The sequence below is a fragment of the Cyrtonyx montezumae genome, unplaced genomic scaffold (genome assembly GCF_038088225.1).
Source record: "Cyrtonyx montezumae isolate F1298 unplaced genomic scaffold, pur_monq_1.0 scaffold_1, whole genome shotgun sequence".
Lineage (NCBI taxonomy): Eukaryota > Metazoa > Chordata > Aves > Galliformes > Odontophoridae > Cyrtonyx > Cyrtonyx montezumae.
The window spans coordinates 27,882,649-28,004,544 of NW_027071825.1; the positions used below are offsets into that span (position 1 = coordinate 27,882,649).

General features: G+C 39.1%; 4 protein-coding genes across 9 annotated transcripts; 2 read left to right on the forward strand and 2 right to left on the reverse strand.

Moving 5' to 3' along the window:
• The first annotated feature begins 14,054 nt into the window (after window positions 1-14,054).
• Window positions 14,055-17,665, forward strand: PDC (phosducin). Its single transcript, XM_065745682.1, has 3 exons — window positions 14,055-14,130; window positions 15,918-16,078; window positions 16,715-17,665. The coding sequence occupies exons 1-3, from the start codon at window positions 14,070-14,072 to the stop codon at window positions 17,240-17,242; spliced, it is 750 nt and encodes a 249-aa protein (XP_065601754.1). The 5' UTR covers window positions 14,055-14,069; the 3' UTR covers window positions 17,243-17,665.
• A 4,606-nt stretch (window positions 17,666-22,271) lies between these two features.
• Window positions 22,272-44,472, reverse strand: ODR4 (odr-4 GPCR localization factor homolog). 2 transcript variants are annotated; one of them, XM_065745639.1, is made up of 14 exons: window positions 44,272-44,472; window positions 43,973-44,107; window positions 43,422-43,553; window positions 42,952-43,051; window positions 41,740-41,842; window positions 41,096-41,132; window positions 40,841-40,981; window positions 39,023-39,118; window positions 37,914-37,979; window positions 31,352-31,480; window positions 30,581-30,671; window positions 29,446-29,631; window positions 24,694-24,786; window positions 22,272-23,433 (listed from the first exon to the last, which is right to left on the reverse strand). In XM_065745639.1, the coding sequence occupies exons 2-14, from the start codon at window positions 44,069-44,071 to the stop codon at window positions 23,366-23,368; spliced, it is 1,341 nt and encodes a 446-aa protein (XP_065601711.1). In that variant the 5' UTR covers window positions 44,072-44,107; window positions 44,272-44,472; the 3' UTR covers window positions 22,272-23,365. The 2 variants fall into 2 exon arrangements, with proteins under 2 accessions (XP_065601711.1, XP_065601719.1); XM_065745647.1 differs by lacking the exon at window positions 42,952-43,051 and having other exon boundaries at window positions 41,740-41,846.
• A 139-nt stretch (window positions 44,473-44,611) lies between these two features.
• Window positions 44,612-92,233, forward strand: TPR (translocated promoter region, nuclear basket protein). Of its 5 annotated transcripts, none has more exons than XM_065745524.1 (51): window positions 44,612-44,776; window positions 50,005-50,109; window positions 50,436-50,509; window positions 51,269-51,365; window positions 51,731-51,834; window positions 54,558-54,722; window positions 55,890-55,982; window positions 56,094-56,174; window positions 57,002-57,089; window positions 57,570-57,710; window positions 58,490-58,581; window positions 59,375-59,572; window positions 60,111-60,218; window positions 60,729-60,955; window positions 62,400-62,563; window positions 62,930-63,069; window positions 63,160-63,308; window positions 63,607-63,769; window positions 64,202-64,336; window positions 64,554-64,694; window positions 64,829-64,997; window positions 65,511-65,677; window positions 67,015-67,167; window positions 67,872-67,988; window positions 68,803-69,006; window positions 69,089-69,273; window positions 69,686-69,833; window positions 70,628-70,765; window positions 71,451-71,582; window positions 72,524-72,654; window positions 72,979-73,189; window positions 73,333-73,479; window positions 73,642-73,840; window positions 74,457-74,662; window positions 75,367-75,428; window positions 76,368-76,576; window positions 76,870-77,142; window positions 78,281-78,429; window positions 79,267-79,350; window positions 81,075-81,275; window positions 82,618-82,749; window positions 83,259-83,349; window positions 83,801-83,985; window positions 84,843-84,911; window positions 85,732-85,826; window positions 86,472-86,578; window positions 88,286-88,381; window positions 88,557-88,713; window positions 89,949-90,067; window positions 90,590-90,688; window positions 91,471-92,233. In XM_065745524.1, exons 1-51 carry the CDS (start codon window positions 44,626-44,628, stop codon window positions 91,524-91,526), a joined length of 7,107 nt encoding a protein of 2,368 aa, XP_065601596.1. In that variant the 5' UTR covers window positions 44,612-44,625; the 3' UTR covers window positions 91,527-92,233. The 5 variants fall into 5 exon arrangements, with proteins under 5 accessions (XP_065601596.1, XP_065601603.1, XP_065601621.1 ...); XM_065745531.1 differs by having other exon boundaries at window positions 85,735-85,826; XM_065745549.1 differs by having other exon boundaries at window positions 78,287-78,429.
• PRG4 (proteoglycan 4) lies at window positions 91,715-108,916 on the reverse strand. The gene is made up of 11 exons (XM_065746996.1): window positions 108,820-108,916; window positions 106,738-106,860; window positions 105,142-105,261; window positions 103,078-103,170; window positions 95,973-100,556; window positions 94,781-94,867; window positions 94,496-94,635; window positions 93,582-93,738; window positions 92,550-92,729; window positions 92,218-92,343; window positions 91,715-91,818 (listed from the first exon to the last, which is right to left on the reverse strand). Exons 1-11 carry the CDS (start codon window positions 108,914-108,916, stop codon window positions 91,715-91,717), a joined length of 5,811 nt encoding a protein of 1,936 aa, XP_065603068.1.
• Between the last annotated feature and the right edge of the window lie 12,980 nt (window positions 108,917-121,896).

Below are 121,896 nucleotides of genomic sequence, written 5' to 3' on the forward strand. Positions count from 1 at the left end.
TGATAAGTGACAGTGGCCTTGCAGTGACATCAGCAAGCTCCTGCAGCATTTGTGGATGCACACTATCAAGTCCTACAGACTTATCTCCAGTTCTTGTTCTCTAGTTTAATCTTCCTTCACTGCAAGGAGTCATCCTTGAACCAGAATTTCTGGGCTTGAAGACTGTGGATCTGGCTTGCCTCATAACTTCAAAGCTGCACAGAGCACCAAGTTAACAGTCCTAGCTATGTGCCCTGTGCAGAGGCAACTTAAAGGCAAGTATTGCAGAGCACAGTAAAGTTTGTGCAAAGCCTTATTCTTTCAAAATTATTTCACAAGGTTTCTTTGAACTTAAAAGGAATTATTATAATGCGCTTTCAAGTAAAGTAACATGAATATACTTACCACTGACTGTGTAGATCCTGGTACCTGGGTGCTACAGTTTCTGCACAAGGAAAAGTAAGAGACAAGTTGAACGGGAGAAGGACACAGTCAAAGTACCTAAACACACGTAGATCACCTTGGCACTGCCTGACCACGTGCTGCCTGGAGACACCTGGGCACAGAATTCCCTTCCCAGCTTCTTGCTGGGGCCACCAATGGTCTTTATTTCCACAGGACCATGCTCATAAGCTTGTCTAAGCAACATGGTGGGTGAGTTGCACTTTCTGGCTGCAGGGTATCTATGAGCCACAGTAGCAGAGGTTTAAATACAAGTTTTGAAGACTGCTCAAAATTTACCTGCTTTTTACTGTCACATAGACATTACGTTCATAATTCTTCACAGAATAAAATATTATCCCTCCTACCTTTTGCATTCAGAAAGTATATTTTTAAATTCATGAGTAGATAGCTGTAATTTAAATATTAGCATGATCCTTTTTATAAACAAGAGTACTGTCACAACTCAGGATTATTTAAAAAAGAAAACAGAGATATAGAATAGCAGCTTCCCTATATACAGTAATGGTTCTCACACTGTTTTTTATAATTCATCTGTATATCTTAATAATTTTAATACAACTTTCTCTGTAATACCAAGGTGCCCATTTGTATCTCTTCCTTAGGCTCAGTTGTTTTTCTTCCTTCTCAATTGTATCTACGCACTAAATCCTTTAAATCTCTATCTAGCCTGCAACTTCATTGGCTCAAACTAATGAACAGAATTTTTTAATTCCCTTACGATAATCCTATTACCCGTCTGAAGCTATTTCTGCAAGGGTCATCATTATACAGAGACATAAATCTGGGACCAGGTCTATCTATGTTCAGTTGTAATCCAGCTCCCCTCCTGGAGATCATCAAGGACATTTGTCAACACTTGAAAAAAGAAGAGTTGAGCAACTGAACCTCTCAGGTAGAGTGATTTGTATGTTGACTGCCTTTCAAACTTTATTTTAGGAAGGGAATAAAAGATGTTTTTTAAAAGTTTGCCACAGCTGCAAAAAAAATGATTAGTAGTGTATTAAACATTCTGGTAGATAAACTTCACTGATACAGCCTGTCAGAAGAACCTCACCTTTGGCATCAGACTCAAATGTAACTGTTCATGTAGTAAATAAATGCAGGTTTTACTCTAGTTTTATGGTAAAAGGTGTATCACTTCAGATGGGAGTTGTTTTGGCGAAGAAGTATGTTATAAATTTAACTCCTGAGTTGCTGCCTGTGCTGAGACTATCGGAATGGACATCTGCATCCAATTTAAGGCAGCTTTTATATTCCTTGCATGGAGTCATACCTCATTTTATTTGATTTTCTCACTGATTTCATGGAAACCAAAGTGCTTTTTTGTAACTTTCCTTGAAATACTAATCCATTCAAAAGAATGTGCAAGAGAAATATAAACATTTCTACGCGCCTGTACTTGGATTGCATTCTGCACACTGGTGAAAGATGAGTGAAGGGTTCAATTGTTTGGGATAATTCATGCAATATTTTTATGTCAGGGAGACTGAATTCCTCATTTTCATATCCTCCAAGAAACTCTAAATTCCAGCTTTAGGATAAGTCCTTCTTACTCATGCATCTAATTCCAGACTCAGAATTGTTTTGTAAGAAACGAGTGTGTGAAGAGTGTTTTGTTAAATATTGATGTTGGTGTAAAAATAATAAATGAGATGTACTGGATTAAAATGTAGCTGGTATAGCATCATTAATTTAATGCATGTTGCAAGCATGTTACTAAAATTATAAGTGACATGTTATATGAAAGTGTCTCCCTGTTGTAGCTGCTGAATCTACTTTGAGGCCACTGCCATTGACCTCAATGGAAAGCATGTTAAGTTCACAGCACAAAGGAAACTCAGAGAAGGTTTTTCTTACAAATAAGTGTTTTTCTGTTTTTAAAGGCATATCTTTGTCATTTGTACTCAAGACTTGGATTTGGTAATGGACTTACCAGGCACAAACACTTTTCATGTACGTCAATCCTCATAAAATAGCTGTTATAAGCAAACATAGAAAATTTAGTATATACAGCAGTTTAGTATGCCCTTGTTTTTTGATGCTCCACAGCTGAGATCACTGGAAGATAAGCAGTTGTGAATTGTATGGTTCTAAGCTGTTCGTTTCCAGTCAGCTTACAGAAGTAATATGATATGACCTTCACAATCAATACTTTAAGAGCTTTGCACAAGCACTTGAACATTTTTTAACAGGAGGGAACTGTTTAAACAGCCATTTTTCTGCAGCTGAAGATCACCTAGATCATTAGACTTATACATGAAAACTTCATCCTATTTCAAAATGGGATTTTAACCTGATCTCTGTTATAAATATTAGTATCTAATCCTATGAATTCCAATTACAGCACAGTTCAAATCATGGGGAGATGAGAGAGAGTAATAAAATAATAAAACTTGAGAACAAGTCACACAGCTAAAGACAATTGCCCTACACCGCTATATGCAACAACTGGATTCCAGTAATAAAGGAAACTCATTTCTAGTACCAATATACCTTGAGACTACCACAAGGTTCCTAGCCTTAGTGTTGTCAAAAGAATATTATTTATTCCTAATTTACAAAGGGCAAAAACCCTACAGGTACCTCACATCTTCAAAATTCTCATGAAACCAACTCTTCATATTCTTAACTCATCTGTATTTCTTTCTCCTGTGCGAATTACAAACTTAAAGGATGTTCCTGACCCCTTCCATCCTTTTTTTTTGTTTTTGTTTCGATAATTTTTTAAAAAAGCAAAGAGAGCATGGATTCAGGAAAAAAAAAAATGCCTGATACAATCAGAACTCCCACAAGCAAGGAGATAACTTTCAATATTGTACCAGATTCTAGGCTGGACTATAGAAAATAGTCAGCTCTGTTGTGCAACTAACTGCAGATGTATCAGGCTGTAATTCTCACCACATGCAAAAGCTCTGCAAATGTAAAATAGCTTTTTAATGCAGAAGACATAACTTACAAATAAAACTCCATCATCCTTAAATTTTCACCCATCTTTAGACCCACTGTCTTCTTAGATCACTTTCAGATAGCCACTGTATAAAACCAGAATAATAACTCATAGTGTTCAAATGAAATCTCTAGAGAAATTTCTTTTAAATCAGTATTTAAGTATAGGGTAATTCCTATTCTGCTGTTAGGAAGGAAGGAAGATTTCCAAGAACTATGAGCAGAATGAATGAGACAAATGGAATCTACCCAACACCATGTGTGAACAGAGCTGGGCGAGATTAAGGGAACAGCATGCTCTGGTAAAAGGACAAAAAAATCAAACAAAAACGTAACTCTTTCCAACTATTTCAAGTGAAAGATTTTGTGAATTTCTTCTATTAAGAAACATTTCAATTTTTCATTGGCAGTTTGACTTCAAACTGGCATGCAAGATGAGGGCAACAAGTATGGGAAGTATGACAAACCTAAAAAAAATAACTCCATATACTTACCTGCCATAACAACAAACTCTATTTGATGACCCCAAGCCTCTTCCATTGTAGCTGTTAAAGATAATAAAAGAGAAAGAAGAAAAATACAGGACATTGCACTGAGCAAGTGCCAAATAGTTTTTTTCTCATTGCACTCAGCCAAAAGAAGAGAAGGAAAATTTGTGCAAATTAGAGAGCTAAGCTGGGTTTTAATGAGCTATCTCAGGTATTCCTAACAAACTGCATTTACAAACCTCTACACCATCTAAGTCCCTTAAAATTGCTTTGAAACTATTGCTCTTGTAATTCTAGCCTGACAACTGAGTAAGGCTCCACAAACAGTAAAAGCAGCAGCAGCTTCTAAGTAACCTCAACCATGCTAAGTGGCAGATTCATGTCTTTTTTTCTCAGACTCATATAAAAGTGCTATTCTTACATAAAGTCAGCTGAAAATGTCTTAAAAAAGGGAGAAAAAAACAACAAAAGAAACAAGTATCTTTAAGAACATGTTAATGAATTAAAATGACATCTTGAAATTTTTTTTTGTAATTGCATATTCTTTCTACTTCTCTAGTATAACAATAATTCATAACGACATCATAGTTAAAACATTCTTAAATTATCCCATTTATGCAATACCTTAAGGACAGTTGTTTTGCAAAGAACTAAATATTTTATCTCAATTTGAGATGAAAGCTTAACATAATAAAGGCTTGTTGTTTTGACAAAAGGATCAGATAAAATAATTCCTCTGCAGAGACCTACCCTTCATAATTACTGAAATCCTATTTAAATAGCTAGCAGTACTCAAAGATAACCACAGATTATCATTTCTTCTTATAGCATGATGCTGTCCATGCTTAAACCAGTAAAGATAATAGTTATTCCTCATTCCCTAAGGAATGCCTTTGAAATGTTTAAATAAACAGTGTATTAGCAAAGAAAGAAATTATGAGATAAAACCTTGGATTTCATCTCTTTGAAATCATGCAATGATGAAATGCCTTCATTGGCAATTTTAAATCCACACACATCAATGCTAAGTTCTATGGTGAACTCTTGTGATATGGAAAGACCTTATTTCTTTCTTGAAAAGAAATCCAGGAAGGCAGCCTTTGACAACTGCTCATCTTCATTCAAATGTATGCTGGATGCTGCCTCTGTTTCATTACATATCATTTTTTAATCATAGATAAAACATACTTGCAGCCTAGATAAAAATCAGCTTGTTTAGAATTCAGCCAAACAGGATGAAGAAAACCATCGGAAAAAGTTCATAGTATTAAGGTTGGAAAAGACCACTAAGATCATCTAGTCCTTCCATCCACCCATCACCACCATGCCTACTAAGCCATGTTCCTAAGTGCCATATCTCCACATTTCTTGGAAACCTCCAGGGACAGTGATTTCACCACTTCCCTGGGCAGCCTGTTCCAATAAGAGTGGTGACACTCTTACTGAGACTACATTTTTCCTAATATCCAACCTGTACCTTCCCTGGTGTAACTTAAAGCCTACTGTCCTACTTCTTGTCCTATCACTAGTTATCTGGGAAAAGAGACTGACTCCCACCTCAACACAGCCTCCCTTCAAGTAGCAGTAGAGGGCAATAAGATCTCTCCTGAGCTTCCTCTTCTCCAGATGTAACACTGCCAGCTCCCTCTGCCATTCCTCATAAGAACTATATTCCACACCCTTCACTATCTTCATTGCCTTTCTTTGGACACACTTCAGGGCATCACTGTCTTTCTTACAGTAAAGGGGCCCAAAACTGAACAAAGTACTCAAGGTGCAGCCTCACCAGTGCCAAGTACAGAGAGACAATTGCCCCTCTGCTCCTGCTAAAGTCAGGCTGTATCAAATGAGGAAACATGTCAGCTATTTATCCTAGTTCTAAATATAGTGCCTTTAGACCTTAGGGATTTCCTCAGTGCCCTTGCTACAGCCATGTTCAGGCACTATTTGGTGTCCAGTATGTCACCTTCCCAATGAAAACAAAATACCATTATGCATGCCTTCATCCTCTCCAGAATAGTTAGTGTACTGTTCTGTATACAAAAAACGGGTTTTGCTCAAAAGGGTTTCAGGCCACTGAACTGTATTGTCTTGGAGATACCAGTAATTTTAGAACTTGAAATTTAATGATAAGCTTTTGTTTTATGAGCCACTTAAGACTATATTACAATATATAAAACACATATAATAACACTTGCTGTCACACAAACCAATCTGGTGTTTACTGACTGTTAAATAGTTAAAAGATTTATCATTTGATTTTCTTCAGAGATCATGTTGTAACATCAATAAATGAGGCTCTTACCAACTGATTCACAGTTAAACTGTTCTATCAGGAGAGTTAATAATGTAGCAATCATTTATCATTTAAATCCAATTAACTGATGTCATGATCATCTGTAATAGCATAGGGTGCTTTTTTTTACTCTATGCTTAATTTACCCAAAGGGAGAGCACTCTAGCATGCTTCTACACATTTAACAGTGGTGAATCAGTAGAAAACCTATAAATGCTGGAGCCACGCCAAAAAGCCTTTAGACACCAAATCCTCTAGAAAATCAGATTTTATTACTCATAGAGCTCACAGAATTCTTCTCCCTTCAGACACAGAGCATGCTGCATGTGGATGCTACTCCATCCACCTGCTGCACTCAATTCCGAATCTGCAGAGTCGGGTACTTGCAGCAGCTCATGTTTAACCAAGTGTTAAATTCAGCTGCATAATCACATCTGGAGGGAGAAGAAAAAGCATCATGAGAACACTTCTACTATCTCTTGATCTCACATCTTTGATTATCTGACCTGCTGCTGCTAAGGAAAGAGATCGCGACCTGGCTGATTTTATCACATCAACCACAGCAGCAGTGAAACAGAACTACTCTGACACTTTGCTGAAAGTTCCCAAATTCTGCAGCAGTTTTCTGAAGCAGCTGCACCAAACCTACATGTAGTAGTGCTGCAAAAGTTGGGGACGGAGGACAAGATGCCAGCCTATGTGTTTTATGATAAGGAACATGATGTTCAGATATTTGCCATTCACTTCCTATTTTACTCACCAGCAATTCTTTCTTTTGAGTACACTGTCAGTTTACTCTTGAAAGTAGCACTGAAGAAACAAAGGGATTCAGATATCTTCGTCCATACCTAGGACAGCAATACTATTACTTCTGTTTTGAATAAGAAATGCTTCTTCTCACATCACATAGGTGACACCTACTACTGAATCTGCTCCAAAATCTGTCATTGGGAGGTAAATTAGCATTTGAACACTGTATTAGTGTACACATTAGGTTGGCATGCATAAAAGAGACTGAAATGAATCAGAGGAATTAATAGTCAGATCTTTTCCGGAGAAGGTAATTTTGTTCCCTTCATTTTCCTTTTCCCCCTTTCCTTGTTCTCCTCCACTCTGCCTTTGACAAGCTTTCTGATAACTCATGCTTCATGTTACAACAAGCCATTTTCTGTGGATGCTGATGTATCTCACCACAAGCAAAGAGAATATAATATTACTTTCCTTGGTAAATATCCAAGTAAAAAGCATACTGCTGTAATACAGCTAACTGACACAGCTTTATAGTTCATCAGAGGAAATTTTTTTCCCCTTCTTTAGGACATGCTGATCCCATTCAAGATTATCTATGTCTTCCTCATGGTGTCCTTTTCACCTTTTTTGACAAATGCCACTTTTATATCTATACCTTCTCAGATAAGATAAATATGGAAATTAACCACCAAAATAGGAAGTCCTGCTTTTTACTCTGTGAAAGGAAAACACTCCATCATTCAGTGCCTGAAGATGTAGCTAGTATATTAGTGTAAGGACAGAAGCAAAACATTTTTGCAATTACAAGTGAACCTGTGTGCTTGTGTCTGTTAGTCCTAAGGGAACAATTCCAAGGCAGCAAGAGCTTCTTGAAAGCACAGGTCGAAGATGTGCCCTTCATCAATATCCCTCTCCTTAACAGGGCACATTCTTAATTCTGCAATGTCTTACCTTATGCTAGAATGATCACCACAAAACGCACACAAATCTAATTAAACTGACAAGAAGTTGATAAATATTCTCTCTCAAGTGTCCTAGCTTGGTCAAAGTGTTGCACTGTTTTTCTTCCTCAGATTAAATTCCAGCTGGCATGAGTAAGTCCAGCCACAAAGAAAGGTACTGCTGTTATCCAGTGTCAGAATTGGAAGCTAACACAACTTCTCAAATGATAGGAACGTGACAAACAAAATCTTCACATGTCTCAGAGAACGGTCAGAGAAAGCCAGGAATTAAGAAAATGTGAAATTCAAAGCAGTTATAAACGAATTCCATTCAATTGCCTAATTCTATCAATTTTGACCATAAAGCTGCTTAGGTAAACACAGCATTTATAATGAATCCGATAGTAAGGTCAATCCTGTCTTTTGTAGATAACGATAACGAAGTATAGCTATGAAAAAAGCAAAAGCAAGAATGCCCTCCCTACGTGGGCTCTTTCCTCTTGACAGAAAAGAGCAGTATGAGTCCCTTTGAAGTGCCTATCAGGTACTTCTGCTTCTAGAGCTTCACAATTAACTCCTCAACCAGTGTATCTCACCTTTTTCATAAAACCTGCTCCCAGTCTGTCTGAATGCCTGTCTCCAGTCACTGCCACAAGAGATTTTAGCCAAAACACAGGGATGAAACGCACTGCCAAACACTCACTGAGCTCGAAAAAACTCTCTTGACAGGGTACTATTATTCTGCAAAAAGCTCCAGAAAATCTTCCAGGGATATGTTAATTTGAGCAGGCATACAGATGTTTACTTTGAGTTCAGAAAATAAATAAATACTTTAATATCAACTGAAACATCTGTCCTGGCTTTTGCAGGACAAATCAGGTCAGGCATTGAGGTTAAACATGGATTGAGGCTTGTTACCTCAGATATCTACATTTTAAAAGGCTGGCTGCTCTCTGAGTAAAATCCTGAATTTCAAGACGTTTACTGTTTAGCTTTTGTTTCTGTGCATTGGCTGGTTTCCTGTGGTTTGGGGTTTAGGCTTTGTTGTGGGGTGTTTTTTTTTCTTGAGCATTTTCTTTTGTTTTTAAATCTGGTTAATCTTAATTGAAATTTGATATTATTAATCTTAAATATTTTTTTTTCTTCTAAAACAATAAACCAAGACCAATACTAAAAAGCCTGCCTGCTGCCTTCCCATCCAAGACACAGTGGTACTGTGGAGTTGACTGATATAAAAAGAAGTTAAGCTAATTCTCCAATTCAGAGTGAAATCCAGAGATAAAAAGTTTAATTCTGTAATGACAATCAGATCTTGCAGTTGCATAAGTGAAAAATGAAAGAAAAGGGCAATCTGTAAAACATGATCTGTAACACTTGAGTTATTTTTCAAATGCATAATTATAGACCTATTTTAGAAGGACTCTTCAAAAAATAAATAAATATATATATATACACACACATTTTTCTGCAGTGATTTTAACCTAATACAGTGTGGTGAAGCCAGGACACACTGAGGATTTATGGAATTTTCACACTGTCGCAGTCTTAAAGATGAATGAAACACTGAACTGCATCTGTTTCAAATGTTTCCATCTCACAGATAAAGAACAGTGTAACTCTCCCAAAGCAGATAGACCAAATAATCCAATAATGCTCTCATCAGTCACTGTAATCTACAGTGAAGCTGTCAGCTTTCTACGTCAGCTTCTCCTGGGTTTCTTCCTCTCAGAAAACCTCTTCTTTAAGCTAATAAGGCTCCACTCCAGCATTTTGACTTATTTTCTTCCTCTCAGACGCAGTGATCTGTAACACTGTGTGATACACCACGCCAGCTAAGCCCACCAAGTGTTCACCAACCCATCTGAGTCTTCATTCAGTCACAAATCTCAGCAACACTGCACCGGTTCAAATGACCACATGGGGTGACCAAAGTTCTGAAGGTCGGCTCCAAAAGCAGAATTTACCCACCTAAATGGAAGCAATCAAGCATCACTGAATATGAAGGGAGCTGTAGGTACACAGAACTTGTGGCTAGCAGCTATCTGCGTTGGTGCCTGCCACCAGTGACCTGCTCCTGGTGATTAGAGGTGCTTAAGGCTTTCAGCTCCCTCTGCAGTGCACTGGCAACTGGTCCAAAATTCTGACCTCAGACCTTGACACTGGATTTGCTTACATAATGATGTTAATGCCACTTGCAAATCTAAATGCATACATGACCGAGAATGGATTTCTTTCCTTTTTTAAAGAGACCAACTGGTTCATACGATACTGATCAGGCAAACATGCATTCTAACAGAAAGAACTACACCACATACGGAACATGGAATGAAACACGAGCAAAACGTTGTAAAAGAAGTAACTGTATAGCCACTACTGTAGCAAGGAGTAGATCATGTCCAGGGCTAAAGCCCATGCTTCCTAACTAACCAAACTGTGCAAGTGTAACCTCAAACACAACATTTGTGTTCAGCACTGCAGATCACACCCTGCAGTGCACACAAAGTGCACTTACTATGAATGCTTAAGTGACACTGGTGAGCTAGAGGCTCTTTGGAAATCTGTCACTGTTGCTAGCCCAGAAGGATGCCTGCTGCCTCCAATCCCAACAGCAGGTACAGTCTCACACGTGGAGGGCTCTTGATTCTGCTATACTGGAAAACTGCCACTGCCTACATTGGGCAGATAATGCTGTGTTCCAGTTACTCTTCCTAGATCTCTTCCTAGAAACTGTCTGGGAGCAACATTTGAATACAGTCTAGAAGAGCAAGTTCAGATCTCACTACTGGACTGCACAGAATTTAATGGGACCGGACTCCTTCCGATTTCACAACGTAAAAATTTCACTTCTGTCTCTGTACTTCCATTATCTTGTCATGGACAAGGACCATAAGAAGGGTAAACAAAAACAACCACAAGAAAATGCATATTGACATGAGAAACTGAAGTCAGAAAAATGTAAGCAACTCTAAGTTGCTATGGAATACTGTGCAGACTACAGCTTTTAAATATTGTTCAGAATACATTGTTTTACTTGTTTCATCTAAATTCAACCTGAACATTTAAGTCTATAGCTACTTCTTCTCTTGGCTTGCTTGCTTAAGCAACTGCCCATTTACCTGATAAGTTCACTATCACTATAAGAGTGAACAGAGAAGCGGTTCAAAATTATGCTTGAATATCGGGAAGTGCAGTTGAAGCCTTTTTTTCAGGAGGCAAGAACCTCACCAGTCAATTTAGGTGCACATGCTGGCTAACCAACCACCCACACACAGCTCAGAATATAAACATGCAGTCACATCTCACTGACAAAGATCTTTTGGAGACACCATTTACTTTTCATTCTTCTATTTCCATGTCTTGTAAATTTCATAGTTCACAGGCAATTTTCCACACCAAGGATTAGCTGATTTATAATTTGTAAACAGATCAGCATTTTCAGGAGGATTTGCACCTGTAGAGAGCCTTTCTGCCTACACCTTGTTTATATTTTGAGAAAAATATTTATTGTGTTTACTTATTGGATTACTTAGCCAAAACAGGAAGCAAATTTTGTTTGTTGGCTTTGTCCTTTACATTATGCACCTTGTCTCTTACAGTTTGTTTAGAGATTTTTTAATCCCTCTCCCCTTGAACTATAGGTTACCAACTAGATAACACCATTTTTGTATTTGCAGCAGCAATGTATTACAAGGATTAAATAAACCATTATTACAAATACACAGGCTACATGCATTCTTCTTGAGCTGCCTCAAAAACTCAATATGCATAATACGAATTACTTCTAAATAATTATTTTTTTCCCACAAAGTTTTCTTCATCCAGCACATCACCTGCTGTTAAAATGTTACGAAGGGAATGACTTTGATCAATAGCAATGCAGTTGGCCTACTGAGAGACCTACACTTCCTTAGAATTCAGTGAAAACAGCTCTAGTGATAACGTTTTATCACTTGATTATCACTGCACATCATCCCGTGTTGCTGATTTACTTGACTCCCACGTCAGGATGTTGTCTCTCACCATGTGCTCTCATACAGAGCAAATATTTAGCAGAAGTCTGAAATGGCACATTTCCAGGAAAAAAAAACCAAACAAACATCAAATAGGTTTAAAGCAGAAAGGATTTTTACAAGATGGCTGCAATTGGCCAGGGACATAAGCTCTCCAGTACACAAATCCCATCCCTATAGAACACAAACAAGAAGTTTTCTTGAGAAATATACTGGCCTATTAACCGTCTGATCAACACACTTTCTCATACTTGGCTTTGATACCTTTCACAGCAGCCTCCATCAAACACAAGACACTGAAATTAATTGTGGCAGTTCCTGGTTTGAAAAGGTTCTGGTGACCCTGCGACCCAAAAATAAGAAATAGAATAGCAGAGAAGCTTGGTAATTCTGTAGGCTTACTGTAGCAATCATTTAAAATATAGTAATGAGAGATGAGTGAAACTGAGTTCACAGTCTGTATTTCCCAGGCACAAAGCTATCCTTTATCAGTGCATTTGCCAGCTTTAGCTCACAAGAGATCACTCCTGTGTAATCAGTGGAAAGCCTGGAGTATTACACTGTTGCAGGGCAACCTGGAGAGATGCAAACAGAAGCTTTGCCACTGTGCACAGCTGTAACAGAAAGGAACAAGGGAAGGAATTCCCCAATGATCATATAATTCTCACCTGTGCAACTCACTGCTGCCTCCCAGCTCTGCGAGACACCAGGCTGTAGGGTCAGTTTGGGTTTAAGGGGACTGTGTTAACAGATGACCTTAAAATACTGAAAAACAACACAGTCAGTCATCTAATTAGGATTCACTGACAGCTGGGAGTGTGAACACAAATGTTCCCGTTTGTCAGTGTGGTTTTATATCATTTGCTCCTCTATCTCAGCATCCTGCTGACTTCATGATTTTAAAAATTTGTGCTACTCGTGTCAGGACATGTTTCTAACCAGAGGCAATTGCAGAACGTGCTCTGCAGCTAAGTATTCAGCTAATGCAACATGCTCATGTCACAACAGACACCTCAGGCACCCCCCTCCCCCCTCCAAACAAACAAACAACAAAACAAAACAAACCAGCAACAACAAAAAACACACCTGAGTCCTTCACTAAGACATAGGAGAAATCCCTACCCTCATGATTGCTCACATACTACAAAAAAAACCCACAATATTTTACACCTTTTTGCATTACACTTTTTTGGAAGAGAGTGTATGCATTACAGAGATACAGCTTATCCAATAACAGAGCTTGCCATGGATCTCCTTGCAGTTACATGTTCATATGCCTGTGTCCTCAGGTGCCTAGCTGGGAAACACCTGGCTTGGACAGCCTCATTCTTGTCACACCGAACTGAAAGCTATAAATATTTATAACTTCATTGAGAGGAAAGGAGAATCATTTGCATGACTTGCTCCAGGCTCACAGTCTGACTCAGTGGAAGGCTGTGCAGTAGAATTTTAGGAGTTCCCAACTCCACGGCTTACGGTCAGATTACCAGTCAGCATACTGCTAGGTTCATTGCCTCACGTCACTTCAATAGAGTGGTGAAATGCAACTTTGTGTTGAGATGATTCATCTAATCTTTTCAGCATTATTAGGCACAACAGATCACAAATGTGCGTTTTAAAGAGAGCTTTCATTTGTTGAGCAATCAGTTTCCATCATTGCTGTTTCACCTGAAAGGTGTGCAGTTTTCTAGTTCAAGTTTGTAACAAACACTTTAGTTATAGCATTCTTCAGGCTCAAAAACTACAAAAAAGCAAAGCACACTGAGAATCAAACCCTTTCTTCAAGGAAATAAAAATATCCTCAGCCTCAGCACACAGTACAGCTTTTTGTAGATACTTAAGAGATGAGACTGATAGGTTCCCACTTCCAAAGGGAAAACAGTCCCATTGCAGAAAGGTTTACAGGCACTATATCTGTGCTACATTCAGAACACTACGTTCAAAAAATCCTATGATGAATAAGAAGCAGCAGCCTCAACATTTTCAGTATGAGTTTGGCCAGAGATCTTTAAGAAGAGATTGATATATCATCCCAATTGCTTTTTACAGGATGATGATAAACTATGTGTATTTTGACCTTCACTGATACTTAACTGCTACAGGAAACTACACTATCCTGCTGTAAACATATCTCTTTTCTATCATTCTTGCTTTCTTTTTTGAACCTGCAGCACCTCCTACTCCAGACACCAAAATGGAAGAAAATGCAAACACCAGTTTGGAAGAAGATTTCGAAGGACAAGCTACACACACAGGCAAGAAAACTGATTATATTTGTTTTCTAAAAATAAGCAAAACTTGCTCTGATCAGCAGGGAAGCCTAGAATCCATCTACATTCACTGGGATGCCAAACTCCTTGAACAGAAATGTAGGCTTCAAATCCAATAGGAATATATTTTGGATTAACTGATAGTCCTCATGGAAAGGCAAGTAATACCAAACTGATTTTTGTGACAATCCTCCTCAAATCTCAAATGACAAATGGAGACACTTGAAGAAGCCATCAACAGTAATTGCCCAATACAGATCTTGCTGGTTTATTGTTTCAGGCACAAACAAACTGCCATTCTTCTCCTGAGGGAAAAAAAAAAAAAAAAAAAAAAAAAAAAAGGAGATATAGCAAGAATCATACTAACACTAGAATTAGGTTACAGGGTTCCACAATAAAGGCTGAATTATTTTTTCCTTCTTTTGGAAGGAACTTTCATGCTAAAATTTCATCTATACATCTTTTTGGCAAGCACAGCATAGCATTTAAAAGCTTTAGAAGCATACTTGCTTGGAATCACAATTCTTTTTAATCCAGCCCTCAATCACCAAGCCTTTTCATGAGTACTGACACTGCACTCAATTCTACGGACAGGTATCACTGCATCCTATCTCCCTAACAGGTAACTATATGCTTTAAGACAAGCATTCTTCTCAGTGTTCTGAAAGCTTCTTTTATTTGTGCTGTAATAACTCCTGTAGCTCTTGTAATAACTGTTTTTTAGGGTTCTTTCCCAAGGAGCCTTGCTGCTGTCAGCTAAGTTGGTATTTTTCAGAGACTCAAATGTAGGGCACTCTATCCATGCTTAGGCTTCTAAATAATTTTGAAATTCGAGTCACTTAAATCATTGCTATGCCAAGACTTGCAGGTTAATTCCTGTCTTGGAATCTTGTTTGTAAAAGATAATTCACCTTCCCTTTCCATCTAGGGGGTGTAGTGCCTTTAGCTGCCTTTCAAGATATCGATTTGATATCTTGGATTAGATTTTAATCCAAAACAGGCTCTTAGCAACTGGCAACACTACCCTCTCTCATGAGTGGGAGAGCTTCTTAACTAACCACTCCTGAATTTTCCATAGAAGTAAACTTGATCTCTGAAAACATTCAAATATTCCTTGGTTTTACTTTATGGTACAAATTTAAGTGTTTTGTTTTGAAAAAATAACAACATAGGGTTTTTGAAGTGAACATGTTTACTTCTCCCTCCTCCACTCCAAAATTTAACCAATTTAATCAACACGTTCCAAAGAGCAAGGTCTGCATTACAATCAGAGTTACTACACCATTGCCTTACAGGTTATGCTTCCAGTGGATCATATATTGATTTAAAAATAAATAAAATCTTGAGGGCTCCAGGATCTTAGTATTACAATGAATGCCAACTCCTTACACCTGGTATACATTCAGACCCTGTCAATAAGGAAAAGCAAATGTACATTTACAATACACTGGCTTTGGCCAAGATATCAGTTTTAACAGGTTTCCACATATTCATTCTTGTTAACTATTCATGTAGATCACTAGAATATGTTTTATGATAATGATAAAAACTACATCACCAAAATGATCCAGGCTAGAAACAAACTATCTTCCCAAGGCTAATGAACACACTGATTCTAAAGGTCTGATTTTCAGCTCTCCTGGAGAATACTCCGAAAGGAAAAGAGGAAAAGGGGTGGATAAACTGCAGCATTGCTAGGGAAGTCAATAAAGGGCAAACTTAAGGGAGCTTCTTGTTGCGGCCAGTTTGTCATCTAACAACTTCTCTCTTAGGGCCCAAAGGTGTGATCAATGACTGGAGAAAGTTTAAATTAGAAAGTGAAGACAAAGACTCCTTACCCTTGAGCAAGAAAGAAATTCTTAGACAAATGTCTTCACCACACAGGTCCTTCAGTAAAGATGATAAAGACACCAGAGAGAGATTCTGCCGTAAGGTAAGAGAAAAAGAAAAAAATAATATTACATGTTGATTCTATATAAAATACACAAGAAAATCCTGAAATCACCAGCTTCAATTCCTTAATTCCTCTGCAGACAAACTAGAACTAGTGACAGTAACTTTTATATTGTAAATACAACATGAAGCATCATCTTGAGCACAGATCATATCACTGCCACTAAGTGGCATGCACGGACATAGTGCCACTGAAGAATAAGAGCATATTTAAAGGGCGGAACAAAGACTGACTTACCAGGAGAATAGCAGCATCTGACCTACAACACACATCCAACCATTATCTAGTCCTCTCTCCAGGTTTTAAGCTCTGTAAAATAAAGCAGTATAATTCACAATATACCACACAGTTCTGAGACCTTGACCCTCCTTTCTCCATTCCCTACCTTAATTCACCATCTTAGTTTAGGGCAACTGGAAATTTTTTAATGTGCTTAAAAGCCTTGGGATGGGATCTTCATACCTATCTCTCCAAGAGGCATTAACTAACCCGTAGGAAGTTGTTCTTCTGTCTAAGCTTTCTATGTGGTGTTCTTTAGATAGCAACTTTTTACCTTCCTGTTTGAATGTCAATAAACAACCACTTATTCATGCAGCATTTTCTCAATATTCACAGATGAGCATGCAGGAGTATGAATTAATAAATGATGAGAAAGAAGATGAAAGTTGCCTACAAAAATACCGTAAACGCTGCATGCAGGATATGCACCAAAGGCTGAGTTTTGGGCCTAAATACGGCTACCTATGTGAGCTGCAAAATGGAGAACAGTTCCTGGAAGCCATTGAAAAAGAACGTAAAACTACCACTGTCATTGTTCACATTTATGAAGATGGCATCAAGGGCTGTGATGCTCTGAACAGCAGCTTAACCTGCCTTGCTGCTGAGTACACCACCGTGAAGTTCTGCAAGATCAAGGCCTCCAACACTGGGGCTGGAGACCGCTTCTCAAATGAAGTGCTTCCCACTCTGCTTGTCTATAAGGGCGGAGAGCTTCTGAGCAACTTCATCAGCATTTCTGAACAATTCAATGAGGAATTCTTTGCTGTGGATGTGGAGTCTTTCCTAAATGAGTATGGGTTGCTACCTGAAAGGGAGCTTCCAACACTGGGAAATGGCAACACGGATGAGCAAGATGTTGAATAGAAAGCCATAGTCTTCACTGCCTTCCCTTTCTCTCCTGTACATTATATATCAATCTCAGTAATACCCAACTCATTTAGAGAAGGCTATCATTGCTTCCTAACATATTTGTAAGATACATGCATATAAATACTCCTTAACTATTAGCATGTGAATTTTTAAGTAAAACACATACAACAGCCAGCAATGTACAGTTATTTCTACACCAGGCACAAGTAATAGAAAGAACAAGAGATGATACTGGTGATCTTTAAGAAACTAAGCATGCACAAAATTAAAAAGCACAAGCCTAAGCAGGTCTCTACTACGTGCAAGAACAACTTCCTATCAACAGAACAGAAATGATCTGCCCCTGCACATACAAGAAAAGCCATCTCCATGGTCATAAATTGTGGAGAGTCCTAGCTGCACAGATTCACTTTCACAGAAACAGAATTGTGGGGGTTGGAAGGATCTAGAGATCATCTAGTTCCAACCACTTTTAGTAGGAACAAGACTTTATTGATTCATTTAGTTTTAAGGACAAACAAATAGCCTGACACCCTTGCAATCTTAAATGGCTTAGGTACTTAGGACACTATTTCAGTTTCTGCATTGAAGTTTCAGTAATTGTGAAAATACTGAAGTTAGCACAGCGCTTCTATTAACTCTTTAATCACAACAGCTAACACAAAAACACTACCAGCTAATTTCACTTTATCACTGCTCCATGTTTTGAACTGTAATACTTAAAATATTTGTGAGCTACTTTGTGCTTATGTAATAACACTGAATAAAGCTTAACAGCTCTCCAAAACTGCCATGAAAAGTGCAGAATATGTTTTTAATCTGTAACATTAATAATGTGGGAAATATCAGGAAGCATTCATATCTACTCACGTTTTTAGCTTTAAAGAACAGAGTAATGCTGAGAACAATTTTAAAATTCCTTTGAAGGGGACACATCATAGATTCCCTACAGCTCTTGTTCACCCCTCAGAATGCATGAAGACATTCAGCTCTTACAGCAAAATATTAGTAATGTTTCAGTAACTTCTCTCGCTCAGAGGCAAATCTGAAGGCTAAACTTTACTAAGATGCAGAGATATCTGCATGTTAACCACATAGTTTTTCTGATAACAATTTGATATTATCAAAATCTTTAAGATTATTTCTGGCTCTCATCTGATTCACTTACCAGTTTTTATTTGATTTGCTAGCTTCACATTTTGACCACTTTAGAGTGAGAGACTCAGTTTTGCTTCAGGTCAGGATCCCATCATGGAAATGTCACCTTGTGAGAGGTCTGAACATGGATCGGTATGAATTCATAACTCAGAGATCAGCATCAAGGAACTACTGCTGATATAACCCACACAGCTGAACTTCTATTACTTCATTAAAAGCAGGCTCCTTATGGTCTTCTAAACTCATTTTTTTTCCACTTTCTTTATATGGAAAATTCACAGGGTAAACAAAAGTTACACCACTTTCCAACAAATCTGCACAACATAATAATAATACTAAAAAAAAAACCAAAAAACAAACAAAACAAAAAAAAAACTAGTCCTGTAAAAAGCTACTGCAGGACTCACAAGATAGTATTTCAAACAAAATGGTTAGAACAAAACATATATAATTTTTATGTTTTTATTTTTTTATATTTTTTTTATATTTTTCATTTATCCACTTCCATTTATCCACTGGCTACCAAAATATTTCTGTATTTGTTTTCAGGATCATTTTGCCATGGATTTATGTTTTAACAGAGCATTCAAAACCTCACCCTGCATAAATTAAGCAATAAGAATGAAGTTTTATACCTTAAAAACACATCAGCTCTTTTAAAGTGTAAAACAACACAGGATTTTATTCCCCCAAGAGGTCAAACAGTATCTTCCCAAAATTCCATGATTTCTGGGTCATAAATTTCTGAAGAACTGACAAATACACAATGCCATACATTTTTTCTGACACACTCCCTGTCGGGATAAAATTGGCAGCAGTCTTTCCTTAGAGCAATTCTTTTCCCTCTTCATCAAGCATTACCCTTCAGCTACTAGCATAGCATCTTCATCTCCTTTTAACATTTCTTTTGCATCAGCATGTCAACTATTTGAAAGCCTACCATCACAGATACACCTAAGGTTATGAAAATCACATGATCATATAGAAGGTAATAGAACATAAACAACTGTCTTCCAGTGTAGCAAGACATTTGCCTTGGGTTTGGATGTCTTTCTTTCTTTCTCTCTTTCTCTTTCTTCCTTCCTTCCTTTCTTCCTTTTCTCTCTTTCTCTCTTTCACTCTTTCTTCCTTCCTTTCTTTCTCTTTCTTTTCTTTCTCCTTTTCTTTCTTTCTCTTTCTTTCTTCCTTTCTTCTCTTCCTTCCTCTCTCCCTTTCTCTTTCTTTCTCTCTCTCTCTTTCTCTCTCTTTCTTTCTCTCTCTCTCTTTCTTTCTTCCTCTCTTTCTTATTTATTTATTGTGTGTGAGAAATGTTTGACACAGGAGCTATAATATATTATTGTACTCTACACACAAGAAAGCCTCCAGATAACTGGTTGGAACTTAACACTCTTGAGAATTCTCCCTTTTTATGAAACTTAATTTCAAAGTTGGTAGAAAATGAACTTATGCAGTTTAATCATATAAGCTTCATTTCTTTGAGAAATCAGACTGAAAACAAAACCCCTTTACAAACAATAACCATCCCTGAAACTGCATTAATAGTTAGCTGTAAGAAACAAGCTGACACTCCAATTTAAAAGACAGATCAAGCATGCTTAAGCAGGATTTCCTTCAACCTGTAATTTAAAAAAGAAAGAGGAATGCGACACCAAGCCTTAACAGCTCATGACTAAGTTTCAAATAAAGCTCCAATCACATCCTTATTTCTGCAAGAAAGGAGAAAAAAAAAACAAACCTTGAAAACATAAAGCAAGACTTGACTCCAACACCACCCTACTGCAATGAAGGTTTCTGAACAACAAGCAGTGAATGTTTTAACAGGCACATGGGAGCACCCTTTCTGCTACCTCCATTTATTCTTCCATTTGACTCAAAGTGGCAGTAACTCTACATGTGTTTTAGATGAGGTGCTAAGGGATTTGATTTAGTAGTTGGGTAGGGATAGTGATAGGAGGATGATCTTGTAGGTCCTTTCCAACCTTATGAACCTATGAACCTATACACTGACACAAATGAAGGTGAACAGACTAAGGACAGAAACTCCAGAAGGAAGGAGCACATCAGTTGTTGGTATCCTGAATTATACCATTTAAAAGTGAAGCATCCAGATTTAAACACAGTAACAAAAAATAAACAGACAACAGAACGGTAAGAACAAGCAGTGAAATAAAGTTTGCATAAAATTATTCCATAACTTCAACTTTACAACTAACAACTACACTTAGAGGAGACAGATATTCAGACGTGGAAGTCTCAGCCCCTCTAAACACCTTCAAGTTATAATTATGTTATATAAAAATAATGTTTTTACCCAGGGATAGGAGTTAAACATCTCAGTTTCAATCACAGTGGAATTTTTCATAAGCTTACAGTCAGGAAAAGGACATGCTTATATAAAACCTGAGCCAAAAGTTAGTCAACAGCCTTTTAATAAATCTTTAAAAGTTTGCTTTTTATTTTCCTTAGAAAAAAAAAATTGGTATCTTAGGTTGCTAATGGCTAACAGTGGAAAAGGGATGGGAAGCAAGAAAACAGTGAAATCCTCTCAGTTAGTTCCATAACTCTTAAACAAGAGAGAACCTGCTTCCTTCTACATCCACTGTTTCCCATGGCACGATGACTGAAAGGTTCAGTCTTTGGATAACTTTGACACGGCTAAACTGTTTTCTTACTGCAAAGATGAAGTCTCCTGTGATATAAAGCACAGATCTTATCCAGTGCAACTTCTCTCTGTTGAAAATTGAAGTGCAGTATTACAGTTCCACAGATCCTTGAAACCTAGTTATAAAAAGTTAATTTGATGGTCTGTGATAACATTGTGAAGAGTATTTACTGTATCTTGAATAAATCATGCTTGTGAAAAGGAAAACAGTGAGTGCCTAGGTGATCCACTGAACATTTAAACAAGCTGTACTTTTTACACAACTGGCAAAAAGAACTACTGGAAGAGCATTTCATGACAACTTTCTTCGTGGGTTTAACGTACTGTCTCAGATGTTGTTTTTCCTTTCCATGGTGGAGTTGTGAGACAGCAGCAACAGAACTGCTGTGCAGCTTTACTTCCAGGGGGGCTATTTGCAGTAAAGAACACTTCTGTTTACAAAGCAGCTGGGCTGTCTGAAACTGAAGTATAAAACTTAAAACACTGTTACGGACGCAGTCCTCTTCTTGGCTATCTTTCAGGGTGCTGTATATAGAAACTGCAAGTAAACCTGGATGGGACGTGGGCAAGAGCTCAAACAAAACACTTGGCAATTAAGTGACTTTGTTGTTGTTTAAGTTACAAACATTCTACCTCATAGGGAATGATTTAATCACGAAGTGATTCAGACAAACATGGGTAAGAATACCAAGCAGATACAAGTTTAAAAACGTGACTGTTTACAAAAGCAACAGGTTTCTTCTATGAAATCAAGCTTAGGTCCGCTAGAGATCTAAGCAAGAACAAGGCAAACAGGACAAGTATACTGAAAAAAAAATAAATTTCAAATAAAATAAAGAGGGAGACAAAAACCTTTTTTTCTTCCCTTTACTCCTGTTCCCTTGCAATACCTTCTTTGGAGGCTACGGCAGAGTAACTTTTAGACCAACCATATTATGAAGTGTATTGGTAAACTTATGTCATTTTCTGGGCAGTACTCAATTTCTATTTGCACAGAACATAATTCATCTATAAAATATGCAGCACCTGATGGACTTACCTGAAAACAGTGTCTCCAATTTCTGCCTTTACTTTTACCTGAAAGGCCCTACTTGACTGAGCACAGAAGAGCTGTATTCCAAAATAAAGTTACAAAGCTAGAAAGTAGATCATTTTACCAAACATGTGAAAACAATACACAGGAAGGTAAGAGGAATTAAAATGCATACTTCCCATTGTCGCCTTTTATTGAAAGTATCCAAATACATAGTTACATACTTGATTATGCTTTAGAACCTAATATTTCTTTAAGTGTTCCTATGGCTTTACACTAAAAAGAAACTTGCAGTGATACTTAAGTGTGCAAAAATCTGAAATTCTATTCTATGACTACGATCCAAGCAAACATCACATTTCACATATGAAGTACCTTTATTAACAAAAACTCTTCCTTCCCCCTGCATTTCTCATGTCAAGTTTATGATAATGGTATTGTCCACTATATACAGAATAATATCTAATAATGAAAAGCTACCCACTTATTGTCTAAAATTTATGACTAGCAAACAAACAAATTTTGACAACGTACAATGATCAAAAAAGATAGTCTTTAAAGAGCTGCCTAGATGCAGATTCTGTCCTAACTCAGGACACAGATATTGTCATCAGAAGCTATAGGGTAAAAGGCAGAATATCCTCTAAATTCTATATATTTTACTGATTTCTGAGTTCTCCAGGTCTTGACCTAAGTTATTTACAGTCTGAATTGGCCTACTCCTTAATCTACTATAAATTACTTCCGTAACTATTAAGCTAGTTAAACCAATATTATCCAAAAAAATGCACGTGGTGAGAAGCTGGCTTCATAAAATCTAATTTTCCCTTAGTTAAGTTTAACAAGATGAGACATCTTTTAGCAATGGAACTCCTGAAGTAAGAATTTTCATGCTAAGTATTATTATCTGCTAATATTACCAATAGCATGAAAAATACCAGTAGTAACATTTTATGCTACAATTGGAAGTTAGAGGAAAATGGAGGTTCTGTGTTGCTTTAAGGACACTTTCTAGAGCATAATATCATTCATTTACATAACAGTAACAGAATTAGTTTTGTATAAATTTGATTCACCTGCTACTTTATATATTAACTGCATGCTGGAACAAGGTAAGCGAAAATGTCATTATAATTTATATTGCACATCTAACTGATGATATTTAGGCAACAATCCTTAATTACAGGTATATTAAACCCGGATGTTTCCATCTTGCATAAACATGATTACTGGTCAGTACTTCTAAGGTTGCTTGTGCTTGACTTTAGTCGCTGAAGTAATTGAAAGAGAAGATCGATGCAAAGACTGCAACAGCAACTGCTATTACCACACCTAAAAACAACAAAGGAAATACTTTCCGTGAGTGGCAAGTTCAGTGAGTGGTACAATCAGCAGCTAGGGTGTGGAGGGTAGGGTCAGTATGAATGACAAGTAAGAAGAAATACAGTAAAAGCCACCCCAAAAGCCATGTACACCTATGCTATGCCTAAATTTAAAGCTATGATAATTAAATTAATGAAACTTCTAATAAAATTTCTGATCAGAGCAGGCTTCTTCCAAAAAACACTTGGCTGCACCTTCTCTCGTAACTTGCAATGTCCTGCCCAAAAAATAATGTAGTAACTCCACACCACTGCTTAATTCTAGGAATACAACTAGCAAAAATAACAACATCTTTAGGCTTTAAGAAACAAAAGCTACTAAGTTTTTCCCCAGTGGCACTAGGGTTAGGGTTTTTCTCTGAGGCACTGCACCTATTCCTTAAGTCTCTTTGGACCATCAGCAATTTTCTTATTAATAGTTTGTTACTGATATTGTCAAATACAATGCACTGGGGTGGGAGGAGCAACAGATAACTAGAGTCAATAATACATTGTCACATGCAAACTTAACAGACATTAATACTCCTCTCCTTCAATCTTCCAGTTACCAGCTTCTAGAACTAAGAATTAATAGAAAGAAAATGTTACTGTTTACTAAAATACACACTGTAAAACAAAGACAGCCAAAGCTCACAGCACAGGGAACTGCAGTAAGTACAGACAGATGTATGAGAGCTGGAAAGCTGAAGCAAGGGATATAATTGGGAGTCTGCAATTGGAAGAGTTTTGTAGCTGCTCTTTCCTGTACTACTGAGGCTGAGAAATACCACCCAAGCCCACATGTATTCATCAACAACAGAAGCAGCTTAGTGAGTCACTAGCCAATTTAAGGATGCCTGTTTGACAAAACCATTCCACTGTGGGTTTGTTTTTTTTTTCCAACTACAAAATTATAGAAGTAATAGCTCTCCGATAAAGAAAATAAAATTACTTATGGCTTCTGTTTTGACTTGTAGGCTGAACAAACTACAAACACTGGTTTTGTTCAAACAGCAGATTGGGGCTCTTATTTCCCCAAGGAATACCCTGAACATACAACAGTGAAATTGGAGGAGCAACTAGGGTTGTGTTTTTTTTTGTATGTTTGTTTGTTTTTTAAAGTAATCTCACCAGCTGTGAGAATAATAATAATGCTGCAGAAGCAAATTTATAGAGAAAGGACCCATCATAATCTCTGGATTGCCACAGTAGAACTAAGGAAGTAACATACCTATATTTTGTTGAAGTTTCAACAGCAGTGTTGCTTTCATCAGCTTTTTCTGTTGTGTATCATCCACGTTTTCAGAAAGTGGACAAATATCAACTGCATGGAAATCAAGTGAACAAGTAAATACCAGGTGAAAAGGTAACATGTGCATTTCAAACTTGAATTAATGCAGAAGACTGTGAAATTCTTCACCAAGTAGAAAAATCAGTTTATCCCTGTAGAAATGGTATAGCAGCAAGAGCAGAGTACTAAAGCTTCCAAGCCATCTGTGCAGAATTCAGGGTACATGCATAATCTACTGCCACTGAAAGGCCAGTATCATTTACCTGCTGCACAAAAAGAAATGTTCTTTTCAAAATACAGACACTTATTTTCAAAAGTCCCTTAAAAATATACTTCCAGAACAGGAATAGAGGATCCTTTGGAACAATTACTAAATTCTTGGACTGCTCATCCAGGATAAGAAAGAGCTGGACTATTTCCAGACTCATGGAATTCAAACCCTTACCTATTTCCTTCCCAAAGATTACTCTAATCACTTTGATTCAACCAGAGTGTTGAAGGAGGGAGGAGAGAAAGAAGACCTCTACGTGAACTTGTTTGTTTGTCCCACTCAGAGTGAAAATGCTTTGGACTATGCAGTCTAGTGATAAGGCCACTTAGTGATGGCAATGGGCCACAGGTCTTCAGTTGCCATTCCTGTTTGAAGCACACTTTGTTAAAGCATCAAAAGTTCTAATTACAGTTCAGTAATTACTACTGCATTTCTGCCCTGGAAAAGTACAAAGGGAGTGGGAGAAAGTGCTTGTGCTATTGCAACGAGAGCTGGACACCTTCAGAAAGGAGGGAATAGAAACACAGATACAAAAGAGAGACTAAAAACTATTCCTGTTCTGAAGATGAAGGAAAAATTCACAGCAGCGCCAAATATCAAGTCTACAAAATATTGATCTAAATAAAAAAACAGATGTCTCATTTTCAGAGTGCGGTTGTTAATCAGCTTTAATTACAAATTACATAGCTGAGTAATAAAAGGCACATCCCATTATGATTCATGTGCAAATGATTCATGGAAATGTACTTTATCCTCATGTAAGGGGGAAATGTATAATCTAAATATGTGATCAGATAGGCTGTTTCTGTCATCTAAGATGAGTCATGTGTACGTACCTTCAAAATCTTAAGTCAAACCTGCAAAAGATCTTGCATTTCATAAAAGCATTCAAACTAGCCATTTACAACCTGTCTTTAGCCATTTATATCCCTCAATCCACTGGCTTTGTGTAGAGTTTACTACAGGGCAGCAATTAAGAACTGCCTGATACAAAACTTAACAGGGTATCTTTCAATTTACACTACTATGTATGCATATATTAAGCACAAACACGACTGAAATCTGCCTGCAAGCTGCATATTATGTAAAATAAAGATAAAAATATTCAATGTAAGGGTTGCTTTTTTGAAGGGAAATCATCCTAAGTTTAACATCCATTTGTCTTGTTTTGTCTTTTTTTTTTCTGTGCAAAGGAAAACACAACTTCATCAACCTAAAATACAAGCAGAAATCTGTAACTAGTGTACAACAAGTAAATGATTAACTGTTACATGATGGATTTTAAGTAAATACACTGCCCACTGAATTAAGAGCACCACATTATCTCCAAATTATTTAGAAGAGTTTTCAATTCCCTAAAATAGCACCTTTCTAGGTATTGTTGACAAAAAAGTTGATCACATTTCTTGGGTCCCTTTTGAAGTATAGATCCAGCAGGTCTTTCTGCTTTAGCTTTGAAGAGCAAGTAGGGCAGCTGGTGCCTTCTAACTTTACATTTCCTTGCACTGTTGTAAGGACAGTTATACTTTTCTGAAACTAACTTGTGAAGCTAAACATCAAGGCAGCAATGCCCTCTTATTCATGAAAATAAAAAAGAGAGAGAAGAAGCGAAAAAGAAATATCCCTGAGCTATTTAGTTACTGAAGGCATTCACACCATTACGTTATGGAAGACTTATATTTTAAGCAGTTGTATTATAAACCATATAAAGAGTTTCTGAAAGCAGAATTATATGAACCGATTATACGAACCCTTAATTCCTCAGCAATTCCTCAATTTGGTAATAAAGATCATCAACTCAGTCTACTTAGCACCCCACCCTGAGGAGGAACATGTATTTAGAAAAGCTAATCACAAATGCAGAGCTTTCAATTGCTTGTATTTAAGTACTAAATATCTTGAAACCACGGTGTTAGAGCTATTCACATCTTTCGGTTATAAATAGTTCTGACTTTGCTTTTTATTTTCCATGTAACAAGACCCCAGAACGACTTCACTGGAGAGATGTTCCAGTAATTAAGAAAATAAATCTGCAAGGGACAACAACAGGCCATATTAAGTAAGCACACGAACCTGGCCTCCTCAAAGTGTCTTCATTTCACGTGTTGACAATATGCTTCTTAATCATAAATTTATCACTCTATTGATTGGATGGCCTCACTATTTATATTTTAAAAAACATCAAAAAATACACTATTTTAAAAGCCTCCTTAAGTTTTTGAATTTTAAAGTTTTTTTTGTAAGCAAATTTTTTGCATAACTTTGTAACATATCATTTCTCTCATTAATTCAAGGTCAGTGTCTAAAGCAACAGTAACTGTGGTAAAGATTGATGTCAAAATTTGTAGCAAATCATTTTTGATACAACATACTGAGTACTAGAAATGTCTTTAGTAATGACACTCAAACTTTGAGAAACAACAAATACTACCCATATCAGAACGATGCATTGGGAATGCAAATGGGAAACTTCAGACTCTCCTGTCACAGAAGTACGTTCACAGCAATGCACACAGACTAAATCTCAAAGTACCAATAAAAGTCAAGCTGTAGAATTTATGCTTTTCTTTACAATAAAGAAAGTAAAACAACATAGATAGCAAGTCCAGTTTCTAAAATAGCCTTCTGGCACTAATAAATTGAAGCATTTTCATAAATCCCAAGTTAATAATTTCCCAACAGTAAACATCAAACAGTACTGCATGGATAGTATAACTACCACCAGCAGCATTAACAGAACCCATTCTTATGGGCAAACATTTTGATGCTCACCAGGGCAAAGTCAGTCTCATTTCTTTTTTAAAATCCTCTTGGTATATTTTTCCTTTTCCTCTTCTACACATTTACTTTGATTCACATTTTAAAAAAATCTCACATATCTAGCTCTATAACTAGTAAGTTACAAGAACACAAATCTACTTTGTGAGTTGTCATTTTACATGTACTAGTAGCTCCTAGTCTTTTTGCTGTTAGCTTAATTGCTGCTTTTCCTCCTACCTCCAGATCCTACATCCTTACATAAGCAGCAAAGCTGAACTGTATAATCATCTCTTCTCACACCTACCTTCAGTGCTGCATTAATTTACTTCTGTAACTAATACTAATTGTTTTAGTTAGTTTTTAGTAATAACTAGATTTAAGATTATTAAAAGGTACTCTCTCATAATACATGAGAATATATATACAATACATGCACATCTTTTGCATCTCAATTCAATTAGTTAATTCACTGCTAAGTTCAGTTAAAACTTTGAAAATCCAATAAATTCAGAAAGATGCAAGTATTTTTAGTTCTGAAATTAAGAAATTTTAACAAAGCAAGTGAGCAAGGGGGTCAAGAAGAATATCAGGAAGCACAGTTCAATTTAGACAGCATGTTTGTAGCAACACTTTTTTTTTTTTGTCCACTAAAACCAATATCAAGAAGGTATCACTACTATATCACTACTAATTCTTAGATAGACTTAGTGCTAATTTTTTTGTATTAAAGAATTCTAGCCTGCGCCTCACAATGAGGCTGGGGTGGCAATCTCTTGCACAGAAGTATTAATAGATGCATTTCAAACACAGATTTGATGCCAACATTGAAATCAAACTCATATGGAAAAAATAGGGAATAATCTAGATTATACAGAAGAAGAAATCAGTAAACATTCAGAAAAAAACCCCACTAACTAGATTGTAGCAAAGTATCTGTATTAAATAGAGGATAATAGCTTCATAATGAGATCTTAAACTTGTAAAACATTCAGTAGAAAAAGGAAAGATTTGTCCAAGAGAACCACATTCTTTCCAAGTGAACCACAAAACTTCAGTTTTGAGCACTGCATTCAGCACATAAGTAAAAACACTCAGAACAAAGGACTTTACATTTTTGAAAATGTCATGCTAAAAGCATTTTAAGGTTATTTTTTTGCTTTGCTTTGTTTTGTTTTGTTTGTTTATTACAGTTATTCAAACAATAGATGTCACTAGAGTACTCAACTTCTTCTTCCATCTAGTACTGGAATTACACTGCTCTTGAAACACAAAGTTGAATTACTGTAAAATTAAGCAGAATACAAAGCTTTACAGATTTTTTTCATACTTTACCCATAAATACAGGATGAACACACATAAACATGGTTCAGCTATATTCTTACATATCTACTACAGTTCATGAGCAGCAATCATGCAATCAGTAAGGAAGTGTAATATATCTGACAATGCAAGTCAAAAAGCGGAAGCTGCAAGAAAACTGAAAACTTTTGAGAAATATGTTTAAAATGCAATTAGATTGATATAAACAAGCTTCTTAAATCTTGATATCAAGTAAACCAACTATAAACATTCTAAATTTCCTATCTGGATAAAACTGGCCTGTGCAATTAATCAACATCTTGATAATTTCTAATGCACTCTATCCTGGCTCTCAGATTTACCTGTGTTAAATTCCTCTGCTATATGGAGATCTTCAGCTTGCACAAATTGGTCCAACATCTCAACAAAACGTTCCTGAATTTCTCCAGCAGTCTCATCACCGAACTTATAATCACTGAGCATCACATTGGATCCAGCAAAAGGAACAAATAGTCTTTGGGGTAAGACATGATATGCCCTCTCAAAATCTAAAAGTGGGAAAAACATCATCCAAATAAAAGCCTTGCCAGTTATGATAAGATTCCTAACTAATTTCTGACAATAATACAAAGCTACTGCAAAAGAACTGCTTAAAGTTTCCATGTAAAAACCATGATTTTAAACACGGCTTGTTTAGATGTTACTATTTTATGAAAGATTTGGCTGCTATTATACGGATGTTTTCACTCTCTTCAGAAATATCTGAGAGACCACAGATGTTTAACAAACCTCTTAAAACGTTTAGAATGACTAGCAGAAGAACACTGAGCAAGAATGCAGATAAGAGCATGCAAGGACACCATATAACTTCAGCACCATAAAGGCAGAAAACACTTGGCTGATTTATTCTCTATCTACAGCCACAAAGCAAGGCTGCCACCTAGAGAGGAAACTGAAATTTGCATGCAACTGAAAGTTGATCAAGCAGTTGAAATAAGATTGGTTAACAGTAATGCAGAATGTTACACAGGTAATTTAAGAACATCCAAGGCCATGTCCACAGCTGGTTCTTTTTATGTTGCCAAATTTTATCACATCTTTCATTTCGATATTAGAAGGAAGGAATATCATAGGGGGATTTAACAAAGAAGCACACTGCAAACTAGGAGCTCAGTCACAGTTTTTAACTACAAAATCTAAAAAACTGCAAAATTCACAATCAATGAGAAAAGAGTTGAAATTGTATTTTGTGGCCATAAGAATTGATCATAAACTTTGTGTTAAAACTGTGGTTCCAAAGAACTTATCTGCACGTAACCAAAACTCTCCTAACTTAAGAAAATGTCCATGCTCACAAATTGAAATTTTGCAATTTGTTTTGGTGGTATTGTTTTTTTTTGTGCTCTAGATATTGCAGAAATTCATTATGGCAGCAGAGAGTTCCTCAAGAACAAAATTTAACTGCAAGTACAAATGGATTTTTCTCTGAATTCCTACTTTTTTTACAACGACCTTCATTTATTATGAGATCCTCGAATAGTATTTCACAACGATCACTCAATGTGTTTATTATGTCTCTCCTCAAAGCCTGCAAAAGGAAGAAGCAAAAATATGAGCTACACAAAACACATTTGCAAACCTTTCCATTAGTAAGAAACAACAATAGAAGTGCCTCATAAATCCAAACCATGTTGAAAGAATAGTTTTCCAGAAAATGCTCTGAAGAGAACTAAAATATTAGGTAATCTTATCATATTTAAAAATTTCCAATGAGAACTATAAGTTCAATAAAGAGAAGCTTTAATATAAAATAGAAAATAAAAATGAAAAGCAGAGAAAAATTTTAATATCGCTAGAACTGGCAATTTCTGGACATTAATATTAAAAACAAAAATAATGACAAGGCATTGACTCAGTACAGAACAACAAAACCCACTGATCAAACAAAACTGTATTTTACCTTCTATGCATGCAAAAATATACAGTCTGCAAGATTTTCTTAATGATAAGAAAATCTGTTAAAGCCTAAACACAAATTATGCAAAGATTCAATAGAGAATAGTACTAACAGAAGAAATACCTGAAACAGTGAAAAATGAACTGAATCCCTCACACATACACACAGACAGATGATTTCAGAAACTTCTGATCAGAATTAATGTCCAAGGGGTGAATTCTGGTTTAGACCACACCATTTTGGTGAAAAAAAAAACAGCACGATAAATTTCATGTATTTTGGAAAAGTATTTCTGATGAACTAGCAACTACCTGAATAGCTTCTTTCACTTTCGGCTTGTTGTTGTGTACATAGGCTCTGCACTTCACAGCACCTTTGAGATTTATGAAACCACTGCAGACCTGGACTGTTGCTGTCGATCTATGACCTGAACCCTGAGACTGAAATACAAATACGTTTCTGTTTTATCTTGTTACCTAGGCACATGTGGCATGAATAAGAAAAAACATAACTATGAAATGAAAAGCATACTTAAAGAAGTTTACATGTAACCTGCCTTCCAACATAATTTATCAAATTATTTTTTTTTAGTTTTCTTAATTATAACTCAAAATATCTCTCCTCTTCAATTATTTAAAACTTATTCTTGTGATTTAAATATTTGTGTCTGTGGGACTTCCAAAACATTTAAGGAAAGAGGTGGTTGGTAATAGTATCGCAATCTATAATAAACACCAAACAAAAACAAACCATAACACCATGGAAATTACAACATATACAGAGAGCACAATAGTATTATTTGGAAGGGCAAATTCTGAGCTTCAAGACACTATTATCTACACATTTTAGCTAGTGATAAACAAAAGCCTGTACGCCACACTCATATCAATCTGACCCACTGTCAGCAGTGCTGAAACACAGCACCCACTGCGTTCACATCCACTTCTTGGTCTCAAAAACAATTAAGAAAGCATTGGCAAATTTCAATTGGTGCAACTTTTCTCTACATGGAGAAGTTCAGTGACAAACCTTTATTTCATATGCACTTCCACATCAGACACCATTTTGTCACACCGTGTCACAGCACGTTGCAGCAAAATGCAACAGAATATTGGTGGGAAGCTTCAACTTCTACTGCCATACCTCCAACATTCACCTCTGATGTCATGGGCCAACGTAAGAAAATAGGTGTTACTTTTGGAGCAGCCCTCACAAAATATACAATTCTGTTAATTTATTATTAAGTAACAAGCATATTACTTTCAAATATTTTTCTTAAAACATTAAAAAAAAGAGAGAGAAAAGAACAAGAGCATAAAACTAGTGCGATATTTGACCTTGTTTTTGTGAAACTAACACACCAGTCTGGTTCAACAGCAGTAGTTGCAATTCTTAGTGAGATACCCAGGTGTTCATTGATTTTTGATAAAATTTTACTCCTCCTTTTACTCCAGCCTTGATAGTAATTTTCCATGTGTGTACTGCCAAAAAGCAATGTCATGAATAAGGCGCGACTGTGAAGCGAAAAATACTTTTCTCATCTAAAGTGGGGATTATGACAGTCTGGTAAAGAGGCCCGATCAGATTTTTGAGCTGCATACCTGACTGCAACTGTATCTGTTCCATTTGAAAATCTGCAGGTCTCGTACTTAAATTTTATCAACTGAAAACAGTCTCACAAATGCAAACTGATGGATGCCATTCAGAGGATGCCATTCAGAGTGATCTAGACAGGCAGAGCAGGGGGCCCACAATAACCTCATGAGGTTCAACAAATCCAAGTGCAAAGTCTTGCACCTGTGTTGAGGCAATCCCCACTACTGATATACGCTAGGGGATGAAAGGATGAAGAGCAGCCCTGCCAAAAAGGACCTAGGGGTGCTGCTGGACGGACATGAGCAAACAATGTGCCCTCACAGCCCAGAAAGCCAACCATATCCTGGGCTGCATCAAAAGAAGCATGATCAGCAGGGTGACAGAAGTGATCCTGCCCCTCTACTTTACACTGGCAAGACCTATCCTGGAGCACTGCATCCAGATATGGAGTCCTCAGTAGAGACATGGACCTCTTGGACAGCATCCAGAAAAGAGACACAGAAACATAGGGATGGAATGCCTCCCTGTAAGTATAGGCTGAGAGAGCTGGGGCTGTTCAGTCTGGAAAGAAGCTCTAAGGTGACCTGCAAGTGGCCTTTCAGTATCTAATGGGGAGCTATAAGAAAGAAGACTCTTTTGCAGGATCTGTGGTGATAGGACAACGGAAAATGGTTTCAAACCAAAATAGCATAAATTTATGTTGGGTATAAGGAAAAAGTCTTATTACAGCGAGGGTGGTGAGGTACTGGAACAGGTTGCCTAGGTACGTGATGGAAGCCTCATGCCTGGAGACTTTCAAGGCCAGGCTGGATCAGGTTCTGAGCACCTGACTGAGCTGTGGATGCCCGTCCATTGCAGGAGGGCTGGACCAGATAATCTTTAAAGGTCTCCTCCAATTCTAAGGAGTCTGTATTTAGCTAGTGTATCAAAATGAATACAGTAATTTGCCATCACTTGAGTCAACACTGCACAGCACCACTCTCCCCTCCTCTCTCACCCTGGTTTGAGTTGACACAGTGTTAATAGCACACACTGACAGTTTGGCTGTTGCTGAGATGTGGGTGTGGGGCCACTCTGTGGGGAAGAGCTGCTGACTTTAAATTGCAGGGGGGGTGGGTTGCACCGTGAGCCATGCTGGCCCACAGGTAAGACATGCCTGAATCTTAGAGGCCTTTGCTTTAATGATTCTATATTATACATTTTATATGCATCCCAAGACAAATTCCTCTTCATTCAAATGTGGCCCAGGCAGGCCAAAAGGTTGGACATTCATGGCCTAGATGGTCACACTTCAAGAGTTACAGTCAACTACTCAGTGGGCAGGTAGAGACAAGTGATGAGTGGTGTTCCTCAGAGGTTGGCATTCAGAGTGGCACTATCTAACATCTTAGTCAATGACATGGGCAGTGGGATGAGTGCACCCTCAGCAAGTTTGCAGGCAACACGAAGCTGCATAGTGTGGTCAATGAAAAGGATGCCATCCACAGACATAGACTTGAGAGCTGGGTCCCTATGAACCTTGTGAAGTTCAACAAGACAAAGAGCACGGTCCTGTACATGAGTCAGAGTGATACGAAAAATGAATATAGTTGGGTGGAAAGTGGATTGAGGGCAGCCCTGAGAAGGACTTAGAAGTGTTGATGTACAAAAACTGAACACAAGCCAGAAACATGAGCTTGCAGCCCAGAAAACCAAACATATCCTGTCTGCATTAAAAACAGTGTGACCAGCAGGGCAGCCCTCTTCTGCTGTACTCTCATGAGACCCCACCTGTAGTGGGGCCCCCAACACTAGGAGTCCATGAGGCTGATCATGAGTCATGTGCCCTCTGATCTACTACAGCATACCTGATCAAGGGCAGCATGTAGATAAGGCCTTCTTGCTTCAGCTGCAAGAGGTGCTGCACTACCAGGCTCTCATGCTAATGGGGGACTTCAACCATCCAGGTATCTGCTGGCAAGCTGCAGGTAATTCAGGAGACTCCTAGAGTGGATTGATGACAATTTTATGGTTCAGGTACTGAACAGATCAATCAGAGGAGAAGTGTTGATGCATCTCTGCACCAGTGCAGAGAAGTTACTTGAAGATGTTAAGAGGCAGCCTGGGCTGCAGCAACCACGCGCTGGTCGAGTCTGTGATCTCCAGGAATGTGGGCCTGGAAAAGTGGGGAGACAGGACACTGAATTTCGGGAGAGCAAACTTCAGGCTGTTTAAGGAATGCCTGGATGAGAACCTCTTGGGAAACTGTCCTTAGAGACAACAAAACAGAACAGAGCTGACAGCACTTTAAGAACATGTTTCTGAGAGCACAAGAGCTCTCCATACCCCAGAATAAGATATGAGGCAGAGAAAGCATCATAGCTGAGCAAGGACCTACTGATCAAACTGAGGGAAAAGAACAATAAGTATAAGCAGGGGAAGCAGGGATGGGTTGACTAGAAGGAATACAGGGATGCTGTCAGGATATGCAGGGATGAGACCAAGAAAGCCATGGTGTAAATAGAATTAAGTTTGGTAAGGGATCTGAAAAACAAGAAGGGTTTCTTTAGGTACACTGGTCACAAGTCAGGCAAAGGAGGGCATCCCTTGCCCTTTGCATCCCCTCTAATAAAAGAAAGGGAAAACTGTCCTCTTCAGATGTGGGGAAGGCTAAGGTACTCAAATAAGTTCTTTGCCTTGGTTTCCACTGCCAGTCAGACTTCCCAAGTCTCTTGTGTCCCTGAACTTATAAGCAGAAGTTGGAGGAGCAAAATCCCTCCCAGACTAAGAGCAGAGCAAGTCTGAGACCACCTCATAAGGCTCAACGTGTACAAGCCAATAGGGTCAGACAATACGCATCCCAGGGCACTAAAGGAACTGGTTAATGTGGTTGCCAAAACATGCTCCAACAAATTTGAAAAGTCACGGCTGTCAGGTGAAGTCCCCAGCAACTGGAAAAAGGAAAATATCGCTCTCATTTTTTAAGGAAAGAAGAATGGAAGACCCAGGCAACCTCAAGCCAGTGTTCCTCAAGTCTGTGCATGAGAAGATCACAAGGTGAATACTCCTGGAAGACATTAAGGCACATGCGAGATGAGGTGATCTGAAACAGCTAGCATGGCTTCACTGAGGGCAGATCATGCCTGATCAGTCTGGTGGCCTTCTATGATGGAGTGACAAGCATCAGTGGACAAAGGAAGGGCAACTGCTTTCACCTACATGGACTTATGCCAAGCCTTTGACATGGTCCCACACCATATCCTTCTCTCTATATTGACGAGATACAGATTTGAAGAGTAGACTGTTCAGAGGATAAAGAATTGGCTGGATGGTTGTTGTTAATGGCTCTACATCCAGGTAGAGGCTGGTCAATGAACAGTGCCCCCAGGGATCCCATCTTGGGACCAGCACTCTTCAACATCTTTATCAACAACTTAAGACCTTAGATGAAGCATACCCCCAGAAAGTTTGCAGATGACACTAAGCTAAGTGGTGCAGTCAGTACCATAGAAGTAAGGAATGCCATCCAGAGGACCTGGAAAAGCTTGAAAAGTGGGCTCACAAGAACTTAACAAGTCTCCACAAGGCCAAGTGCAAGGTGTTGCACGTGGGTCAGGGCAATCCTATGTATGAGTACAGACTTGGAGATGAACTCCTAGAGAGAAACCCTGCCAAGGACATGGGGTTCTGGTGGATGAAAAGCTAGACATGGCACATGCCCTTGCAGCCCAGGCCAATGGTACTTTGGGCTGCATCAAAAGAGGAGTGGCCAGCAGGAAGAGGAAGGGGATCGTCCCTCTCTACTCTGCCTTTGTGAGACCCTAACTGGAATACTGTGTCCAGGCCTGGGGCCCCCAGTACAAGAAGAATGTGGAGCTGTGGAGTGGATCCAGAGGAGGGCCACAAAGATGATCAGAGGGCTGGAGCACCTCTCCTGCAAAGAAAGGTTGAGGGAATTGGAATTGTTTAGCTTGGAAAAGTCTTCGGGAAACCTCACTGCCATCTTCTAGTACTTGAAAGGAGCTTACAAGCAGGAGAGAGACCAACTTTTTATGCAGGTGATAGTGACAGGATGAAAGGAAATACTTATAAACTGAAACTGGACAGATTTAGGCTATATGTTAGAGAGAAATTCTTCACTCAGAGGGTGCTGATATAATGGAACAGACTGCCCATAGAAGTTGTGGATACCCTACTCCTGGAGGCATTTTAGGCCAGGTTTGATGGGTTCCTGGGCAGTCTGATCTAGTGGCTGGCAACCCTACCCACAGTAGGGGACTGTAAATATATGATCTTTGAGGTCCCTTCCAACCCAAGCCATTCTAGAATTCTATAAGCACCTCTCCTAAGGAGACAGGCTGAGGGAGCTGGGGCTTGATAAGTTAGAACACCTTTCCAGTATTTAATGGGGATCAACTAGAAAGACAGAGAGGGGCTCTTCCTCTGGGAGTGTAGTAACAGGACAGGGGGAACAGTTTAAAATTTTCGAGAGCAAATTTAGACTAAATAATTGAAAGATTTTTTTTTTAACTCATAAGATGGTCAGGCACTGGAATAGCAGTTGTTTTTATTTTTTCTCTGAGATAATTAACTATTGGAACAATACAACAATGAAAGTCACTTAGATACTCCAAAGTCTTATAAATGAAGTTGTAAGTTTATAAATGTCTTGCTAGACTCAACTTTGCATAAACAAGGAATTACCTGACAAAACAGAATGGCCTGTGTTATGAAGGAAGACTATAAAACAATGTCCAGGCACAAGACTTTATGAACATGACTGAAGCACCTAGCTCAGTTGTCATTTCAGCATAACCTCTGCTAGAGAGGGGAATTCTAACTTAGACCTGGACAGATTCAGTTTTTGATTCAGATCAGAAGATCTGTATCTTAATTCAAAACTAGTTACTGAGCTTCTGATGAAAGTATTATTCAAGGAAATATGCACAGCAAGCCATTAACAAATTGAAGCATGGAGCTCATTCTGAACTTCAGAACAATGCAGTCACTGTAAATTCAATGCATGTGGCTATATACAGGTGCCTTACTATCAAGTGAATCATTTTCTCTAGACAGTGGTTCAAATTTTCCTCACAGATACATAGTACAATTCTTAGTCAACAAGGCAATCAAGAAAGGAGCTCCAAAGACACACAATATGCAGATTTATCAACAGTCTGTTTCATAGTTAAAATCCAGAGAAAAAAATATCATAGGATAAAGTAAGCTGTATTTCTAGACTAGAATTTAGAATCTTCTTACATTTTTTACTGTATTTTATCAGAGAGCACTACTTACCAGCTGTGTCAGAACCTTGACATCAAAAATCTGATTACTGGAATGAGTATTTCCCCTTAACTTTTTCTAAAAGAAAATAAATACATGTCATATGAAGTAACAAAAAAATTCCGGAATCATTTATGTTAAGCTACTTTATAGTCATCTTCACCATATCATAAGATGTGCCAATGTCTCTGGCAGTAAGTCCAGAGACAACACATAGAAAGTTTTTCTAGCCAGACTTCATATATACATATTATTTTCACTACTGCAGGGGAAGAAGAGGCAATTTTCAGCAATGAAAAATGGGAAAACAACAAACAGAATTGTAGAGGTTGGAATGGACCTCTTGAGATCATCTAGCCCAACCCCACTGCCAAAGCAGCTCCCTAGCCCAGGTTGCACAGGTAGGCATCCAGGCGGGTCTTGAACATCTCCAGAGGAGACTCCACCAGCTCTCTGTGCAGCTGTGCCAGTGCTCCGTCACTGCACTGTGAAGAAGTTCCCACACACATTTGTACAGAACTTCCTGTGCATCACTTTGTGGCCACCTTCCCTCATCCTATTGCCACACTCTGCGGAGTCCAACCTCGTCCCTTTGCCTCCTGCTCCTTAGATATTTATATACCTGGATCAGATTCCCTCTGAGTCTTCTGTTCTTAAGGCTGGCAAGCTGCAGTGATTCAGGAGACTCCTAGAGACTCTCAGAACTGAACACAGTACTTCAGGTGAGGCCTGACCAGGGCAGAAGAGAGGGAGAGGATCACCTCCCTCTATTTGCAGGCCATGCTCTTTTTAGTGCACCCAGGATCCCACTGGCCTTCTTGGCCACCAAGACACACTGCTGGCTCATGGCCAACCTGTCATCCACCAGGACACCCAGGTCCTTCTCCTCAGAGCTCCTCTCCAGCAGCTCATTCCCCAGCCTGTACCAGTGCATGCGTTTATTCCTCCCTAAGTGCAAGACTCCACATTTGCTCTTTATAAACCTCAAAATGGTAAAAACTCTGTATATTATTTGAAATAGGCCAATTATATCAACAGATACTGTACAGAAGACCTTCTATTCACTGTTATATCAAACTTGAGGTTCATGTATTAGTTTTTCCTCATTACATGGCACTCACCTGCCCTTCCAGAAGCTCTGCATCATTGTCTTTAACTTGTCCATTGATCAGAAAAATACTGTCTTCTATCTGTTTTGTCCATCGATTTAATCCATTCTTCAAAAAAAGTGGGGAAAAATGTAATTAAAAAGAGAATATCACTAAAAATGGACAGTATCATGCTGAACACTACTAAAATATCACAGGATCAGAGTGTCAGGAATTGGAAGGGACCTCAGAAGATCATCTCATCCAATCCCTCTGCTGGAGCAGGAAGACCTATTTTAAGTCACACAGGAATGTGTCTAGACAGGTTTTGAATGTCTTCAGAGGAGACCCCACAACCCCCCTGGGCAGCCTGTTCCAGTGTTCTGTTACCCTTACTCTAAGATGTTTTTTCTCATATTTAAGCAGAATCTCCTATGTTCCAGCTTGTACCCACTGCCCCTTGTCCTATCATTGGGTGTCATTGAGAAAAGTCTGGATCTATCCTCCTGACACTCACTCTTTATATATTTATAAACATTAAAGAGGTCAACCTTCAGTCTCCTTTTCTTCGAGCTAAAGAGACCCAGCTCCTTCAGCCTTTCCTCATAAGGAGGATGCTCCACTCCCTTAATATATGTTTCAAAAGTTTCTCCAAGAAGTTTTAAAATCTCTGAAATATCTGTCTACCCATCTTTCCTAAGTCAAATCTTAAAAACAAGAAACAAATATTTCAAGATAGTTAAGTAATACTCCAGAGATACAAGGGATTTTATTTTTGTGGAGAGGTTATATTTATGAGAGCCTATGATTTTTTTTTAAATCATCCCATAGCCCTATTCTAACTGGATGCAACCTTTTACCAGGTGAAAAAGAAGAGACTTCAGTTGAGATTAAGGCCCTTCAAAGGGATCTAGGCAAGCTGGATATATGGGCTGAAGTCAATGGGATGAAGTTCAAGAAGGTCAAGTGCCCGCTCCTGCACTTTGGCCATAACCCCATGCATAACAACAGGCTTGGAGCCTCAGCACTCAGCTAAACACGAGCCAGCACTGTGCCCAGTTAGTCAAGATGGCCAATGGCATGCTGGCTTGTGTCAGAAATAGGGAAGTGACTATCCCACTGTACTCACCTGCAAAAACAGGGAAGTGACTGTCCCACTGTACTCACCTCTGGTGAGGCTGCACTTTGAGTACTGCATTCAGTTTTGGGCCCCTCACTACAAGAAAGACACAGAGGCCCTGTAGCATGTTGAGAAGGGCAACAAAGCTGGCAAGAGGTCTGGAGAACAAGTCTTATGGGGAGTGGCTGAGACAGCGGGGATTATTTAATCCAGAGAAGAGAAAGCTCAGGGGAAATCTTATCACTCTCAACAACTCCCTGAAAGTAGGCTGTGGCAAGCTGGAGATTGTCTTCTTCTCCTGTGTAACTACCAATAGGACTAGAGGAATGGCCTCAAGTTGTGTCAGGTGAGGTTCAGGTTGGACGTTAGGAAAAAATTTTTCTCAGAAAGTGATCAGGTGCTGGAATGGGCTGCCCAGGGAGGTGGTTGAATCACCACCTTGGAGGTGTTCAAGAAACATTTAGATATGGTACTAAGGGATGTGGTTTAGTGCGGAAATATTGGTGGCAGGTGGATGGTTGTGACTACATGACCTTGGAAGTCTTTTCCAACCCTAGTTATTCTATGATTCTATTATCATCATGAGAATTGCTAATAATTTTGATCAAAGGAAACCACGAATGCTAAGCAGAACAGCTACCAGCATTTTCTATACTAGCAACACTTCAAAATAACTTCAAATAACATTTAAAAGAGGGACAATATGTACAAGACTGAAGCAGAAGCAATACCTTGGTATTCTTCTCCAAGTCATGGTTGGGTGAAGTAGCAAGAAGTGGAATGTGGATGTTAACATTTACCGTGCAGTCCAAGGATAACCAGGAAGCAGACAAAGCACTTTGATATTTCCAGTCTGCTGGTTTAGCTGAACTCTGAGGGCAGAAGTAGGCAAGAAAATGCCAATTTAAAATACTATATAACTTACATATGAGGTGTTTTTAAAACATTAATCATCATGCATTAAAAGCTGTATACAACAAACTTACCTTTGGATCGTGTACATCATAGGTCCGGCAAACTATTCTTCACTACTTAAAGAAAAAGATTCAGTGGAAGCAAAAAGCAAATACAATTTGCAATTACTTCGTCCTTTATAGTAGTAGCTTCTTTTGTGAGCTAATTTATAATCTGAAGAAAGTTCTCAAGTTTCATTAGCGTAAAAAAGAAGAAAAGCATTTGACTCTAAACTCCAATTGCCATAGTGATGCTCTCTTATCTACATTAAGAGCAACAATTATTTACAAGGAGAACCAGCAACGCACAAATTTGCAATTCGCTAGTTTTTCCCAATTTGCTAAGTAAAACCATGCCTTCTCTCCTCTTGCATTTATCTCACTATCAACAAACCCAGACTTCTCCTGCAAGACTAGTACAGATGACATGCCTGGCACTTTCCTACTTCCGTATGAGTATCACTTGCAAGCTTAAGTTACACAGTACTTTAGATTTTCTTATTTAATATATATATATATATTTATTTATTTTTTCGTGGTGAAAGACATAGTTTGATGTCACCACACACCCTAAACTAACCCTGGGAATCTTTACAAAATCTTGTATTCAAAATTAACTACAGAAACCAGATTGGGGATGGCAGTGTCAATAAACACAGCTCACTAATAAAGGATACTTCTTTGTAGCAGAACAAACTTGAAGAGCTGCTCTGTCTGAGACATCTTCGTCAGCAGGTTTCCAGAGCCGTCTTTTAGTCAAGCATTTTTCAATGGAAAAGACTAGCTAAAGATTTAAAGGAAGAAAAAAAATGTATAACAGATTTTTCCAGTCAACTAAGGTATTATAAGTTCTGGAAAACAGTAAGTTGTAACTCCAACAATATCATGATTATGGATAAAAAACATTGTCATGTATGTCACCAAAATTTCATTTTAAAAGAACTTCAGCAACAATTCATAGGCTAATACTCCAAAGAGAAAGTTCCATGTGCTAACTTAATTAACTTCCCATATAAACTGAAGCAAGCAATACACATTCACATGTTCAATTTGTATGATTTTCTCCTACAAAAAACATTACAGAATTTTATTTAAGAACTAAGGATAGGAAAATACAGCTGTGCAAAACAACTACAAATTAATAATAAATATTTATTTAGTAAATGCCCAACTCTCAACTCAACTGGACCCAACTCAATTTTACTGGCTACTAGTTTCAGTAATCACTACTGAGACCTCATTATGCTGCACTATGAATATATCCTGCTGCCAATATTCAATCTTGGACCCAAGGCTGCAAATCTTACACATTAAAATCACTTACATTTGTCCTGTGAGAACAAGAAAATAAACCTACATCTAAAGAACTAAAACTAAATGCAGCACTAGATGCTTCAGTACTACAACAATGCATTTTAAGCCTATCAAACATAATAGAGAGTAATTTTTAAATACAATCCCATGCATCTAAATCAAATACTTCTATACAAAATATTCTTTTTAAAGAAATCAGGGCTATAGATCTTTCACTATTTCAAAATCAAAAAGCTAATATGTTCCATTACTAATCTTTGTGACACAATGATTTAGTTTATAGAAACAGCATTAAAGAGATTTTCTCTAAGCCAAAGTGTGTGCTTTTAGTAATGCTGCAACAGTATACTTGAGTATGTAGGGCTTCGAAACACCACAAGAGACAGAAATCTGGCATATACCAAAGGACAACAATTTCTGAGGTTTCAATCTCAAAACTAGAAATCAAACCAGAATGCTTTTGTTACTTCATCATTTAAAAAAAGCACAAACAACTATATAGACTCAAGACAGTAACATAAAGTTAGTCAGTTACACACTTAAAATATCCTAGCCTTTTCCCCATTTCTCTCTACTTACCTTGTGCAAAGCATTTTGACTATCTTTTGACAGTTCTGGAGTTGCAATTATAAACACGCCAAGAACTAATAAGCCTCCAGGAAGCATTCTAGAAATCTTAAAAATCAAAAACAACATGAATTAATATAAATCATAGCAAAGGCATAACACAGTGCATCAAAAACTTCTAAAGAGTACGAGTTGAGAGTAGATATAAGCAAGGCCATTTTTCACATACAGGTTCTTCCAAAATAGAGGAACAGACTACCTTGCAAATTTTCTCACTTCAGACCTATTATATTTCTGTTTCACCATAAACTTTGAGAGCAAAAAATAAAGACCTTTTGGTTTAATATACCAAAGTGTGCCTAAGAAAGTGCATTCCTTCTGACAAAAAGGCTGGAGATAACAGAAGTGATGGTAGTTTCTGTACATTCCATCTCCTTTCTGTTTCTCCTATCCACTTCAGAAACACAGACTACGCTACCTGACTGGCGTGTGCAGTGATCCACTCTTCATCAATGGAGTCCAGTTTTGAAGAACTGGTGTTGCTTTCCTTCTGTACTTCCTTTGGCGGTGTTCGAGCAGCTCGAATTATGTAGTCTCTTTGTGGAGAACACTTTAAAAAACAACAATGTAAGCCAACAATTCTAGGCTAATACCAAGTTTGGAAATACACTTGCAACGCAGTGCAGTTCTGTAAGTGTTGCTTCACAAAACTTAGGGCTAAACTGCATAACAACCTGCTACAAAACTACTTCCTTCATGAAGTTTTCCTGCCTTTCCCTTAAAACACTTGTTTAGTGTTAGATTTTACCATTAAGATTTTTCTTTTCTCTGTGTCCTATCTTTCAAAACATGTTTTTAGAAATCTTGAGTTGTCAGCTGATGCTGCAAGCACTTCATGGACCACCCTCCTGCACTACAGAAGCCCCACGTGAGGGTAACAGATGATACAGATTAATAAACTAAATGTGGTTTTCTCCTGCTAAAACAAGTGTACAGAACGGGCTTTGCAATCCTTCCCCACACACTTACCTGCCCTATTAACAGTCCAGTGACATAAGGCTTAAACTTCACGCTGAGGTCTGAAAGGTACTGCCCAACAGCCTCCTCAACAAAATATGTTCTGCCCATTGCTACAAGTTTAAGACCTGGTATTTCAGCTTCAGCCTACAAAACACATATAAAGTCAAATTAAGTATACACTGGTTACGTGAAAACAAGTATCTGAAAAAAAAAAATCCTGAACAGGTTAATTTATATCTGCTTCGGAGGCCATCTGCACGTAACCGCACCACTGCTATCAGCCCACGGCACAGCTGCCACCTCCTCACCTCAGCGCCGCAGCACGATGACGCCCAAGAGTCGGAAGGGGGCCCGCCGCCACACTGTGTGCGGCCTCAGCAGCTCCTCCCGTACGAGAAAGGGAGCGACTGCACCGCAGATCTCCCCGCAATGCGCCCGAGCCTCCCGCAACCACGCCGGCCACTCCCGCTCGTCCGGCTGCAGCGGCCGCCTCATACAACGTGACAGAACGAGCTCCTCTACCGGAAGCGAAAGTGCTGCTCAGCACGGAAAACTACACTTCCCATGATCCCGCGGGCCCGGCTCATCGACCGCGCGGCAGAGAGTGCTGCGCCTGCGCCCTGAGCACGTCGCGGCCTGTGGCGCCATGCGCTGCGCCCAAGATGGCGGCCGTACTGCAGCAGGTTCTAGAGCGGGCCGAGCTCGCCAAGCTGTCCAAGCCGGTACAGGGGAAGCTGGAGCGTTTTCTGGCAGACCAGCAGAGTGAGATCGATGGGCTGCGAGCCAGGCATGAGCGCTTCAAAGTGGATAGCGGTGAGTCTAGGGGCACGGAGGGTGGGAAGCGAGCGGCAGCGGGGCCGGGCTGGGACGAGGCGCTGCCCGGTAGTGGCTGGGCAGAGAGGAGCGGAGTGGTTCATCTTGTTGCCCGGCGGGGTCTGCTCTCTAAACATCTCTCCTCGGCCGGGGGCTGGGCTGGGGCAGCGCGGCGTGATGTCCTTCGATGGGAAGGATGGAACGAGAGGATGCAGCGTCCCTTGTCTGCCGGGGCCTGCGGTGTGCCCGACCCCGTGGGTGTCTGCCGGGCACTGCCGGGGTCCCCCGCCGCAGGGACTGCGTGCTGTGAAGGAACGTATTGCGTTAAAACTGCCTTCAGAAGGGACTTGCCCACTTTTTGTCAGTCTTGTGACGAGAAGAGCAGCGCTGGGTCTGCTTTCATCCTTGCCATGGAAGAGCAATAATCATTTGTTCACTCAACCCTTCGTTTTCCTTCATAATTATGTGTTAGAGCTCATAACGTTTCCAGATAAAACACACCTAATAGAAACTTAATAAACTAAAACTTTCTGTTGATTTGGAGATTAGTTGATCACAGAAAAACTAGTGGCTGTAGAGAACTGGAACGGAAATGCAAAGGGACGGGAGGAGCAGTGCTGGAAAAGTGTGTAAAGTTGTTGGCTGGGTTGCTGTCTCTCCATCAACCCTCTGCCTTTTTCATGGCAGAAGTCTTGCTGCAGTAGTTGAAAAAATACTATGAGTTAAGTTGAGGTGCCTACACACTGTAGCGGGTTAGTCTGTTTCATAGGTTCATAGGTTCATAGGTTCATTAGGTTGGAAAGGACCTATAAGATCATCTAGTCCAACGGTTCTCCTATCACCATCCCTACCCACTCAACTACTAAATCAAATCCCTTAGCACCTCATCTAAATGCTTCTTGAACAGCGCTAGGGATGGTGCCTCAACCACCTCCCTAGGCAGGCCATTCCAGTGCCTGACCAGTCTTTCAGAGAAAAAATGTTTCCTCAAATCTAATCTAAATCTTCCCTGGCGTAACTTGTGGCCATTCTCTCTCGTCCTGTCATTATTTGTCAGGGAGAAGAGGCCCACCCCCTCCTCACCACAGCCCCCCTTCAGGAAGTGGTAGAGTGCAATAAGGTCTCCTCTGAGCCTCTTTTTCTCCAGACTAAACAATCCCAGCTCCCTCAGCCGCTCCTCATAAGACTTGTGCTCCAGACCCCTCCCCAGTTTTGTTGCCCTTCTCTGAACACGCTCCAGGGCCTCAATGTCCTTCTTGTAGTAAGGGGCCCAAAACTGAACACAGTACTCGAGGTGCGGCCGTACCAGAGCTGAGTACAGGGGGATGATCACCTCCCTGCTCCTGCTGGCTACACTATTTCTAATACAGGCCAGGATGCTGTTGGCCTTCTTGGCCACCTGGGCACACTGCCGGCTCATGTTGAGCCGAGCATCAACCAACACCCCCAGGTCCTTTTCTTCTCTACATTCTTCAAGCCATTCTGCTCCAAGCCTATAGCATTGCATGGGGTTATTGTGGCCAAAGTGCAGGACCCGGCACTTGGTCTTATTGAACCTCATCCCATTGAGCTCAGCCCAGCTGTTCAGCCTATCCAAATCCCTCTGAAGGGCCTCCCTACTCTCAGGCAGATTGACACATGAGACAGAGACACCAACTTGGTGTCATTGCAAACTTACTGAGGGTACACTCAATCCCCTCGTCTAGGTCATCAATAAAGATATTAAACAAGATGGGCCCCAAAACTGACCTCTGGGGGACACCACTTGTAACAGGATGCCAGCTGGACTTAACTCCATTAACCACTACCCTCTGGGCACGGCCCTCCAGCCAGTTCTCCACCCAGAGAAGCGTGAACCTGTCCACACCACAGGCTGCCAGTTTCCTCAGGAGAATACTGTGGGAGACCGTGTCGAAGGCCTTGCTGAAGTCCAGGTAGACTACATCAACAGCCTTTCCCTCATGTACCAGTCTGGTCACCCAGTCATAGAAGGAGATGAGGTTGGACAAGCACGACCTGCCTTTTGTGAACCCGCGCTGGCTGGGTCTGATCCCCTGGTTGCCATGGATGTGTCGTGTGATGTCCCTCAAGATCATCTGCTCCATAACTTTCCCTGATACCGAGGTCAGGCTGACAGGCCTGTAGTTCCCCGGGTCTTCGTTACGGCCTTTCTTGTAGATGGGAGTCACGTTGGCAAGCCTCCAATCTTGTGGGACCTCTCCAGATAACCAGGAATGCTGATAGATGGCAGAAAGTAGCTTGGCAGTCACCTCTGCCAGCTCCCTCAGCACCCTTGGGTGGATCCCATCTGGCCCCATGGACTTGTGGCAGTTCAGATGGAGAAGATCTCTGACAGTCTCTGCTTGGATCACAGGGGGTGCATTATGCGCCCCGTCCCGGACTTTTAGGTCAGGGCAAGTATCCTGTGGACAACTGCTATGACTATTAAAGAGAGATGTGAAGAAGGCATTGATTATCCTCTGTGGTTACATTCCCTGCCTCATCAAGTAAAGGAGGGAAATTTTCCTTAGTTTTTCTCTTGCTGTTAATATATTTGTAAAAGGATTTCCTGTTCTCCTTTACAGCAGTAGCCAGTCTAAGTTCAAGCTGGGCTTTAGCATTTCTAACTTTCTGCTTGCAAATCTTGGCCAGTTCTCTGTAGTCTCCCCAAGTAGCCTGTCCCATCTTCCAGAGGACACAGACTCTCTTTTTCTCTCGGAGTCTCAACAAAAGTTCCCAGTTCATCCACACTGCTCTTTTTCTCCTCCGGCTCGACTTACGGGACTCCGGGACAGCCTGCTTATGTGCCTTTAAGATTTCCATCTTGAGGAGCATCCAGGCTTCCTGGACCCCTTTACCCCTCAGGAGCGAGTCCCAAGGGACCCTTGCAACAAGCACCCTGAACAGGTCAAAGTCTGCCCTCTGGAAGGTAGCAGTTTTGCTAGTCACGCTCTTGACGTCACCCAGAATAGCAAACTCCACCATTTCGTGGTCACTCTGGCCAAGACAGTCTCCAACCTTCACATCTCCTACTAGTCCTTCCCTGTTAGTGAAGAGCAGGTCTAGCAAGGCATCTCCCCTGGTAGGCTCTTGCACCAGCTGTGTCAGGAAGCAATCATCCACACATTCTAGAAATCTCATGGACTGCTTCCTCTGCGCAGTATTATATTTCCAGCATATGTCAGGGAAGTTGAAGTCCCCCATGAGAACGAGTGCTGGCCATCGTGCAACATCTACGAGTTGTTTATAGAACACCTCGTCTATTTCTTCATCCTGACTAGGCGGTCTATAACAGACCCCCACCACAATGTCACTCCTAAAGACTATCCCCCTGATCCTTATCCATAGGGACTCTACTTTATCATTTCCAACCTCAAGCTCTTCAACATCAAAACACTCTTTGATATACAGAGCTATGCCACCACCCTTTCTTCCTTGTCTATCCCTTCTGAAGAGCTTGTAACCATGAATCCCAGTATTCTAGTCATGGGAGAGGTCCCACCATGTTTCTGTAATAGCCACAAGGTCATAGTTAGCCTGCCTCACAATGGCTTCAAGCTCTTCTTGTTTATTGCCCATGCTGCGTGCATTGGTGTAGATGCACTTCAGCTGAGATATCTGCCTCACCCCTTTTTCCAGCACAGCCTCCTTAGGCGCTTTACTGGAGAGCCCTGTTTTATCCCCTTTCCCCGTCACAGCTAGTTTAAAGCTCTCTCAATGAGTCCAGCTAGCTCCTGTGCTAGGATTCGTTTCCCCCTTTGAGACAGGTGCATTCCATCAACAGATAATAGGCCAGGAGCTGAGTAAACTGCCCCATGGTCCAAAAACCCAAAGTGTCTATCTCTACACCAACCTCTCAGCCAATGATTTATCACCTGTGTTCTACTAGCCCATTCTGTGTCCTTCACCGCCCCAGAAGGTATGGAAGCAAACACCACTTGTGCTCCCACCCCTTGAACTAATCGCCCTAATCCCCTGAAATCTCTTTTCATAGTTCGCAGACTTCTCTGAGTTATTTCATTGCAGTCTGCCTGATCTATGAGTAACGGATAGTAGTCGGTTCACATCCATATTTCTCTCATGTAACTGAAGGGCAGTATTACTCAGAGCTGTAAAATATGCTATGAAGCGTAAAATATGCAGAAAACACTCAGTTCTTCCCCAGAAGTCCACAGTGCCTGATAACAGGACGAACACTGGTATTACCAGGTATGTTGTAGTTAAGCACTGACACACTATTTCAAATGGTAAATTGAAATGTAGATGTTGTTATTTTTGAGTGCACTGGGAAGTGCAGCATAGAGCTGCGTAGAATCACAGAAAGGTAGAGGTTGGAATGGACCTTTTGAGATCATCTAGCCCAACCCCACTGCCAAAGCAGCTCCCTAGCCCAGGTTGCACAGGTAGGCATCCAGGCGGGTCTTGAACATCTCCAGAGGAGACTCCACCAGCTCTCTGTGCAGCTGTGCCAGTGCTCTGTCACTGCACTGTGAAGAAGTTCCCACACACATTGTGCAGAACTTCCTGTGCATCACTTTGCAGACCTTTCCCCTCATCCTATCACCACACCCTGCAGAGAAGAGTCTGGCCTCATCCCTTTGCCTCCTGCTCCTTAGATACTTATAGATGTAAATCGGATCTCCTCTGACTCTTCTTTTTTCAAGGCTGAACAGACCCAGCTCTCAGTGTTTCCTCATAAGGGAGGTGTTTCATGCATGTTATCATCTCTGTGGCACTCCTCTGGACTCTTTCCAGGAGATAGGATTAGTTTTAAGAATTATTAAATAAACTAACAATTATTATCCAAATAAAATCTTGCAGTACATGTATTTTTTCTGTATATGTAGAAGTAGTCTACATGTGTAAGAAATTTTAAGGTGATGTGACTGAACCAAGCCTGTATGATTGAGCTGGTGTAACACTAACTACATTGAAAATGTTCAAATACAACAATTAATTGCACTTCATTTATTGATCAATTTTGCAAGCATATCCTTTTCCCATATTAATGAAATGCTTAGAGGAGTGTTAATTCAATATGAAAGTGTGACTTTTTGGCTTCAGAAGGACATTTTTATTCAAAATATATTATAGTGTTATTGTTTTAAAATATGTTATTGTTAAATACTGTTTTAAACTGTAGTCCATTGATACACATGATTAATAAGGATAAGAAGGAAGAAAAGTGAATGTGAAGTAGAACTGAGATGATGCTGTTAATTTTGCAGAACAACAATACTTCGAAGTAGAAAAGCGTCTGGCTCAAAGTCAGGAGAGACTGGTAAATGAGACACAAGAATGTCAAACTCTCCGTGAGGAGCTTGAAAAACTTCGTGAGTATTACTGCGTGTTCATAAGACTGGACAGTACTGTCACTCTTTAGTCCAGTATTGTGTTCAAATGTCTTTAAGTTTTCAGTGGAGTTAAATATCCATCAAATGCATTTATTATTTCTGCAAATAGAGACTTTGCCTTTAGTGATATTTTCTGTTTTAATGGGGAAAAAACTGCAATAGTTCTAGAGTGGTTTACATTTTGTTCTTCACTATAAAAGCCTATGGCCCAATGATGGTTTTGTCACAATACTGCCGAGGCTCCCCAGTCCATTTACAGGATTTTTATTGCAGATGACTCACAACTATTTGTTTTTAACTAACAGATGAACAGGTGAAGTCACTGAATGAGAAAAATAAAGAGCTTGAAGCTGCTCAGGATCGTAATGCAGCCATTCAGGTACTGGAAGAACTAGATACAATAAACTCAAAGAGTTTAGTTTACCTGTCTTTTGTGTGTGCTCATTCCTTGGTTACTCTCTTATTTAACCAAATTAAACTTCTGTGAACTTTTTAACTAACAAAGCCATCCTTCAAAACACATTATAATTACATATAGTTCTGAACAGGTTTTTTTTGTTGTTGTTGTTGTTTCTTTTGTAGTTTTGATAGGCCTTTCATTAATTTCATCTGCTTTATGTACAAAAATTTTCTTTCTAGTCTTCATTCACATACAGCTGTAACTAGGAATCCTGTGGCAGTCTGGATCTCTATATCCCAGTTAAAATGTGAAGGTGGACACTACCTATGCTGTTCTTGGAAGCTGTGTGATACTTCTTTCTCTGCGTTGCTGTCTGATATTAGACATTTTGCTTTTAAGGACAAAAGTCCTGTTGGACATGGGTATCAGAATGATTTATGAAAAAAAAATTAAATTGAAATATGTTGTTTATTATGCTCTAGAAGAAAAATATGTTAACTTGGTTTTGTTTGGCTTGTTCCCAGTGTGACTGGAACAGGGGACTGCCGTAGTTTCATAGTATGTATTTTAGACTGATTCAGTTATCTATCATAGAAGCCTCTTATCCCAGTTTTCATTCACTAGCGTTGGACAACGTAGTATTTAACACGGTTGTCTATGATGATAAATGTAAATAGTGGCTAAAATCTCATAGGAAGCTGATCACATTTCTTTATTACTTTTTTGAAATTTTTTCAGAGCCATTTAAGTAGAGAAAAAGAAGAACTGGAAGCCGAAAAGAGAGATTTGGTTCGAACAAGTGAAAGACGATCTCAGGAAGTTGAGCATTTAAATGGTATATCCAAGAATATATTAACAAACTGGTTCACATGATTATGCTAAGTAGAAGACTTAAACAATTGTATAGGTATGGAATATTCAGTTTGTATAGGCAGTTCCAAATAATGAGTTGGAAAACTAGACAAAGGAAGCAAAGCAGAAGGTTTCATGCTAATTGGAAAAAAAAATGACCCACAACAGTTTGATTACTGATGTTTGATTTTGATAAAATCGTACAATGTACAATATATCATTTTCCAATATACAATTTTATACATTATTTGTCCTCGTTCTTCAAAATTTATTTGAACTTGGGCAGTAATGAAAGCTACAATTAATTCTGCAATTAGTTTTTTCAGACATTGTTTTCACTTTCCACAGAGGATGTTAAACGATTAAATGAAAAGCTTACAGAAGTAAACACAGAAAGAGTAAAACTTCAGCTGAAGTTGGATGAACTTCAAACATCAGATATTACTGTGAAGGTGAGCAGTTTTTCTATGCAAAGTACATGTGAAGGCTGAAACTACCAATGAGCACTTGTTCACAAGTGATTTAATCATTTTGTCATTATTGATGTTAAAAGTAAGCCAAGTCTGTTCCTGTTACTTATGACAAATGAGTTTGTTATAAAATTGGTGGTGCTGGAGGAAATGTAAATTGGGAAATATGAAGTGTAATTATAGAAGACAAGGAGACATCAAGTTAAATAAATATGCCCAAGCTTCAGCTGTGGCAGTGGAAAGGGGGGATTCTATATCCACAAAAGCAGGTAGAAAAGAAAAAAGTGTTTATTTGTGAATGTCTCTCTGCAGCCATAATAAACTGTATAAACCAAGGTTGGAAGAGATCTACAAGATCATGCAGTCCAACCATCCACTTGTCATCGGTAGTTCTCTCTAAACCACATCCCTCTACACAATGTCCAAATGTTCCTTGAACACCTCCAGGGTTGGTGTCTCCACGACCTCCCTGGGCAGCCTATTCCAGCACATGACTGCTCTTTTGGAGAGGTATTTCCTAACATTGAGTCTGAATCTCCCCTGGTGCAACTTGAGGTCATTCTCTCTCATCCTGTCACCAGTTACACAAGAGAAGAAGCTGGTCCCCAGCTCACTACAGCCTCCTTTCAGGTAGTTATAGAGAGCAGTAAGGTCTCTCCTGGGCCTCCTCTAGACTGGATGATCCCGGCTCAGTCAGCTGCTCCTCATAAGGCCTGTGCCCTCATAGCTTCATTGCCCTTCTGTGGACATGCTCCAGGGCCTCGATGTCCTTGAAATGAGGAGCCCAAAACTTAACACAGTACTCAAGGTACAGCCTCACCAGTGCTGAGTACAGGAGGACAGTTATTTTCCTGCTCCTGCTGGCAGCATTATTTCTGACACAAGCCAGGATGCCATTGGTTTTCTTGGCTACCTGGGCACACTACTGGCTCATGGAGCTGAGCACTGACCAGTACCCCCAGGTCTAATTCTTCTACACTGTCTTCCAGATACTCTGCCCCAAGTCTTTAGTGTTGTGTGGGGTGGTTGTGGCCAAAGTGCAGGACCTGGCACTTGATCTTGTTGAACCTCGTCCCATTGACTTCAGCCCAGCTATCTGGCCTGTCCAGATTCCTCTGTAGTGGCTTGCTACCCCCAGGCAGATTGACACTTCCAGCCAACTTGGTGTCATCTGCAAACTTACTGAAGGTGCGCTCAGTGCCCTCGTCCAGGTCATCAATAAAGATATTAAAGAGGACAGTCCCCAGTACTGACCCCTGAGAGCACCACTTGTGACCAATTGCCAGATGGATTTAACTCAGTTCACCACCACTCTCTGGGCCCAGCCCTCCAGCCAGTTCCTTACCCAGCCAAGAGTGTACATGTCCAGTCCATGGTCTGCCAGCTTTTCCAGAAGAATACTGTGTGAGACAGTGTCAAAGGCTTTGCTGAAGTTGATGACTACATCAGCAGCCTTTCCCTCATCCACGAGATGGGTCACTAGATTATAGGAGGAGATGAGGTTGGTCAAGCAGGATCTGCCCATGCTGGTCAGGGCTGATTCCCCCTGTTCTGCACATACTGTGTGATCTACATCCCTCCCTCCAGTCTGCTCCATAACCTTCTCTGGCACTGAGGTCAGTCTGACAGGCCTGTAGTTCCCAGGGTCCTCCTTGCAACCCTTTTGGTAGATGGGAGTCATGTTGGCAAGCCTCCAGTCTTCCGGGACCTCACTAGCCGAACAGGAGCACTGATAGATGACAGAAAGTGGCTTGACTCTCACCTCTGCTGGTTCCCTCAGCACTCTCTGGTGGATGTCATCTAGCCCCATGGACTTGGGATAGTCCAGTTGGAGTAGTAGGTCTCTGACTGTTTTCTCTTGAAGGGGGGGGGGGGGGGGGGGAGTTATTCTGCTCTGCAACTAAGACTTCCAGGTTAGAGAGTGGAGCATACCCTGAGGATAACTGGTCTTGACTTTTTGAGACAGACATAAAGAAGGCATTGAGAACCTCAGCCTTTTCCTTATCCTCAGGGGTCACATTCCCAGCTGCATCCAGTTAAGAATGGAGATTGTCCTTGCTCCTCCTCTTACTGTATATATATTTGTAAAAGTTTCTTGTTCCCTTTTAGCCCAGCAGCTTGGCTTTTCCCTTTCTAATTTTCTCCCTACACATCCCAACAACTTCTTGGTACTTCTGAGTTGCCTGTTTTTTCTTCCACGAAAGGTAGATTATCTTTTCATCCTGGAGCCTCAGGAAAAGTTCCCTGTTCATCCAAGCTGGTCTTCTCCCCCACTGGCTCATTTTTCAGCTTGGGGGCAGCTTGTTCCTGCACCTTTAAGACTTCCTTCTTGAAGAGCAGCCAGCCGTCCTTTTACCCTCCAAGACTGAAACCCAGGGGATGCTCCCTGCTAGTCTTATGAACAATTCAAAGTTCTAACTGAAATAGAGGAGAAAAGGAGGAAAAATTTAATACCTTAGTCTATTACTTTGAGATAATTAGGGTAATATGTAGTGAAATACTCCAAACTAAGATAAATGTTGAGGAAAATAGTTAGTGTGTCAGGAAGTTCTTAGAAGTCTGAGTCTTGTAACTCAGTATTACCATTATAAACTTCTTTGTGGTTATAATAAGTCATTGTTATATCTACTCTGATTGTAGTACTTCGTTAACTTCTTTATTTTCTGTGGAACCAGTGCAATTACATTGTTCATTTTTCTTTTTAGTACCGTGAGAAAAGGTTGGAACAAGAAAAAGAACTGCTGCAGAGTCAAAACGCTTGGCTGAACTCTGAGTTGAAAGCCAAAACTGATGAACTTCTACATACTGCCAGGGAGAAAGGAAGTGAAATCTTGGAACTTAAGTGTAATCTGGAGAACAAGAAGGAGGAGGTATTTTAAATGCTGATTGTTTTCCCCTTTCCTTCCTTTCCCCTTTCCTTCCTTTCCCCTTTCCTTCCTTTCCCCTTTCCTTCCTTTCCCCTTTCCTTCCTTTCCCCTTTCCTTCCTTTCCCCTTTCCTTCCTTTCCCCTTTCCTTCCTTTCCCCTTTCCTTCCTTTCCCCTTTCCTTCCTTTCCCCTTTCCTTCCTTTCCCCTTTCCTTCCTTTCCCCTTTCCTTCCTTTCCCCTTTCCTTCCTTTCCCCTTTCCTTCCTTTCCCCTTTCCTTCCTTTCCCCTTTCCTTCCTTTCCCCTTTCCTTCCTTTCCCCTTTCCTTCCTTTCCCCTTTCCTTCCTTTCCCCTTTCCTTCCTTTCCCCTTTCCTTCCTTTCCCCTTTCCTTCCTTTCCCCTTTCCTTCCTTTCCCCTTTCCTTCCTTTCCCCTTTCCTTCCTTTCCTCATCCTTTATCCTTTTCTAAATTATACTTCCAAATTAACTGAATTAAACAAAACCAAGTACTTTAATAACTTTATTAGAAGGAAAAAAGTGTAATTTTGTCTGGTAGTAAAGAGTTTTTTCATTTAATTTGTGAATTATAAAGATAATATAGGGAATATATGATTGTTGAAATTAAGAGTTGGTGATTTTAATGGTAAACTAGGAGTTAGCATCACTGATAAAAAAAGCGTCTAACAGTATCATGCTATTAAAATGTACAGAAATGTAATTCTCAATTGTGTAAGGAATAGAAGAATCTGGTTCAACTGTTTTGGCAAGAGAGAGAGGGAGGAATGATGTTTTTTCTATTTTGGTTTTTTTTTCCTGGAATCAAAATACACGTCAGAATCAGTGGCCGTATTTTGAAAATATTCAGCTTTATTGTGTTTCTGTTTTCTACCTAAGTGGTTTGTGTTTTGTTGGCTTTTTTTAACAGCTGGGTAGATTGGTCAGGTTTTCTTTTATCTCTACTGAGGCTCACAGAGTTATATGAACAGTTTTAGGATTGTCACTATTTCTTTTAGCTGAATGTATGGGAGCCTGTTAGAAATGTAAACTAATATTCTCTTTCTGGTATATTTGTTTGATTGTAAGTAGAAGACAGTGAGATGTTCTAAAATAAGTTACTATTTTGTATGAAATAATAACAGATTTATGCATGGTGCTCTCATTTGCTGTTTGACAGGTTTCTAGAATGGAAGAACAGGTAAACAGCTTAAAACAGTCAAATGAAAATCTTCAGAAACATGTGGAAGACCTTTTGAATAGACTGAAGGAGGTAAAGCAACTTGAAGTACATGTATAACAGCATTACAGTTGATTCTACAAAATAAAAAAATGTGTGGAACAAATGGTGGAATGCTCCCACACCCTGTCTCTTCTTTACTAGGCAAAAGAACAACAAACTGGTATGGAGGAAAGATTCCACAATGAACTGAATGCCCACATAAAGTTATCTAATCTGTATAAGGTAAGTTTATGATTCAGCATTACTTGTGGCTGAGTCTTAGATTTAAGAGTAATGCATAAGTTGGTTTTCTGTCCCCACTAAGTGGGGGATGTGGGAAAGGCTACCATACATTACAAAATGTTATAAAATGTCCTGTTTTAAGCAACGTTTGTAATCTTACGTAGTTTTCATCACTTGGAAGTTTAATCAAAACTGGTTAAAATAGTAACTTTATGCTCACTGATTTAGTAAGACAGCTAGAAGAGCCAGCTGACTGGTCTTTAGCTTGCCTGTCGGTTTCACAGATTAAGTAATTCTTTTTCTTGAGTTTTCATGCATAGATAGTTACACACCTAGAATCAAGTGCAATAGAATGTTGGCATTCTATATTAATATTTTGTCTGGTCAGATGATAGCTGATGTGACCCCTTTACTGTACAGTCTTGCACTTTGGAGATCTTTATTAAACAATGAAACGTGAACTGTTTATATAACTTTTTTTTTTATCTCAAATTACTAAGAAGATAAAAATTGAATACTCAGTATTTCTTCAAACTGTTTCTTCTTTTCAATAAAGAAGCCTAGGACAACCAATGAAGCAGCTAAAGGGCATGCTGACTTTTAATTGGATTTGTCGTAGCATGACAGTGTTTAACAGTTCTTATATTTAGATAGATGGTTTGCATCAATTGAGACTTAATCCACATGGAAACAAAATTGTCCAGTTTAGGTGAACCTTCTACTGCTTACTCAAAATCTGTATATTTGTAATTTTGATGTGTTTGAACTTTATGAAGATAGATGGTCTTATTAAATAGTAAAAGGTTACATGAATTGTTTTTATTTAGAGTGCTGCTGATGACTCAGAGGCAAAGAGCAATGAACTGACAGGTGCAGTAGAAGAGCTGCACAAGCTTCTGAAGGAAGCTGGTGAAGGTAAGCTTTGAATGAGAAATGGCAAATGGAGGAACAGAACTTATCTGCTTTTTTAATTAAGCTGATGCACTGGAAGATATATACTGAACATTTATAAAGGGATAATCTTCAGGATTTTGGGATGGGGGAAGCATCAGTCACTTTGTAACAAACATGTCTGTATGAATTTCCTTGGAGGTATGTGTGGGTGGGGGAATGTGCAAATATACACAGAATTTTACTTTGAATTTTGAGGAGAGCACCTAATTTTGCAGCTTTTCCTGTTTGTTTCTTGGTTTGGATTTCATTGATAAAAGAACAGTTCTCATTTTATCCATCTTCTTTACTAAGTTGATAGACAACAGTTCTTGTTCCTGTCATTATACTGAGTGTTCTTAGAAGCATGAGCTTCTGCAGGCTATATAGAGTTTAAAGTTCTTATGCCAACTTAGTTGATTCTAAGTAATAAATAAATAAATAAAATTTGCTTGTTAATTTCAGCTAATAAAGCAACCCAGGAGCATTTGGCTGAGGTGGAAAAATCAAAAGCTGTAATGGAAAAAGAATTGAGTGAGAAGATAAGTAAGCTGGAAAAGGAGCTAGAGAATGCTAATGATCTACTGTCTGCAACAAAACGTAAAGGTAAAAGTGACATTATGAATTAAAATACATAAAGCCTCAGTATTTTTATGCTTACCAGTCTTGCATGAAATTAGTAATGCCATGTCTATTGGGAATGCAGTAATTCATATGTAATTCATATGTGTGTATGTAGGTTTTTTTTCTCCACTAGAGGAATGCATTTTTTTCAAGTTCATTTGTTAATCTGATACACCTTTTTGTAGAAAAAGTAGAGGAAAATTTGCTTTGTGCTGAATCCATCCTATCCTTAATGGTTTTATGGAGAGCAAGAATGGTAGACTATCCACTTGAAAAGCAGGCAAATAAACAAATCTGTCTTTATATTTCTATTTACTGCTAAGTCTTGGTCAGTACTGCTCTAGTTTTTTGTTTGTTTGTTTCTGAAGAGTCTGTTCATTGAATAGCTGTGGGATATTTGTGAAGTTAAGAGAACAAACAAAGAAGGAACAGAGACATCAAGTATATTTATTATCTCTGTAAGGAATGTCAACAAGTACTCTGCAAAAGCTGTTCGTAATTTCAAATTAAACTGGTTTAAGAGCTTGATAATGCACGATAAGGAATATTAAATATATTATCAATCACTTGCACATGTATATCTACAGAAAACTCTTGCACCAGTAACTTTAAGAACTTAAAATATAGTCTCTAAAAGTAGAAAGTAGTACTAGTTATAAAGTAGAAGGGTATATGAGGGCATTCTGTATTATTAATAAAAAATATTTATGATGCAAATTATTTCACCTTTTTATGGCTAATTGTTGGTATTATGTCTTCAGGAGCCATATTGTCTGAGGAGGAACTGGCAGCCATGTCACCCACTGCTGCAGCAGTAGCTAAAGTAGTAAAACCTGGAATGAAATTAACGGAGGTAAGTGAGAAGAAACTTGCCAAGTTTCAAGGCCCTTGAAAAGCCAGCAGAGATATATTAATTATGTAGGAGTGTAGATTTTCATTCACAGTCTGAGAACTGGTGTAATTTCAGGTTAAAAACAAAGTTGTGTTTGAGACAGGCTTGTCTAGCTAAAATACTGACATGTTTACATAACATACAGTTCAGATTCAACTCAGTATATCAATAAATACAGAAATTTTACTTGGATTTTGTTTGTTTGTTTTGTTTTCCTGAAGGTAGTTTTGGATTTTTTTGTTTGTATGTACACATACCTTATTTTCTGTATTTTTGACAGGACATTTACTTTTGTTAATGCATATGTGCATAGTGTTGTCATTTTTTTCTGCTGTGGGGTTGCCTTATGCTTGAAGGAAAAACTGAACTTAATGATGCATCATAATGTAGATTTTTTTTTTCCTATGTCTATGTCTATGAACATGTTATTTTTGGTTTCAGTCATTCTGTTCAGCCATAAAATTATTTTCTATGCTTGCTATTGTCTATTGTGACACTACCTTCTGTATTTATGTTATTTTAAGTTTGCTTAAGATTTACTGTGTAAAAGTTTGCAGTTCTAAACTGCTCTGCTATGGTCAAAAGAACTCTTTTTTTCCTTTTGAGTCAGACTGGTTTCTTTGAATTAATCTGTTTTATTGCTGTATAAAACTACACTGCCCTAAGATACAAGGTGTGTAATTACCAGTGGTTCTTTGATATATCTGAACAGATTTGTCTGAAAAATTAAATAAATAAAAATCTTATGTTGCAGCTCTACAATGCTTATGTAGAAACTCAGGATCAGTTGCTTTTGGAAAAGCAGGAGAATAAGAGAATTAATAAGTACTTGGATGAAATAGTGCAGGAGGTTGAAGCCAAAGCACCAATTTTAAAACGTCAGCGTGAGGAATTTGAGCGTTCCCAAAAAGCTGTTGTTAGTCTATCTGCAAAGCTTGAACAAGCTATGAAGGTTAGTATAAAAGGAAAAGAGCACATAAAAAATGGGAGAAAAAAATTCCTTCTTTAATCCCAAGGGCTGCTAATGTGTGTATATAAATTGAGTCTTTTGTTAAACTGTTCCTGTGGGTAAAATGTCCATTTAACTTTCTAGCTTGAGATTTATTGGGTATTGATATGTTTTAACAGAAATGGTATTTTTATTACTTTGAAGACTTAGGTGTGCTTAGATATCTTTTGTGGTGGGAAAAAAAATAGAGACTTCAGTGTTTCTGTTAATATACAGTCTAATATAGCATTATACATCATGGCTTCTGACTCCTAAATGCATGCAGTTTAACTTTTTTAACTTGAAGAAACAAAGCTTGGGAGTTGCGACATTTTAATTGGAAAAATAGAGCTACCAGTTAGTCTTGAAATAAGCAAGAAGATAAGTAAAAATTGAGAACTATTAGGCATATTTAATTCATAGCACATACCTCAGTAACTGACATCATCTCTCTCTCAAAAAAAAAGAAAATCTTGAATTGCAATGTATTTCTTAATTGCAGGAAATCCAGCGATTGCAGGTGGATGCTGATAAAGCCAATAAGCAGAGTTCTGTGCTTGAAAGAGAAAACCAGAGACTGGAAATACAAGTGAAAGACCTTTCACGGCAGGTAGAACAAATGTTGCTGTGGTTTCAAAATGTGCTGTTTACAATATGTTAATATACTGCTGTTTTTCTGAAGTTTGCTTGAAAGTTGTGTTCAGCTATACTCATTCTTGGGCTGTCACAAGAGCTATTAATAACATTTCCCTGAGACAAAATGGTATTTACTTTTCTGCTTACAAAATTCTATTATGTATGAAGGGGAGGCAGCTTTAGTATAGTACTGTTCAACATCTGTCTGGAAAACTGCAGTATAGTTTGGTTTTTGTTTAATTGTGATGCCCTGTGATAGGTTCCAGGAATTGAATGCCAGAAATATGTACCTTTGATTTTGATGTGGTTTTCTTTCTGCCAAGCTGTCTTTTTAATAATGCAGTTACCTTACAAGGATATGTTGATTGTAACAGTTCATGTGTTGTAGGAAAAAGAAAGTACTTCAAATTATTTTGTAATATAGTTTTTTTGAGCGAACTTCTAAGACTATGTGCAAATCTTACACTAGAATGTTCTCTTCCAGATTCGTGTGCTTTTAATGGAACTTGAAGAAGCTAGAGGCAATCACGTGATTCGTGATGAAGAAGTGAGCTCTGCTGACATCAGTAGCTCTTCTGAAGTAATATCTCAACATCTAGTGACTTACAGAAATATCGAAGAACTTCAGCAACAGAATCAGCGTCTCCTGGTGGCTCTCAGGGAGCTGGGAGAGACTAGAGAAAAAGAGGAGCAAGAAACAACATCATCCAAGTAAATCATTTGTTCCTTCTAGTGAAGTGTTTATACTATGCAGTATGCAGGGATTTACCTGCACACTGTTCTCATTTTTCTTCTTACTAATTATGTGTATAAAAGTTCTAACTATGGTTGTGGTTTAACTTGGGAGGGAGCTCAGCACCACAGAGCTCTTTGCACATTATCCCCACTCCCAGCGGGATAATAGAACTGAAAGAATAAAAAAGTTTAAAAAGTAGAACTTAAGAGTTGAGACTGAAAAATATTTAATAAGACAGAAAATGAAAGTGGAACGAAGGTCAATAGTTAGGATAATTTTATATATATATATATATATATATATATATATATATATGTATATGTATATGTATATGTATATATACACACATATACACACACACAAAAAAGGTGATAAACAATTGCTCAGCACTGCCTTAACTGCCAACCAGTAAGTATCCAGTCCCCAGGCAGTGGCTGCCCACACTGGTTAACTCCTCACTGTTTTTGAGTTGTTGTTTTTCTTGCATTATGCCATACAGTATGGAATATACCTTTTGCCAGCTTAGGGCAGCTGTCATGGTTCTGTCCCCTCCCAGTTTTTTGTGCCTCCCTAGTCCCCTCACCAGTGGGACAGGGAAAAAAGCTGAAAAACAGGCTGTCCTTTGCTCTGTACAGCACTACTCAGCAACAACTGAAACACTGATATGTTATCAACACGTTTTTTCTCCTGAAGCCAAAACATAACATTATAACAGTATATAATGAAAGAAAAATCTATTCTGTCTCAGCTGAAACCAGGACAGTAATCTACAAGGGCAATTGTTATTAAGCAAATGCTGTATAGCTTTATATCTTACCTTCCCCTTTCAACATTGTTTATGACTAATGAAAATAATTTTTCTTTAAACATTCTTCCTAAATGTTTTTTTTCAGTCCACAGATGCACAGGTCTGAGAATACACACTGAAATGCCAGCCTATTGTAATGATTAGTCTGTGTAAAAATCTTTCAAACCTATGATATTCAAGATAAATAATTGTCAGTCTTCCACTGAATGTGATTTCTCACAGAACTGTTATTCAAATAAAAATGATCAACTTTTCATTTCTGTTGAGGAAAAAAAGAAGTACATGGGTTATAAAGTCCACAAAGAAAGTCATTCTATATCAAACATTCTCAACATGATTCTCTGTTAATGCTACTGTTTGAAGTTAATTGATATGAGCAGAATTGCCTCAGTTCTGCTTTTCATGAAAGAGGAGGCCTACTTTCTTTCATTCATCTATAAAAGGTCAAGTCCTAATGCCAATCTTCCCATGTGTTTTCTCAAAAGTCTCAGTGATGCTTAACTTCAAAGGTAATAAGTGTACTCTGGAAGACTTGTCTTAAAATCTGAGACGTGTATAACCTTGGTAAACCTTCCTGTTATGTTACTAAAAACAACTGGTCTTGGTTTCAGAATTTCTGAGCTTCGGAGTCAGCTCAGTGAAGCTCTCAGTGAGCTAGAAAAACTGCGTGAATCACGTCATCATCAGTTGCAGCTCGTTGAATCTATTGTTCGTCAGCGTGACATGTTTCGCATATTGTTGGCACAGACCACAGGAGCTGTCATTCCTTTGCAGGGTAAGTTCCATGCTTGTATGCCAATTGTTATGATCTTTCAATGATGATACTAAAATGGAACTAGTAATTTCTGTTAATCTCATATTCAGCTCTTACCCTTACCCACTAGAAAGTCCATGAATTTGGATTTGGGCACGTGATTTTGTTTTTGTAGTGTAATAACTTACATGTAATGACTCAGCTGTGGTGGTGACTACGTATGTGATCTAGTAGCATATTGTAGGTGTAAAGAATGGATAATCAGTCACTTGCTTAGAAGAACACATGACTTCCGTAGCAACATGGTATTGTTCTTAGGTCATATCATCTTCTTTGGAAAGCCTTCATTCAGTTATAGCCTTTAAAATTTAAATTATTTTTTTCTAGCATCAGGTATGTTGCCAGAAGAGACTTCTTTTACATCTACTCCAAAGTGCTCAAGTATCCCTCAAGCCATGTCAACTCCTGCTCCAGTGTCAATGAGTGAGTCAGTGGAGACTGTGGAGGCTAAGGCTGCACTTAAGCAGGTAATTTTTTTCAGAAAACACTGGACAAAGCTATTATTGTTTGTTTGTTTGTTTTACTCTTGTAAGCACTTTAACATCTATTCTTTGTAGCTGCAGGAAGTTTTTGAGAACTATAAAAAAGAAAAAGCAGAGAATGACAAGCTGCTGAATGAACAAAATGAAAAGCTTCAGGAGCAAGTCACAGAACTGAGGTCACAAAATGCAAAGATATCCACACAGCTGGAGTTTGCCTCCAAACGGTAAATTGTCAATTTAATTGCATTACTTTATATACATGTTCTTATCAATAGAATCACATGGACTGCTTGATATAGGTTGCTCAGGAAGAGTTACCAGTTAAACATCAGTATTATTTATTTTGTTAAAAAATGTATAATCACGAGGGTGATTATATAATATACCTTTTAGTTGAGTGCAGAACATAAGAAGCTATCTGAAAACTAGCACGTCAACGTGAAATGTATATCTGTGTACTTATGTGTCTTACATTTAAATTAAATATATGATAGTTAACATTTTGCCTTGTTCTGTGTGAAGTTATGAAATGCTGCAGGATAATGTTGAAGGCTATCGTCGAGAAATAACTTATCTACATGAAAGAACCCAGAAACTCACAGCAATAACTCAGAAGCAGGAACAGATAATTAACACTATGACTCAAGACCTGAGAGGAGCTAATGAAAAACTGGCAGTGGCAGAGGTGAGTAATACAATGGATACAATTCTTGGAGTCCAAGAATTTTTCTTAAAAGTTATTAAAATTGAATGTATGACATTTTTAGATACGTCGACTACTGTATTCACAGTAATATGTATACTTGAATGCTGTTGAATTTAGTGGTGTTTATTAGTAACTTTACAGAAAATATCTCAAGTAGTGAGTAAAGATGGGATTTCCAAGGTGTTTCAGTGCCTGTATTTACATAGTAAGCAGTGTGATAAGTGAAACAGTTATGTTATCAGTGTTCTTGGCCTATTTGTGTAAATTTTCATTTATAGTCTCTATTTTTAAATCAAAAGCTTGCTTTCTTCAGTAGTGTTAACTGAACATAATACTAGTACTGTCCAAAGTAAAAAATAATTGCCAGGTTTGGAACTGATAACAGAATTCTTATTGTTTGCTATCTTAAAGGTGAGAGCAGAAAATCTAAAAAAGGAGAAAGATATCTTGAAAATGTCAGATGCGCGTTTGACTCAGCAGCGTGACTCTCTGTTGGTTGAACAAAGAGGACAGAACTTGCTGCTTACTAATTTGCGAACTATTCAGGTATGTGATGTTGCTCCTATGATTTTCTCCTAGTAATACTTGTTTTATCCTTGTTTTTAAAGAATGCTTCAAAACCAAGTCATAACTGCTGTTTCATGTTTAGTGTGGATAGAAATGTGACAGTAACCTTTTATGAAAGATAATACATAAATCTGGAGTAATTCAGAAGAAAATTACTGAACTATGTTGTAAGCATACTGCATTGTTCTTTTATCAGGGAATACTGGAGAGGTCTGAAACAGAAACAAAACAAAGACTCAATAATCAGGTAGAAAAACTAGAGCGTGAGATATCTCAGCTAAAGAAGAAACTAGAAAGTGAGGTGGAACAAAGACATGCTCTTGCCAAAAATCAGGAGGTAAGTATAATTGTAATAATGCTGAAGTTACTTAAGTGAAAATAAACCTAGAGTTAAAAGGCTTATGCCAGCTTACAGTGTATTTTAAGATGTGAAATTTTGGAACGCATCGGGACTTCCTATTGCATTTTCAGGTTCACATCCTGGATCTTAAGAGGCAGCTAGAGACTGAGACAAACCGTCACATTAACACAAAGGAACTTCTCAAGAACGCCCAGAAAGAAACTACAGTGTTGAAACAGCAGCTTAATAATACAGAGGCTCAGCTAGCATCTCAGTCATCACAGAGAGCTCCAGGGAAAGGTAAAGATTTTTTCCTACTTACAATTTATCTTCTTGTTAAACACTGTTGTGTGCAGAATGGAAAATGCAGAATGCAATATTCATCACAATTTCGAACTGAGAAATCAATATGATAAGCCTTCTATTTTCACTACCACAAGTTTGAGGAGAAGATAACCAGGATGAGTTTTTAAAGTTAAATCAGTATCTAGACTTTAACAATGGAAAAAATTAAAACCAAACTATTGAAATAATTCCTTTTGCTTTTGTTTGAGGGCTCTTTTGTCTGTAAATATATCTATTTTTAAGTAGCCAATTTTTTGTGGGTCAGCAGTGTTTATTGTAAGCCACTCTTTTGATTAGGGATGGCAGTGTTCTGTAAGGAAGCTTTGTGAGGGTGAATTTATTTTTTTATTTTTCTCCCATGTTATTCTCAAGAAATTGTCAGTTTTTAAATCAAATAGTGGTTTAAAAAGCTGAAGTAAATTTCCACATTAATGAATGTATTCTGTATATAATATTCCTATATTATAGGTCAGCCTGGTACAAATGAAGATGTGGATGATCTTGTAAGTCAGCTAAGACAAGCTGATGAACAAGTTAATGACCTAAGAGAAAGACTCAAGACTAGTTCTAGTAATGTGGAACAGTACAGGGCCATGGTTCTTAGTCTAGAGGAATCTCTTAATAAGGAAAAACAAGTAAGTAGTTAACATCTTACATTCTTTATTAAAGCAAAACTGGAAATGTAATGAAAGATGTTATTTTTCATTTGTACTGTGTTCCATAGATTTATGGGAGAAATTAGAAAGTGCCTAAAGGTAGTTTAGAAAGCACTGTAAAATAATTGACTGTAGACAACTTGATTGAATATACTTATAATGATGGAAATAATAATTATTATTAAATGTATAAAAATATATATTAAAATATATTAAATACTATGTTTTGTGGCATATTTTTAAGATGTTTAATTGTAAATTTGGCTCAGATTTGTACTGCATTCAAAAGAGGGAATTCTAAAAATTCTTCCTATAACACTGTCATCATTGATCTAAAAATATTATCTCAGTCAAAAGCAGTTAATCCATATGTTCTCTAGCTTAATAGTAAGGTCTTCAGTGATTCTGAAGAGCATTCTTTATGCGGTCTTCATGGGAACAGCTTCATAAACAACTTTCCTTTCTAAAAAATGCTTGACCGTTTTAATGGTGAATGAGGTCTGTTCTTACAAGTTGTTCGGCATATCAAAATAAGATTGATTGGAGAAATAGAACACTCATTAAAGTTACAGGTTCATATGATGGTGTTTTTTTCTGCTATTCAGTTCTCTTCTGGTCTATCTTTTGCTACTGTAAAAACTTAATTGGGACTTGATTTGCTTTATGAGTGTTCCAAGTTTAGTGTGTAGTAAAAACATGCTGGTTGCTGCATTGTTGAATGTCGTCTTCTAAAGCATATAACAGATATACTTTTAGCTTGGAGAAGAGAAGGTCCTGTGGAGGTCTCATTGTGTCCTTTCAGTACTTAAAGGGATCTGATAAGCAGGAGGGAGACAAACTTTTATGTGGGCAGATAGGACAAGGGGGAATGGCTTTTAAACTAAAAAAAAAAGGAGATTTATGTTGGATGTTTGGCAGTTTGCCACTCAGAGTGGCAAGGCACTGTAAGAGGTTGCCCAGAGAAGTTGTGGATGCCCCATCCCTGAACACTTTCACTAGCCCAGGTTTTATGGGGACCCTGAACAACCTGATCTAGCAGAAGGTAACTCTCCCTGCCCATGGAAGAGAATTGGAACTAGATGATCTCTAAGGTCCCTTCCAATCCAAGATGCTGTACGATTGTATGTATTGTAGTTTTGAAAAAATACTTTTTTTTCAATGCTATTTGTGAGTTTCAACATTTTCAATGATGTTCTAAGTGAGATGTTGAGAATACTTTCTCTAATTTTGAAATATTACTAAAATCAAAGTACCTTATTTAAAGAAAAAAAAAAAACCTGTACATGTCTATATCTAATTATGAGCTTTGATGAAAGGTGACAGAGGAAGTTCATGCAACAGTTGAAGCTCGTCTGAAGGAGTCTTCAGAGTACCAAGCACAGCTGGAAAAGAAGTTAATGGAGTCAGAAAAAGAAAAACAGGAACTTCAAGAAGAAAAGCGTAAAGCTGTGGAAAACATGGAACAACAGGTATTCATCAGATATCACCTCTCTTAGACTCTCTTTAAGAGTGCTCAACAATACACTTTTAAAATATGCTCCCTCCTGTAGGACCAGTACACTGTAGTAGTGTTCAAAGCTAAATCTCAAAAGCCTAACTAAATCTGAGAGGTTCCCAAATGTGAGTAGTACCTAAAGTTTATTATTTCATTGAGATGGTAGTCCATCTGTAAGTTTCTTTCATTTCTGTCCAACTGTCAGTATCCACTTTAACTTTAAGCACTAGTTACAGAGAAGTGTGAGTAAAAGCCTTTGAGAAAGGTTTCAGGTGCTCTTTTTTGGAACATGAGCTAAAGCAATACTTGTAGGATGCAAATATTCTAAAACTAGAGTGATCTTTGTCTCTATTTGTCTCTTACTTGGGCTCTAACTGGGCTTCAAAGAAACATGATGAATGCAGTTAGCACTGCTTAAAGCCATACTCTGAAAGAGCAGTAATATTTTTCTGCTAGGAAAGAGCTCCGAATGTTTATGACAAAGCTGTGGAGAGTTTCTTCTTGTGTTTCTTTTTAACTGTTAGAAATTTGTGCATCAGTTTTAATTTATTAATAAACTGCCTACATTCACAGCTGCATTCAGTACTCGGTTAAATACTTTGATAATGTAGACTATAAGTTTTTATTTTGGTTTTGTTGCTTGTTTGAATTTTTTTCTTTTTTCCCTATCAACTGTAGCTATCAGAACTAAAGAAGAGCCTGTCAACTTTGCAGTCAGAAGTTCAGGAAGCCCTTCAGAGAGCCAGCACAGCTCTAAGTAATGAACAGCAAGCCAGACGTGACTGTCAGGAACAAGTATGTTTGTTGTATTTGCCTCTTTTAGCCAAAGATAGTAAAATTAATGCTAGTTCTTCATTGTTTTTCTCTAACTCAGAGCGTTTTTTAAGGTTATGATGTATTACAGAGAAAAGAAAATAAGACCATTTTCTCTGTTTTATGAACATCTTTATTTAATGCTTCATTGTTTTACCTTATCAAACAAGGTTTTATAAATTCAACTGGCTTTGAGATAAGGTAGTGCTGCAAGCACAGTTTCTGTCATTAAAAAATGTAATTAATTCTAAGGCTTGCTTCATTATGTAAAAAACATATCAGCAGCATGTGATAAGATTAGTTGTGTAATCCAACCCAAAATTCAATAGATGTGGCTTTTCCATTTTTTTCGCCTAATGCTATGACTGCAGGCTGTCCTGAGCTTCTTACTCTCGTGTACTAAATACCTTGGCCCATTCACATGTAGAAGTAACTGGTGGATGTTCTTGTAAAAATTTCCATATCTCATCTGCGCAGAATCTACAGCAAGATCATCGATTGTAGATTATCTGCAAAGAGTGTTTCTTCTTCCAACCATCTCAAAAGAAATTATTGCATATTCTATATATAAAATACATATATAAAATATATGCATATTCTAACTTTTATTGAATAATTTATTAAAGGGAACCATTCTAGAAGTATCAATTTCTTCTACACTTAAGAATGACAAAAGGTTTTGGCCAGTGATTTTCTTTTCATCAGTGGTCACTAATTTTGAGCAGCATTTGAGAATCTCTGGGTAGATTTCAAGCATAACATTAAAGGTAACAGAATCTGCAATTGTTTTCTTCAGGCAAAAATAGCTTCTGAAGCTCAAAATAAATATGAACGGGAATTAATGCTTCATGCTGCTGACGTTGAGGCATTACAGGCTATTAAAGAACAAGTTGCCAAGAATGCAGCAGTAAAGCAGCAGCTTGAGGAAGCTGCACAGAAAGCTGAGTCTGCGTTGCTAGAATGCAAAGCCTTCTGGGAAGAGAGAGAGAGAATGATGAAGGTATGATTGTTTTTATGGTTCCAGTAGATGTTTTCAGTTACTAATCTACATGAACTTAAATTACTGAATAATTTTGTTGTAGGATGAAGCTTCAACACTTACATCCCGCTGTGAAGACTTGGAAAAACAAAACCGATTATTACATGAACAACTGGAAAGTCTGAGTGACAAGGTGGTGACCTCTATGAAGGAAGCTGTGCCAGCTACATTAAATGTTTCTCTCAATGAGGAAGGGAAATCCCAGGAGCAAATTCTAGAAATTCTTAGGTAAGTTCAGCTCTGAGCTCCTTCTATTGGAGGTTGTAATTGAATTTCCCAAGTAAATAGTTCAGTCTTACTTGAAGTTTTATACATTCTCTCTCAAATATAACTACCTTTTTACTAGGTAGGAGATGGTTGCCCTATATCAGTAACTAGTAAAGAGAATTTCGTTCTACTCCCTAGAAAAATAGTAAAGTCAATTTTGACAGGAAGCTAAAACAGATCTTACAAAATGTGATTGGCAGGAAAGATTCATTATTCCAAATTCATAATCCAAATTTTTCTGTGATTTTTGTCTAAAATTTTCATCTTTTTGGATTGATTTCTGTACTCTTAATTCTTAATATATGAGATGCTTTTACTTGAAATGCTTTGTTTCATGTTTTCATTGACATGATGCTTTGTTCATCTTGTGCAGATTTATTCGTCGAGAAAAGGAGATTGCAGAAACTAGATTTGAGGTGGCCCAGGTGGAAAGTTTGCGTTTTCGTCAGAGAGTGGAGCATCTAGAAAGAGAACTCCAGGAAGTGCAAGACAGTCTCAATGCAGAGAGAGAGAAGGTGCAGGTATGACTTAGTGTTAATGCTTATGTTGTCAGGAATTAGAGGTCTGCTCTCTATAGAATCGTAGAATCACAAGGTTGGAAAGATCTGACAAGATCATCTAGTCCAACCGTCCACCTGTTACCGTTGCTATCACAAGCTGCTAAACCATGTGTCATAGTTACTCATCCAGACGCCTGTTGAAACACTGCCAGAAGCAGTGGCTCCACCACCTCCCTGTGCAGGCCCATTCCACTGCCTGACCACTCTCTGAGATAAAAAGTTTTCTTCCTTACGTGCAATCTAAACCTCTGGTACAACTTGTGACCACTTCCTCGGGTCCTGTTTGTTGCCTGGAAGAAGAAGCCAAACCCCTTCTCATTACAACCTTCCTTCAGGAAGTTGTAGAGTGCAGTGAGGTCACCCCCGAGCCTCCTCTTCTCAAGACTAGTTCTACTTTCTGTCATTGCTGCCTGTGTCCAATAATTTTGGAAGAATCAGAACCTTCTAAATTGAGGTTGGTATCAAACCAAATGGAGGGTCTTGTCCTGCATCCTGTAAAGCAGAGTGGCAACACCAGAAGCATGTAAATAGGGAAAAATAAATGTATTCTTCGTATTATCTTCTTAAAGATCCTTTCTTAAAGATCTTTTTTTTTCCTGATCTCTCTTTTTCTTTACTGATACTTACTTGTTTTGACTGTCTGTGTGAGATGATGAACGCCACAGTAGTTATGTAAGCTAGTGTTATGCCTAGTCCCAGTAAGTATATATGCATGTGCAAGCAAAACAAATGATTGAGTTAAATCTTTTCTAAAGGTAACAGCAAAAACGATAGCACAACATGAAGAATTAATGAAGAAAACAGAGACCATGAACATACTGATAGAAACCAACAAGATGCTAAGAGAAGAGAAAGAGAGGCTAGAACAAGAGTTACAGCAAATGCAAGCAAAGGTTAGTACTGAGTTTCACATATGTTTCCATGGAATTCAAGTTGGTGAGTTAACATCTGGATATGCTGCTGTTAGTCACTTAAATTGTGATTATTCTTTTACATCAAACATGAATGAGGAGGATTTTAGAAGAGGTTGCTCCACCTACAATATTGCAAAGTTGAAGTTCAGTTTTCTTTACGTGGGACTGAAAATCAGCATTTATCACTGATGTTATAACAACAATGTTATCAGCAGATACATGAAAAATGGAACAGAAATACTTGCAAAGTAGAATGCCGTTTTATTAAGAATGTAAAAAGGAAATAGACACTTCTTCACATTTCTAAATACCTACTGCTTTAATGGAATCCAGTGCAATGTTGCTTGACTTCTAGCACACAATAATTCATTTCCCTCTGCAAAGTACAAAGTAATGATCTTGAGATTGTGAAGCTGTAACTATAATTGCTTTTCCTGTATGATTATAACCCATTATTTCTTTCTGTTGCTTTCCCTGCCCCCAGCCAGCTACTGAGAGGGAGACTTGGAAAAAAAGCTTTGTCTTGACATTTTTGAGGATGTTTTGTTTCTTTCTGCAGTCTTTTTGCTGTCCCCATCTCTCTTATCATGAAATAAGAGCTACCATATTCTGTTTTCTTGAGTCTTATAAGATTCACAGATTAATCTTCAACTGTGCTTTTCAGGTGCGCAAGCTTGAGGCAGACATTCTACCTCTGCAGGAGTCTAATGCTGAATTGAGTGAGAAAAGTGGAATGTTGCAGGCAGAGAAAAAGCTTTTGGAAGAAGATGTCAAACGCTGGAAAACACGGACACAGGTGGGAAATGCATACTTTAAAAAGTGTTTTGGAGGGGGAAAGAAAAGGAAAAAAGCTCTAAGGCATTTTTAAAAACAAACAACGAACCTACACAATTAAAAGTGACAGAAAACTAGGAAATGTATTTGAATTTAAGACTCCATAAGCAATGTTTTATAAGTAGGCTGTTGTAAGTTGTAGGCAGACCAAATCCAAACATAGAATTATACAACTGAAGGGTTTGGTAGGGACCCATCATCAAGTCCAGCCGCCCCAGCAAATGCAGGTTCACAACAGTAGGTTTTACAGGAAAGCATCCAGGCAGGATGCTTCCAGAGAATTCCACAACCTCTCTGGGAAGCTTATTCCAGTGTTCTATCACCCTCATGGTAAACAGTTTCTCTCTCATGTTTGTATGGAACTTCCTGTGTTCCAGTTTGTGCCCGTTGCCCCTGTTTCTGTTGTTGCTCACCACTGAAAAGGGCCTGGCCCCTTCCAGTTGAATCCTGCACTTCTTTAGGTGTGTTTTAAATAGTGATCAGATCCCTTCTCAGCTTTCTCCAGGCTGACAGTCTGAGATCTCTCAGGCTTTCCTCATTCAGGAGATTCTCCAGGCCCCTACTCATCTTTTGTGACCCTCCACAAGACTGTCTCTAGAAGTACTCTGTCTGTTTTGAGTAGCCCAGAACTGCACAGATGTCGCTTCACCAGGGCAGAGTAGAGAGAGAGGAGTAGCCACCTAGACCTGCTGGCTTTGTTCTTTTAATGCGCTCCAGGATACCACTGGCCTTCTTGGTCACAAGGACAATGGCTCATGGCCAACCTGTTGTCTACCAGGACACCCAGGTCCTTCTCTGCAGAGCTCACAAATACAGTAGCTCTATTTAAAAAGCTTTTCTGAGTGTATCTGTTTTACGTTTTATCATTTTACGAAAACACAGACTGTTTTGTCAACCTTTCAGCATTTGTTGAGTCAACAGAAGGACACAGATCTTGAAGAGTATCGGAAGCTGCTTTCAGAGAAGGAGGCAAATACCAAGCGTATACAGCAAATGAGTGAAGAAACAGGCAGGCTTAAAGCTGAAATAGCCAGGTATTATATAAGTCAATTAGTAAAACGTTTTATGCAAAGCCTAATATTTATAATAAAATTGCATATGGAAATGTAACTTCTTCGCTGTCTCCATGTAATTATTAAACTTTTGGTATTTTTAATGTCGCTTGATAACATACAAATGAAATAGGAATTGTTTTGAAGGATGTCTCATAACAGGCTCTAAAATGTCTTATTTGCACTGTAAAATCCTAGAAAACACAGTTCACTATAGATGATGATTGCAGTATGGCATAAATGAGTGGTATTGCAATATATTATTTCAGACTTCTCACTTGCATCTCCTTCTCTCTTCCTATTTAGAACTAATGCATCCTTGACTACAAGCCAGAATCTTCTTCAAAACTTGAAGGATGAGCTAGCCAAAATAAGAATGGAGAAGGATACTTTGCAGAAGGAACTAGATGCTAAAGTGGCTGATATACAGGAAAAAGTGAAAACTATAACACAGGTTAAGAAAATTGGGCGCAGATACAAGACTCAGTATGAGGAGCTGAAAGCACAGCATGATAAGGTAGATAAACTTTCTGTTTGCAAAGAAATGCAGTTGTGTGTTTTCATGTATATGTGATCAGTTTGCATGCAACATCAACTTGTGAGTGAATGCATTCTAACTGGACTGCACCATTCTGCCTGATACCACTTGACATATTTCAGATGGTTGCCGAAGCAGCAACTCAGTCTTTAGTAGAACAACAGGAAGAACAAGTTTCTGTCCAGGAAGTGCAAGAGCTGAAAGAATCCCTCAGTCAAGCTGAAGGGAGGACAAAGACTTTGGAGAATCAGGTTGAAAATTTACAAAAGGTAAGAATGGAGTAAGCAACTTCCAGTGAATTTTACTGGACTCATAACTAAGTAACTGTGAAGACCATGGTGATGGTGGTCTGTGTGCATGCACACATCGGTGTGTGTACACACAGAAACATGATTTTCTGAACTAGCTCACTGTGGCCAATCTTTCTATAGACTATAGCAGAAAAGGAAACTGAAGCTAGAAATCTTCAGGAGCAGGTATCACAGCTACAGTCAGAACTTGCTCGTTTTCGTCAAGATCTGCAAGAGAAGACTACACAGGAGGAACAGCTTAGGCAACAAATCACTGAGAAGGATGAGAAAACTAGGAAAACCTTTCTTGCAGCCAAGCAGAAAATTGCGCAGTTAGCTGGTATTATTTTTTTTCTTTTCCTGTTCTTAAGGTGTCTTCTTCTGTTTGTTTATTTCTCTGGAGAAGTATTCAGATAGTATTCTTAAGAGTATTTTCTACATGATGTATTAAAATTGTTCTAAGATTGAGAAGTTCTAGTTCCTTAAGGAGGTGTTGCAGGTACATAATTACTGTACATCTGGGGAATGAAAATTTTGTTTAATTTTGGCCAGCCTTTTTTTTGGTGGTATTGATTAGAGCAGATTGACTTTCCTAAGGACTTCAGTGATTCTTCCCTAGCCTTGTGCCTTTTCAAAATGTACTTAGGCCTTTTCAAATTGTACAAATGCAAAATACTCCACTTCCTCTCTTTTAAATCGGTACTGAGAGGAATGATGGTGCAAGTACTTGCTGAAAACATCTTGTCCTCCTATGACTGCTTATTTATTTACTGGATGTATTTTTACATTCAGTTTTTTATTTAATTGCAATTGAATAAGAGCTCCTTCTAAAGCTTAGCATTTGTAGGATTTCAAAATTATTCAGTTGTCTTTTAAAGCCAGATAGATGTTCAGCATGCAGAGACTTACTATGCAGTTTTACAGTAGTGAGACTGGATCCTTTCCTATTAAATTAGGTACAAAAGAACAGTTAACGAAAGAAAATGAAGAGTGGAAGCAAAAGAGCAATTCATTAGAAGAGCAGAAGACAGAACTGGAAGTGCGAATGAGTGCACTCAAGTCACAATATGAAGGTCGAATCTGTCGTCTGGAAAGAGAGCTTAGAGAGCAGCAAGAGAGACACCATGAACAGCGAGATGAGCCACCAGAATCAACAAATAAGGTATGAAGTCTGTGTAGATAGCTGTATGAGAAGAAGTAAGCCTTTTATGTGTCTTTTACTGAACTACAAGAGCTTTCAGCATGAGCATTGTTGTCCAGCTTGGTTTGTTTTTTTTGTGTATTCATATGGGAGAACTTCAGGTGAAGGCTGGTTTTTCTAATATTAAATAGTAGATGAAAATTCTTGTTAAATAATAAATAAATAGCAGTGAACCTAGCAATCTGCACTATTCAAGTTCCATTATCCCCAGGCTACTTGTTTCAGAGGTATGTAATCTGGTGGTAATAAGGATTCAGAACTTAGTTTAAAACTTGTTTCCTGCCAGAGTCAAAATACTCAGTGCTAGCAAGCATAGAGTTATAGTAATCACAGTGAGTTAGCTGATAAGTTGTTTTCACTGTGCTTTTTATTTTAATATTTTTGTACATATGTTCAGCTATTTTTAGCAGTATTGTATGTCTCAACAGCTTCAAAAATGTCTGAGAAGACCAGAGAAATTACTAAATTGGTTTACATATTTGATACGACTGCTATTATTTTTGGGGGAGTATTTTTGGAAATCATGGAGTCTGACTAGGCATGCTAATAAAGATACTCTAAAAAATAATTGTTATTGAAAAGATCTGTCTGCTGAAGTATTCTACCAAGTTGCTTGCTCTGTTTTGTATTTATGTGTCACAGTACTTTTGTTTCTTACTTTATAGGTTCCAGACCAGCAGAGGCAAATTTCACTCAAGTCAACTCCAGCTTCAGGTGAAAGAGGAATGTGAGTTAAAGGGCCTTGGGTTTTATGCAGAGTTTCTGCCATTGGGGATTTTTGTTTTTATCTTCATCTAGTTGCTCTTAGTTAGAATTTTTTAGAAATGTTCTAATTTTTAGCTTTAAAATACTGTTTGGCATATGTTCTTTCTGTTTTCTTAGACCCATTTAATCATTGATCAGTAAAGCTTTCTCAGTGTGAATTGTCATGTTAACTTATAGGAACAAGATATTTGCAGAACATTCAAGTCTGGAAATTAATCAAAAATACTTGAAGATTCATGAAGTTGTGCAATTTTGGTTATTAACTTTAACTTAGTTGTAGGGGCAGAGGTGAGATGGGGAAAGATCCTTGTGCCAGGAGGTCAAACGTAAGAAATGGACTAAGTTGATGGTAACTAGAAGATAGAATTGTCAAATGACACAGCAGCCAAGCTCCCAAAATATTACCATTTTACTAAGTTTAGAGAACTGAATCTCTTAATTTTTGTTATATCATCCATTTAAACTAAGACTCTGATCTTCAAAAATGTGACTGATCTCTGTCTCAGCTAAGAGATTGTATTGTTATATATTTAAGTGAACTGGTTAGTTTTAGTAAAAAATTATTACGTTAACAAAGAAAGTGCAGCTAACATTATGAGCTATGCAGTGTTTATTTTGATCTGTTCACAGATTGCTTGCAGATTGCTAGTTGATTACCCTTGAAGAAACTGGTTAAACCTCTAAGGTGGACAAAATGATACTGATGGGATAGTGGGTCTGTTTGTTGTTTTTCTTTTTTTCTTTAACATACAAGTACATTTTGGAAGACAAATTGTTATGTCCCTGTCAGGTTTTCAAATTTAAAAATGAATGTTTCAGAATATGTTAACATATATAAATTCATTATTTTTAAAATTTGCTTATCGTTTTATCATGATGAATCCAATATCCTGTTTTTCAGTGCTAGCACTTCAGATCCACCAACAGCTAATATTAAGCCAACACCTGTTGTGTCAACTCCGAGTAAAGTGTCTGCTGCTGCTATAGCTGGAAATAAGTCTACTCCAAGAGCAAGTATCCGTCCAATGGTTACTCCTGCTACAGTCACTAATCCTACCACTACTCCAACAGCCACAGTTATGCCTACGACACAGGTGGAGACTCAGGAAGGTAAACATTTTGGTAGTACTGGGATCTACAGCAATCAGAAATGCTGTTTTTTCCTTGAAGTCTCATTAGATGTTTGAGGAACTTTCATTGTTACCATGTCTCCTTAAATACTGCTCTTTTATGAACTTACGTTGCCACACAGTTCTCAGTTCCTCATGTGAATGCAGATAGAAGCAATGTTAACTGAATCTGAGAAACATTTCATCTGCGTATTCAAGACATTCTGAAATTGAGAATGTGAACTTCACAAGATCATATGAAGACAGTTGAATGTGCTACTGTTTGCCTTTCAGCAATGCAGTCAGAAGGACCTGTGGAGCATGTTCCTGTCTTTGGAAGCACTAGTGGCTCTGTGCGTTCCACCAGTCCTAATGTTCAGACATCTCTCTCTCAGCCCATCTTGACTGTTCAGCAACAGACTCAAGCAACTGCTTTTGTGCAGCCCACTCAGCAAAGTCATCCTCAGATTGAGCCAGCTAATCAGGAGCCATCCCCTACTGTTGTAGAAGTTGTACAGAGCTCTCAAATAGAGAGGCCGTCCACTTCCACAGCAGTGTTTGGCACAGGTTGGTTTCAATTTTATAGACCTACCTTCTTGAACAGTTCCTTTGAAGTAGCTCCATTGTCAAACCAGGCCTTACTTCAGCCAGAGAATTCACTCATATGGTTTTTTTCCCTTCATATATCGCACATTTTACAAAACCTCTTTGAGTTCAGAAGTGCTACCCCTGAAATGCTATTGTTGTGACATTTCTTAAACAGGGATTAATCATGGAATAGAATCGTAGAATCACGAGGTTGGAAACAACCTGTAAGATATCTAGTCCAACCGTCAACCCATTACCACTGCTACCACACACTACTAAACCATATCTCACAGCTCCTCATCCAGACGCCTCTTGAACACTTACAGGCATGGTGACTCCACGACCTCCCTGAGCAGGCCATTCCAGTGCCTGACCACTCTCTGAGAGAAAAAGTATTTCCTCGTGTCCAACCTAAACCTCCTCTGATACAACTTGCAGCCTTTTCCCCGTGTCCTGTCTTGCCTGGGAGAAGAGGCCAAATCCCTCTTCACCCTAACCTCCGTTCAGGAAGTTGTAGAGTGCAATGAGGTCTCCCCTGAGACTCCTCTTCTCCAGTCGTGTCTATCTATTGGTAGCCAGCTTGAGGTTTAATTACATATTTCTGCTGTGTTCATGATTGCTTTGGAGCAAAGTTAATTTTAGGATTCACAAGTAAACTACTTAAGCTGGAATTTAAGATATAGAGAAGAACACTAAAACTATTCTGTGTAGTGCGTTGTTTTACATCTGTTTGCCACACGTGGTATATAACTCAGTTTATTTTATTTCCCAAAAAACACTTTTGTAAACTGCTTTTTTGTTTTCCAGTTCATACTCTGTTCATTCTTGGGTGCGCTTTTCAGAAGCAAAGATGTGGTAAAAAGTATTTTAGTGGTAAACCCTGAGAATCTTCAGTGGTTTAGTTAGTGAATATAGGTCCAAGTCCATATGATTTACAACCTACGATACTGATGTTTTCTTGTTCTAGAAGACAGCAAAACCCAGTTCCAATTCTGTTATTGTTCAGCACAGAAAAAGAGTTGCTTTTACTGAGTAAAATATGGAACCTTCCAGTTTTCTGCTTTGTACGTCTAAGCTTCGTACATTTACCTGCAAATAACTCAGAGGTTTTTCTAAGTTTCAGCCACCCCAAGTTCTTCACTGTCTAAACGTTCACGAGAGGAAGAGGAGGATAACACTGTGGAAAACTCAGACCAAATCTCAGAGGAAACAGTGGATGTACCTCCTCCAAAGAAACTGAGAACCATACAGAGGGTTGAACCTGAGGTTTGTAAGAACATAAAAATGCTACTTTGTATTCTGCTGCTTTGTTGGATTTTAGTGGGAAGAGGAAATATATTACTTCAGAGTTAAATCATTTTATTTTTAATATGAGTTCTTAATCTATTAGAGGAGAAGCAGTCTTGGGTTTCTTTAAAGGCAGAGGTTGTCCCAGCTACAATGACTAGCACTAATCTTAGTGAACTGTAGTCCGTGTGGGGAGAGAGAGAACCATAGCCTAGCACTGAAGAAGTTAAAATATTTTCAGATGTGGTCTGGAAGATCATTATCTACACTCATTCTGGAAGACAATAGTATGCTTGAGGAAATGCCAGGGAAGCAAAGACAAAATACTTTGTAGGAGAGCACAGAGATGATACATATGAAATGTTGGTGTGAGGGAACCAGGATATCCTGGAAAAATAGAATGAACTTGAGAGACCTCACAGCAGACAGTTCATGAAAAATGTTGAGGAATACAGACAGTTAATTAACTATGTAGGATAGGGATGGTGCATTACATGGAAGGAAGAGATTGTAACAAGATTGTCTCTTAATTAGCCAGGATAGGGACCAAATAGGAAACTGCAGGTTTTGTTTGGTTCTAAGTAGATCTAGAGACACTGAAGTGAGTTGGTCCAGTGAACTGGAATGAGAGAATGATATTTCAGGACAGAGAAATCAGAGGTGCTAGATGAAAACAGAGCTAAGGAATAGCAGTAAAAGGAGAACAAAAATTATCCCATAATCTCTGTGGGAAAAGAAGAAATAGAAAAAAAAAGTGCTAGAGAATCAAAGTTTAGCATTAACAATTTGTCTTAAGAAAAGTATGTTGTCTTTCAGGAGGAAGTGACAGCAGAAGAAAGCACTGATGGTGAAGTAGAGGCTCAGACATACAATCAAGACTCACAGGACTCTATTGGAGAAGTAAGTATATTTGAAAAGAAAAAAAAAACCTCAGTTTCAGCAGAAACAAGCATTTTTATTTTATTTTATTTTTATATTATGTCACAACGCATTCAAGGGCAGAATCTCAAATCAGGTCTTACAGAATGCCCTTGGAAAGCAGTTATAACCATTTTAAGTTTAAATTTGCTGTCTTTAAGAATAGATGCTGATTTTTTTTTTTTTATTATGCTCTACATCCACCCATATATAAGTGGGAATGTTAATGAGACTTTGCAATTTTGAAATGCAATTTAATACAATGTTTTAAAAATCTTAGTATCTTTAGTTCCAGTGCTACATAGTGAAGCTGAGATATAAAGATTAAATGTATCGCAGAATAAAAACAGATTTGGAGTTTTTTTTATTTAATCCTTTGTTTTCTGGCTTTAGCTTTAGAGAAATATTTGACATGTGCTTGGGTCATGGTATGATAAGCAGAGAAAAAAAGTTGTTTTATTGTTCTAGTTCTGTAAAATATATGTTACAGCAGTGAAAGGAATGCTAAATATGAGTGAAAAGCATGTATTTAATCTTCTTTGTCTTCAGAAACAGGTGCAAATCATTATAATTCTCTAACTTAGCATAATCACATATAGAGTTGTGAAATCTATTTTCTTTAGCCAGTGTTGAGTACTCTTTAGTCAGGCATTTTCCCTCATATCCTTTATATATTTAGAAGGTGTGATAGATGTTTACCTGTAAATGTTAGGTGTGTGTTTTCTATCTATACCGTGTGTCTTTAAACTTTAACACTAGTACTCAATGTGATTATTTAAATTCTCCTGCTAAACACTGCCTATTTGCATTACAGTAATACATTCTAGTTGTCTAACCTGAACCAGAATTCTTAAGTGCTATAAAATATATGTCATAGAGTCCTAATTTATATTTTGAATTAGTTTTCTGTCTGAAACATTTTATTACTCTGAGTATCTACAATCATACTTGTATATTCAAAACATTTGAACTGAATCTGACATTCTTACTGAATGTAAAGAGAACAATTTGAAAAACTCAATCCAGCTATCATGCAAATTGCATAACCTTTCATCCAGACTAAACAACTCAAGTAAAACAGCAACTCAGACTGTATTTTTCAGAAGAGAGATTGTTATTCCTTGATCCTGAAGAGAATTCTAGTTGTTTGTACTTAGTGACATCATAATTTTTAGCATTCTCCTGTTCTCTCCTATCTTGTTAGTTCCTAATGAATAGTGGCAATTAGTGTTTCTCCTGCAAGTATCAGAGTCTGTTTCACATCTGGTTGTCTCTAGTATTATGCACTGATAGTAACTGCAGTGTCCTTAGGCTGCTCAGGGGGTGCCGCTGTTCGTGGGCCGCTGCCTCAGCTGTCAGCACTGTTCCATGCACCTGTATTTGTTCATTGTCCAGGTGTTGGTGATAGCTCCTTGGTTATCTTAGATGGCTAAACGTTCAGACAGCAGCTTCTTATTGCTGTGTTTTCCAATATGTCGTGTATGGCTGCAATGATGTGTTTATCACTTAGTGATGACCTCCCATCCCAGATCAGAGTTGGAAGTGAGGATGAAAATATTTGTGTTGTTACACAGGTCATCTATTTTGTTGAGCTTAGAAGTGAAAGCAGGGAACTCCTAAAGTACAGTGGACACATTCAAGGTGAGCACTTTAAAGAATATTATGTATGCTGCATTTTATTTCCTTTTGTAATTTACTCTTTACAGGGAGTTACACAAGGAGAGTACACTCCCATGGAGGATAGTGAAGAAACTTCTCAGTCCATGCCAATAGATCTTGGACCTCTTCAGTCAGATCAACAAAACACTACTTCATCTCAGGATGGTCAGTCCAAGAGAGATGACGTAATTGTGATTGATAGTGATGATGAAGATGACGATGATGATGAAAATGAAGGCGAGCAGGAAGTATGTATACTGTGGAATTAATTCTATCTAAGAATTACTGTGCTTATCATTTTTGTCTTTGATCAAAATATAAAGCTAATCTTGCACAACTGATTTAAACAAAAATATCGTTTTCCTTGTGTGTTGTTTCTGTTGCCTGGACTTTTAGTATTCTAAAGACTCTTGTTAATTTTATCTGTTGTTTTTGTGTTTTGATTTGTTTGTTTCTGGTTTTTTTTAAGTTGTAAACTTCCATAGTGCCTCTGAGTTCCAGGATGAGATATTTGCCTTTGTTTTACTGATGACAAGTTGGAGTTGTCTGCTCCTGTGCTCTTAACAAATAGCTCTTAAAAAGTGACCAATGGTTGTGGACTATAGTGGCTTCAAAAGCAGATTTCCAGAGCATCTTTCTAACCAGTTTCTTGAGTTTCTAAAGTCTAATTCCCCAAAATCAAGGCAGTAACTTTGCTGCTAGTTTTTATTGTATCGGGAAAATATTTTAATCTTGACTATTTCATGATCACAGTGGCCAGGGCAGCCACCAAGCATCACCTCACCCACGAGTCCATCTCTGTTCACAAAAGGCAGATCAAGGAGGATACCCTTCCAAGTCAGCTGCCTTAGTCCCTCTATCAAAAATAATCTTCAGTGTGCTTCAGGAATATCCTGGACCTGGTCATGATAGTCTCAGTTAACATCTGGGAAGTTAAGATAACCTTTAAGGACAAAGGTAGCTAATTCAGAGATTTCCTTTAATTCCTTATAGAATAAAGCATTGGTGCTATCGTCCTGACTGGGTGACCTATAGCAGATTCCCAGAAGATCTGCTTTATTAGCTTTTCCTCTAATCCTGGCTGGAACCTCTCAACCATTTTGTCCCCATCTTGAAGTGGTGTTCAATCCCACCACTCATTTCCATACAGTGCTGCCCCTTCACCTCACCTGCCCTACTTATCCCTTCTGAAGAGTCTATAACTGTTCCTCACAGCATACTGCTCACAGGAGTTTTCCCCCCAAGTCTTTATTTTTCCCCCAAGTTGAGTTTATTTTGCCTGTGATTAGATGGTAAGTAATCCCCCTTCTATATCTTGCCCCTCAAACTTTTCCATCTTGTTTTGTCCATCTGTCTTGTTGAAGTTAGGGAGTGAGAGAGCAGCTGGGTGAATGTCTGGCATCCAGCCAGTCATCAAAATACACATACTTTCATTCTACAAGTGATAAATGCTGAGAATCTTCAGATAGAGTTCCACAAACAAAGGTGGCCTCTGTACATGAAGTGACTGGAGCTTACCGCTTTACCATGCGAAGTGTTCCCACTATTCTTTCAGCATTTCTGTAAGGTCTTTTCATGGTACTCTCACAGGATTATGAAGATGAGGAAGAGGAAGATGAAGATGATGATGAAGACACAGGGATGGGAGATGAAGGTGATGACAGTAATGAAGGAACCGGTAGTGCTGATGGTAATGACGGGTATGAAGCAGATGACGCTGAGGTGAGATTTTGACCTTGGTGTAGTTTGTTTAAGTTCTTGGAAGAGATTGGCATTGTAATACAACTGTATAGATTTGAATACTTGAAAATTGTAATGTTAATTCCTCTTAGAAAATTGAGGCTAATAGTAGACGATGGTAATTTCTGTTATAAGTGATCTTTTCACAAGAAAAGTCAGCTTTGAATACATAAAAGAACTGAATGAAAATGTAAGATATGAGGCAGCATCAAATATTATAGATGCCAAAATTAATAAGGCAGTTTCTTCAAAGCCAAATAATTGTCTGTTATTAAATGATGATGACTATTGTGTTCACGTTTGTGTATGCAGATATGCAAAAAAATTGTCATTTCACACCATTGTGTACATTTAGATAATTTTGAAGAAATTTACAGAAATAACTTAAAGATTTTTTCACATATGTTGGTTTACTTTCTGAATACATTTATGCTTATATTTTTACAGCAAGTAGGTGTTTGGTGCTAAGTCATTATGTCTGTGGTTTTTAGGGTGCTGATGGTACTGATCCTGGAACAGAAACTGAGGAAAGCATGGGAGGAGGTGAAAGCAGCCAGAGAGCAGCAGATTCTCAAAACAGCTGTATGGTTAATTCTTGCTTCTTCACAATCTGTCCATAAAGAGAAAAACAGCAGTGAATCTGTATGTGTTTCAGAAGTTAATTTAATGTAAAACAAAGTGCTAACACTCGTTTTAATACAAAATGTGGATTACTTTGAAATAATCTCTTCTAGATATATTGTACTTTCCTTTGAAAGCATAATAGACTCTGTTTGCTATAGAAACTGCTGTTGATGTTTCAGGGGATTAATCTCTGTCTGAATCAGTGCTTGAATAATCAGTAGTTTGTTTCAGTGCTGGCACAGGTCCTCTTTTAAATGACTTTAATAGTACTGATCAGTCTCCACTTATGCAAGGGTAAAAAATATCTGTTTAAATGTGGTAGCAGAATTTGAAGACTTGCCTTAATGTCTGCAACTCGGGAAAATGTTGGAGAACGTAAATTTAATGCTCTAATTTCTGTATGCTTTAGGTGAAGGAAGCACAAGTGCTGCAGAGTCCACTTTTCCTCATGAAAGTTCTAGGGAACAGCAGCCATCATCTGCCTCAGAGAGACAGGCCGCTCGACCCCCACAGTCACCACGCAGACCACCACATCCGTTGCCTCCACGGTTAACTATTCATGCTCCTCCTCAAGAACTGGGTCCCCCAGTACAGGTATAAAATAGTCCTAACATTTCAGAAGAACCTTTTTAAAACTTTTTTTTTTAACTTTAATTTATTTTAACTTAGTGCTCTGTAAATTGTAAAAACAGATCATATCTGTTTAGTATCCTGAAAATGGGAACTAGACAAATTGACTTAACGTTTCTCATTCTACAGATTATGGCTGGAGAGGGAACATTGAAAGCAGAAAAATACTCATCATGGATTTGTATCTTGAAATGATTATACCAATGTTATTTGTTTATATGAAAAAAACAACAACTCTTCTTTAACAAATTTTAACTCACATTGCTAGGGTTTTTTATTAGTCACTGCCACCCCTATGCAAATTGGGCAAAGGAATGTCAGTATTCATTTTCTAAGATAAATCTTTCACCATCAGCACCTGACTGATGATTATGCTTTGGCATAAACATAGATTTGTATATGAAAACATCGCATCATAAATTTTGCTATATATATATATATATATAATCATGGCTATGAAGTTATGCTTTATTGTTAACTTGTGTGAGACTTGTGACCGTTATATTTTTGTGTCATAGTTTTCTGTCCTCAGTAGAAATTTGAATAAAACAGTAATTATGCTTATCCAGGATTTAAATCTGCATGTTTCTCTTTTGCAGTTAGGTCAGGCAGCAGATATGAAATGCTGGCTGTCTGCTGCCATTGTCTGTTTAAAGAGATACGATGTTGTATTGAGCAGTGTTGAATACTGAAATATATTGTTACGCTATTTCTGATGCAGCTGCTATTCTTGACTGTGATTAAACAACTCTGCTATTAGAATTCCAGAGAAGCATTCATACTACACTTTTTTTTATTTTTGTTTTTATTTTGCTATAAAGAGAATCCAGATGACTCGAAGACAGTCAGTAGGACGTGGACTTCAGCTGACTCCTGGTATAGGTGGTATGGTAAGTGCAATGAAAGTCTACTGCTAAAATCCTGTGTTGGGGATTTGTAACTCTTGGAATTTATTTTGCTGAGCTTTGTTTGGTTTTGTTTTGTATTTGTTTTTTTTTGCTAAGAAGTCTGGCTACTACGGTCAGGGTCAGCATGGCTTCTCTAGCCTTGCAGTGATAACTTAGTGCTGTTAATTTCTGTATTAATGGAAGACGAACACTAGAAAAGTCTGAGGGAGCAAAGGCTCTTCTTGAATTGGTTTTCTTCAAGGCAGTTTTAATTACTTATTTTTAGAAACAGTCTTTTAAAGGGAATGTATTACAGAAAGAAGTACTTTTCAGTCTCTCACTAAAGGAGCAAGGAGAATTCATGTATGTTTTCTGGAAATGAAGAGAATGCTGAATTTAGGATAAGAGAAGGAGGTAGCTGAGGTATCTGGCTCTGTAGCTAATGTAGCAAAGAATACAAATCCATAGGGAACAAACAATTTGATTCATGTTGTGAAGAACTGCATAAGGTTATGTAACAGCAGTCTGAACTAAGACATGTTATTCCTATCTACTTAGGAATGTGTCACCTCAACATTTATTTGTAGTCAAAAGGAAGATGTGGTACTTCAGCGTAGTATTCTCATGGAACAAATGTCACCTCTAAGGGCAGTCTGTATAACTAGCTCAGACTGAGACATCTGAAATTACACAGGATTAGTTTTAGATTTCAGTGTGATGCTGGTTTTTGGATTTAGGCTCAACAGTATGGAAAAAGCAAACCGTGTTTTAATTTGACTGGAAAGGACCTGGAAGGCTTTCAGTTGAGTTTCTTTGTTTCCAGCAGCAGCACTTCTTTGACGATGAGGACAGAACAGTTCCAAGCACACCAACTCTAGTAGTTCCACATCGTACAGATGGGTTTGCTGAAGCAATTCAGTAAGTATTTGTAAAGAAAATGAATAGAGTTTTGGTGTCTGTTTTTTCCATAGTGGAATCAAAATAAATGAAATGAACTCGTGATTGGAATTACATGCTAAATACTTACTGTGTCTACAGTGACGTAGATATTAAAATGTGTATCGTGAAACTTACCATCACATTAGGAAACAGGCAATGTCCAATGTATGGTAGTATGTTGACCCAAGAGAGGGGGGACAAGGTAAAAATAAGGATCTTTAATTTGTTTCTTTCAGCCTGTGTACTAATATTTTAACAGTTAGTAACAACTAGATAGTTTTGTGATATTTGACCAGTAAAAGCAGCAGAAGTTTACCTCCAGTTCTGGGCAGGAGGTGGTTCTACACATGTTCAGTTATCTGTGTGAAATTGTGGGGGTTCATAGCATGAGTAAGCAAAAAAAGTTCCATTCAGTATTTGCTTCCAGGTGCAATCCAAATAAATTTGAGAACCTCATCACTGCTGTACTACTAGTACTTTAGCTGTTTTTTATGGGTTTTTATTATAGATTACTTTTGTCTCACGTGTAGTTTATTTCTTGTTTTGTTTAGAAAATTCTGCTTTCTTCTTTATCTCCCTTTCTTTGGAAAAATTGCAGAATTCTTTAAATCTTTATTTTGATAGTTCCCCTCAGGTAGCTGGAGTTCCTAGATTCCGATTTGGACCCCCTGAAGATATGCCACAAACTAGTTCAAGTCACTCTGACCTTGGTCAACTTGCATCACAAGGAGGTAAATTATTTCTGTACTTCCTTTTCTGTGGTTGTTTTAGTACAAAAATAATAATTTGTCCATAGAAGGGCAGTTCTAGTTTGAGTACTTGCAACTTGTAAATAATTGTCAGCAGACAAACTAGTGGAAAATGAAGAAGTGTTTCCTTCAAGGTGCTATACTTCTGTTTTATAATATGGTTTAAAGAGTAGAAAGTGTCTGTGGGTGAGAAAGGCAGCTTATGAACTGAGCTTATGAGACATAGCTGGACTTTTATGTGGGACAGATTGACTGCTGGGTGCATGAAGCCTAATTTAAGGAGGATTGGAATACTGAAGGAGTGTCTCTTTTAAGTTTTTCTGTTGATAATAGCTTTTCTGTAGTAAGACCATGGAATTGAATCTGGCTCCCAGCTCTGCACAGGACCCCAAATCCAAGCTGTATGCATAAGAGCAGTGTTCAAATGCTCCTTCAGCTCCAGCAGCTTGGGGTCACACCTGCTGCCCTGGGTAGCCTGTTCCATGCCTGTCACCCTGTGGTGCAGAATCTTTTCTTACTGCCTGACATGGCCCTCCCCTGGCACAGCTCCATGCTCTTACCTTAGGTTCCCTTGCTGTCATGAGAGAAAAGAGATCACAGGGAGCTGCAGGCTGCCGTGAAGTCTCCACTCAGACTCCTTTTCTCTGGGTTGAAATCAAGGGACCTCAGCTTCTCCATACATCTTGCCCGCCAGACCCATCTCCATCTCCATAGCCCTTCTTTGGATGTTCTCTGATAGTTTTATGTCCTTCCTACACTGTAGCTCTCAGTCCTGCACCCAGTGCTTGAGCTGAGGCCACACCAGGCAGGGCAGACTGGTCCCTTCTCTCACCTGGCTGGCAGTTCTGGACCTTATGCACCCAGGGCACACTACTGGCTCAGACTGAAATTGCTACCAACCACAAGATCCTTTTCCATGGAGCTACTTGACAGCCCATGTGTATGTGCAGCCACGGTTGTCTCATCCTGTATGGTCTTGTTAAACTGGTGATTGCCCAGCTTTCCAGTTTGTCATAATCTCACTTCAGTGCTGCTTTACTCTCAAGGAAGTCAACACATCCTTCTAATGTAATATTGTCTGTGAACTTACTAAATATGTATTTGAGTCCAGCATCCAGATCATGTACAGAAACAATAAAGGGAACTTTCCCTAAAGTGGAGTACATCCCACTAGTGACTGTCCACCAGCCACATGTAGTCCCATGTGGTGTAACCCTGTGATCCAAATCCATCAGCCAACCTGTCATACTATATACTTGTCTAGCTGCATGCTAGACCCGTTGTCCAGATGTATATAAGTAATAGGAGAAAAAAGCAAGTAAAAATAAATTTTCAGGGTATATTCTTATTTGCTAAGAGAAGACCTGGCAGTCTGTCTATGTTGTCTTCACTGTTGTCCTGACTCGGTATCTTTCTTTTGCATACTCGTCAGTATGCTGTTCTTTCAAGAAAGCTCAGTACAAAATAATAGCATAATGGAAATGACTAAAGTAAAATGAGTGGTAGTAATTTCATCAAATTTTTACCTTTTAAGAAATTTCAACCAACTATGATAGTAAGTCAAGACCACTTGAAATAATGCATCGCCATGTTTAGATACATATAACTGAATTTCATCAGAGAGAAGACAGCTAGTTTGTTGGGGTTTTTTTTCTGTCCTAATTGTCACTGTAACACTGTGTGTTGCAGGTTTAGGAATGTATGAAACCCCACTCTTTCTTGCTCATGAGGAGGAATCAGGTGGTCGTAGTGTTCCAACAACACCTTTACAAGTAGCAGCACCAGGTAAGTGGCAGGAAATTCACAGGCTAAAGTAAAGGTTTGAAGCCTTGACTTTCCAGAAAAGGATTATATGATCAGGAGTATTCCAGTTGCTCTTCGTTGTACCTAAGATTTCCTTAAATTTAATTTAGGAAATTCAAGTTAATTCCATGCTTACTAAGCTGCCTTTCCTGTATAGTTACAGTCTTTACTGAAAGTACATCTGCTGACGCTTCAGAGCATGCTTCTCAGTCTGTTCCAATGGTTACCACATCTACTGGCAATCTGTCCACCACTACAGAGGCTGGAGTGGGTGATGATGGGGATGAAGTATTTGCAGAGGCAGAATCTGAAGGGTAAGCTGTGGCCTGACTGTTTGACTTGAAGTCATGTTAGCTTTAATTTTAATGACGTTTCATCCAAATATGCCTGTGGTCTATTAAGTTTTGATTTAACCTGCTCTGGTAGGAAGGGCACTTAAGCAAGCTTTGGTAATTTTGCTAAGTAATGTATTTGACCTTTTCATGTAAAAGTGAAGCTTTTCTTCTGAAAATTTAATATTGCTAATACATGTTTATTTTTAAAGGTGACATTTCTGTATGTGTTCAGAATGTAAGGGGCCCTGTGGTAGTCACATAAAGATGGTAAAGGCCCGGATTGAGTGAGTAGTGTTTGTAGAATAAAAATAAAGCATTTCTGTGTGCCAGTAAAGAAAATCGATTGTACAGTAGTTATTCAGTTAAGCCAGTCCACAAGGGAGGAAAATTAGTGACTTTTTGAACCCGATAGACAAGTGATTTACCTCCTTCCTTCTATTGCTATTTTTTTATATTTATAATAATTTCTGTATTTTATGTTATGAGCAAATAAATTATGAATCTAAAAGGGAGGAAATTACATTTTTATTCTACATTTTTATATTTATTGGTTGCAAAGTAATGAAACTTGCATCTACTAATTACAGCTTTCATCATAAGTAAATGTGACATTAATGCTGCAGGTTAAATGTGCCATGCAGGTTTCTTACTGCAGCACCAGCTTGGATTATACAATCTGCCTGCTCTGCACTTTCAAGTAGCAGTTGCTTAGGATGAGTTTTCTAATGTTAAGATCACAAATTGTTTCCTACCAATTACCCAATCCTTAGTGAATGATATCAACAGAGAAATTAAATGGTTCACAGAATAATGTTTATACTTTGGAGTAGCACTTTAGCTTAACAGGAGAGCAAGTCAACAGGTATTTCCCACATCTTAGAAGTTTTACTTGTAACAGTTTTAATTTAGTAACTGAAGCAAATGTAAATCACATGGGAAGCTGCATTTTAAGGAAATTGAGACCTTCTCCAGGAAATAATGTTATGTATACGTCAAGAGTTGGTCTACATATCAAGGTAATTACTTATTTTTTTATAAGTCACATAAATCTCTTATAATTATAGGGGTAGAGGGGAAAAAGTAAAATTTCTGGGAATAGAAGCTTGGATAGAAATCTTTCTGATCTGTGATGAAGATTTTTTTCCCTGACTTATTTGACAGCAAGTACATTGGTTTCTCTTCCCATCCCTTGCCCCCCACCCTTTCTCTTTTAGAATTACTTCAGAAGCTGGCCTAGAAATTGATAGTCAGCAAGAAGAAGAATCTGTTCAAGCATCTGATGAGTCAGATCTTCCTTCTACAAGTCAAGATCCTCCTTCTAGTTCATCTGCAGGTACTGGTACTTTACTGGAAACTGAAATTGCTTTGCACAATTCCATTAAGTGTGAGAACTTTTTGGAGTAGGATTGTGCAGTGCTAATGACCCAGATATAGAATAGGATATGCTTATATGCCTTTAGTCCTGATGGCAAATCATTTTTACTTAGACCAGAGTCACTAATATGTCCATAGTAAGAATGATGCTTCAAGGAGCAAGTTCCTGATACATAGCTGATTCCATTCAATGACATTTATTGTCAGATTTGAAATAGTTTTCGTTCAGTTAAATTGTCTGAGAACGATTAAGTTTATCACTGTTCTGTTACCATGTTACCAGATAGCCTAGATGATGAACAAAATGCCAAACTTACATGTTCTGAGGCTTTTATTTATATCAGATTATGTCAAATAGGATGCACCTTTACAATTTTAAGGTAAATTCAAGAACATAATGTATATCAAGTCATGTAAACACTAAAGGAACAAAACTGTACTAAACACTGATATTCCTTCCTGTACTTGCACTTCTTCACAGACACGAGCAGTAATCAGCTTAAGCTGTTTCGACGTGTAAGGCTTCAGCCACCAACTTTAAGAACAGGTGTTCGTGGTCGTCAGTTCAACAGACAGAGGGGTAAGTGTTCACAGCTGTTCCAATTCAATCTTTTTTCCCTTTCAAACTATTAATACTTTCTTTGGGGACCATATATGTAGACTTACTTTCTGTGCATGTAAGAAAATAATACAGCATCCCTGCCCTGCCTTTCAATATGTTACCCTAGGTTTTTTAGAATGTTTGTCCAAGTATTTTTTGTAATAAGCGAACATTTTGTGTGGCACTTGGTTCTTACTGATGGAGAGAAAGCAAATGGCAATAGATCTTACACTTAAAAACGTTGAAGGAGTCTTTAAAAAATAATTCCAGGATATATGTTAAAACCAAAGTTAAAGGCAGTTTATGTGTCAGTGTTGAGAAAAATCCTTAGTCAGATTTTATTCAATTTAGTATTATTTTAACGTCCTAGAAATAGTAGCACTGAAATGCATGAAATTTCTGTAGGAAGTGAGGTTGATGACCTTGGATAGATTTTCCTAATGGTTTATCACTCTTTCTGTTAATAATGAAAAGGGGAGGGGCAACTGATATCAAATGTGGCAAGATTGCCATATTTATTCTTTTGCCAAAGAACCTGAGATATGATCTTAAGTCAACAACATACTCTTAATGTCAGAAGTATAATGTAGCCTTATCAGCAAGCTCTAGGAGAGGAAGAGGGAGATTGAGTTTTTACAGAAAGGAAGCGTCCCATTGCAATAGCAGTTCCTTATAGGAAGAGGAACTATCAGGTGTATCAATGTTTGATTAAATGGGTGAAAAGGATTTCTATTAATGCATTTGTTTTCTTCCCAACACAGGTGTAACTCATGCAATGGGAGGCAGAGGAGGCCTGAACCGAGGCAATATTAGTTAAAAGATCTGTAAAGTAATTACAGCTTTGTGTACAAATATTCCAGTTTGCCTGTGGTTGGTGTAATGAATGCTTAAAGCAGCATTTTATAGTTAGATTTGTTTGCACACGTTTCAATGTCTTTATTAATGAAATTAGACAAACTGTTGAAATTCAAATGTTATCTTTTCTAAGAAGTCTTCTGCTCTGCATCACTTTTCAGGACAGTTATACCAGTCTTTGGATACAGTCTTTCCCGTGAGAGCAGTAACAGGTCTTGCTATTCTTTTGCCCACATCCAAACTGTAGTACCGATCTGAAATGAATATACATCATAATTTAATTTCATAAGCTGCAGTTACTATATGGAAAGAATCTTGAAATTAAAGCCTGCCTTTTAATTTCATTCAGCGTGAATAGCAGCACATCTACACAGGAATTTGAAAGGCTATAAAAATCCATTTTTGGCCTCAACTTTTTTACATGTAGATCTTTGCTTAGCTAAATTTTATAGCTATAATACCTCTAATAATTAAATCCCTTAAAAGAATAAGGAATAAAGAAGGAGACACTAGTACTACTAGAACACAGAAATAGTGATGCAGAATCACAACTTGTAACTTTGTGCTTTAGAAGGCTCAGAGGCTTCTTTGTTTCTTACTCTTTCGCCCCTTAGTCTTTTGAAATAGAGTAACTTGTGTTAGCTTTAACTTACTGTAAGAGAAGGCATAATAGTCATAACCATCAGGCTTTTTGTAGTTGGGTACTGATATCGTTGAATGAATTACTTTGGGAAGCCCTCTCCAGTAGGCAGTCACTTTGATTTCCTTGCGCAAAACTCCTGCAAGGAAAAGGAGATTTGAGTTAGGAAGTGTCACAGCGTGTCCACCAAAAGCTGTCATTTACTTGTATTATCTAGAGCAAACAAGAATCATTAGATTAAAAAAAATTGAAGTTCTATATTAGGAGAAGAATGGAACAGTGTAACATTTCAGAAGCTACAAATATTAAAATGGTTGTATGAGAAAATGAATAAACATAAGTTACCAGATTGATATGGGTTGATTCTGACAGTCTGAATAACTGTTGGCATTCCTACTGCACGTTGAAAGCGTCTCCTTATTACAAGTCGTGGGACAAAAGCTGGGTATCTTATGGTAATGCGTGCTTTCCGTTGGCACTTCTTGGCTGGTTCTTGCCTGTATACATACTGTTGCATGTTGCCATCTAAAACAGACATTAGTTTAATATTTTTTCTTTTACGGAGAAAAATTTTTTCTTTTACAGAGAAAAAAACACCAGCTTGATGAAGTTGGATAGTATTTCTGTAGTGGGCAGGAAAACCATCGTATCACTTTAATATGTCTACCACTGTCTTAATGCAGTTGCAGCTTGCAGCTTTTTATATCCATTCCTACATTCTAATGTGAAAGCCTTGCTCTATAAATCCAGCATACACTTGCAGACATAGCAGTAACTCCTGCAGATTCATTAAAATTACTATAGTAAGTACAGTTCCAGGGGAACTACTTTGATTGCCATTTGTACCTATTTATCGAACCAAGGGTAAGACCATCGCTTTAGGGTAGGAAAGGAGGAGGCCAGAGTTCAGAAAAGGACTTGCATTTAATTATCCTAAGCTTACTTTTATTTCAGGAACAATTCTTACGTTGCCATACGTTGTTCATACACAGTAAGGAAATTACATTCATTTAAAACCTGATAAATAGTTAACAATGAAAGAACTGAGGTAAATTTCCATGCATTAGTTCTGAACTAGAAGAAATGTTTAAGCCTTTCTTTTGATGAATTTGATAAATTTAATCCATCAAATAAAACTTGTCTTTATGCTTGTCTTTAGAGATGCTTTTGTCCCATGCAGTCTGGTGTATTTTAAAAAGCACTTAAAAATTTGTAGAACTTAGAGATGTTTAAAGCTTCAGGCTGTGTTTTGACTAGCAAATGTACTCTGATATCACTTAAATTTCTGTTTTTGAAAGAAATATGTCTGTCAGTCCTCACTAATGGAATTCAAAATATGTTTTGATCATTTGTGAACATCTGAAATATGAGACTTACCTCTTTTGATAAAATAAACAGATTCAGGTCTTCCATTGTAACTTGCCACTGGGAGAGCAGCTCTTATTTTCCCACTTAGCCCTGCAAATCCATTTGTGAGAGGTTTGGGATAGCCTTTATCCATTACACCATTAGTGAAACGCCAATACAGGGGACCCTAGTGATTTAAGCAAAAGATGAGCTTCAGAGGAAATTCATTCTTGGTAACTGAGCTTCAATGCAGATATTAAAAGTAATTGTAATGCTAGCATTTTGAGAACCACCTCGGGTTATCTTATTGGCTAGAAGTGCTCCTAAGTCCACTAAAAACAAACTACTACAATGGTAAATTTTCAGAAATGATCTGGAATAATGGTTACTAAAACAAAGCAATTTACTTTCTAAGTCTCCATTTTTCTACTTTTAGGCGGAGTGACTAATTTGGAAAAAACCTGCATAACATTTTTAATTAGGTGTGCATCTATCATTCTTTAAGAAAGGGAAAAGTATTGGGAGCAAACTCATCTCTGGGCAAAGGAAAGACATAATGGAATGTGTCTTTAGGGGGTTGGACTAGATGATCTCTAGAGGTCCCTTCCAACCCCTGCAGTTCTGTGGTTCTGTGAATAACTGCATTTTAAAAGTTTTTTGGGGGGTATGGAGCATGTTTGGAAATACTGATTGTACTGATGATCAAATATTTGATCAATAAGCAATTATAGGAAGAAAGCACAGAATTTGGGTATTCTGAGAAGCACAATGCTAAGGCAGAGGAGGTGGGATGGAGGAAAAGTTTCACTTCAACTGCTTAATTTTGAGGTCGAAAATGCAGAATGTTCTACAGAATGAGTAATGTAGCTTTGGAGCACAAGATTGTCCTGAACAACTCCATTATACATCGAGGCTGTGCTTCAAAACCTCCCTACTTTTCCCACCTTGATGAAGAATGTCTTGCCATCACAGTTGCACCTGGAAAATACAGCATCGATGGGGGATGGGATGCCCCAGCCCACACTGATCAGGCGGGGACTGGTCGTCGGCGGGTTCCTGCCATTCAGCAGCCAGTAGTAGTGACCTGCAGGTAGGAGAAGACAGGGCCTGCACTGTGAAATGTGTGACTAGGCAGAGCACTGCAGGGAGAAAAGCTTGGGAAGGAGGAGAACTGCACCTCCTGCCCCATGGCAGCATTGAGGCAAGTGGAGGGTGCAGGGCCTACATACCTCTGAAGACAGCCAGAGTTCCGTTGGGCAGGGCAACCATGCTATCTGCTGGCTTCCCACTGCACAGGTCCTTCTCGTCTGCCTTCCCTTCTGCAAAACAGCATGCTTCAGGATGATTGGTTCTTTTAACAATAAGTACATTGCCTCCCCCAGCACCAGAAGCAGAGCTAATTTTTTTTATCTGTAGGACCAAGTTCAGGGCTCTTTGGACCACGTTCAAGATGTATTTTTTAAAAGTTTAACTCTCGTGTTTTCCTCCAAAGAACGTTAAGACCAACTGTTTACGCAACTATGTACAGTTATTGTTTACCTCAGTACCTATAATTCAGATAGAAGTCTATAGATGCTTTGCATGCTATGTCTCATGTTTAATTCCTTCAAGCTTACTTGAAGCACTGGAAGCACTCCAAGCTTACTTGGAGCACTGGCACAGGCTGCACAGGGGGTTGTGGAGTCTCCTTCTCTGGAGATATTCAAGACCCACCTGGATGCCTACCTGTGTGACCTGGTGTAGGGAACTGCTTTGGCAGGGGGTTGGACTTGATGATCTCTAGAGGTCCCTTCCAACCACTATGATTCTAAGCTTACAGTTGCTTACTCCATGTTCTTCCATGTTTCTCTAATAAGTTTCCCATCTTTCATTCTTAAGATTGTATTTACATTTATTTCAGTTAAATGTAACGGAAGGATATGTTTCCAACAAAAATCCAAGTATTTTCATTCAAAAGGGCCATCAGTGGATCTAAAAGTTCTAAAGAGTTTCTCTGTATACACTTACTATGATAGTGAGGACGTCAAAAAAGTTGTGGCAAAAAGCACAAAGAAAGAGAATTTTAAAAAGCCATCTTATTTTACTTATGTGACTATGTAAATTCTAAGGTAGATTCAGTCTGATTCTTTAACTGTTATGGTAAGACTTAGAAGTTTATCTTTGTTTTCCTTTACATCTGTTGGTTTGTTTTTGTTTTGTTTTGTTTCCATCTTCCACAGTATTTACAACAAATATTTTTCAGCAGGACCAAAATAAGAGCATGAAATAAAATCATCCTCTGAAGTATGTGGAAAATTTTGATAACTACATAACAGAAAATAAAGTACTGCATAGAATTCAAGATGCTGACAGAGGTGTAGGAAGTTCTTACACATCCTTTACTCATAAGTTTTGCTGCATTCTCTGGTTTTGTACACTTACTTTCTGCTCCTCCAGATAAAATTGGTAAGTCTGCAGTTTGTATTAAAGGCTTGTTGATCTTGGGCCCTTCTACTGGCATGGTTTCAGGGCTGGATGGAGGAGACTTGTCACTTGTGTCAGTAATCTCCTGGAAATGTATAGCTGGCTTGGATGTCCCTCTAGAAATGAGAAACATTTCTTCTATTGTGTCTTTTTTGTCTGTTGTTGTTCTCCCTCCAGTCACTGTAGTTACTTCTTTCTTGTCAAGATTAGGGAGCTTTTCAGGGGCATCATCTGTTTCTTTTTCAGTAGTATAGCTATTTTCCTTGGAGAGGGTGGTCATCTCTTTTTTACCAGCTGTGGTTGTCTCCCTAGGGGGAATGATGCACTCAGCAGCTACTGGTACAGCCCGTGTAGTTTCCATAGTTGTGTCTTTTTCAGTTGTCACAGTCTCTCTGGGTTTAGGAGGTGAATCAGTTTTGGCAGTTGAAGGCAGCATAGTGGGCTTGCGTATAACGCTTGTAGCTGCCGATCTTACAGTCACAGTTCCTACAGCATGTTCTCTTTTAGCTGTAGATGATGAAGTCTCTTTTGGTGTGGGAGTTTTGTCTTGTACTGCTGGGGTTGCTTCTCCTTTAGCTGTTGTTGCAGCCTTTTCGTATGTAGTAGTTGCTTCTAATTCAGCTGCTGTAGTAAAAGCTTGATTGGCTGCAGGAGTTGCATCTGGAATAGTTACAGTAGTTGGATCTCTTCTACCTTCCAAAATGTTTTCAAAGACAGTAGTTTTGTCTTTCTTAGGTGTTGTTTCTTCCTTTTTCTCTGTGGTTGTTTCTTTTTTAGTGGAGGTCTCTGTGGTTACAGGGGTTCTAATAGGCTTAGCTGTTGTTCTGCCACTTTTATCAGTTATACTTACAAGTTTGCTTCTTGTAGTAGTTGTGCCTTGTTTAACATTTGTGGCTGCAGGCGTAGATGGTTCGACATCAGGAATGGTGGGAGGGTCAGCCAGGAATATTGGAGCATCAGTGGCCTTAGGTATTATTACTTTCTCCTTGTGAGTTGTTGACACCTCTGTGGCTCCAGCAGTTTTCATCACAGTTTTGGGGGTGATGAGAGAAACAGCCTTGGTTATTGGTGCTTCTGTGACTTTAGGGGTAGTCTCCTCAACTTTGGGAGTTGTTGGTGCTTCAGTGGATTTAAGGGTAGTCTCCTCAGATTTTGAAGTCGTTGGTGCCTCTGTGGCTTCAGGAGTGGTCTCCTCAGGTTTTCGGGTTGTTGGTGCTTCTGTGGCTTCAGGTGTTGTTTCCTCAGGTTTGGGAGTAGTTGGGGCTTCTGTGGCTTCAGGAGTTGTCTCCTCAGGTTTTGGGGTTGTTGGTGCTTCCGTCACATCAGGTGTTGTTTCCTCAGCTTTGGGAGTAGTTGGTGCCTCTGTGGCTTCAGGAGTTGTCTCCTCTGGTTTGGGAGTAGTTGGTGCCTCTGTGGCTTCAGGTGTTGTCTCCTCATGCTTTGGGGTCGTTGGTGCCTCTGTGGCTTCAGGTGTTGTTTCCTCAGGTTTGGGAGTTGTTGGCAACTCTGTGGCTTCAGGTGTTGTCTCCTCAGGTTTTGGGGTCGTTGGTGCCTCTGTGGCTTCAGGGGTTGTCTCCTCAGGTTTTGGGGTTGTTGGCGCCTCTGTGGCTTCAGGTGTTGTCTCCTCAGGTTTGGAAGTTGATGGTGCTTCTGTGGCTTCAGGTGTTGTCTCCTCAGGTTTTGGGGTCGTTGGTGCTTCTGTGGCTTCAGGGGTTGTCTCCTCAGGTTTGGGAGTTGATGGTGCTTCTGTGGCTTCAGGTGTTGTCTCCTCAGGTTTTGGGGTCGTTGGTGCCTCTGTGGCTTCAGGTGTTGTCTCCTCAGGTTTTGGGGTCGTTGGTGCCTCTGTGGCTTCAGGGGTTGTCTCCTCAGGTTTGGGAGTTGATGGTGCTTCTGTGGCTTCAGGTGTTGTCTCCTCAGGTTTTGGGGTCGTTGGTGCCTCTGTGGCTTCAGGTGTTGTTTCCTCAGGTTTGGGAGTTGTTGGCGCCTCTGTGGCTTCAGGTGTTGTCTCCTCAGGTTTTGGGGTCGTTGGTGCCTCTGTGGCTTCAGGTGTTGTCTCCTCAGGTTTTGGGGTCGTTGGTGCCTCTGTGGCTTCAGGGGTTGTCTCCTCAGGTTTGGGAGTTGTTGGTGCTTCTGTGGCTTCAGGAGTTGTCTCCTCAGGTTTGGGAGTTGTTGGTGCCTCTGTGGCTTCAGGTGTTGTCTCCTCAGGTTTGGGAGTTGATGGTGCTTCTGTGGCTTCAGGTGTTGTTTCCTCAGGTTTTGGGGTCGTTGGTGCCTCTGTGGCTTCAGGTGTTGTCTCCTCAGGTTTGGGAGTTGTTGGCGCCTCTGTGGCTTCAGGTGTTGTCTCCTCAGGTTTTGGGGTCGTTGGTGCCCCTGTGGCTTCAGGTGTTGTCTCCTCAGGTTTTGGGGTCGTCGGTGCTTCTGTGGCTTCAGGTGTTGTCTCCTCAGGTTTTGGGGTCGTTGGTGCTTCTGTGGCTTCAGGTGTTGTCTCCTCAGGTTTTGGGGTTCTTGGTGCTTCTGTGGCTTCAGGGGTTGTCTCCTCAGGTTTGGGAGTTGTTGGTGCCTCTGTGGCTTCAGGTGTTGTCTCCTCAGGTTTGGGAGTTGATGGTGCTTCTGTGGCTTCAGGTGTTGTCTCCTCAGGTTTTGGGGTCGTCGGTGCTTCTGTGGCTTCAGGGGTTGTCTCTTCAGGCTTTGGGGTCGTTGGTGCTTCTGTGGCTACAGGAGTTGTCTCCTCCGGTTTGGGCGTTGTTGGCGCCTCTGAGGCTTCAGGTGTTGTCTCTTCAGGCTTTGGGGTCGTTGGTGCTTCTGTGGCTTCAGGGGTTGTCAATTCAGGCTTTGGGGTCGTTGGTGCTTCTGTGGCTTCAGGTGTTGTCTCCTCAGGTTTTGGGGTCGTTGGTGCCCCTGTGGCTTCAGGTGTTGTCTCCTCAGGTTTTGGGGTCGTCAGTGCTTCTGTGACTTCAGGTGTTGTCTCCTCAGGTTTTGGGGTCGTTGGTGCCTCTGTGGCTTCAGGTGTTGTCTCCTCAGGTTTTGGGGTTGTTGGTGCTTCTGTGGCTTCAGGAGTTGTCTCCTCAGGTTTGGGAGTTGTTGGTGCCTCTGTGGCTTCAGGTGTTGTCTCCTCATGCTTTGCGGTCGTTGGTGCCTCTGTGGCTTCAGGGGTTGTTTCCTCAGGTTTGGGAGTTGTTGGCGCCTCTGTGGCTTCAGGTGTCTCCTCAGGTTTTGGGGTCGTTGGTGCTTCTGTGGCTTCAGGTGTTGTCTCCTCAGGTTTTGGGGTCGTTGGTGCCCCTGTGGCTTCAGGTGTTGTCTCCTCAGGTTTTGGGGTCGTCGGTGCTTCTGTGGCTTCAGGTGTTGTCTCCTCAGGTTTTGGGGTCGTTGGTGCCTCTGTGGCTTCAGGGGTTGTCTCCTCAGGTTTGGGAGTCGATGGTGCTTCCGTGGCTTCAGGTGTTGTCTCCTCAGGTTTTTGGGTCGTTGGTGCCTCTGTGGCTTCAGGTGTTGTCTCCTCAGGTTTTGGGGTCGTCGGTGCTTCTGTGGCTTCAGGTGTTGTCTCCTCAGGTTTTGGGGTCGTCGGTGCCTCTGTGGCTTCAGGTGTTGTCTCCTCAGGTTTTGGGGTTGTTGGTGCTTCTGTGGCTTCAGGGGTTGTCTCCTCAGGTTTGGGAGTTGTTGGTGCTTCTGTGGCTTCAGGTGTTGTCTCCTCAGGTTTGGGAGTTGTTGGTGCCTCTGTGGCTTCAGGTGTTGTCTCCTCAGGTTTTGGGGTCGTCGGTGCTTCTGTGGCTTCCGGGGTTGTCTCTTCAGGCTTTGGGGTCGTTGGTACTTCTGTGGCTTCAGGTGTTGTTTCCTCAGGTTTGGGAGTTGTTGGTGCCTCTGTGGCTTCAGGTGTTGTCTCCTCAGGTTTTGGGGTCGTTGGTGCTTCTGTGGCTTCAGGTGTTTTCTCCTCAGGTTTTGGGGTCGTCGGTGCTTCTGTGGCTTCAGGTGTTGTCTCTTCAGCCATTGGGGTTGTTGGTGCTTCCGTCACTTCAGGTGTTGTCTCCTCAGGTTTTGTTGTTGGTGGTGCTTCTGCGGCTTCCGGTGTTGTCTCCTCAGGTTTGGGAGTTGTTGGTGCCTCTGTGGCTTCAGGTGTTGTCTCCTCTGGTTTTGGGGTCGTTGGTGCTTCTGTGGCTTCAGGGGTTGTCTCCTCAGGTTTGGGAGTTGTTGGTGCCTCTGTGGCTTCAGGTGTTGTCTCTTCAGCCATTGGGGTCGTTGGTGCTTCTGTCTCTTCAGGTGTTGTCTCCTCAGGTTTTGTTGTTGGTGGTGCTTCTGTGGCTTCAGGTGTTTTCTCCTCAGGTTTGGGAGTTGTTGGTGCCTCTGTGGCTTCAGGTGTTGTCTCTTCAGCCATTGGGGTTGTTGGTGCTTCCGTCACTTCAGGGGTTGTCTCCTCAGGTTTTGGGGTTGTTGGTGCTTCTGTGGCTTCAGGTGTTGTCTCCTCAGGTTTGGGAATTGTTGGTACCTCTGTGGTATCTGGCTGTTTTGTAGTTGGAGAACTGCTCACAGTGCTTGTATCTATGAGATGAAAAACATATTACAGCATTAGAATTGCAATGCATGCATCTTTTTTTAGCATTCTGATTAGAAATAGATGCTTGTCTTGTGAAGAGGGATTGTTCATTGTTCTCAAGGTCTCTGCTTAAAAAAAAATAAAAAAATTGCTTTCTATGTAAAATTTTACTTTGTGTTACAGTGGTTGAAACCTCCATTGTTTAATGCTGGTTTATAAAAATACATGTAAACTTACGTTAAATTTTATAAATACCAGTTACAGACAAGTGTAAAATTCATGAAAAATCTCAGACTTGGAGAGCTCAGTATGAATTGCAACCACTGCCATCAAACCAGACTGATGCATTAGTTTCACAAAAACAGGGTCGCATATCTCACTAGATTTATGCTTTTGTTACTCTTTTTTATATGTTTTAATAAAAAGAATTTAAAATTAAAATAAGCTTTACTACCGATATACATTAACTATATTATATATTTTATGATGGCTGCCCTGAAAGTAATGCCTCCTATTTTATTTTATTTTCCCACAACTTCATAAGTGGATGATGGTGAGATGGTATTAGAGGCTGAAGCTTCTCATCAAGATTCCATTACTTTTTTTTGCCATGCAACAGATGGCAGCAGTGGGGTAGTCTGACAGAATGGCATCTGACATGCAAGTACTTATGAAGCCAAGTGATGGAACTGAATTCTTCCATGCAGAATAAGTTGTCATTCATTGACACTTGCTGAACATTTATGGAAACCAGACGGTGGATATGATTTCAGCAGTGGGACACTTCCACTGGTGCAGATTTTTACAAGTGCAGCATGCAGTTCTTGTTCATCACTGCTGAAAATTCTTAGCCAACAGAGGTGACTGTGTTGAAGAGCATTTTGTAGCTGAGGATTTGCTCTAATAAATAGCGTTATTGTGCTCTCTGTTTTGGTTGTAGTTTCCAAGAAATAATTAGAAGGCATTGCCTTCAGAGCAACCTCTTTAGATGCCACCTTAGATGATTACTCTTTGTTCAGTGCTGCCCAGGAAAGCTGAAATATTGAACACCCATGGATTAACCCATAGTGACTCTGAACTCAGCAGGGCAGATTTAAATTTGGTGTTTGTATGTGAAGACATGTAAGGGAACCACCTTGTAAGATATAGTTCTTTTAATAGGATACCTCCCTTCATTGCCAGTTCCTTTGATTTATTCTATTTTGTCCCTAATTATAATAAAGGCTGCTCCTGTGTCCTAGACTTGATGGAGAGAATTACAGACACAGGAAGAAAAGGAACTTTCTGAGTACAGATACCTAATTACATCTCCTGAGCTGTGTTTTTTGTGTTTTTCCTCTTTGTGATTTACAGCTTTAAGACTCTACTTTTATTTGGAGTTACGTGATCCTGGATCGAATTATTAATGTAGATAGATTCAGCAGAAACTAGCAATTCATGTTTCTGCATTTTAATATTTTGATTTCTTACTGATCTCTGTGACATTGTGCCATTTAATTGTTTTCTCGGTTTTGCTGCAGAGTTCTTTTTTGTTTGTTTGTGGGATTTTTGTTGGGTTTTTTTGGCTTTTTTTTTTAACACTTGCCTTCTCCCCTTACAACCAAATTGACACTTGTTCTTAAAAACCTGAAAAAATCAAGAGCAGCATTGCTTACCTTCTGAACAAATCCTCTAGAAAAGGTATTTCAAGATCTGAGCTACTACTGGCAGCCTCTCAGCAGGCTGGAAGCACTGAGTACTTTGCAGTATGAGAAATAATCCCTGCATAGTGTGGAGACAGTGCAGTGTGAGCAGAGCATTACAGAACAGGACTTCATCCTACCCAGTATATCTGAAATACCAACAGTAAAGTGGATTCCTGTTGTCTATATTTCCTTGATTTTGTGCCAGTTGACCTTCTAGACTGACTTTGCAACAGGAAATAACCACAACAGAAAGGTAAACAGTCCAAATTAAAAAAAAGGGTTTAACTATTGGCCAGTGTTGACTTTTAGCCTTGTTTCATTGTTGTTACTTCAAATTTTCAAGTTCAAACTCATCTCCCAAGTTAGCATTCATAATGCTGGAACAGAACATCAAAGAACACCGGAGCACAGCATGTTTTCCATTCAGAAGAAATTATGTTACTTGTGTTTTCTGAAGCTGCAGGATGCCTGGCTTGATTAAAGCTAAAGAAACCTGTCGGGAAGTTTTCCTGTCCTGGTTCTAACAGATCTTCACTGTCCCAGAATGTAACACCCTTCCTGTTCCTACAGTGGAATTTGTCCAAAACTGACAACGGTGTGTTATTTTATTGTAATTATGTGTGGAAATCAAATAGAGGCATGGGAGATGTCACTGCACTCCAGTGTGTCTTAAGCGAACTCTGTAAAGTCAGTAGAGTCATTCTTGAAGCATAGGTGAGGTAATTACTTTATACACCCAGTGGTTCCAAGGTTGGTAATGTCTGGCCTCACCTTTCTATTTCCAGAGCAGGCAAACAGTCTCTAATGTCCCTTCAGATAACACCCACCCTGTTTCATTCGTATCCTTTCCTACCTTCCTCTGGCTTCTTTTCCTCATCTGTAGATGACCTTTTAGATGCTGATTTGTTTGGGGGAGGAGTCTTGGGCACTGGCTTCTCTGTGTGTACTGAAAGAAATGACAAGATCTGTTAATGGGATCGCATAGAGATGTTTGTTATAAGAAAGTGGAACAGAACTTCAATGACATTTCTCCATATACATCTTCTTTATATTAGTTATTGTCCATGGGACTTTTTAGGGTATTACTGGGGAAAAGAGAAATGAAAAAGAGAAAAATACTCTTGGGATTCCCAAGTGTTTATCACAGACTTCAGAATGCTTTTTTCCCAGAGGTGAGAGATGAGGTGTTCCAAGCTGACAGGAATTTTCAAGTGTGAAGAATATGAATTCTAAGTGGAGTTCTATGCTCTGAGATCATAGAATGGTTTGTGTTGGAAGGGACCTTTAAAATCATCTCATTTCAACTCCCTGCTATAGGCAGAAGCACTCTTTTGGTTAAAAATAAATAAATTACAATAAGGTATTGCATCATTCCAAAAAGATTTACAGGTTCCTTAGTTACTCATACATAATATAATTACTAAAATTCTGGTAGAGAGCAGAGTGGATTTGGGAACGTTTGGTTTTGTGTTGGTTATTTTTTTGTTGATTTGAAAAAATTAACAGCAAGCCATGGTAACAGTGGTTGCCATCACTGTTGTAAGCTACTGTGTGGTGCTGCTCCTTACACACTTGCTAGATGGGACCTGTGGATCCACATGCCTTCCTGCCTGGGGCAGAGCCACTACCAAGCTGGGGCAAGCTGTGCTTTCCCCAGTGGCAGAGTTGTTGGCTCTTTCTGAGTCAGAGGGAAAGATCTGGCCAACTAGCAGCTCAGAGGTGTTTTTGTTTTGTCTTTGCCTGTTGCAGTCCCAGCATTATACCTGTAACCCTTCTGGATATCTTTCTCCAGCAGAAGGGGTTTTATCACAGAGATTAAAAAGCAAGAAGGAAGAGAAGATGGAATGCAATCACTGACAAAATGGCAGATAATGTCATTTAAATCAGGTGGTATCCTGGCAGCAACAGCTGCAAGAAGCAGGTTTCAAGCAGCCTCAGAGGCAGCAAATTCACCTCAGGATATATCCATCTCTATTTATCTTATACACATTTAGCCAAGAATTCTCAGTACAGAGTCTATTTCAGTATAAACTGCTATGTGGACTGGGACTGGCTGCCATATGAACCAAATAACAGTTCATAATGCTCATCTTGACTGTTAAAGATATATGCATATCTTTATAGATAGAACTTTATATGCATATATCCTTAAAGATATATGTATATCTTTGAATATTGGCTGCCCTGCAGGTCTGTGTAGTACAGGATAAAGAAAAGTGACCATGGATCACTGTAAGTATTCCTTGAATTTAATTCACAGCCTGAAGATTAAATGCGCATTTTCTTAAAATGCCTCTTGCTGCAGCATGGTGTGCAACCACTTTTCATCAGGCAGTCCCCTATTGCTCCTTCTCCTTGCCCCAGAAGAGCAGTTTCTACACTGGGCTGCGCCTCCTCTTTGGAACTCAGAGCGGAAAGGATCTACAAGAGCTCCCCCTCTGCTTCCAATCATTGCAGTAACTCAAATCAAATGGTCAATGTCTGTGTTATGCCAGTGCAGGAGGCCGGGTTGTACACACTTATGGGTGAGTTTCAGGGGAATTGAAGGGAGTTGGACCTACATTACTACTTGTATGTAGATGAATTAGGCTACTTACTGCCAAGTGATGCCCGTTTTCTGCAACCTGTGTCTTCAAATTCTATTATTGTAATTTTAGCAGCATGAGTGTATCTGCCAAAACTGGCAGAACATTAGAAAATGTTTACGTAGTCTCTGACTCCTGAATCCCACTCATCAGACTGCCATACTGCAGGTGTATTAGCCAACAATAGGACTGGTTTAATTTTATGGAAAGATTAACCTGAGAATGTGGATAATACCAAGAACAAAGTCTGTGTAGTTCACATTATATCGCAGTGCAGGGTATCTAAATGTAAATATGTGTAGGAAAAATATTGTGATAAAGATTTTTCTTACATTCTTTACAGTGTTCTTGATAGTCTGGGCAGCATTTTCCGTATCGTTCACAGTCTATGTCACAGTCGCACTCTCTTCCTCTTTGGTAGACTTCAAAGCAACGTCCTTTGCAGGAGACTGCTACATAAGTCAGAACAAACAACAGCATTAATATTTTTGTGTAGTTCACATGTGACACTGGGACCTTTCTACAGCGAAGTCACATATTTAAGCTGATTTAAAGAACAGCTTCCTAGGTGATTATTCTGGTCTGACCCAGAACTTGGTTTGTGTGATTAATTTCATTGTGTTTTCAGCCCATGTAACCAGAACTGTACTTTGCCACTGGGGGTACTGAGAGCACTTAGGATGTGTGGCAAGAGAAAACGTAACAATGGAGTTCACTTTAGATAGGTCCCATCAGAAAGCTTCACAGAACCAGAGATGTCTGAGGCTGTCAGGGACCTTTTAAGGTCACCTCATCCCCTGCTCTAGCAGGGCCACCCAAGGCTGCATCAAGGTGGCTTTTGTAGATCTCCAAGGAGGAGGTTGTTTAGGATGCTTAGCATCTCATATAAGAAATTAGAATTGAGCTAAGAATTTACCATCACTTTGTATTTCCAAAACTAGGATATGATGTATTGTTCTTGTCCTATATGTTTACTGTACATGGGTCCCTTTAAAGTCAGCATCTTGCTGGCACTCAGGGTATAGAACAATATTTTAAAATTAAGTAATTATCTAGCAAAGTTAGGACTGCTGTATAGGCAAGCTTGGAACAGCTTTAGACCAGTGTGGAGGTGGAATGCTCTGCTGATGCCAGTGAATTCATTTCACGTGCCAAAAAATAAAAATATTTTTATTTTCTAAATAATTATCATCTTAGGTAGTGCTGTTTCTGCATTTAAAATACTTAACCTGAAGTGCTAGATCTAAGACCTTTAATCTTTACCTCACACCTTTAATCTTACTAGAAATACACCGTAGTATAACTTTGGATATCTAAAAACCTGCTATTTTTGACATATGGGTAACGCATAAGAAGATAATTTGAGAACTTCTCCAGCAGAACAGTTTGAAATATCTGTATTTTTTTAAGCCATACAGTTATAAATTTCACATAAACTTATACTTGTCCCTTCATCTTTTCACACTCCAGCCACAGTTCTAATTCAGTACTCCGACTCTGGATTAGACCCTATAGACTCTGTTGCTCTTAAATTTGAGTGGGACTGCCCAGAATTTCTCTCTGGAAAATCCTGAAACTTTCCTTCTTACCCGAATTTGCTTTTAATATCTTTTTCTTTTTTAAATATAACAAACAAATACAGTACAAGTGCACAAAGGAGGAGAAAACATGCAATGGGGAAAAACCCTCTCTTGTTCTATTCTTCCAAAAAGCAAATCCCTTTTCTTGGTGACAACCTACAGATGCAAAATTTTCTTTGAATGGGTTGTGAGAGGTTATCACCAAGTTTTTTGAATCGTACATAGGTGAGAGGAGAACAAGGATAGATAAGCAAAACAAAAGAAGCATTTAAGCATTCAGAGGACAAAACACTGGTGCAAGCAGGAGAAGTCTTTGCTGACAGGCGCTGGCTGTGTTTGGGAACTTACCCCCTGTGCAGACTTTGTTGAAGTCAGGGCAGCACTCCTTGTAGTGTTGGCAGCTATAATCACAGTGGCAGACATGCTCTCTAGAATACCCTTCCCCACATCTCCCTGTACAGCTCCATAAATCTAAAATTACACAACACCAGTGTAAACATTGCCAAACTGAAGTGGTATGTGAGGAACTGACTGGCAAAGCAGGAAGATTTATGTTTCCCTGAAGAATGCCATTTCTGTACTTCAGGCCGTGGAAGCTGTGGGCCAGTGCAGCCAGTTTGGAAGTCACGCAGGTCAGAGCTGATCCCTGGGCTGGCCTGGGGGCAAGCAGCAGAGATGGGTTCCGTCTGGGCTGGTTTGTCCTGTTTTCCCTGAAGAGCAGTGAATCCTGAGGACCAGTTCAGTGACATGGCAGCGCTGGTCATGGCATCCAGACTATCTTGTTCTGATCTATCTTTGGCAATAAATAAGCCAGGTACTACGCTGTTTCATTTTCTATCTAAATTCACTCTAAGCATGGCCACAGAAGTGCACCGGTGTACCTGACAGATGCATTAGGTCTGTCAGATTTTTACTTTTGGTAATGTTCTTCAAATAAAACCAGCCTGGGTTGTAAATGGTGAGCACTGCCATAATAAATACAGATCTCCAGAGCAATTTTTACTGACAGTTCCAAAATCTACCTGCTCTTCACATGGTTGGTTTTTTTCACCCTGAATTCAGAGAGAAATTTGGTGTCAACCCCTGAGACTGAGATCTGATTCTGCAATCTTCTACAAATTGCTCTCTGTTTGATCATGAGAAGGCTGCTATTAGCAGAATAACTTAGGTGCTTATTTCACATTGGCATTATGGCTTGACTGCTGTAGTATTGCAAAATGCCAGATAATAAAAACATGGTGCAGGCTAGAGGTGGCAAGCAAGACATCAGAGATGTGCTTCCAAAATATCAGATATTCACCTGGGCTTACTCACCCTCCCACATGAAACCCCCATTAACTAGCGTTATGCACTATCACTTCTTCTGGAAATGCAACATGCAGGACCACAAGTGGAGTGTCCCTAAATACAAACAAAAAGCTGAACAATCAGCAAGCTACAACAGACTTTGGATAACCAGCTTAAACACTGAGGAACAACAGGAAAACAGCAAGGAATAACATGTAACACAACACAACAACAAAGTCAGTAATTTCTATCAGCACACTATGTGTGTGTGAAAGAAGAGCCTAGGATAACAAAAGATTAAACCTCTAAATCTGTATTTTTCAACAATTCAGTTGTGAAGATACTTCTGTGGAAAACACCTCAATGGTACTGGATGCTCTTTTCCTTAAAATAGTGGGAAGGTGCACATTGACCTCAGGGAGTGCAGTGTCAGACACCGCTGCCCTGCAGGTAGCATCTGACATTGGCTGAGCCCTGGTGAGCTGCTCACCTGTACAGACGTTATGTTTTCTATTCACAGATAGTAATATATTTTATAAGCAAGTGGTACACTGTGTTATCAGCATAACCACTTCAGAGCTACTTGAGAAGTGGGACAGCAGGGGGCTTGCCAGTATGCAGATTCTTCCAGTCCTTCATCATCATGCAGCTTTGGTTAGAAGGCAACCAGAGAGCTCAGAGGGTAAATTAAAATCTGCAGTAGTATATGTAGTTGCCAAAATCAGCCTCAGTACATTTACTGGCAAAATTTAGTCCCATGTACACATTCCTTTCCCTCAGCCCCTTCTGTTTAGCTATTTCTAACTCAACTGGATGGATACTATAATTCTAGATTCTTCCTTGAAGTATATTGCCAGTCACTTCTGCTAAATATATCAGCATAAGGACAACAGGATCTGCAGAATATGTCTGCAGAGAGAGAAGTAAATAAATATGTACCTTACATGATATTCATATGCATGTTATTTCTCAAAAATAGGACTATACTCCAGCAAAATTTGTTATTCAATGATGATATATATGAATCATAATGACTATATGTAAGAAAAAAAGAGTTTTAGAAATCTGTAGCTTCATTTTGAAGCTTTCTTATCATTCTCTTGATTTCCTTGGCATCCTCCCTTCAATTGAATGTTACAGTACCTTGAGAAGTCACTTCTTGAATCGGGGACAGTGAAAGGACCACCAGGGATATGCAAATTATGTTCCATATCACCATTGCTTTCAGGTACGGCATCATCCCTAAAAAGAAATAATTTCACATCACTACATGCAATTCTTACATTTTTTTAACAATGAATTGGTAAAACTTGAAATGCATATCTTTGCACAGAACATGAGTTTCATTGCAACATACAGCTCGTATTAAAATTATTCAAGAAGTTGGCAATTTACAATTACTCCATAAACTCTCTCATAGCTGCTATTTGATTAGCTGTTAAATTTTGTAGTAAAACTAGGAATATTCATCATTAACAAATAATGGGAGGAATTTTTGCAATAGAGTTTGGTACACCAGTCTCTAAGGCTGATAAAGGTAAATCTAGAACCAAAAGAAATAATGCTGTCAAAAGAGTGATTAATCGGCATATTTTTATAAACATTATCTATCATCAAAATATTAATGTTTAACCATGTCAAATTGAAATGTAGGATAAAAGCGAATAATCTTTCAAAAGCAAAAAGTCTGTTCTTTCTGTTCCAGCCCGTCATCATCCTTCTGAGGAAGAGTGCTTGCATCAGAATGCTCTGAGAAAGGAATTACACTTACCTAACAAAGAATGCGTCTGCTCTGAGGGATGCTTCAAATGCCTTATATATCACTTTATAACTACGCTGGGGTTAACTAATTAGACCTCTTGTTAAACAAAGCTGCCAGTGATGGCCTATGACAGCAAACGTTCCACATGAATTGGAAGAGATCCCAGATGACTAGACTAACACAACATCTGGAAAACACTCCCATTAAGAAAAACGATTACTGAAAAAAAAAAGAAACTTACTAGTCAAAACACATTTTGATTACTGAGTGAAATGAACAAATTGTCCTGAATGTATCTGGAACACATTAGGTATTAGCATTATTAGGCATAGCAATGAAAAGTGATTATACACAAATGCTGAGTATATGTCCAAAGAAGTATAGCCTAGCCTAAAATTGTGCAGTATTATCTGCTACTGATGGTGTTTCTACTTATGAAACATCTGAGATCCAATTCATTCAGCCATATATAATTCACCACTTGCGCACTGAATATATGCTACTTTCCCCTGAGCTGAATGGAAATGTTGCCAAAGTGTTAGCTGGAAATCAAACAATTTATTGAAATCTCAAATTGATTGTATATATTCTATGCAAAGCTACAAAAATGAATGAAAGAGACATTCATTTTTTCTAACTGTCTTTGTTTTCATCTATTTCCTATTCAGAGTACTAGGAACAGTTACTTGTAACTCCCAGAGCTAAAGGAGGCTTCTTTGAAACTTGAATGATGCGAACTCTTGGAGATCGGAGACCACTTCTTTGCTCAGAAACTAACTTTATAAAATGCAGGAAACTTTGACACTTCTGTCTTACCCTGTTACTTTCAGAGTAGAAAAGTAATTTTACTGTCCCAAAATAATAAATGTGTGCAATTCACACTGAAAAGTAAGAAAGCACTTCCCCATGAGTTTAAAGAAAAAATACAGATATCTCTGAAAAAGATTGGATTTAGACATGTGCTTTCATGTTTTGCACACTTGGACCAATGATTATATGGCTGCAGTATTTTTACACTATAATTTCTTTGTAATTTATGTATTACCATATAGAATCAGTTTAATTCTGGTTTTCTGCATTACAGACACTTCTAATAGCTTACGTGTCATCACAGTGTTTCTATTAACTAGTGCCAGCCAATAGAAGAGCGCTTTTGCATTGCCCTAGGAACATGCATGATCTTTGCAAAAGTTTCTGGAATTATTTATACAATTATTAAGTGGGAGCACTTATAGTATCTGTTTGCTATTTGTGGTTCTCTGCACAGTGCCAATAAAGTAACTTTCAGTATACTTCACAGAAAAGGAAGCAGAGAGATTTCACAGAGTTTATTCAAGGTAATACACTGGGGGGGGGGGGGGATGTAGTGGTTTCTGTAGTTACTGCAAGAACTTTGGTTCAGTCTTTATTGGAGCTGGCCTTAACTTTGATACAGAAATTCTGTGGATTGAGAAGACAGGTCCGTAGATATTTAAAGTCTAGGAAAGAAACTAGGGTAGTTAAAATTTTTATGAAGTTATTCTTTTGAAATGGTTATTGATTTCAATCTATACAGACTAAAAAGTAGCTACTGCCTAATAAAGTGTCACACAAAATGAAATGTATTCTATATCACTTGTTCTTTTTTAATAAGGTAGCATCATATGGACTAATTCTCCTACTGAATAAAAGCATTCAGCTGTAACTGGAAGAAAAAAAACACATGGGATTTGGCTAATGTGAAAGATTGCAAATGATAAGAATTATAAGAAAAACGAACATGAGAGAAGTATGTGGGGGGAAAGAAGTAAACTTGAGAGAGCTAAAGAGGGAGTACCCAATTAAACAGAGGCAGAAATAGTAGAGGCTCCAGGTTAACTTGTGAACAAATGACACAGAAAACTCTTCCAGACTGCAGTGATTTCATTCCCAGGACTGTTCATAAAGATTCCCAGAAACAGACACTACTCTTTTACATGGCTTTTGCAAAGTACCACTGAAAGAACCTGAGACAGCATTGAGAGTTTGTGTTTTATCCTCAAACTTAGTGTGAAGTAATTTTCCTGTAACATGAAGAATCATCTTTCTTAAACATCACATGCAGGCTACTACAAATAATTTCCTTTACACATGCTCAAGCTTTCGCCTCATGTGCTCCAGCAAAAATAGTCTGTTTAATGTCTGTATTTAAGGGAAAAGTATCTGTACAAATATACAACTTGAAAAGATTTTGACTGAATGAAACAGAGTTCTTTATTAAATAAATGAATAAATGTAATGGACTAGGCTTTTGCCAAGGAAGAAATTGTAGCACAGAGCACAAGGAACAACTCAATTGTCTCATGCAAGAAAGGCTTCTGTGGCAGATTTTTGCAACAAATAAGATCATTGCAAAGGTGTAAATTATTCAATGAGGCTGTATTACAGCAAGGGTTGTGCAGCATTGACTTGGAATAACTGGCAGCAAAGGCAAGCTTCTTAGCATGGCATTCTGAGGGAGTTGCACGGCCAACTGAAGAAAATATCCAGATTTACTTGCTTGTAGCACAAATATCTTTCTGCTGTATCAGGAAATTTCTAGATGTTGGTCTATACCTATCATTAATTCTGAGGTTAGAATTGAAGTGAGTATTAAGTGTTAGAAATCTGAAAGTCCATTAGACTATCTGATTGTCATGGGCACAAGTAGATGGGAGCAGGAATGGTCCTGACAGGGAGCTCAATTCTTTACCTCCCCCAGGCAATTCATTTTCACAGTATGGGCTGCCATAACTAGAAGCTGTCATCAGGGTCAGGGATCTGAATTGGTCTTTGTATCCTTCCTCAGATACAGCTATGCTTGAGGATGGGTCAAGCTTTAGAAAGTTAAAGTTTCCAAGAACTGTGCTGACAATTTTTTAAAGCTCTAATGTTAAATGGGACTGGGGATTACAGCAGGAGACCTGTAGAGGGGGAATTGGAACTAGATGATCCAACCATCCCTTCCAATCCAGGGCATTCTGTGACTAAGTGTGGGAGAGGAGGTTGTGTTTTAATGATTCATTCCACTTCTAGACTTCAAATTAAGGATATGGTTTGGATCAAATTGAGATTATAAGAATCTAGTGATTCATCTTTGTGACTTTCGTTTTTAGAAGTGTGTCTGGCAGAGACTGATTAATCCCATTTATCATAGGTATTGATCAATATATTGATGTTATTAAGTATATATTTGGACTTAGAACAGCTGGTTTTTCTATTCAGGTACTAAAAGGTGAAAAGGAGTGCTGTAGACTCATAGGCATCTTCTGTTTTACTGGGGGAACTGAACTGCAAAGTAAAATACAGTTTTTTGGAGTTTGTGCTGGTAAGATCCTACTTTATGGCTACACTGAGTAAATGCTCAGTAATGGTGTTTCAGTGTACTTCTGTAATGTTCCAACTCTGCCAGCCTCTTTAGAAAAGAAAATCATTCAAAATATTCAACTTAGTTTTTAGGTTAAAGTAATTTTAGGTGAGTGTAAGCTGCGTTCTACACTTTTGAAATGGTCTTTGGTGTCCTTAAGGTCTGACATATATCACTAGGAAGATTTATTAGGACAGGCATAAGGATGAAGCAGCTAAAGCAGGTGGATTGCATTCAATTTCTGAAATTCATCTTAGAATTTAACAGTGATGCACAAGTTGTATTTACAAATAAAGAAAGAGCTCCTGTGAAAGTCTTGTATTTGCCCTAAATTAATCTGTTCTAATATGAAATAACGAGACAGTTAAAATGGAAAAATCTGACATCTACATATAGACCTAAGATTTTTCAGTGTTGTGGTAATGTATTCCTTCCTTTTGATTCACTATTTAGTAAAAATACTACAAAGAATCCAAGACATTTATTTCCCTGTATGTAGTAGATTTTAAACATGATGATGTTTTCAAATTCCCAGGAGAAATGTAAATGTTAAGTCATTTCCTATTCTAAAGGAGTTTCAGAATATGTGCAGAATCTGAATATTGTTTTGAGGCTTATCTGAGATTACTGAATTTTTGGGCTTAACACTTTTGTTGAGAAAACATGAAGGACAGACTAGCACTGCTATCTGATTGCCCTCTTTCTGTGTGATGCAGGCATGTGATGAGCCCTTTCATTTCACTTCAGAATGGAAATAGGTATCCAGTGTTGGTAGTTGCCTTCTGTGTTGATCAGATGCACTATTAGATCCAGTGATAAACTGGGACAATTAAGGTAAACTTTAAATTTCATATCTTAATGTGAAGTTCAGCAGCAGTGTTACAGGAAAGCTTGAATCCAGAGCAGTAAACTGCAAAGAGGTCACAGGGAATGCAAGCAAAGACTGAAAGGCACTGAAAGCATAAATGAATGCTTCATTCTGGGTAGAGATGAGGTATTGGTTTGTTCAGCCAGCGTGGCACTGATGGTAACGGGCTGGGTTGCAGACACAGGATGTGTGAGAAATTCAATTTAGCATCAGTAATCAGCTACCAGATTGTAGGCAGCGAGACTAACTGGAATATACAGTCATGAGGGGAACAGGAACAACTCCCTCTGCCAACAGATAGCGTGTGTTTTTGTCCTTGGGAATCTACAGGGGCTGAATAAGAGGGCTGTGGAATTTGCAGAGGTTGCAGGAGCTTGGCACGATTTTAGGGGTGATGTTATGTTTGTAACATTATGTTCCAGGGCACCATCTTGGGCTGATGACTCTGCCTTACTTCATGGTAACGCCCTAGTGTTCGCCTCCTGAGGGCTCAGATTGCTCAGAGAAGTTCATTCTTTGGCCAGATTAAACTCTGCAGTTACTGTGGCATGTTGAGATTTTCTGATGATATTTATCCCAGCACATCTGAGAGTTCAATGTCCTTGATTCAGTGAAAATGGAAAAAATAAAAATAATAACTAAAAACTGTGGTCTGATTTGGAACACTGAGAGCAGTTTGAGCTGGTACTGAAACTATGACAGGTTAGAAGAGGGGCTATGATAATCAAGTAATGGAAAAACACAGGAGAAATCTCTAAAAGAGTTCAACTTGTTAATTGTAGCAGAGAAGGGCTTTGGTTTTTGTGTGTAAATACCTCCAGGAAATAAGAATTGGGAGGACTGAGCTGAAGAGGCTTATTTGAGCTTAAGGAAAATAATAGCCTAAGGTCAAATAGTTCTAAACAAAGTGTAAGCAAAATGAGGCAGGCATTTTAAAACAAAGCTCTTAAGGTCTGTACCAGTGAGGCTTTTACAGAGCCTTCCATCAAGCAAGTTTTGAGGCGGAGCTTGATGATTTTTCATAGTATCATTAAGGCTGGAAAAGATGTCTAAGATCATCAGGTCCATTAGCCCATCCCCACCATGTCTACTAAAGCATGTCCGAGTGCCCCAGCTCCACACTTCCAGGAATAATGACTCCACCACCTTCCCGGGCAGCTTGTTCCAATGCTTTCGGATAAAAGATTTTTCCTAATATCTGAACTGATTTTGAATGTCGTGACAGGCTGCAGCAGCTGTTGATGTTGCAGGAGTGCCTTCCTGCTGCCCCTCTCCTGTGGCCCTGGTCTGTATTGGCAGAATGTAACAGTGAGATGGAGACTCTACTGCTAACTATGCTGTTCTGCCATAGGACTGCAGGGAGGGGATAGTTTCTTTAGAGACATTACTTCACTGTAAATGGATGCGATTTCTTTCCATTACAAAGTTGTGTATCATGACCATCTGCTGAAGAGTCCTGTCTGGGCAGCCAGTAATGCTTTGCCACATAATTACACAAAGTGACACCAAGAGTCATTTCCAGCTTCCTGACACTGGAGCTGATATTTCACTTGAATCCCTCTCCTGCTGAGGGTAGTTTCCTTCTTAGAGAATTAGTGTCTGGGGAGTGGAGAACTCTGGTTCCTTTGAAATAGGTTCTTTTTACTTCTGTGAGCTTCCTGCTTCTCTTGCTGGCTTTCTCTTGCTCACCACAACATTTAAACAGTACAGACTTTTATGGGAGTGAGTAAGAAAAAACATATGAACCACTGCAGTCTAGAAGCTAAGGCATGATGAATCTGCAGCTTTGTGCATCATGTAAAGTATTTTGGAAAGTAATTCTTTCTGTTCAACACAGATCTCAACTAGAATTTTGGTTTCAGAAGGAATGATGTTGATTGTGTTATTGTTGAAGATCATTTTAAAATCCAATTATGAAACCAAAGCAAACATTTAAACTTATATCTTCTTAGCAACAAAGAGGATGACCTCCAGTGTTGTGCTGTAGTACCTGTCTGAAATACCAGCTAAGAATAGTACAAAATCATTTAAATGCAGCTTTCCATGTTCATGTGTTTCGCAGCAAAATCACATTACAAAATAGTGGAGTGTGAGAAAGTGTGTGTTAACCATAAGCCTCTCCACGTGACCTTCAAATGAAAGGCAATGGCTGTATTAGCTCAGCTGTAAAATAAGGTCATGTTTTTTAAAGTCTATCACAATATTACTTTTTTCATGAAAACAGTATCAAACTTAGCTGTCTCATTTCATTTATGAATGCAAGAATGTCCTCACTGGAGAATGAAGACATCCACAGAGCATGATAAACTGTTGTTTTGTGCCCTTTTAATGTCCCACGAACAGAGTGTATGTTCACCCTCTGGAATCTTAGACTTGTGCCAGGACAGTAGTTCTCTTAGCTTCTTAGTGATGGTTCAGGGGATGTGATGTAACTTCTGTTCTTTTAAAGTTTTTTACATTTATTATAATCACTGTCTTGGTGTAAAATTGCAATAACATTTATTTGGAATGATTATGCTTTCACAAGACTGTCTGGCAGATCACAGACTTTTACCAGATGTTCTGATCCACAAATACTGTTGCTCATCCTTCAAATTAAAATTATTTTAAATAGGGCCAAAACAGCTTTAAAAATGCCAGAATGTAATATGTGGATGCATCAAGTATTTTAGCTACATGATCTCTGTTGAAAGCTGTAGAAGAAAGTTAATTGAGTAACTCTTACACTGATGTTGCTAATGCCAGTAGAGCTTTTTTAATAATGCCTGGCTTGTGCTGCTTGTGCTGCATGTGTTGCTCATGTTTAACCTAAAAATATGAATGTATGTCTTCTGAGAGCATCTACCAAGAGGAGAGATCCTTTTCCTTTGCTGTGATAATTCAGGTGATATCAATAATCTCTACTAGCCAATCTAAAACTACAGCCCAGCTCCCAAATCAATTTCTTTCAGTACTTCAGGAATGATATGGAATCAGGACTTGGGTGGGATTGTTTCTCTTCCTTTTCCTAATCTGGAACCACCTGAGGTGCACAGGTTACCTCAAATTTCATTGTCTAACTGTTTAAGATGTGAGAAATACATTAGCCCCTCTATTTTGCAACACCCTTTGCAGTAAAACGATGCATCTCAAAAGTAATGCCTCCTATTTTAAGATACTGGTCCGTGATATGGATGTTGATGGAATGTCAGTAGAGGTTGAACCTTTCCACCTATATTCCATTATATTTTGTTGCTGTGTGACAGGTGGCAGCAGAAGGGCACTCTTCAGGATGGCATCTGACATGGAAGTGCGTATAAAGCAATGTGTGGGATGTGGAAACAATGGCACCCACTGATATTCGTTGACCCTTGTAAATTCTGATGGAGACCAAGCAGTGAATGTGAGTACAGTGAGGGGTGGCTGGTGTCTCAGCAGTGGTGACAGTGACAGTGGGTCGCCTCTGCACGTGCAGGCATTTTAAGGGCATGGCATGCAGGCTGCTGTTCATCGCTGGCAAAAATGCATAGTTAACGATGGTGACTACATTGAATAATATTATTCTGTGGCTGAGAATCTGCTCTATTAAGTAGTGTTATTGTTCTCTTTGTACATTTTGTAATTCCCATGGAAATAAACATGAGACATTACTTTAAGAGCAACTTACATAACTTTTCATAGATAGCCAAGATGTTTTAATGTATAGAAAAAAATCTTTGACTTCAGTGCAATTCAGAGTAAATATATCACTTGAGGATAATGTCAGGGTTGTTCAGAGTATCTAAAATTTACAAAAAGGCAAATGCTGAGAGAAAGCCACAGAGGAGACTATTCTGGTTTTGCCATTATCCATCCATCAGGGTATATCAGAGGTTGAGCTAGAAGCTAGAATTTTAGCTAGAAGAAAAAGATATAGGATTTTCTCAACTCTTCTTCAAGTGCTTAGAGATGTTTGGCATAGAGCTATCCATATTTCAGGCTGATTACTTTCTATTATTTATTTTGTAGCATGAAAGATGGAAGCAAAACCTCTACTATATGATTTAAGCAGGGCTTTAACCAGTGACAAGTTTGTCAAAGACTCCTGAGCCTAAATGCTCAGCTAAAAATCTTCCTTCTCAGAAAGCTATTTCTCAGTAAAACAGAGTACTTTGAGCCACTGCTCATTAGATAGTTTGTTTTTACTGCTGCATAAATTTATTCTATGATGTAGCCTTATTCCAGTTTTCCATCTCATATCTCTTCAGGAATATCCATTTTACATCAGTCTAAGTAACTTAAGGAATTTTTTACTCTTTTTCATAGTATATACTGAGGCCTGTTCATATGATTAGGAGAGATTTTGATTAGGTGAAATCTCCAACTCAAGGACTCTTGGGATTTTCTAGAAAGGTTGTGACTAGCTGCCACTTGTGGTGACTGAAAGTCACTGATAGCTTTTACTGTATGACTACAGTAAAGTTGCACTGTACATGGTAAAGATACCATGGCACTGCCTTCCTGTGCAATGCAGTTGGAGAACACAAATCCCTTCTGTGATACAGCCTTGTCTGCTGAAGGACATCATTGCTTTTACATCCTCAAACTGCTCAAAATATGGGATATGAAATGTGTGTGGTAATATTTTGGGTAAGGTTTTTCAGAGTTACACCCAATTTGAGGTCCTCTATCAGTGTCCACATCACTGAGAGCATCACAAGAGAACCAGCAAGCAAACCACAAATGCTCTTTGCCAAAAAAGGCCAGAACACAGAAGAACTATCCAACCAAATTTATTAGTTAGCAAATACTTGAAGATTTGTGAGCTAATTCAGTTAGCAGACAGGGATGAGGTAGGATGAACAAATTTGATGTAATATGAGTTATTTACAAGGTTTGTATTCAAGGGCAAGATCCTTCCAGAGGAAGAGAAATTGGAGGTGACAGTCCACTTGCAGTCAAATGTCTTCACAGACAATCTCCTTCTCATCAACTCTCTGTCATTTCAGATTTGTCCCCAGGTGATGAAATGACAGCACATTTTAGCAGACATGCTCTTCTGGTACAAAAATGTCCTGCCCACTCTGGTTAGTTGCTGAGGTTCCTGTCATCCCAGCAGCATGTGTTTTTGACATTTGCAAGTTCAGGCACACACAGTTGCCCCACACAACTGTTCAGACAGCCCACAGCCCCTTCAACTTCCCCTGGCTCCAGCATATTGCACGGTGCAGTGCCATCAGCAGCACGCACACTCTTACAGTCATGCTTCAGAGAGACTCAGCTCATGCCTCTGAATGTCTTCTCTGGATGCCTTCTCTGGATGTAAACTGGTCAGTGATGTCAGCTGCATTGCACTGAATTTCAAGCCACACTGCTGCCTTTCTTGATAGCTTGGTAGTTGTGCACTCCCTCTATGAGTTAGCTCTTCCTGTTTTAGGAAGGTTCATGCAAGCCATGTTTTTGCTTCTTGCATGTTTTACTCAAGAAGCTCTCCCAAATTGTTCTGTCCTCAAAAGGACACAGTTCTAAAACCACATCACTCCCCTCTCTCCTTCACCCCACCAGAGGGAGGAGCAGACACAGGGGTGCCTGCCCTGGCTGTCAAGCTCTCAAGATGTTGTTATCTGTGGTGTGATGGCAGAGAAGGTGCACATGAACAGTTTGAGAGCAGCTGGAACAAACTGAGAAGAGAAAACAAGGCAGGTTGCAGCACTGCAGTTGCTGCAGGTGTTCTGAAGCAATACAAGCAGAGCCTGAGCACGCTGCTGTGGGCAGCACAGGGCAGAGAAGCTGCCAGCACTTAATGGCTGTGTGTGGACAATGGGTTTACTTCCTTCTGTCCTCAGCCTACTCCCAACAGAAAGCCCTGTGTGCCTGCAGCCTCCTGCTCCCCAGGGCTGACATAGGAACTCCTCTGCTTGTAGATGCCTGTCATAGCCACAGTCATCGTTCACTGAGCTGTGACCTGCAGCCCCCAGGTTTCTCCAGGGAGCTGGCACGGATGGAGATCCCCAGACACTTGCCCACTGCGCCTCTAGGATTCTGCTCTGAACACTGAACAGCTCTGCACTTGCTTGTGTTCCTAGTGCCTTTTTCATGTGACTATTCAGAACTTCTCAGCCGAATCTGTGTTTGTGTAAGAGGTTAAAGAACATTTCTCCTTCTCGTCTGCCTCTATCTGTAAGTGGGCATCGCTTTCCTTTCCAGCACTCATTACAGCACGCAGGCGAAGCGCCAACTGCCTGGCACAGGCTCTGCACTGAAGGAATTGAACTCAGTGATCTGAAAAAACCCTGGAGCCATGTTCACTGCACCCAGGTGTGCAGGAGTCAGTACAGAGCTCTGCCTGTGGGCTGGGGATTGCAGCTGCTGCAGTAGGAAGTCACTGCATGCTGGAGGTGTGGAGCAGGGCAGCCCCACATAATGCCATGACCTGCTGCTGTTCTAGGGCATTTCCCTCTTCAGCTCGCACCCAGAGCCAGGGCCCCACACCTGGCTTTCCCCTCTGCTTCAGAAATTGCCTGGGAAAGAAAGGCGGATGAGGCCCCCGGCAGAGGCATCTCGTGATGGTATGAACAGGTGTCTAGAGAGGTGGACACCCCCAGGTGGGTTGAGACTTCACCCCTGAAATTGGAAAAGTTTTGTTGTCACTCTGACAATCCTAGAGAGGCACAAATCACTGCCACATGCTGGGGCCTGGCCTCTGCCTATCAAGCTGTGTTAAACACTATTCAGCATCCTCACAGGGAAGAGAATACCTCTGGATCTGACGATGCAATGGACTCTCCAACTCCTGTGATAGACCCTGCAGCAGCTCCAGTTCCTGCAGCTGGTCCTGTGGGTGCTGTGTCAGACCCTGCTGTCACTCCAACCCTGTGGTTCCTCCAGCTCCTACAGCAAGCCCTGCAGTTGTACCAACTCTTACAATTAGCACTACGGTTCCTGCAACTCCTAATATGGGTCCTGTGGCTGCTCCAAGTATTTCACCGAGTCCTGTGGACACTCTAGCCCATTCAATGAGCCCTGCAGTTGCTCCAGCTCCTGCAATGAGCCCTCCAGTTCACTTTCAGCACTGATGCCTGTCTAAGTGAGGTACTCTAGAAGAATCCTTATGGCTTCCTTGACCAGCCCTGGTTCTCCTGCCCTATGAACAGTGAGAATGGGACACCCTTATGGTCTGCCTGGTTTGGTGGTAGGAAATCCTTTTAAAGAAGCTCACATTCCTGTCTGCAAAATCCCTGCATGAACACCTGCTCTCTTGGAAGAGAGAGGTCTACAGACTGGGAAAGATTTGGGGGCAGTAGCAACTTCAGCCCATCTGGCCTCCATCAGTGGGTGTTTCTCAGGAGTCATTTGCATGCTTTCTGCCTTTCACGCAGCGCTCGCTTTTGTGTGAGCAATCTTTTAAATGACAATTTTGTATCAGGAGGAAATGTCATAAGTGAGTGGTGGGACCTCTGTGCAACCCTTACACAGAGGTCCTTGTCACGAGCCCCTCGGCTCAGCCTCACAAATGTTCCTGCAGGGTGGCACAGTGCAATGTGAATGCGAACCAGGTCTGCAGCTGCTGCAACCTTAGAAATGGAAATGCCATGCAATTACTTTTTTTACCTTTATGCATTATAAAGAAAAAAGCATCCACAGGATTTTGCTAACCTTAAAGTAACAATACATACAAAAGAATATTTACTATTCATTAGGATTTATAGTTTTTCCTTTAACTTCAATAATTAACAGATGCACAGTTTTTTAGTTCTGTGTAACAACAGAGCTGACTTTTCGGCCTGTTAGTACCTGGGTCAGATAGTTTAGGGAGGTAGAACTGCAGCAGATTGGTGTATGCAGAGAGGCAATCTGACACATTTGTGATTCTCAAAGTAAGATAATTGGAGACGTGCACCACAGAAAAGGATATCAGAGGAAGACAGAGGCAAGGCACGTACTCCCCTTTCTAATTTGTTTGATCCCTTTAGTCAGTAAATGAATGACAGCCATAAAACTCATGATACCCCTGCTTCTGTTGTTCACTCATGCCAGAGATCCTGCAGCAGCACCTCAATGTGACCAACTGCTTCCACACCAACAACTCCTCTCTCTGGGCTACAGCTGCACGCCTGAGAAACATGGGATTGGAAACCAAGCAGCAGCAACAAATACATGGATCTGTCTGGCAATACTTAGGTGGTTTCTGTCTGCAAAGTTCCTAACCCTAAATGATACACTGAAGGTTCCATAGAGATTTCCAGAATACCTTTCTTTTCTCTCTTT

Excerpts from the sequence above, each read along its gene's own strand:
- TPR (XM_065745524.1), top strand. The coding sequence starts at position 44,626 with ATGGCGGCCGTACTGCAGCAGGTTCTAGAGCGGGCCGAGCTCGCCAAG. Across the intron at positions 57,090-57,569 it reads TCTGAAGGAAGCTGGTGAAG|CTAATAAAGCAACCCAGGAG; the intron begins GTAAGCTTTGAA and ends TGTTAATTTCAG. Across the intron at positions 84,912-85,731 it reads CTCCTGGTATAGGTGGTATG|CAGCAGCACTTCTTTGACGA; the intron begins GTAAGTGCAATG and ends CTTTGTTTCCAG.
- PRG4 (XM_065746996.1), bottom strand. The coding sequence starts at position 108,916 with ATGATGCCGTACCTGAAAGCAATGGTGATATGGAACATAATTTGCATA. Across the intron at positions 103,171-105,141 it reads TCAAGAACACTGTAAAGAAT|TACACACAGAGAAGCCAGTG; the intron begins GTAAGAAAAATC and ends CATTTCTTTCAG. Across the intron at positions 92,344-92,549 it reads AATCAACCCATATCAATCTG|GAGTTTTGCGCAAGGAAATC; the intron begins GTAACTTATGTT and ends TTTTCCTTGCAG.
- ODR4 (XM_065745639.1), bottom strand. The coding sequence starts at position 44,071 with ATGGGCAGAACATATTTTGTTGAGGAGGCTGTTGGGCAGTACCTTTCA. Across the intron at positions 41,843-42,951 it reads AAATGCTTTGCACAAGGTAA|TCTTTTCCATTGAAAAATGC; the intron begins GTAGAGAGAAAT and ends ATCTTTAGCTAG. Across the intron at positions 29,632-30,580 it reads TGAAGGTCGTTGTAAAAAAA|ATTTTGAGAGGGCATATCAT; the intron begins GTAGGAATTCAG and ends TCCCACTTTTAG.
- PDC (XM_065745682.1), top strand. The coding sequence starts at position 14,070 with ATGGAAGAAAATGCAAACACCAGTTTGGAAGAAGATTTCGAAGGACAA. Across the intron at positions 14,131-15,917 it reads AGGACAAGCTACACACACAG|GGCCCAAAGGTGTGATCAAT; the intron begins GCAAGAAAACTG and ends CTTCTCTCTTAG. Across the intron at positions 16,079-16,714 it reads GAGAGAGATTCTGCCGTAAG|ATGAGCATGCAGGAGTATGA; the intron begins GTAAGAGAAAAA and ends CAATATTCACAG.